This window comes from Thermobia domestica, chromosome 7 (genome assembly GCF_964235325.1).
Source record: "Thermobia domestica chromosome 7, izTheDome1.hap1.1, whole genome shotgun sequence".
Taxonomy (NCBI): Eukaryota; Metazoa; Arthropoda; class Insecta; order Zygentoma; family Lepismatidae; genus Thermobia; species Thermobia domestica.
The window spans coordinates 294,791,552-294,935,730 of NC_137460.1; the positions used below are offsets into that span (position 1 = coordinate 294,791,552).

A 144,179-nucleotide genomic window follows, 5' to 3' on the forward strand; every position below is an offset into this window, starting at 1 on the left:
CACACACGTTTCGAATTTGTCGTCGATGTGGAAGTTTTGTTCTCCCAAATGCTCTTTCAGGGGATCAAAAAGATGGAAGTCGCAAGGTGACAGATCGGGGATATACGGAGAATGGTCTAGGATCTCCCAAGTTTGGTGATAGCTGTGATCATTGTCGTGGCCGTATGAGGACACGCGTTATCGTGCAAGAAGGTGACACCATTCTTCAGCCGTGCTGTGGCCGTGTTCTTCTCAAAGCCTCTTTGACTTTGGTTCGGAGGAGATTGCTGTAGTGCGCCGCATTGATTGTGGCCCCGTGTACCAGGAAATCAGGGTATATCATCACGTCTTCGTTCCGTTTCCTTCAGCATCACTTTGCCAGCTGACACTTGTGCCTTGAATTTTTTCAGCGGCAGCAAGTCTGGATGCCCCCATACCATAGTGAAGCGCTTTGACTCTGAAGTGTAATGACGCACCCAGCTCTCATCGCAAGTGATTATCTTGGAATGGAAGCTCTCGCCTTTTCTCTGAAATCACTGAAGATGCTGAGACATTTTCCTACACTGCTTCTGGTCGAATGTTAGCATTTTTGGTACCCATATGGCTGTCATTTTCCAGAAGTGCACGTGTTCGTGCATGATATTTTCCACATTTCCCACGCTCATGTTTGTTTTCGCACTCAAATTTCTCACACTGATGCGTCAATTACTCAGAATGGGCTGCTCTACCATTGTTGGTTTCATTGACTGCAGTAACTCGACGTTGAGTACGGGCCACGTTGAGAATGGATTGTCTTCCTGTATTGAAATTTTGAACACCATCCGTTACACTTACGACTAAGAGCTTCGTCATATTGTGCACTTAATCATCGTCATCTATATGTTATATACGTCCATTTGTATGTGAGATCCTGACCGCCTATATTGCTTCATACGGAAAGTATGTATAGATGGAGCACTTATACAGAAAGTATTATAAAACATGCGTTGTCAGTTATATGTTTGCTGTACGTTAAGTCCAAAAACTACAGGATTTACAAATGTAATTACGATATTACGTATGCTGCATACATTTTTTCTGTGTTGCTTTGAATAACATTATAGTATTTTAAAAGCTGTTTTGGTATGTGCCTTCTTGCTATAGTATGCAGGTGGTTCATTTATATAAAACGAGTTTAATTTAAGATTTTAAACAAGAACTTACTATTAATATTAAAAAAATACAACTGCAATTGTAAACAAGGGAATTACTTCAAAGTTACCCGTCCCCCTAATTTTCAAAAAAAAAACAATAAAATCTACAATAATCAATTTCTACTTAAACTTTACTCATTTTATGTTCTGTTAAGTTACCTCGAGGGTGTGAGTACGGGGGAGGAACCACAATTACATATGGAAATCCATTGTTAACCTAATGGGGAGACTGGCGGGTCGCGCGGAGCACGGTTGTGGGTAGTGGGGAGTGCGGAGTTGAGAGGGAAGAACGAGCGAAGCGAGAAGCCGAAGTAATGCGGGATAATGCACTACTATGTTACTTAGGTTAGGTTATGGCTACTTCGCACTTACCTTAGTACGTACTTAGGTTTGCAGAGCTCTCCTATCTCAAGCAGAAACTCGTGAACTCTTGTTGGTGGTTTTTGTTCTTTCATTCATTAAGCCATGAATATTCAAAAGATTAATCCTTGTCCGGGCAAGATATTTTTGTAACGTAGACGGACAACTGGGGCCTTACCAACTCGATATGTTCATGACTTTAACTTCGACTAAAGATAGAAAAATTCAGAATTTTATGTCATCGAAATATTTATGGTAATTGAGAAATTCGAAAAAGTATATGAAGCTACTGGGCATGGGAGGATAGCTTGCCCGGATAACATCATGTTTTACAAATGTTAGTACTGTCAATTCACATCCAGCGCAAAGACCCTGCAAACTTGCAGGCATGTTTACTCGAAAATTATCCACAATCCAACCGTCCTAAACCTAGAGACAAGTAGCTCCCCCTATTTGCGACTTAGTCCCGTCTTTACAACCGCTCATTAAAAGGTATTACACTTACATGTTATCAAGCACACAAGCAATCAAATTATCAATTCTTCTAGGTAAATTTTCAAAACTTTGATAAAAATTGAAGGGCAACTTCGGAAGTTAACCCTAAACAAGAGCGTAAGTAAAGTTGAATTTCCTTATTTCACAGTAGATCATCTCTCGTTCTTGATATTAATGTTAGTATTACATGTGGGACTATTAAAACATTTATATTTTAATTCTAATTCGTGTTAACCATTTAATAAAATTCACGTTTTTTTATGTAGATTACAGAATGTTAACTTAATGTGTGTGTGTGTGTAGAGGGGATAATAGAATAAGTAGTTGCAAAATACTTAAACATTCAAAAGTAGATATTATGAATTGCTGATGTTACTATTTGATGAACTATAATATGGTTGGCTCGGGTCCCCCCTAACTTTTACCAGGCCCCATCTATATTTTTGGCTGGCTATGGGCCTGCTCTAACCCACCACCCACCATGAACCACTCTCATCCACTGTGACCTACTCTGACTCACCAAAATTAATCTTCATCAACTCTGAACAGCCTCTTCTGTACCGACTAAAGAGTTTACACTTGTAATAAAACAAGACTGTGAAGTTGTCACTAATCGGAGTTTAAATTTTTAGTCAATCGCTCAAGTACCACTCTGTTACAATAACGGTGGATCTGACCTTTACAATATCAAACGGTAAAGGGTTTATCAGTTAGGAAATTCAAACACTTCGAGGTGGGGGGAAATTAGAGTGTACCTAAAATATACTTGTAGTAAGAGAGTATTCTTGCAAATGTTAATTTCTCAACGCACTTCAAAAGTAACTTCTATTCACAGGAAAATAAACCTGTACAATATGGAAAAGGTTATGGTTTCTCAGTTCATAGTACTTTTTTCACAAAAGACTTGAAAAATCAGTATTTCATAGTGTATAAAGGTGCTCGGGCACTCTCTGTGACACCATCTTCATAAAGTATGCTCATATTTGTAATTTGTGTAATCACTAAAACACCACGTAAAATTTAAGTTACAAATATGCATAATTGCAATTATTATGAATATTTATTCAAAGTGGTTTACCTAAAGCAAAGAAAAGACTTATTAAAAATTAGGTACAAAGTTGAACAACACAAATAAGCCATTAGTAATACAAGTATACATTTTCCATAACTCGTAATTTGCCACCTTTAAACAAATCTGAAATCGATTTCCTGTTGGCCTCCAGAATTTTTTCATGGTAAATCATCCGCAGCGGAATGATGTCCATCCTTCAGCCAAGAAAGAACTAGCTCGTCTACTTTGAGCTTCTCTAGCGGTGGGCCATTAACATTGATGAACGACAAGTTAGACAATGTTTGAGCACTTGGTGTATTTCTAATATCAGTCATCTGTAAAATCATAAGGAGAAATCCCCGTTTGCACTCTGTCGTGGAAATTGATAATACTTCCGATGACCGATTCTGCAACTCCTCATCGACAACCTGCTTATTAGTAGAAAAGGAGCTACTTCTACACCCGAAAGGAAGAATGTTAACGGTTCATTATGTAATAATTATGTTATTACATCCTCCTTTAATGGATGTGTCGCCAGATGGTCTGTTAGGTCATTAGGGGTTGATGACATGTCCGTTATGTGGTTTGGAAAGTTCCTGTTTTCTTTTTTTGGCTGTGATTACGTGTGTGTATCGTTGGAAAGGTCGTGTCCTCTTTATCGAGTGTGTATACGTGTATGTACACGAAGTATACTGGATATTTTAAAAAATAATACTGGAAATTTAAATTTGAATTTTAATTGGTTCGATTTGAATTAAATCTGCTGATATGTTAGTTAATTAGAATATTGGTACATATGAAGAAACGTTATTCCGTAGCAGTGATTAAATTAATAATATTATTAACATTTAGATGAAGACCCCCGTTCGATTCTCGTATTATACAGGTGGTTTTTTGACTAATACAAACGTACATTGAGATGAAGACCCCCGTTCGAATCTCGTATTATACAGATGGCTTTTGAGTAATAGAAACTTACATTGAGATGAAGACCCCCGTTCGAATCTCGTATTATACAGATGGTTTTTTGACTAATAGAAACTTACATTGGGATGAAGATCCCCGTTCGAATCCCGTATTATACAGATGGTTTTGATTAACAGAAACTCACATTAAGATATATATATATAATTTGGAAAAATGAAATCTTTAAGTCCCACGGTTATGCCGGTTAGGGTAAAGGAGATGGTGATTATTTTATTCGTTCGTTTGTTTTAAAAACTCTGAACAATCTAAGATGTTCGAACAATATGTGAGTATACTAATTATTTATACTCTCCTAATAAATTAGTAGTAGCAACTTATTTTGGGAGGAAACCATTTTATAAAAGGTATTGAAAAATATATATTATAAAAGTTTATGTGGTGGATGCTGGGAATGAACCCGGGACCCTTAGCACCAGAGGTAAACGCTGTATGATGGGTGGGAAATATTTATCCATGCGGGACCTTATTTTTATTTTAATTTTTCGTATTGATTACTTGAACAGTATGATTTTTTGAAGAACTTCGTATACAGAGCGTGGTTTCCGTACTTCTTTTGCTGGTGAACTCAAGAGACAAAGTGAATGTTTGCGCGCTTTTGGAAAACCGGTTGGGTAGGAGTGATGATGATGATGTGTGCTTGCAGGGCGGTGTTAAAACTTGAATTCAAATACAAAGGAAGACCGTTGACACGTTTGGTAAACATCACATAATACCACCAGACTAATAGAAATAACTTTGGTGCCGCGGTAGGTGAACAAAAGACATTGTCGGTGAAAACAGAAAAGAAAGATTGGGGACGTGGAAGATAAACATCACAGATTGGAGCCAGACTAATAGAAAAAACTTTGGTGCCGCGGTAGGTGAACAAAAGACATTGTCGGTGAAAACAGAAAAGAAAGATTGGGGACGCAGTAGGTGAACATGTTGAAACATGTCCGTATGATATTTGAGAATAGAAAAGAACTTTGATGTTGGGAATGCTGAACACGTGATTACCTTGCGGTTATGAAAATATTTTAAATACAGGTTATAAGAGACAAAATATATAAAGATACATTATGCAGTCGTATGAGAAGAAGGATCATTGCAATAGCAATATTGAAGCATTATCTGATGCTGAAACAAAAATATACGAAACATCGTCAGATGAAGAATTTGATTTTGACGCAATAGATTCACCGGTGCTAACAGTTTCACCAACACCATCATCTCCAGTTGTATTATCAAGAACATCACGATTTTGGGCTTTAGATTGTTGTTGTTATAGTGAAAAAGTGGATCGCGAATGTATAAAGAAGGCTATTGAAAAATGAAATTTTAATGAAACACTAATATGTGAGGGATGTACGGCAGGATCTAATCATGATTTTGCTCATGATTGTATGACTATGCGTCCAGAATTATTGGAAACCCGCGCTTGGAGTATTATAGCAAGTCCTAGTGTTGAAGATGATGTGTTTTATTTGTACGCAAACACGCATATTATCGGACTATTAACAAGAGAAAAATTTTATGATGCATATGTGGAACTATTAAGTGATACAGACTATTTACCGGAATTACTACATTTTTTCATAAGAAAAGACAAACGGAAAGCGAATATTTCAGATTGAAAAAATGTATTCGAATAGTGCTAGTGTTTCATGTGTGCTATGTACTGGTGAAAACATTAATGTGAACTGTGTATTAAAAACTATAAAAGTATACTTACACAACAATAATCCAATGGATTGCGTGGAATGCAAGTTACATCTTCCTCATAAATGTAAACATTTTCATAATACTGGATCATTTGCAGTGAAGTATTTATCTCTTGATAAAATTCTTAGTGAACTCTTTGAAGTGTTTGAACAAGAACATAGTTAAATCTCATTTCTATGCTTTATGCATAAAACTTGTGATCTTTTACAAAATACAAAATTTGTTGGACAGATAATTCCGTTTTTTTATTTTTCATACAAATGAAATATCACCATGTGTAAATCAATATATTATCGATATTCAAGGTTTTAAAATGTCTGATAACGAATTTATTATTCGTGAGTTTTGTTTAACGGCATGCGATGATACAGTAAATTTACATTGCTTGGTAAAATCACCAGTAGAATATAATTTATTATCACTAGGATGTCAAAAACAAATTGACTGTTTAACATTAAATTTACATGGATTGAAATGGAATAGAAAAACTGGATATACTGTATCATGCATACGAAACCTTGTATATCAATTATGCGCAAAGAATTCAACCTTTTATTCTAAAGGTTTAGAGAAATCTCTTTGGATTAAAAGAATATTTGCATTAGATAATGTCATTGATTTAAAAACAAAACATTGTCCTTCATTAAATGAATTATGTGGAAATACATTTAATGAATATTGTTATTTTCACACAACTATTGTAAAGAAATCAGGATGTGCATATCGTAATGCGCAACAGTTGAATTATTGGTGGAAATATGAAAGATCAACAGCATTAACTAATGCATTATCAAGATTGTAATGAGGAATCGTAAATAAAATGCATGGGTGTGTTTAAAAAAATATTGTAAATATATAATAAAAATAAAAAATAAAAAAATATTTGTGTTTTCTTTTTAAAATTTTGTTTACATGTTTATAACGACATCATCATTCTTTTCCAAAATTTTTCTTTTTAAACAATTTTAAACACTTTTCAAATGATTGAGTGCGAATAATATGATGCACAAAATATGAAACAAAATAGCCACATAACAGAATTATCAGGTTGATATTGTTGAATATTTGTAAAGTACATTTTAGTATTTTTCGACAAAAAGTTTTTTTATTTCCTTGGGAATGTCCATAGCAAGACTATCAAAGTAGAATCCATGTTTTACTTTACTGATGTACACCAACCCAGTGGGAACCAGCAGAATCAGATGTATCAAGATTAATCACAAGTGCCGCAGGAGGTTTTACCGTTACAGGAAGTTTGTCAATAGGGTAAATTCCAGTAACACTTGCACCAGTTACTTTATCACTTAGTAACAATTTTAACAAATTCGTCAATATACATGATGAAGATTATTATTTTTAATTGTAGTAGGTATGTAATTATCACTGTTATTTACATGTAACACAGTCATACACTTTCACATATTCACTATACAGTAATGCTTCATGAACAGTACACCTATATTGTCCGAAACGATGCTTATTATGTGCACAGCGATTAACGTGAAAACTTAATGCAGTATACTTTGGACAGTTTATTTCTTCTAAATTTGTAACTTCTCTTTGAAGAATTTCTTGAAGAAGACACTTTCTATTTATTCCGTATGTGTATATGGTTGTAGTATTTGAACAATATGTTTGAAGTATTTCCTTAAGATGTGAATATTCTACATCCCCTTCGTGCCAGGTAATGCCATACACATTCTCACCTAGATATTTGTTTGTACTTACGATTGGCTCAGCTAACTTATTTAAAGAAAATGGTGGTTTAAAAACCCAATTTTGGAAAAAGGGAACGTCAGGATTTACAATGGCTAGCTCTTTTATAATAAAGTCATCTTCGTTATCATGATACGCCGAGAAGTGAACAACAACCCGCATTGTACTCAACTGAATAAATTTGAAGGTGTTATCAGTATAAATATTTCTGTCTTTGTCTACTTGTGCTAAAGAATCGAATTGCGCCTACACAATGCATGTAACAGGCTCAGCTAAAGTTTCTGAAAATGATACTTTTAAATTTACAGGGGAATCGCGTACTACATCCCACGTGTTATCATCTAAAGTTCCTGTTGGAGATAGAATAAAAGCATACAGAGCATATCCGTTTGGATACTCATCAAGAGTAACAGTATGTGAATAATTTTGATAATATATACCAGTACCTGAAATCAAAGTATAGTAACTTAGAAGGTATAAATTATTATTAAAATCAGGAGTGAGGGGGTTGGGAGGAAATAATTTTGAACCGACTTGTAATTGCAGTTTGTTAACGTTAAAGTTTCGAAATTCAAAGGGATTAAGATGTGATTTCCCATTGAAGGCTCTGTTGGAGATGAAACTAATAATCAGGTCTTTAGGAACATTACTCAGGAAAAGATTATTAATGTTGTAAGACTTTACTTGTGCAGGTATAATACAAGATCTTGTTTCCACTCTCGTCAGAGGTAACTTGGCTGTTTCCGAACCCATTCGTCTATTTAATTGCATAGCTAAATCTGCAGCTACATCAATACGTCGTACATAAAGAATAATTTCTTCAAGTGCAACTTTATAACTTGTATTTTAAGGAGATATTAAGCAAAATCTATCTTTACTACGATGTAGTTTTACACGTAAACTTACTTTGTTAGGGAGCATACGATCTAAACTTACAATATCAGTATGAAGACGTCCATACATTTCAAAACATTTACTATTTTTCACCTTATTAGCACGTTTTTGAAAACCAGCATTTGTATTATCTAATTTATTTAAATTTTTTGCAGTATCTTTATGCCACATGACACATGCTAAATGTGTTTGAGAAGCATCATTAGAATAATTTAATAATGTTTCAATGTATGCACGATAAGGATAAGATCCTGATGAAGAACTAATTAATTTATCATTTAACGAAATATCAATTTGACTAAATAAAGGATGTAAGAAATTATTTACGGGTGCAACAATATCATCATTAGCTAAAGTTGTACCATCAGCTTTAGTAATTTTACAACGTACATAAAGATATAGATATGCAGGATGAATAAATTCTCCTGTTTCTCCAGGAATAACAAATTCAATAGGTCCTTCTGAAATTAATGTGGAAATAGGACAATATTCAGCATTTGTAGTTGCTTCAATAGCTGTTTGTGTCATTGGTATAGAAAAGAAATCAAATTCATTGGTACAACATTCAAAACTACCTGAATTTAGGAGCGCCATTATGAAAAGATATCGTGTATATGTTTACGTTTTGTTGGTGGTCCAAACTTTACAATTGCAGGACCTTTCCACTTGCGTGACCGTCTCTTGCCGTTACCAGTTAGCAACTGCCCAACTTTATTGATTGCTTTTGTCTTTAAACTATCACCAGCTTCTTTTACACGCGCACGAACCGATTCTTTAAATGGTCGATTTTCTAATACATCACCCGCAACTTGCATACCGGTTTGTAATGCTTGACGTCCTACAGTTTTTGCACCTTGTTTAAGAATTGGTAAAGCAAAACGAAACAATCCTTTAAAGAAACTACCTATACCATGTCCCCTTTATATACAGGTCCTGAAAAATATGGTATTCCACGTCCACGGTGATAGGTAACACGTCTTGCTCTCATTTTTACTATTATTATTATTATTATTTAGAAGATGCAGGAGAGCGTTTAAAATGTAGTGTTACGGTCAGTGTCCCAGAACGAAATGGCAAATTTCGCCCTGCATGATCTTTTAATAGTATTTCAATTGTGTTAAAACAGAATTTTGCAAGTGGCATATAATGAATATCTTAAAATGTAATTCTTTGAACTCTTCCGTATTTAATATCAGAGATTGTTGCTATACGTAATAATGGTGCTTTTGTATCACGTAAAAATTGATATTGTATAATATCTGTATAAATAAAAATTTGATGAGGATATCCGATATCTATGTATGGTTGTTTGAATCCATGAGATTCTTTTATAAGATCTGATTTTTGAGAAAAACCTAATTGTAAAGCGAATGTAGGCGACAATGTAACTGTTTCTACATGATCATCACTTTCAACATGTACAACATTTGAAAAATTAAATCTTATAAAACTCGATATTGCGTTTAATTCTTCTAGTAAATGATGAATGGATGGATAATATCCAACAAGAATTTTACTTTTCATAGGTTCTGCATTTTTAAATTTGTACCATATAACGTTTTCACCCGCGGTAACATTATAACATGTTAATGGAATATGTACTTCACTTAATCCTACATGCCAATCGGATTCTGATAAACGATTATTATTTTTTAATTGATTAATAAAATGTGTTGGACTATTTGTAGGACATGCATCCGCACTAGCATTTGAAACTAATGTAATGTAAAAATTATCATCAATACTTTCAGAAATTAATTTCGTTTAAAGTGAAGTGTTAGGTTTGAAGTTCCAAAACGAAATGGTAATTTTAACCCGTGTTCATCTTTTCACACTATATACACTAAGTTTTCGAACTAATGGCCCTATATTTTGTTGATGTTTTACAATATCAATGCAAACATTAATTGTGTTGGGGATATTATATTCTAAATCAGATGGAAATTTTCCACGTGCTAATATTAAATCAACATTTTTAACTTTTGTGCATATAACATTTTTAACATCAAGCGTATTTTCATTAATAAATCCAAAAATCTGTTGTAATCTTGGTGTAACACCAATCATACATTGATCTAATTTTAAAGAATGTTTAATAACAATTTGATTTTTATTTTGTAAATAGTGTAACATACGAACATTTTCAGAAATTAATTGTAGAATCGATTCAATTGATGAATAATATCCAGGTGTTATTCGAACATGATGGCGTTCAACTTTATCATCGATAACACTAGTAATTATAATTTCTTCATTTTCACCAACATTGTAAAAACTGCACGGAATATTAATTTGTGTTAATACAACACCCCATTCCCCATCACTTAAATCAATAAATTGTGCCAATTTAACTCGAAATGATGATGTTTTATTATTATCAAAAAGTTTGCTACATGCATTTGAAGGAAGAGTAACGTAAAAGTCGTGTGTAAAGTTCGAATTCATTTTGCAGAATGAATAGAATCTGATCTGATCCACAAATTCATACTTGATGGATATCCTAACCATTTTACATACATCCACGCTTTTTTACGTTTTAATACTTTTTCAATGAGATATGTTTTCTTTGAATTTATAATTACTTTTTGTAATTCTTGTGCATAAAATATTCCTTTAATTTCTTCACCGTTCCAATCTTTTAATTTGTAAGTGACAGGATCTGACTTAATACATTTGTCAGCAATAAATATTTCTTGTGACCATTTAGGTAAATATCCTTTTTCTAATATATGTTTATACTTACTAACACGTACATAATCACCCGGACTAAATTTACATGTTATATTTTTTATTCTTTTTATTCCCGTATAATGTTTCCCACACTTGATTAACATTGGAATCATTTACTTGTGCAGGCGCCATTTTAATACTTGAATGGTATGAATGATTATAATTTTTTACAATTTGGTCTAATACATTAATATAACGATAAGTATTCTTCGCAGTAAAATAACGATACAATCTTTCTTTTAATTTACGTATAAAACGTTCTGCTAAAGCGCATTTAATTTCGGAATGAACACTATAATGATTAATTTCATATTCTTTAAACAATTGTTTTACATGACGATTATAAAATTCACCGCCTAAATCTGTTTGTGTTAAACAAAGGTAACTTGAAATTTAAAAAAAAATTGTTATTGCTTTTACCATTTCAGGACCTTACTTTGTTTTTAACGGAACACAATATGCATAACGTGAAAAAATATCAATACAACATAATATATATGTATAATTATTATTATACTTTGCAATATTTTGCATATCTGCTAAATCCATTTGTAATGTTTCATTTGGTGCACTAAATAATACTTTTTACGTTCAAAAACTTTACGAGCTGGTGCATGTAATGTATAAGCATCTTGAGAAGCTAACCAATTTTTAATTTTCTTTTTAGATAACTTTGTTTTGCGTTGAAATGTTTGTATACTTGATAAAGAATCAGGATTTGAATAATCATAATATATTTTTGATAATTTTTATCATTTTACATACTATATTCTTTCCAGTGTTTAAATAAATTAGCAACTACTACAGGACTAGGAGATATTCTTACTTTACGAATACGTTGTCTACTACTGGTGCTGGTGTGCTAATAGGTGTACCAATAAATTCTTTAGGAACATTAAGATCTAATAAATTTTTAAATTCATGAATACCTTTAGGATTTCTTGAATATTTTCTTGTACGAACAGCATCATTTATTAAACCTATAATATTTGAACCTGGTATTGTTTTTCTTTGAATACGTACAATGCCAGACTTATCTCACTGAATTTTATTAGAACTTGTCAACTGTTTTAATAATAGATCTGTTTTCCTACGAAGTGTTTTCAGTACTGATTGTAAAATGTCTGATACAAATGGTAAAATAGAAGTATTGCTATCTTGTTTGGAACTTGATGATTTTTCTTCTTCTTCTTTTTCTTGAATGATAGGTAAAGTAATAGGTTTATGTGAAGAAGATGTATACTGTAAACAACGATGCAAAGCTTGATATAATTTCCACTTTTGTTGTACACTAAGATCACGACGTTTTAAGATATTATTCATTTCTTCATCTAAAGGTGACTGATGTGAATCTATGGATTTAAGATTTGATTGAATTTCATGTACAGCATTTTCAGGAACTAAAATCATTTCACGTAATTCTGACATATTTAACGACTGAAAATACTACTTCCTACTGCTGCAAGAAGTGGTCCCAAGACTAACGGTAGAAGCGCATCACCTTTTTGTAGTAACAACTTCTTCTTTTTATTCAATACAGTACGTTGCTGAGATAGAGCACGTAAAATCTTTTTATGTCTACGTAAACGTTGCTTCTGATGAGAATTTAAAGGAATGTTTCCTTTTATTGTGTTTTTAGCTACTTGAGATATTGTTCTTATTAAATCCCCTGAATCATTTTGTAAAATTTGTTTTCGTTTTGTATTTTTGCATTTGCACAGAGCACGGAGCGTGCTGTAGTGTTGTTTCACCTTCAACATCTTGATGCAGACAAAACAAAAATTTCTGTATGCATGTCTTTTGCGTTAGCGTACGCATGCATGATTTCATTCGGAAAAATATTTGTACGTATTGGCAACGCATCGTTTGTTTTTTGTGTCAAGTCAAATAATAAATAAGTGTGAGGCTCGCGTGTTACTTCGAACACACTCACGACTTCTTTACTATACCGAGGAATAATTTTCTTGCTAAATATTGCATTTGTAATTTATCGAGTGGATTTTTAAATACTATAATAAAATGTGCATTTAAACTAATATCACGTGCATGTTTTCCTTTTGGAAATAAATTTTGAATAATAAATATTACAGTTAACTTTTTATGATGAGCATACTTTGTAAATAAATTAGCAACATCGCCATTATTTTCCGACATTAAATCATCAAGTATTAATAATGAATTTTCTTTAATTTCAAAATTATTCATGTCAGGTATTCCGTCTACAAAACGTATTTTTGCATTTGCATCTAATTTTGGTATTACTGCATTATAACACCAAACAATATCATTAAATTTTATACTAAACATTTGATCACGTTCATTAAGTAAACGATTTACAAAACAAGTTTTACCAGCCCTTGAAGGACCAGCAATTAAAATAGTAGAGGGATGTTGAAACTTTAACATCTTGTAATCAAATGAATGCCTAGTATAGAGACTCTGCTTTATATACACACTCACACTCATACATTAAATATTTTCACAATCAATTTTATGAAGGAGTTTCCAATGAAACAAAATTAATAAAAAAAATCACTGGGATATAAGATTAAAGCTTGAAATGACTAATTTATATATTGTTTGCACAGCAAACGAAATAAATAAAAAAAATCACTGGAATATAAGATTAAAGCTTGAAATGACTAATTTATATATATTGTTTGCACAGCAAACGAAAATATAAAAAATAAATTAGGAATAAATTAAAATAAATTAGAAATAAATTAAAAAATAAATATTTTTTACACTCGATGATCGTTTGAGGTTTCATTGCACAAAGAGACATTCATACAACTCACATTCACTCATTTGTGGGTCTATAACCGTAAAGTACACTTGCACGTTTTTGTATTGGTTCATCGTCAGTTATGTCAGGTTCGTCAATACGTTTTCGTTTTTTGTTGACCTCACGGTGTGTCTTTGTCTCTCTACAGCTAAAGATACGGAACCCCGGTCTACGAACGATGCTATTTGGGTTTTCTATTACTGTGGACTCTCAAAGTTAATTTTTTGAGAGGTCCTATCATTTAGTGTTATCCCCCTAATTTTGAATATATGCCGAACATCCCCTTGGGCCGGATAGCATAATTTTTACAGCCTAGACCTATAAAGGTTGCAAACTCCCAACCTTCAGGAATTTCATTTGTCAGATCACCCAAATAGTTTCCAAGCGGTAACAAGGGTTCCTCATCTTTTTTCTGTAGGTACATGATACTGTCAGTGTCACAGTAGATTACTCTGTCAGGTCCTACAGTCGTCAGTAGTTCATAAAGTCTAAGTCTAGCCCACGAAGTAATAAATGCGGCTAGTATCACATTGGAAAACTCTAACGGAACGTTTTCATTTTCAATGTCTCTGTATGTGAGAATGAGATGGTCATCATCAATTGGTACCATTTTGAATCTCATACCTTGCCGTAGTTAAATACCTAAGAAATGTGACCTCATCACTAACGATTATATTCTGTGACATGTCTGTGCGTTGCCCCCACTTTCCATACAATGAATTGAGGTATAGTTTCGTACATTGCCTTAATCCCGAGTTCATCCTAATATTATCATAATTTAATTGTATGCCTCCATGGGCATAATATTCATCGATATATTTATGTTTTCTTCTAAAGTGGTACAGTAAGCAGGAAAACCAGAGGCTTCCTGCTTCATCTGAAGGAAGGAATTCACATAGGTCCCGAACAGCCCACCTGAATTCCCCTCTTCAGGATCTAAAAGTTCATATTCCCATATTTCATGTATATCGATTATTTTGTAACCTTTTTTAAGAGCAAGGTGTAACTCTAGAGTGCAAAATGTTCCTGTGAGAGCACACTCAGAGTCACTATGGGTACATTCGTTAGTGTTTTCTTCTTCCATACATGTGCGGCAGACCGAAAAGTAATCGACCTCCCGCAACGTATGGGAGCACCGAAAAATAGAGGTCCTTTGTGGGCAGGATTGTGCATTTAACTACACCGTGAATACTTTCCACATCTGGAAAGTCCGGCCCCGTGTAAATCTTAGGTGATTTAACCGGCATAGGTTTACGCGCCATCACCCATGGGTAAAGACTAGTTACATCAGCGTAATAAATTCGCTCATTACTCGCACAATTGATGTAAGAACGAAAGACCTCCGTGCGACCACCATTGTAACAGTTCTTAGGAATAAGAAAATCAGGCAAATTAGTACAACGTTCTTGAACAAACTTTTGCACTTCCTTGTCCGTCTTTACCTTATTGTCCCAAGAACATTCCCATATTTCATATAGGTTTACACCTATACTTTTCAGGTACCTACGGCGCCGCATGGGTTGCTCATATCGTTGCAAACCCTCCGTTTTCTTTTCAATGATATCGCTAAATTTAATGACCGCTTCTGTTAGAATTCTAACGTCATTTTCACAATAAGCCAGCATATCCTTCTGCAGGTTAAACTCCTCGCCATTTTCCGCACGTTCTTGGTGCCAGGCTTCCAGTTGTTTTCTTTCTTCCGTGCTTCGCCCCTCAGGGTCATAGTACTCAAGCGGAGGGTAGGGACCGACATAATTTTGATTCTCTTCAGTATTAAACAAATATGGGAAATCTCCCTTCTTTAAATTTTGACTAAGGCCTAAAGTTTTCGGCAATTTAGATAATTTCACACCAATATAAAGGAAAGAGTCACGAAAAAAGATACGGTTACCTATGTTAATATTAAAAATCTTTTGACCCTGGATAAGAACACTAGGTACAATATGCTGGTCTTCTATTAGAGTTCTAAGACAGAAGAGGCCATCGTATCTGGATGCATTATGAGCGATCGCCACGATCTTCTGAAAGACAGGACGTTCTACTAACACGTGGTTAATACAATCCGTCATTGTCTTAAAAGAAAACGAACGATTTCCAATATTGTCACCGCACGTTTTACAAGGCTCATCGATACCTTTCCTTATACAGACATGATGACAACACACCAGTACAACTTCATGTTCCCTTTCACCGCGCTCATTCGGTGCCTTCAACATCGTCTCTATATCATAGGTGATGTACATAAACCTTTTCGTATGAACAGGTCGCTGTCTATGAACAAAACATGTATGGTTTGTATCAACATACGCATGGCACGTTGAACAAAAATGTTAACCACACATGTGATCAGATTTTCGCCCTCTCTTATCAAAGATAATACCACAATCGATGCAGAGTTTTACATTATCACATACGGATTTAGCCGCTTTATTACGTGTCACATGGTTGTCAAAACATATATACTCAGCAAACTCTCTATTGCATGCATTACATTTAATTCTGTTTGCAGTATAGTACCGTTCGTGAGTATGTTCGCAAAAAGTACAACGAGGTTTACACTTGTGTGTCCAATATCTCTCATCATAAGCTTCCAAACAATAATAACAATACTTCCGTGCCTTGAGAAAAGTTCTAATATTACGAAGGTTCGAAATGACCAATAGTGTTACCTCTTTGATACAGGATAAAAATCTTATTTTCTGCATGTTCTCCCGGGTAACGTACTATATATTCCTGATTATTCTTATCAATCTCCTTATAAACCACGATTTGATACTCTCCTTTCAAATATGTTTGAAAGGATTCCAAATCGGAAAAGTCACAACCTAGCTTACTTTGAACGTCAACACCTGCCATCTCGCAGAGAACTTCTGCTTTAAAAAGCCAGCTATCATAGTCTCTTGTTCTTAAATTACATAAAACTTGACTACTTGAGGTGTATTTTGTTATCCCATATATTATGGCCATGGGGAGACAGTACATATTTTTATTTTCAATGCGAATTAATCGCTTTTCCAAGTAATCTTGGTATTTTCCATACTTGTCGACGGCACTCGTAGTAGTATTTCTTCCCTGGCCGTGCAAATTCTCAGCTATGTGAAATCGAAACAAAACTTCTTGGCCCAAAAGAAACACTTCATTCGAATTTAATACACGTTCGATTGAAGTGAGGACTGTTCTAGCAGAGAAATTGCCCTTTCTTCTAAACGGCACATACACTGGTTTGTTATTAGTACTATTACTACTTTCTATGTATAAACCAATGTAGTCCATGGGACGTGCATTGGAGATCACATGTTCCAACGCAAAATCAACTAAACTTTCGATATAGGCCTCTGGATTATTAATATTCCTTTCATCACCCACAGGTCTGACGGCAATTTCATGGCCCGTAAGATGAAACTTACGAAACCTTTGTCTGCTTTGTCTTACAACTTCGAAATTACTATTTCTTTGATTATCCCCGCCAATATTATTATCACTACTACTACCACTTGTACTACCACTATTAGGACTACCAGTAGTGCTAATTGTACTAGTCTTGTTCATGTTGCCATGTCCAACCATTGGTGGAACACTAGCATATGACAGGCCAGGCTGAGGAGAAAAAATCATTTGGTCCCCATAGTCATGATAATCCTGTACACTGTATTGAGGTGGATTGTATACAGGATTTTCTCCCTGGACCTGTTGCGTGGGTATAACCACAGCATTGTCCTCATTTTCAACCAATCTCCTCATTTCTTCTTCAATTGGTATTTCAACGGAATCTAGATTGCCAATCCTATCTGCTTTATCATTTAGAAAAGCTAAATCTTCATTCGTTAATTGATGTAAATTATTAGGACTCAAGTTATGAGTTTCTTGAGGGGTCATGACTATGGCATTATTTTCAGATGGGATTAAGCATGGTTCCAAAACAAATCGCGAGCCAAAATCAAAAAGTCAGATAACTCTGTATCTTTTATCCTATCCACCTGAACTTCCCCACATGATAATAAATAAAAAAGTTTTGCCTGCGCCGCTTCGTAAATATCATAGGTACGGAAAAACCCATACACAAATAAATCTATTATCTCAGCACTGCTTACGCAATGCTGGAAAAGTAGTGTATCATTACCTTCAAAGGCACGAAGGGTCCGCAATATGGCGTCGCATCTCACCCATACCCTATGGTCAAGCCGGTAAAGCTCCATAATGGCTTTCCAGGCACTAAAAGCCCTCGGGTACTCGTTGAGACCGCGCACCAATTCCTGAAGATAAATTTCATCTATCATGTTTAATTCTTCAGCTGGGCAGAAGAAAACTATCTAAAAAATAAAACAAAGAAAAACTATTTTGAGTAATCAACTCCACTTTAATAAAAAGATCAAATAAATACTTCTTTTTAAGCAACTATCACATAATAATATCATATAAAAGAAAAAATTAATCATCTTTAGTTAATTATTGATATGTAAATAGAAATCAATCTGTTTAATTTATGAAAAATAAGTAAATATATTCACTTATATTGAGTTGTAATCTATTCTATTAAAACGTATATTTCGTTTTACTGTACGCATCTGTAATCTATTCTATTTAAAACGTATAAAACTAAGTATTTCTCTTATGTTTTATTTTAATTTTATTTTGTTTCAAAAAGAGGGTATGGAATATTTTGAAGTAAAAATACTACATACTATTTTGCTAGTTGTTTGTGTATTCTTTTAAAAGAAGTGTTTACTTTTAGGGTTGGTTGGTTTACACCAACTTTTTTTAATAACTGGTTTAAACCACAAAAATAAAAAGAATGAAAAATGCGAATCGTGTGAACTTCATGGTGACGTTTCCAGATATCAAACCACCTGCAATAGTTCTATTTCCCTTTCACCTTTTAATCAAGGTGTCCCATGTTCAATTCTCGGTCGAACCACAAACCTTCTTTCATGCGTAACCCAAGTAGCGATTCGGATGTCAGTTTAAGCGAAAGTCTTCTCCTTGATAACCTCGGCATTTCGTAAGGATGTTAAGCCTAAATATACGAAACAAACCAAATTGTATATTTCTGCATGCCTAAATGCCTGTTGTTTTATAAAGAAGCCAAGATTGCTTAAATATATTGATAGAAATTCGCAAAATTTATCGATTGCCTACGTAGCTTCCAACATTAGCTTGGATTGGACTTTCAATGATATCTACGTACTAAATTTGTAATTTACTACCTCAGTTTTAGCGTACTGATAATGGTACGTTGACCTTTAAATTTTACATGCAAAGCAATAACAGAATTTTCCCGTTATTGTCTTACATTTCAAGTAATGACGGGATTTTCCCAATGGCTAGGGCGGGAGATTCTCAATTTAAGAAATTTACTGACCGGACTTCTTTAAGCTTATGGGAATTCTTCTGGCATAACCCCGCTGTTGCATAATAACACCAAGGCGAAACAAACTTATTTCTGTCAATATGTAATATAAATACATAAAGCAAAAAATCTAAATCAAAAAAGCATGGTTTAAACCAAAAAAGCCTGGTTTAAACATCCCCAAAAAGCGGGTTTTGGGCATTTTCAAAAACAACCACGGTTCTTGCCAACTCTGCTTACTTTTGTATATAGGAGGTTAAAAAATTCTTATTATATACATTGATTAATCCTGTGGAAATCATAATGTAAATATGTTGAAGAAAAATTGTTTGAAATATCTTTTCGAAATGCATAGTTTATTTTCGATGTTTTATGTTATTATCAGCATCAACCACTAATTAAATTATTTTTTGTGTTATAGAGAAGCGATACAAAGTCTGTTTTATCAATTTAAAGCAGTATTTTGAAAAAAGCCCAAAATTTCCCAAGCAAAAAAGCGAAGCAGAAAAAACCGAGTTTTTTCCAAAAAAGCCGTTTTTCCGAGCCCTTGCATTTCTAAATATAATACATGTTCAATTTATTTTTAATAATGTTAGTAGTATTGGCTGCACTTTGCCGAACTTTTTGGCTGGAGGTTTTTGACCTAATTTATCCCCTTGGATGAGGTGTTATTACCCTATATAGTTATATGGGCGTATACAGGGGTCCATTCCCTTTCATAAGACATGGGTATATTAATGCACCCATTGAAAAATTTGGGAGGGGTACCTTGGCACACCCCTTAAATTTTGGAAATTGCCCAATTTAAACATTTGGTATTATAGTATAGGACCCTAATAGTATTATGATAAATTTGGATGGTCCACCTCGTTCCCTTTTAGGGGTACCAAATTGCCAAAATATAAACGTAAGCAATACGTAGTACCATGTGTTTGGTTTTGACCTAATTTATCCCCTTGGATGAGGTCCTATTACCTTATATGTTTATATGAGTGTATACAGGAGTCTATTACCTTTCATAAGACATGGATATATTGGTGCACCCCGGGAGGGGTACCTTGGCCCACCCCTTCAATTTTAGAAATTGCCCAATTTAAACATTTGGTATAATAGTATAGAGCCCTAGTATGTATCACTATAAATTTGGGTGGTCCACCTTGTTCCCTTTCATGGGTACACAATTGCCAAATTTTAGTACAACCACGTGTTTGGTCTTTTGACCTAATTTATCACCTTTGATGATGTGTTATTATCCTATATCGTTATATGGGCGTATACAGGGGTTCATTACCTTTCATAAGATATGGGTATATTAATGCACCCCCAGGAGGGGTACCTTGGACCACCCTTTAATTTTGGAAATTGCCCAATTTAAACATTTGGTATTATAGTATAGGACACTAATATAGATCACTATAAATTTGGGTGGTCCACCTCGTTCCCTTTTAGGGGTACAAAATTGCCAAAATATAAACGTAAGCAATACGTTGTACCACGTGTTTGGTTTTGACCTAAGTTATCCTCTTGGATGAGGTCCTATTACCTTATATGGTTATATGGTTATGTATAGGGGTCTATTCCCTATCATAAGACATAGGTACATTTGTACACTCCTTTAAAAATTTGGGAGGGGTACTTTGGCCCACCCCTTAAATTTTAGAAATTGCTCATTTTATATATTTGGTATTATAGTACTGGACCCTAACATGTATCATGATAAATTTGGGTGGTTCACCTCGTTCCCTTTTAGGGGTACGAAATTGCCAAATTTTAGTATAACCACGTGTTTGTTTTGGCTCAATTTATCCCCTTGGATGAGGTCCTATTACCTTATATGATTATATGGTTATGTATATTGGTCCATTCCCTATTATAAGACATGGGTATATTGATGCACCCTTTAAAAATTTGGGAGGGGTACCTTGGCCCACCTCTTTATTTTGGAAAATTGCCCAATTTAAACATTTGGTATTATAGTACTGGATCCTAACATGTATTATGATAAATTTGGGTGGTCCACCTCGTTCCCTTCCATGGGTACGAAATTGCCAAATTGTAGTACAACCACGTGTTTCGTTTTTGACCTAATTTATTCACTTGGATGAGGGGGGCGCGGTGGCTCAGTGGTAGAGCGTTCACCTCTGGTGCTTGGGGTCCCGGGTTCGATCCCAGCCCCCGCCAAGTGAACTTTGTGGTGGACAAACACCGTGCTCGTGGGTTTTCTCGGGGTTCTCCCGTTTCCTCCCACTTTCTTCATTCCACCATTTCACTCATCTCTCATTATCACCGTCTCCTTTAGCCTAATCGGCATAACCGTGGGACGTAAAACTCAAAGATTTCATTTCATTTCATTTTCACTTGGATGATGTCCTATTACCTAATATGATTATATGGTCATGTATAGGGGTCCATTTTCTATCATAAGACATAGGTACATTGGTGCACCCCGGGATGGGTACCATAGCCAATCCCTTAAATTTTGGACATTTTTTCAATTTAAGCATTCGCTATCATAGTACATGACCTCAATATGTATCATGATAAATTTGGGTGGTCCACCTTGTTCCCTTTCATGAGTAAAAAAATGCCAAATTTTACTACAACCACGTGTTTGGTTTTTGGTCCAATTTATCGCGTTTGATGCGGTCTTATACCGTATATGGTCATATGGTCATCTATATAGGTTCATTTCCTATCATAAGACATGAGTATATTGATGCACCCTTTAAAAATTTGGGAGGGGTATCTTGACTCATCCACTCAGTTTTAGAAATTGTTTAATATAAGCATTTGGTATCTTCGTACAGGTCTTCAATATGTACCACTATAAATTTGGATGGTCCACAAAATCAAATTTCGGAGGTTATTGACCCCTATTTAGGACGTTATATGGTTTATTACCTTTATATGTTTATGTTCTCTTTTAAATTTGGGAATTATAAAATAACATAATTTGGTAAACGTTTTCTAGGACCCATTGGTGTTCCTCTTATGGCCAAATATTCAAAATTTAAAGGTTATTGACCGGCTTTATTATTGAATAAGTACAGGATTTATTACTTTTCCATAAGACACAGGTGTATTTGTGTATCAATCTTAAATTTTGGGAGGGGTACATTTCTTATTGTCATATCAATAATTGGTAATTGTTCTTTGGGTATCTCATTATGATCACGTGATCAGTTATTGACCTATGATGGGATTAGGAGTCCAGGACATTGGTACATTTAAACTTTGTACGATAATTTGAGAATTACGTCATTGGTATTGATTATTACAGCCAAATATAAACGTAAGCAATACGATGTACCACGTGATTGACCTTGATGAGGTAGTGTACAGGGATACATGGCTAACCTTATTGAATCTTATGACTCATAGTCTTAAGGGAATACATGCTACAACACTGGCAAAGTTATTGTTGATGCAATTTGATTGGTTGATCACTATCTTTCGTGCAATCTGATTGGCTGATCACTATCTTTCGTGCAATCTGATTGGTTGCTGATTTTCAAATCTTTGCTGCATTCAGTTTTGTTTTAACATTTAAAAAGTTTTGAATTTTTTTTTGTTTGAAACTTTGGTTTGAATTTTTTTTTAGTTTAAAAATTTTTGTTTCGAAATTTTTGTTTGAAAATTTTGTTTGAAACTTTTCGTTTGAAATTTTTGTTTGAAAAAAATTTTGTTTGAAAATTTTGTTTGAAATTTTTTGTTTGTAAATTTTTGTTTCAATTTTTTGTTTAAAATTTTTTCGTTTGAAATTTTTCGTTTCCAAAATTTTGTTTCAAAGATTTTTGTTTGGAAAATTTTGTTTCAAATTTTTTTTGTTTGAAAATTTTTGTTTGAAATTTTTTTTGAAATTTTTGTTTGACATTTTTAAAAGTTTGTGCACTCATTAGTAAAGAACCGGAACTGTTTAGAACAAAAACCTCTGGCAACATTATGGTGCAATAGTACACGTCAGAACATGATAATGAAACGTCATCAGTTTTGCATCATGTATAAGTATCGTTCGCGTTAGTATTCATGATAACATCATCATGGCTACTTGTCTGCAGTTTCTAAACACACGTGATGTGATGAAATCATTTACAAAGATTACTGATTTACAACAGAATGTACCTTATAGAATCTTAGCTAGCCAAATGATCCCTACAGAGTTTGGATTAAGAATCGTAGTGAAGCTTGAAAATGATAAGAATATAATTTTACCAGCAAGATATTTACCAATGGAAGCATCAAAACAAGAAGAACTGCTGCGTTTCTTAAATACTGGATCTGTATCTTTATGCTATAAAAGACTCTTGGGTCGAAGTCATCAATTTGAATTTAGTACACAGCCAGATTCGTCAGCAAAATCATGAATTCAAACATCAACACATCAGACATAGTTGTATGAATGTGGTTGCTCGGCATGACGTCAGTAACTGTGATGAAATCATGAATTCAAATGTCAGCACATTCCTTTCCAATGACGTCAGTCGTAGTTCTATAAATCAACCAATACCGTGAAATCATTTGAGCAAGTGCTTTTCAGGAGGAAAGATGTGTACTTCTAACGATAAAGAGTTCATCTTCGCAAGCTATTATCCAATAAATATATTTCAAACAAAGCATGTGATGATTGGTATCAGTGCTAGAACATTTGAACCAGTGATTCGATTGGGCAAAGCAGAACAATTTGGTGTACAACTGACCTGTGAAGAATGGCAAATATTATGTTCACGAATCGACCAAATGAACGATTATTTTCATGATGAGCTAAATGTGACCATAGTCAAATCATTAGGCTCAAATCATGAAGTGGTGATGCGTACAGTCCTCGAAGAGAAGATGGTGCTGTTACGTAAAAAGAGTACATTTCATGCCCCTCGCAACATGGTGTATCTAACGGAAACTGAATGGAACAAATTTATAAGCGTATTTCAATGTGTGAAACATGCAGTGGAAGTGTGCAACAAAACTAGTATATTTCTGAAAAAGTACTATTTTGAAAAATGTGTTACGCATATTGTACAACATGTATCTAGATATTGTGATGGTTGTCAACATCGTTCGTGGGTGCATACCTGTATTGATAAACAGTTTATTTGTGATCAAATGGACATTGAGTTTCCACCAATTGATATTGCAATAGACCTTAAAAGACTTCAATTGGAATTAAAATTATATGCTAAAGACAAACTAGTGCAAGAAGTTCAAAATACATTGTATTGACAATATCCAGAATCACTATCTGGTATGGATGTATGTGGAGTGTAATAAAATGATCCATTTCAATGATTTGTGTTTTTTCATTTCAAGTACAGCCCCATGTTCTGACGTGTACTATTGCACCATAATGTTGACAAAGGTTTTTGTTCTAAACAGTTCCGGTTCTTTACTAATGAGTGCACAATCTATAAAAAAAATGTCAACCCAAACTTTGAAACAAAAATTTCAAAACAAAAATTTCGAACAAAAAATTTTAAACAAAAAAAATTTTGGAAACGAAAAATTTTCAAACAAAAACTTTTAAACAATAAATTTTCCAACTAAATTTTGCAACAAAAAAATTTCAAACAAAAAATTTTGAAAAAAATTTCAAACAAAAAAATTTCAAACAAAATTTTCAAACAAAATTTTTTTCAAACAAAAACTTTCAAACAAAAAATTTTACGTTTCACGGTTAACCGTCAAACGTTATCCGGTTTTTAACTATTCGATTACCAAATAAACGGTTTTGATCATATTTATCAGTGAGTGCAAAATGTTGAACGAAACCAAGATTTTTAAATGTTAAACAAAACATAAAACTGAATGCAGCAAAGATTTGAAAATCAGCAACCAATCAGATTGCACGAAAGATAGTGATCAGCCAATCAGATTGCACGAAAGATAGTGATCAACCAATCAAATTGCATCAACAATAACTTTGCCAGTGTTGTAGCATGTATTCCCTTAAGACTATGAGTCATAAGATTCAATAAGGTTAGCCATGTATCCCTGTACACTACCTCATCAAGGTCAATCACGTGGTACATCGTATTGCTTACGTTTATATTTGGCTGTAATAATCAATACCAATGACGTAATTCTCAAATTATCGTACAAAGTTTAAATGTACCAATGTCCTGGACTCCTAATCCCATCATAGGTCAATAACTGATCACGTGATCATAATGAGATACCCAAAGAACAATTACCAATTATTGATATGACAATAAGAAATGTACCCCTCCCAAAATTTAAGATTGATACACAAATACACCTGTGTCTTATGGAAAAGTAATAAATCCTGTACTTATTCAATAATAAAGCCGGTCAATAACCTTTAAATTTTGAATATTTGGCCATAAGAGGAACACCAATGGGTCCTAGAAAACGTTTACCAAATTATGTTATTTTATAATTCCCAAATTTAAAAGAGAACATAAACATATAAAGGTAATAAACCATATAACGTCCTAAATAGGGGTCAATAACCTCCGAAATTTGATTTTGTGGACCATCCAAATTTATAGTGGTACATATTGAAGACCTGTACGAAGATACCAAATGCTTATATTAAACAATTTCTAAAACTGAGTGGATGAGTCAAGATACCCCTCCCAAATTTTTAAAGGGTGCATCAATATACTCATGTCTTATGATAGGAAATGAACCTATATAGATGACCATATGACCATATACGGTATAAGACCGCATCAAACGCGATAAATTGGACCAAAAACCAAACACGTGGTTGTAGTAAAATTTGGCATTTTTTTACTCATGAAAGGGAACAAGGTGGACCACCCAAATTTATCATGATACATATTGAGGTCATGTACTATGATAGCGAATGCTTAAATTGAAAAAATGTCCAAAATTTAAGGGATTGGCTATGGTACCCATCCCGGGGTGCACCAATGTACCTATGTCTTATGATAGAAAATGGACCCCTATACATGACCATATAATCATATTAGGTAATAGGACATCATCCAAGTGAATAAATTAGGTCAAAAACGAAACACGTGGTTGTACTACAATTTGGCAATTTCGTACCCATGGAAGGGAACGAGGTGGACCACCCAAATTTATCATAATACATGTTAGGATCCAGTACTATAATACCAAATGTTTAAATTGGGCAATTTTCCAAAATAAAGAGGTGGGCCAAGGTACCCCTCCCAAATTTTTAAAGGGTGCATCAATATACCCATGTCTTATAATAGGGAATGGACCAATATACATAACCATATAATCATATAAGGTAATAGGACCTCATCCAAGGGGATAAATTGAGCCAAAACAAACACGTGGTTATACTAAAATTTGGCAATTTCGTACCCCTAAAAGGGAACGAGGTGAACCACCCAAATTTATCATGATACATGTTAGGGTCCAGTACTATAATACCAAATATATAAAATGAGCAATTTCTAAAATTTAAGGGATGGGCCAAAGTACCCCTCCCAAATTTTTAAAGGAGTGCACAAATGTACCTATGTCTTATGATAGGGAATAGACCCCTATACATAACCATATAACCATATAAGGTAATAGGACCTCATCCAAGAGGATAACTTAGGTCAAAACCAAACACGTGGTACAACGTATTGCTTACGTTTATATTTTGGCAATTTTGTACCCCTAAAAGGGAACGAGGTGGACCACCCAAATTTATAGTGATCTATATTAGTGTCCTATACTATAATACCAAATGTTTAAATTGGGCACTTTCCAAATTAAAGGGGTGGGCCAAGGTACCCCTCCCGGGGGTGCACAAATGTACCTATGTCTTATGAAAGGTAATGGACCCCTATACATAACCATATAACCATATAAGGTAATAAAACCTCATCAAAGAGGATAAATTGGGCCAAAAGACCAAACACGTGGTACAACGTATTGCTTACGTTTATATTTTGACAATTTTGTACCCCTAAAAGGGAACGAGGTGGACCACCCAAATTTATCATAATACATATTAGTGTCCTGTACTATACTACCAAATATATAAAATGAGCAATTTCCAAAAATTTAAGGGATGGGCCCAGGTACCCCTCCCAAATTTTTAAAGGAGTGCACAAATATACCCATATGTTATGAAAGGTAATGGACCCTGTATACGCCCATATAACTATATAGGATAAATCGACCAAATACCAAACACGTGGTTGTACTAAAATTTTGGCAATTTTGTACCCCTAAAGGGCAACGAGGTGGACCACACAAATTTATAGTGATCTATATTAGTGTCCTATACTATAATACCAAATGTTTAAATTGGGCAATTTCCAAAAATTAAAGGGGTGGGCCAAGGTACCCCTCCCGGGGTGCACCAATGTACCTATGTCTTATGATAGGTAATGGACCCCTATACATGACCATATAACTATATAGGATAATAACACCTCATCAAAGGGGATAAATTAGGTCAAAACCAAACACGTGGTACTACGTATTGCTTACGTTTATATTTTGGCAATTTGGTACCCCTAAAAGGGAACGAGGTGGACCATCCAAATTTATCATAATACATATTAGGGTCCTATACTATAATACCAAATGTTTAAATTGGACAATTTCCAAAATTTAAGGGGTGGGCCAAGGTACCCCTCCCAAATTTTTAAAGGGGTGCATTAATGTACCCATGTCTTATGAAAGGGAATGGACCCCTGTATACGCCCATATAACTATATAGGGTAATAACACCTCATCCAAGGGGATAAATTAGGTCAAAAACCCCCGAAATTTGAATTTTTGGCAATTTTTTACCCATGAAAGGGAACGACATAGACACCCAATACTAATAGAGGTACATACTATGGTCCTAGGCTACCATACCAAATTTTTAGATTTGGCAATTTCCAAAATTTAAGGGGGGTGGTCCTATGTACCCCTGCCAAAATTTAGGGGGTGGGCCATGGTACCCCTGCCAAAATTTAGAGGTGGTGGTCCTAGGTACCCCTAGGTCATTGACCCCGGCCAGGGACCATGGGTCCTGAGGCAGGGACCCAGGGGCCAAAAAGTTCGGCAAAGTGCAGCCAATACTACTATGTTAAAATCTAAGGGGGACCCTAACTAAGGGGCAAGAGCCTCTCAGTTGAGGTATATGTTACGGATAGCCGTACATAATTTCCTTTTGCTATAATATAATACATGTTCAATCTATTTTTAATACTGTTAAATCTAGGGGGGACCGTAGCTAATGGGCAGCACGCCATCAGTTGAGGGACATGCTACGGATATCCCTACATAATTCTCTTTTACTTCAAGAATACACAACAAGTTTTCAAGATCAAAAGACAATCTTCAATGACCAATTATGAGCCGTATTTTATTTAGGGGAGGGCTCCACTCGTAAAATTTTCATCTTCTCTCTCTTTCTTAACATTAAAGCTATTGTGTGCGTTATGGGGCTACCACCCCGCAATAACTAACATCCAGTAATATTTACTATTAAAACACGAAAATAAAAAAAGTACTAGGCATCCACATGTAAGATACAAAGCTCTATGACAGTGGGCTCCCTCCCTCCCCCAAAACTAGAACTTTTTTTCTCTCTTTCTTCGAATAAGTCATTACTAGTCCATATATAAATGTCTTCAAACATTTGCTTTCCTAAAAGATTATCATTATGTTACCAAGCGTACTTGAATAACATCTATCGGCAAAATTCTAAATTACATCTTCGTTCAGTTCAAGCCCGTCTGTAGTGGAAAAATATATCGAATATAAGTAATTTTAAAGTGTAAAGTGATCATATTTCAGTACACAATCAGTCTAACAATATGTATTACAGTTAAAATTCGTAACAAATCAATCAAACATATTGTAATTAAGCACACTATAATTAACCAAATACAACTCTACAAGTAAATGGTTCGTCTTTAACCATTGGTAAATCAAAGTGGCGGTTCTTAAGGGAGAAAAGACCAGTATATTCATTTTACAAATGTTCATTCATATATTCTTAAGTAAAATATCTCAACTCCCCCAAAATATGTACTCCTACAATAATAATAATAATAATAATAATAATAATAATAATAATAATAATAATAATAATAATAATAATAATAATAATAATAATAATAATAACTTTAGTAATAAAAGATCGAAATTACATTTCCACTGGCCCCCGCCTAACACACACTTTCTAACCCTCTTGCCTTTATTGCAAAATGGTCCTAGGTTTATTTCCTTATAGACTTACAATACAAATAGTCCCAAGTTTATTTCCTAGTACACCTATAATGCGATTCAAAAAATAATTAGTCAGAAAACTTCCATTATAATTAAGTGGGTAATACAAGCAACTTTAGCATTAACAAAATATCAGATTACATTTCCACTGGTCCCGGTTTGTCACAAATCCTATCCCTCTAGCTTTTATTACAAAATGATCCTAGGTTTATTTCCTGATAAATCTACAATACAAATAGTCCCGAGTTCAATTTCTCAAAAGCAACTCGTGTGGTTCGCCAATAATTAGTCAGAAAACTTCCCATTAGAATTAAGTGGGTAATACAAGCAACTTTAGCATTTTAAAAAAAGTTAAATGATTCTCACCTTAAAAATCAATCTTTTTTCTGTCAGAATCAAAGACCGAAAAAAAACAAAAAACTTCAATACAGACACAAGAACAAATAAACTTTTTCAATATGCACTCGTGTACTAAGTAAATATTAATGATATTCATCTTTATTTGGGTAATATTTATAAAGCATTTCAATGTGTTCCCCCTCTATCATCTTTTCGTCATGTTTTCAAAAAACCGTTTTTCATTAATTATAAATAAAATCAATATGTCCGATAACGTCGTTCATCATGTTTATAAATTCGATACAATCAATTTATTCAGTGTTCAGTCCTCCAACAGGAAATCTAAAAATTTTTGTTTACAAGTTCATCAAACGGGGTAGGCATCTTAACACTAAATGACCTTTCAAGGAAAATCTACCATTTTTCCTCAATGACAACATGTCGCTATCCCGCATGTACAAAATAGCGTACGGTTCTGAAATATACACACTTTCTCAACGAATTAAGGAAATAGTTACAAGTAAAACTTTCACGTTGCCAACATCAGATATCGCCAAAAATACATTTATCTGTTTGTCCATAACAGCTTGTAAAGGGAGGAAAGACATGGTTTTACATGCCACAAACATTAAATCTCTATCTATCTATCTTCATCACTGCACATAAATAACTCGGAGTCAATCATAGTTAATGGACGTTATTTCAGTACACAGGGAAAAGCGGAAATAAAAGTAGAAAGTGCAATGACACTGTATAGCTATGTGTGTCGCCACTCAAATTTCAGCCAATTTCTAACGGGGGCAAGGGAGAGCATGTATAGGTCAACTACCCGGAAGCAAGTCCTTTTGCAAAAATAAAACTAAGTGCTCATTTCTAAGATAGCCTCTGTGAGAGACGGAAGTACAATTCAATCTCTCCGCATTTCAAACTTAAATACATGCTATAAGAAGAAATCAATAAAAAGGAATATTAACAAATAAATAAATAAAGTATTCAATCCACACACACACATTTCCTATCTCCCAATGTTATTTTTTTCTCTCCAAGTTACATATGAGGATTGCAATAATTCTCTCATACAGTGTTCACCTCTGATGCTAAGGGTCCCGGGTTCATTCCCAGCATCCACCACATAAACTTTTATAATATATATTTTTCAATACCTTTTATAAAATGGTTTCCTCCCAAAATAAGTTGCTACGACTAATTTATTAGGAGAGTATAAATAATTAGTATACTCACATATTGTTCGAACATCTTAGATTGTTCAGAGTTTTTAAAACAAACGAACGAATAAAATAATCACCATCTCCTTTAGCCTAACCGGCATAACCGTGGGACTTAAAGATTTCATTTTTTCCAAATTATATATATATCTTAATGTGAGTTTCTGTTAATCAAAACCATCTGTATAATACGAGATTCGAACGGGGGTCTTCATCTCAATGTAAGTTTCTATTACTCAAAAGCCATCTGTATAATACGAGATTCGAACGGGGGTCTTCATCTCAATGTACGTTTGTATTAGTCAAAAAACCACCTGTATAATACGAGATTCGAACGGGGGTCTTCATCTAAATGTTAATAATATTAATTTAATCACTGTTACGGAATAACGTTTCATCATATGTACCAATATTCTAATTAACTAACATATCAGCAGATTTAATTCAAATCGAACCAATTAAAATTCAAATTTAAATTTCCAGTATTATTTTTTAAAATATCCAGTATACTTCGTTGAGTTGAGTTGATTTTAGTTTAGCGTCCCTTTCAGCAGCGAGTCCATATGAGACGTGGACCTACTGATTAACGTGGAATCCGAACCACATGAGCTCCCGCCGGGAATCGAACCCGGGTTTCCCACGCCAAAGGCGCGTACGCTAACCGCTTAGCCACGGATGAGCTCAGCCAGAATACTTCGTGTACATACACGTATACACACTCGATAAAGAGGACACGACCTTTCCAACGATACACACACGTAATCGCAGCCAAAAAAAGAAAACAGGAACTTTCCAAACCACATAACGGACATGTCATCAACCCCTAATGACCTAACAGACCATCTGGCGACACGTCCATTAAAGGAGGATGTAATAACATAATTATTACATAATGTACCGTTAACATTCTTCCTTTCGGGTGTAGAAGTAGCTCCTTTTCTACTCTTGTTAGACTTAAGTCTGATAACGATTTTTCTCGGTCAGTTTTGAAATACTCAGCAAGAAGTATCATCTTTCTATCACCATACATCTTTTCCATATCGACAATGTCAGTTGGCAATGTCGATTCATGAAGAACAGAAACTTCATCTACCACACCTTCGATAGGGAATCTTGTGCGTAAATTATCAATTAAAGTCTGATAAACTGATGATTTCTTATTTGTTTAAATATTTAAGTTTTGTAATTACACGTGAAGGTTTGATGCCTTTACCAAGTTTCCTCTCCCCTCTAGAAAGCGAAAGAGAACGAGGTTCCTCGAAAGTGTTCAGAGGTAAATGGAAATTTCCCTCCTTCTTCCCCTTTAATTACCACACTGCTCTTTGCCATGGGCCAAATTACGATGAATTTCAATTAAATTATCATAGTATAATTATTTCCTATCGATACGTTTCAGTGGAAAAGAAGGATGAAATTTGATAGTTCCAAATCCAGGTAAGTAGACCAACGTAAAGGAAAAAATGAGTAAAATTTTCCATATAATTATGCGTACAACCCAAACTTAAAATTTCCGTGTAATTAAGCTTAACAGTACAAATTTTGTCTATTTTTCTCACAACTTTATGGGTTGATTGCCCTGTGCTGTAAGCGTTCCATATAATAAACATAAGCTTCAGCAATTTTTACAGTAGAAAGCAATGGATATATGAAGCAAAACACTGTATTTTTGTGTCCGATTTTTTTCTTAACTACTATCGATCGTTTTCGATCATTTTTACAAACCAACTCACTATCAATTTTCCATACATACAAAGTGCCCCCCTCCATAAAGGGGAATTTTAAAAAAATGCTAGGACACATTCTGTTTGACCGCTTTTAATCTTTTAATGTTCTTTAAATTTGTGTAATTCATATTCAGCAACACTATATTTTTTGCACAGTTTAATTAGGTTTTCTTGATTTGTATCGTAGGGTGATTTCTTTTTTTATTCGTTAATATTTGTGCTCAAATTAATCATTTACACATATTTCTATTCTTCTCAACTTATGTTTTATTGACCTATGTGCCCAGCTTCGGTTCTTTCAATAAGATATAAGTGCGGATGTAATTGTGATTTTGCCGTAGTAAAGCTGGGATAAATGGAAATGAAAACTTAGGTTTATAGAATTTTAACAACGGCAGAAAAACACGATTATAATGTATTATAATGAAAGCAATATAACATCCCAGTTTGGATTAAGAACTTACTATATACCAAAAGTTATTTCATTTGACTTTGCAATTTGACCGTGATGATCAGGCTCACATAGTTACATTCAATTTTTTATATAATAATTTATATATTACAGTGATTCAAAAATGTATTTTTTCCAGTATATAGCTCCTCTAAAAACGCACAGGTCTCGAAAGCCAAATAATTGTATAAGTCCTATTGCATTATTACAATTACAAATATCAATATCCAAAAGTGCCGGAAATTCAGTTTAAACTTGGTTAGATATACTCACCTCAGGTAAGTAGACAGAACAAATGGAAAAGGAATGGAAATGAAGGTCTTGAAAGTAAAACGAAGACAAATTTACCAGTCTTCAGAAGATACTGTCTACAATGCAGTGAGCAGAGTGAGTCGGTAGATCAGACTGAGTCGGTGGGTCGCAGTGGGTCATGATGGGTGGTGGGTCACAGATTGTTGACCCACGACCCACTGACCCCTCAGAAAACTTCACCCACTTGACCCACTTCATCTCTGGGTAGACCACGTCGTCTGACAAGGTGCATGGGAACAAAAGTGCGCTAGTGTGACAATATTACTACTGACATGAAATTGGGCCTCTTGACATTACTATATAAAAATGTAAAAAAAAATATATATATATATATATATATATATATATATATATATATTATGTTATGGAGGCTGTCGTATATTGAAATGTGAGTCATATTCTCGAAAACCTAAACCGTTACATCGAACTCGTGTGATTCGAATCAAGCTAGGCTTGGTTGAGAAATTTGACCTGCTATAGAAGCGTGTTAAAGATCCTGTTGTACGAACTTTTGGTTCCCAAGATACGGACAGTTCAATTTCTAAATTAAATCATTGTATTTTAAAAACGTAATAAAACATTTAATTAAAACGTAACAATTAATGTATAAATAGCAATGAAATGTTAATTAAAAAAGAAAAAAGCTAAAACTCGAATGAGGGACGGTTATTTTTACGACTATAAATAAGCCTCTGGTATAGGAACGTGGCACACGGATCAGAGTCGTGGACATACAGAATAGCTGAAATATCGAAGCTGGAAGCATTTGATATGTGGTATTGGTGCCGAATGCTGCGCATATCATGGACCGAAACTAAAAGGAATGAAGTACTAAAGAAACCTATTGATTGACAACAGATCACAAAGATAATAAAAAAAAAAAAGAAAGAGCATGCTTGGCCACTTTATTCGACACTCCGATTGGATCACCGTGTTGATAGACGGGAAGAAAGAAGGAAAACCAGGAAGAGGAATACCAAAGATAGAATATCTAGATGCAGTTACGAAGAAGAGACCTTATCAAAGTATAGGACAAATCTCCCAAAGGAGAAAAAAAGTTTTAAAATTTCTATGTTGCCCACCTGCCTATGCTTGAGGACAGAAAGGAGATAACTAATCTTGAGTTGCCGAATTGTTGTTGGCCTAGCTGTTGATTATCATTTTTATGTTTTAATAATAATAATTCTTATAATAGTAAGACGTCTTAGACTAATAGTCACGCTAATATGTGAACCTCAAAACACTTAAGAGTTGTGGGTTGCATAAATTCGCTTTAAACTGCTCGCTGAGCAAAACAATCCTTCATTTCTTTTAATAATTATTGTGTAACAGTTTCGCCAACTATCCACTTTGGCTTCATCAGAAACTGTGAATGAAGCCAAAATGGATGGTTGGCGAAACTGTTACTTTTTAATAATTGTTACAATAAATGTAGCATTGTTTTGCTCAGCGAGGAGTTTTAAATCAAGTTTACGTATACTGAAAGCAAAGCTTGAACAATGGAATACATTAGGGTTGCATAAACAACTGGACGAAATATTCTCACATTCTAAATTCCTTGTAAAAGACATCTGACAGTATCTCTAATTCACAATAATTTACACTCAGGCGAATAGATGTCGCCAGCTTCTTTGCCTCATACATGGCGCCAAGTCAAGTTGTTAACAATATTGAATTTGCAGATGAGTAAACTCGCGTAGTGTGGTCGCTAACGCTGTTGCTTTTGTATGACTAGACCCGGGATCCATTCCTGATGAGGGTACTCGGTTGAGTTTTTTTCAGGTCAGCCATCCTGAACCATTCGAGTTAGGTTATTCCTAGGTTTTCCTCATTCACAAGAGGAAAATCCCAGGGTGGTACTAACGTATAGATCCCAGACCGTTTCAATCCTTCCCCACTTCACCAGATAGTGTGCTCGTCGAGAATGTTTTCTCTCTTATGGGGCGTTTACACTTGGTCGATCTAGTCGCACGACTAAATCGATTTGGTCGCACGACTAAATCGACTCGCTGCATTTGCCACTAAATCGAAGCAACTAGGCCGAATCAGATCGATGGATGTGTTCAATTATTTCAACCACAGAAAATAGAACGTCTTTCAATTCAGTTGCCAGTCGATTAGTCGCTTTCGATCAACAAGCGATTAAGTTGGTTTCCCGTTTACACGGTCGATTAAGTTGAAAGTGACGTCAATTCAACTGAATCGAACGCAAATCGACTAAGTGTAAACGCCCCATTACTTGACGGACTTAAGGCCATAGATGCCGATAATATCCAGAAATATTTATACATAAATAAATAAATGCATTTGCAGACAAGTCGAAGCCTTGGGAAAAACATGCAATAATAATAATATACTTACAATAACATTCATTTCTGATGAGTTATGATTGCTTTCAGTAATATTTTGATGCAGTGTTGGCAACAGTGATCACATATAATATGTCTTGGAGGGAAAACGAAAGTAGCACTTGACAACCTTTGTTTGTTGGTTATTTGGTTGGCTTGTTGGTTGGTCTGTTATACGCACCGACGTTGTCCGACGGATTGTGAACTACAGCTTAGAAAGGAAGTTTTGGAACACTCATGAATTTCCACTAGGTTATTGCGTTTATGTGAGGGTAATTTATAATAAATTGAATAGCAAAGATCACATGGAAAATTCAACCTTGCCTAAGAGTTAAAGTTCAGATTTTTATATTTTTCTTTTGTGACTCCTGTAAAACATGCATATTGATGAACTGTTGATATAAATAATCCTGTCAAGCATAGATCTAATGTTTTAGGAATACTGTCAAATATACTTTCATGACGAAATTTCCTGAATAACGTTCATGTTAACTGCTATTATTTGTGCATTTTTAGAAGATACATTTGCGTGCTATTGCATTTTATGGGGGCATACTTATATTCAAAAAATATGTTCTCTTTGCATGTAATATGCTCATACTTCCTAAGAAAGTGTTCTTTAAGGGAGGAGTTGCATTAATCGGTGAAGGTTTAGTATAAATACATCGTATGTACGTATAGCATAAAAACTACAGTGCATAAGACAATAATTAACTTTAAAAAAAATACGGGTCATGTTTGGCAAGGTTCTAGAACACAGGGCCCCCTTCCCTTTTAATTATAACAAACACAGAAAACAGCGTGCCCAGCTCCTTCTGGAACTGCTCCTGTCTTACGTATACTATATCCGTATTGCCAAATGAGCGTCAGCGAGTGAAGGCGGGTTAGAGCCCTGCAGGGCGCGTTGTTTTCTGTTTTTCCTTCTTGGAAACTGTAACTATAATTGCGTGAACCGGCTTAGCTAGGTTGGCTCCTTTCTGTACTAAAGTTTAATATTTAATTCACATAGTATTGCCAAGCGAGCGAAAGGGAGTGAAGGCGGGGCAAGTCTTCGGAGCAGGAGGGTCCGAAAAACAAAATTTACAGGTGAAATGGTTAATGCAAGTTTTTAGACCTAACAACGTAACCAAATCTATCCTAACCTAACCCAAATTAACCTAATATTAGTAGGAAATAAACGAAATTGTATCATTTCTTGGAAAATTATGCTGGACCCTTACACTAACAATGTAACAAACCAATCTAACCTAACCTAATGTGAACAGCAATTACCGAAATTGCAACAGTTTTTTAGAAACAATTTGTTCGACCTCTTCTGCTAAACATTAGCCAAAATTGCAAACAAACTTGTGCTAGGTTGCCTGTAAAAATCACACATGCTAACAGAGCAGGATGTGCCGAGTCCTAGAGAGAGGGTTCACTCGTGGGGAGCAGGCTCGTCAGCGAAGGTGGGTATACGCAGAAATGACTATAATAGAAATACATATATATGGCTTAAAACATGCATTGCGTGTGACTCATCTATGATCGCTTTATACTTGAACTGCATTCACATAACAACTTACTTCTTCATAGCCAGCTTACGGAGCACATTTTGCATTCCTTATTTCTATTTTATACATGTGAGATGTTGCTTCAAATTCTAACGTTTTATCCTTTCCCATGCCAAATTTGTATTTAATTTTCTTTAATATTTGAACACGACATCCATCAGTTCCAACATACCGTAACACTGTTCTCGGACACTAGCAGCATTGCCAGTACGTTACTTAGACTGCAAACTGCAAAGTTGGACACCTTTTTCTAACCTTCCAGATAATTCGATCTTTCAGGATCACGACTTAAAACACTGTTTATTGTCACTTACATGTTTAACAATACGTTCTTATATAGTTACAACTCCAGACTTTGTATTAGATATTCTCGCGTTTTAGGTAAGGTCCACATATACAGTGTGTCTGAAAAAGAATATAAACTTTTTAAAAAAAAATATTCTCGGGCCTCCAAATATGATATTCAACTCCTTTGACATGTTCTATACTGCAAGTAAAAATGTACAAAACTGTGGTCTCTTGGACGCAAAATAAATAAATAAATAAATACCAAAAGCAATATAATCGATTTTTTTTTTTTTTTTTTTTTTTTATACCTACATTACAAAGCAGGGTTGGCTGGTTTAAACCAAAAAAAGAAAAATGTTCGTAAAAGTGTAAGTGTTCGTAAAATCTTGATGAACACACATTTGTGGGTTACCACGTTTCACTCCCGTATATTATTCGTATTATATTCAGATTTAAGTTCCCCATTCATTACTAAAAGATTATACTTCAAAAGGAGCTTCTGTTTTATTTTATTTTATGAATGTTTCTTTTGTAATTTTTTATAGTTTATTATTGATATGCAATTGCAATCAAAGAAAAATTCTAAATATTGTTTCGTTTTAACACTTTACTATTGATAAAATACATCGAAATACCGTATTTTTTTTTTGGGGGGGGGGGTCATACAAAACCCACGAGAGGCATTTATTGAAGTCAGAAGTATCTTTCGTATCTATTTATGTATAAATGGGTCAGAGCCAAAGTGAACTCAAATAATTCGTATCCTTATTCGCTTTTCTTACTAATATGCAAGTTAAGTCGCTGTATTTCTTTAACTTGGACTAATAAAAATCTTAGTGAACTAACTTGGACTAAATTAGTTCTTCTGTAATCTGCAGTATTTTGAAATTGTTCATATGTAATGTCCTTCTGAAATGCCTCTTGACAATTATATAAACAAGTACGTAAAGATCAGTATAACGTATTTTTTTATCAGAAGTCCTTCGTGAGAGTCGGCAGACGTATTGGTTTTGTGGCCACTTAGTCCTGGTTTCGAGGTCATATGGAGGGCATTTTCTCTCGGATGTAAGCCGAGAAGCGGTTTGGATTCCGCTTTAAGATTATGTGATCCTTCCAGCATAACCCGATTTTTGCATAGTAAGACCAAGGCAAAACAAACTTATTTCTGGCCATGTGTAATATAAATACATAGAGCAAATTATTTAAACCATAAAAAGCTGGTTTAAAGCAAAAAAAACCTGGTTTAAACCAAAAAAAAACGGTTTCATTGGTTTTTTCAATAAAAACCATGGTTTTTACCAACCCTGTTACAAAGATTCAATATAGGCTCCCTTCGTGATACGGCAAGTATCCAGTCAATAGTCATTTCCTCTCATACTCGACTAAACATGTCTCTTGTAACAACAGCATGGCTCTCGCTGTTTCGTCAGTTCTCGAGGCAATGGTGGGACAAATACCCAGTTTTTGGCAAAGCCCCATAGAAGGAAGTTGTATGATGTGATGTCTGGAGACCTCGGAGTTTGGGAATAGGACATCTCAACACTCCATTCCCGGCGGGAACTCATGTGGTTGGGATTCCACGTTAATCAGTAGGTCCACGTCTTATATAGCCTCGCTGCTGAAAGGAACGCTAAACTAAAATGAATCAATCAATTTCAACACTCCATCATCAGGACCATTGGGAGATGTTCATTCAGATACCTTCTGACATCATTATGGAAGTCGGGTGGAGCTCCATCCTGTTGGAAAATGGTAACTTGAGAGACCTCTTCAAGTTCTAGTATCAACCACATCTGGAGCATATCAGGGTATAAGTACCCGTTACACTTCTTTTTGCAAAGAAAATGCTTCGTTCTGCACATGGCGGCAAAGACGTTCAACTTTAGAGAATCTGACATGCTTAATGATTTGCGGAGGGTGTTCTGAACGCCAGATTCGAACATTATGCCTGTTGAGTTTGTCGTTGCTATGGAAGGTTAAGACTACTGTCCCGAAAATCATTTTCCAAAAACCCCAACATGTCTACACTCAAGACAGTGCGAAGTTTTTGTCATCTTGAGTGAGTGCGTGCACAAGTGGCAGCTTGTAAGCCTTGAATTTCAAACGGTTACATAGAGCATCCCAGACTGTTGAGCGGGGTAATAGTAACTCATGTCCCGCATTCCGAATTGACTTTGTGTGGCTTCGCTGGAAAGATTGTCAAGTGATTCCTCAGAATGCGGAGAACTACCGTTCGCCTTTGCATAGTCAACCTGTTTTTATGAGTTGTGTATGCCAAAGCTTAATGGAGTTTTTGTCAGGTGCATCGATCCCAAATTGTCGTCGAAAGTTGCATAGAACTGTGATCACAGACATTTTTGCGTATTCCACAATACAGAATGCCTTCTGTTCTGAGTGGGTTCCATCTTGAAAAAAATGTGGTCTTGGGAACGATGGGAATTTCAATCAAAACTTGGAATATCTAATAGCAATCCTTGTTAATTACACCACATACTGGGCACTTAGAAAAATGAAGAAAAGATACAATCATTTTCGGACATCCTCTATTTGTTTTATATATATATATATATATATATATATATATATATATATGTTCCTCTTTCAAAATCATAATTAATGCTTCTTCCGTAAGTTACAGTGCCACCATAAATTGAGTTAGCACCATATATTTGCTCGAAGGATTTGTTTCTTTCCTCGTCGCGAAGAATTGAGTTTGGGAGTGAGGGATATTTGCATTTTCATTGATTTTTCAAATCGTTGATTAGATACGTTTAGGGTAACTTTGAAGTAAACTTTACAACATACGCTTTAGCTACGCATTAGAATTATTTGCATCTTGCGTCCAATTCTATTCATTTTTTTTTTTTTTTTTTTTTTTTTTATAACACACCGTACTTTGTAATTTTTACGCACAAGTAAAAGAATTTACAGTGCCAACCTATGTTAAGTGACCATAGATTTGTAAAATTTGCAGAAGACAAATCTTATGTCACTTTAAATGAGGAACTTATTAACAACCAAAATATATCCATGGGGATCTTACCTCTGACCTAAGTTAACAAACGTAATCCAGAGTGTATACTATTAACCACCTAATAATAGCCCGTAAAAAATCTTGATGACCTTGTGTCAATGCAGTGTGTGAAGTCATGATCCCTACTGATAAAGCTATTCGACACGCATGACATCCAGAACACATTGTGTTTTCAATAACCTGGGTTACATTCATCCCACGGTTGCTGCCACGCCTGCTCCCAATGGACACGCTGCTACCAGGGTCTACCAGCTTTTTCCTACTCTTACGCGGGTTAGATACAACTCGTGCTTTTTAGTGGCCACCTAGCACAGGTTTGTTAGTGACTTGACTTATAGCTTAGCTATGTTTTCCTAAAGTGAATATGCATCTGTACCTAGAAATGGAACACCTGTCACAAGAAATGATTCATAAAATAGTAGAAGTGCATTTCTTGATGAAAAAATGAATTCATGTATGGTCACCTCAAATAGGACAGCACTTAATGTTATACAGAGATTGTGCAAAAATATCTCTACAAGCAAAGGGAAGAAAAGTTTCCTAATTATTGTAGGTAAATACAGGGTGGGTATGTAGAATCTAGAACCACTTTCCCTTTCATTTAAAATACAGGTATTTTTTTTTTTTATTTCGTTCACCTTGATGTGTGCTGGTAGTTGTTAAAATACAATAAAAACTAGCACAGAAAATATTAAATTTAAATCTACAGCTAGTCAATCTAAACTTTAAAAAGTAAACGTGCACCACCTAGTACGTCTTTGCTATCTTCAGCATGTTGAAATTTCCGAGTAAATACAGTATTTTGCGGGGAACAGCACACTTTAGGCATTAGAACCATGTTATGGCAAGAAAAAATCTTTTCCAGAGGGTTCTCTGCGAGCTTGTACTTCAGTCACGTGTAGATATTGAATCTGAATGCCACGATACGTATTTATTTAATATACAAGTTGAGCCAAAGTCTCAAAGTGGCTATAACATGTTTTATTATTATTATTTATTTATCATTAATTTCCATTGACATTTTGCCGACTTAAAACCAAGAATGGGAGATTGTTTACACTTATGTGTAGTGAAATATAATTTCAATTATATGTCCGCCATTATGGTTCTCAACACTTCTGGTAGAAGTACCCTTATTTTTTCATGAATACTGTCCTTGCTGTATTTTTAGTGTTTGTTGACATGCACACTGTTCTTCGATAGCCCTAAAGAAAAAAAAAAAATCAAGCGGAATGATGTCAGAGAACGGGAAGGCCAATTTATATCAATGTTTCTCGAGATAATTAGATAGCCGAAAATGATTACAAGCCCGAATGAGGCCCTTGCTGTGTGTGTTGTGTCCCCATCTTGTTGAAACCACATCTCAGGTATATTCTCCACTGCAGGATGCACAATAGTCTAAAATGATGTTTCGATATCAATCATCATTCACCGTTATTGCATTGACTTCATCATCATGGCGAATTATTGTTTCTGATGTCATGCCACTTCATACAGTGCACTTCACAGGGTGCAGTTCGCGCACATGCATGGCGTGTGGGTTTTTTCACTACCCTAAAACCGACGATTTTGTCTGTTAAGGGGGTAGATTACTAAATATTTTTTAAAAGCTAACAATTTTTCTTTTGCCAGTTTTCGTAAGTGAAAAGAGATAATGAAATATAACTTACCTCAATAATAGATAATGTTATTCTACACCCGAAAATGCGAATCGGAAGAATTTTAAGTGTTGCCACCCATAGAAATTACAGTGTGACCAGAATTTGAATTACCCAAAAATCTAGGTTATGGCAGCGACTAGAAAAATAAACTCAACGGCAATTGATGACTTATCATGCTGTCTATGTTCCTTGTTAACTACTTTTTAAATAATATTTATATTTTAATTCTACTGTTTATTAAAAAGTATTTATTTTGTACTCTTTATTACAAAATAAATACAAATATTATTTAAAAGTAGTTAACAAGGAACACAGACGAATGATAAGTCATCAGTTGCCGTTGAGTTCATTTTTCTAGCCGCTGCCATAACCTAGATTTTTCGGTAACTCAAATTTTGCTCACACTGTAATTTATCTGGATGGCAACACTGAAGATTCTTCCGATTCCTATTTTCGGGTGTAGAATAACATTATCTTTTATTGAGGTAAGTTACATTTCATTATTACTGTTCATTTACGAAAAACTGGCAAAAGAAAAATTGTCAGCTTTCGAAAAATATTTAGTAGTCTGTCCCCTTAACAAAGCCATGAATCATATGGTACATTAAGTCCGTATCTGTGAAGCCAATAATGGGGGTATTTACCTGAGATTATATTTTCCACACATAAGTGTAAACAATCTCCCATCCTTGGTCCTTAAGTCTGTGAAATATCAATGGAAATTATTTTTAAATAAAAAAGTTACTTACAGTTATAACCCTTCCGTGACTTTTGACCTACCCTGTATATACTCTTTCGAGGGGAAGATCTAGTTCCTTTAGAGGTTGTTTTCAGTCATTTTATGTGTATTGACACCTCCGACGTGCAAACGAGCCATAACAGCACATATATGTAATAATACACATATCTTATGGAGACCGCAATGGCTATGCGGTAGAGCTCTGGCCTTTGGTGCTAGTTCCATCCAACCTCGCATCAAGTGTGCTTTGGGATAGACCAGCGTTTCCCAACCTTTTTCAACTTGCGGCACACTACGGGTGTTACTTGGATTCTCGCGGCACACTTATAGATATTATTATTTGTAAATATAAAACACAAATATAGTATTTTTCTGTAATTATTGATCTTCTTCTTACAGAGAAGAAAGCTCGATCACTGTTTTTTTCCCTGTGGTAAATCATTATGCTTATTTTTCGTTCTAATTTAAAAAAGAAAACAATTGCAATGAAATATTGGACTCAGGTTTTTAAAAATACGCTTTCTTTTTAAAAACTATATCCAACCTTTTACTAAGAAGGAAGATCACTAAATAACGAACGAACAAACGAATCTCTTTTAGATTTAAAACACAAATGTAGGTAATTTGTCGAAAGGATTGAATGATATTTTAAATTTTCAAGTTAGAAATAGTCTGCAATAATAAAGAAGCAATAATGGTCATAACAATGATAACCATTTTTTTTCGACATTAGAAATGTACAGAACAGTAACCTGGTATGAAACTTAAAAGTAGAGGCTCATAGTAATGTGAAATACAAATATACATTTTCCCCTACGTTTTGCATTTTGATTGCTATAGAATTAATAATTTTGTTTCGATTCCTCGCGGTACACCAACAGCCCATTCACGGCACACTAGTGTGCCGCGGCACACCGGTTGAGATACGCTGGGATAGACAAATAGCGTGTGGGCTTCTTCTACTTTCTTCACATCAATTATTCTTCGATTATCATCATCGTTTCCTTCCTAGCCTTGGAGCGTAAGTACAAAACATTAACCTTAAAATAGAATGGAAATCAAAACCGAAAGTTATGAGAATATCGCACCCTTGCGGGTCAGAGTAGAACAAACAGAACATGAAGAGGTCGATAATTTTTTAAAAAAAAGAAAGAAAGAAAAGAAATGAAATCTGTAAAGTTTACGTCCTACAATTATATCAGCTAAACTAGAGGAGACGGTGATGATGAGAAATGAAGGAAAGGGTGTAATGAATAAGGTGGGAGGAAACGGGAGAACCCCCACAAAACCCACGTACATAGTGTTTGTCTACTACAAAGTTCACTTGGCGCGAGCTGGGATCGAACCCCATGCGCCAGAGGTGAACGCTCTGCCACTGAGCCACCACAGCCCTCCCGATAATTTCAAGTATCTGAGAAGTATTTTGACGAGAGGCGCTTACTGCATCAAAGAGATCAGGTCAAGAACTGCCATAGCCAAAGAAACACTCAAAAAGAAAATATCACTCTTAACTAGCAGCCTTAATATTGGACTAAGGATGAAGTTATATCTGGAGTATTGGACTGTTTGATTTAGAGACTTAAACATTACGAAAGTTTGAGAAGGAATATTTAGAGAGCTTCGAAACATGGTGTTAGAGGAAGATGGAGAAGATAGAGTGGACAGAGAGAGTAACAAACGAAGATGTTTTAAAAGGGATAGAAGAGAAGAGGACGCGTTTAGCCAGCTGCCTTCGTAGGAATGCCAATTGGATTCGACACATCTTGCAAAGTAATTGTCTTCTTCACACCGCCATAGAAGGAAAGATGGAAGGAAAGTGAGGAGTAGTAAGAAGAAAAACAAATCTGATCGATGATTTGAAAAATAGAAGAAAATATTGAGGGTTAAAAGACGAAGGTGAAGATCGAGAAACGTGGAAGAAACATTTGCAGGTTGAAACCTTAAATACATAAAAAAAAAAAAAAAAAAAAAAAAAAAACATATTAGCCTTAGAAAATGCAAAAAAGGCACAATATTTAATAATAGTGATAAAAGCTAGGCATAAAATTGACTTCTGATGACTTGTATTGACGATTGTAATTTGTCCTACGGGATTTGCTTTGCAACATAGCGCCACGTGTGAGAGTGTCATCGATCAGTAGCGAATGAATACATGTGTGCAGTATAGAGGCAAGTGCTTCCTTAGTCAATGTGTTGCTGCCGGTGTTTTTTGAACTTTTGTGTCTCTTTTTAACATCGAGGACCTACAATTTAAAGTGGAATTGAGATTACAGTAATGCGTTCAAACTTGAATGCTGTCATATCGGGAATCCAAACCAGGAATCCTTGCACCAAAGGCGCGCGCAGCGTACTAGCAAAAATAGCGGGAATGAATATTAGGCGTTAGGTTATTCTAGTATGTTTAATTATATTAGAAAGGATTGCATAATAAAAAGAAGAGATTAACTATTTTACTTGTATTGTATTACTGTAGTTAGAGGTATGCATCTGTGCATAAGTAAATATATTAGACGTTATTGTTTCTCTGTGAATCAGTATATCTAACTCCTAATTTTCAATATTGGCCCTGAGATTTTCAATTTGCACACTTGGCGCATGCGCAGAGATTAAGAAGGTTAAAGTTAAATAAGGCTCCCTCCTGTTGGTCTACTGCCTAGCCGGTGTACCTTTGGAGTGTGTGGTCCCAGGTTTGATTCCGGTGAGAGAGAACAAAAATTTAATTTCATAACTGTTCACTTTCATTAGTTGTCTGTCTCGTTTAGCCTAACCCTTCATTCTTTCATTTATTTTATTTATTCCTTATACAATCTTCGATTTTTCAGGTAAAATTTAGACTTTCAGACAAGCAGATACTGCTTCATTGTTGTTTGTTGTGTGCGTGGGTTTTCTCGGGGTTCTCCCGTTTCCTCCCACTTTCTTCATTCCGCCATTTCATTCATCTCTCATCATCACCGTCTCCTTTAGCCTTACCGGCTTAACCGTGGGACGTAAAACTCAAAAATTTCATTTCATTTTCATTGTTGTTTATTGTAGGATCATGATTTATACTTCGTTTATTTATATGAGCTCCTTCGTGGCTAAGCGGTTAGCGTACGCGCCTTTGGCGTGGGAGTCCCGGGTTCGATTCCCGGCGGGAGCTCATGTGGTTCGGATTCCACGTTAATCAGTAGGTCCACGTCTCATATAGCCTCGCTGCTGAACGGGACGTTAAACTCAATCAATCAATCAATTCGTTTATTTATTTATTTATTTTCACAATAGAGCAACCTTTCCAACGATACGACTCGCGTGTCCGTATCATACACCTGAAGCGGGAAAATCCTCGAAAACCAGGAGGTTTTTTTTGGGGGGGGGAATAACTTTTTTCAAATATTTTGCGCCCCTCTGGCTCGGTCCTGGGTTGACGTAGGGATCTCAAAATCACTGGAAAAATATGTAGTTAAGTACACAGTACGTTTGCAGAATTTCAATATGACATCTTGAAAACTAACGGCGGGATTTTTTTTTTTTTGAAAATCTCAAGGTGACCAACCTTATATATATATATATATATATATATATATATATATATATATATATATATATATATATATATATATATATATATATATATATATATACGAGGTGATGTTAAAGTTTCCTAAAACTAGACTATTTGTCCCTAAATCATGATTCATACCTCATTCTCTTCCGAATAAAGTATCAAACGGTATTATTCGCATGCCCGTGTCATACACCAGAAACGGGAAATTAGGGAAATCTGGAAAAATTTTCCGATAAAATGTCCTTTTGAAACTGGAGCTCCCGGTCCGGAGTTGACGTAGAGATCTAAAATAATAATAGTAGTAGTAGTAGTAGCAATAATAATAATAAATAGAGGTGTACACAATACGTATGCAAAATTTCAGTATATCTTAAAACCTAACGGCGGGAAAAAATTTTGAAAATTACATCAAGAAAAAATGTGATGTCACGTCCCCCACCCTCGTTTTGCTCGGTCATGAGGTGATCGGCTAGTTCTAAAACACGTCTGTGGTATTCTTTGGTTCATGTTTGACTTGACCAATAAAAGAAAGAAAAAAAAAACACCGGTGTTATAACACTTTAATAAGCGGTTATAAACAACACTGCTCTATGGTACGGAAACGTACAATGGATCGTTTTAACGGCTAAAGACATAATAGTGGGACGTTAAATTGAAAAAAAAATCATTTCATTTTTAAAAGCTAGGCTAAGCTAATATAATCAACTGTGAACTTGGCAGAGTTAAATTTAACTAATAATACATTAAAGTTTTAATGTTTTACCCACTTAATGTTATTGCATAGTAGTTTCACTTACGTTTGCTGTTATGAGCTTCCTCAGAGCAAAATTCCTTAAATCAAATCTTGAATCATCATCTTTGGTACATTTTGTTTTAATCTTCTGTATTGGCACGGTAGGTCAATGGTAGAGAGCTTGCCTCTGGTACGTGGGATACCTGGTTCGATCCCCGCTAAAGTAAGTTGGTGGACAACATCATGTCCGTGGGTTTTCTCGGAGCACTCAGTTTCCTTCCACTTTTTCATTCCACCAATTATTCCATCATCATTCCGTTACTTTAATCATCGTCTCCCCTAGCCTAAAGGACATACTTCTGGAACGTTAAACTCAAAGATTTCATTTCATTTTACACTCTTCTATATTCAGGCAAGTAGAGCTAGAAATTACCGTACTCCCTTTTAGTGCTGAATTGGAGTAGAATAAGTGTATTTACTTTGATTCCTTCGTTTCATTGTGGTATAAGAGAGTTATTCCTTACAGTGCTTTTCTCAACAAAATTTCATTCTGTAAAAATCCAAGACTGAAAAGGAATGGAACTGACTCTTCTAGTTTTACGTCCCACGTTTTTGCCGGCTAAGGTAAAGGAGACGGTGATAATGAGAAATGTATGAAATGGTGGAATGAACAAAATGGGAGAACCCGAAAAAATCCATGCACACGGTGTTTGTTCCACTACAATGCTCACTTGGCGCGAACTGGGATCGAACCAGGGACGCCATGCACCAGAGCTGAACGCTCTACCACTGAGCCAGTGCGTCCCCTAAGACTCAAAAGGAGTATTCATACTTACCTATATATGTATATAGAGTAAAACAAGAGTGTAACGAAGCAAAAAGTTTAAAATTTGATCTGAGGAAAGATAGCAGCAAACGCAAATCAAATAGGGCTATTATATATTTTTAAATGCTAGATTTATATGTTTGTCCCCAATCTTTTCGACAATGACATCTCGAAAACTACAAGTGCTAGAAACGTGCCGTTTTTATTGGTCGATTCCAAATTTTGTGTAGATTGTCCAGTTCTAGTTGAATATTAAAAAAAAAAAAAAAAACATGGCCATTATTTCTTTGTTACGTGTTTTAGGAATACACTGAAAGAGTGGATTTTTAAAAATGCATATCCTATGAGTTATACATTCCAACACAACATACTTGTATAGAGGGGTTGTATATCCCTCAGGCGTATTCCATAGCCAAATGATAATGAAAAACGAAGAATAACCATTTCACCAGGCTAAGATATATCTTTATTGTTTGGAGTGTTTTACCTAATGAACACCATATATCACTGACATAATTAATTGTGTATGTAATTTATATGCTTGTTGCATACTGCATGCAAGAAGAAAGAAAACATTGATCATATAATACATGATTTAGAAACTCCAACCGGAAGTAGGCTGCATCTGGTGAGAGATGTTGAGAAGTTAATCGGAAAATCTCCGCTTTATGATACCCCTTGTAGATTTTTATCAAGATGTCTTTCACTTGTGTCTGTAAAGAAACATGTACAGATGTTGTGAGAAAACACAAGGAGATTCATGCTCATATGTAAATGATGCGCTGTGTAGAGAGCGTAGGTTCAGCTAGTATGGTTTGATCATCGACAGAAGTGAAAATTTGTAGTTGATTTGATGAAGGATTGGGAAATACAACTGTGAGCGCTGGAAGTCCGGAGGCGTAATTCCACTATTGGAATTTTACATTACTTGGCTAATCCATTTATAAAACTTTTGGGGAAGAGAATGGGCAAGTAGTAAACTTGTGGTAACGAAACTAATAAATCTTATTATGACTCGTACACACTATGTAAAATATTGCATGATTTCTATTATTTTTAATTATGATTCGAAGATCGGGAAAATAAATGTTGATGCTGTGTATTGTCTTCAAAGAGAATATCATTAAAACCAAGGAATTGCGGAAGACTTAAGCTAAACCTTTTTTTCGAGTTGTTATCACTTCCGTTCTGATTAACAAGAGCAGTGCATGAATTCCTTTCTCTCAAGTGTTTTTAACATTCTGCAGCCTCTCTAATAACGCTGGACGAAAGTTCTACTCAATGGCTTTTAGCTAGAAACCTTTGTGTTTTTGTTTGATAAATTTGGATCGAAAGGAAAGCATAGTGGGAATTTCCATTAAATAAAATTATTTATTGATTAACAGGTAGTGTTTTCAATTTCAAACTTCATGTAAATTAGAAACCATTTGCTTTTCTATCTCACTAATGCTTTCCTCTCATTTTAACATTTTTATTACTAACAGATGTTTTGGTGTTTGCCTTCAGGTGATCCAAATTTTGAGTCAAGGACAACGTAATAGTGCTTCATAATGAATCAAGAAGAGGCAATCAGTGAAATGGAGGTTATTACAGTGTCAAATTTACCGGGGACAGATTCCGAAACTGGCAGTGATGGTCATGATGATGAACAAGATGATGATGATGATGCCAAAATTAATGCCATTTGTGATTATTTCTCAACTCCATATGTTGTGGAAAATATTGCAGTAGTTTCCGTCAAAAACATTATCTCCAGTTCTGAAGTTGAGCAGTCTCCTGTAATCGACAACAGATTTGAAGAAGCCGCGGTTGAAGATATTGAGGTTGTAAACAATACCTCCGATTCTGAAGTCGAATCATCTGCTTTAGCCGACAGTAGAGCTGAGGAAGGCAACGTGGTAGAAGATATTGAAGTGGTAAATAATACCTCCGAGTCTGAGGATGAACAATCTGCTTTAACTGAGGAAAGGACGGGAGTAACAGAAAAACATATGGGTAATGACCGTAAGGTATCTTCTCCTGTAACTACTATTAAAGTCCAAGTTGACGTAATAACTGATAATTCCGATTTGGAAATGGAGTGTGATGATAGCTCCGATGCAGAGGCGAAAGGTTCCGGCTTCAGAGGGTTTAGCGAAGAGCATAGAGATGATGAAACGCTTGGATCAGAACGTGGAAGTTTCCTTTCGTGGTTCGGTGAAATGATATCTGAACAAGAAGATGAGATTGTTCCGGACCGTCAAGAAAAAAGTGTTCAAACCAAGAAACCTATGATTACACGAGAAAGGTTTGTATTTCTTCTATTAAATTATTTTTTCTGTTTTTCATGTGAAAAAAATCTTGCTATTGGCTATCGAAACAATTAAAATAATTTTGCTTTATATAAAAAGAAAAAAACGAAACAATAACTTAAAAACATTTGATGTTACCAGGAAAAGTATATACGTTGAACCATCACTTCTATAGTTCAATGGTTATTCAGAAAAGGGATTAGCAAATACAGCAAAACTCGTCTTTAACGGAATTGAACGGGACTTGCAAAAGTTTCTGTTAAAAATAGGTTTCCGTTTAACGAAGGTAGACCTATGCAAAAAAAAAAAAAAAAAAAAATGAATAAAATAAGTGCTGTACGTACGTTACTCAATTTACAGTATTTATTTTTACTATGCATTAATACACGCAGATCTTACAATGAACAGGAAAAAGTACTGTGTACACGTTAACTTAATTTTACCAATAATCAAGGAGAGTTTTCTGTACACATCGCTGCTTGTCTGTCCAAATGTTCACAGACACTTTACCCTGAAAAACCTACACAGCATATCAGTGTCATTTCGACGTAAGGCAAATGCTGCACTTCATTTAAACTTTTGACAGAATTTTAACAAGTCTTTAGCCTACACTCTCCTTCCAACTCAATGACTTATTTCTCTTCTTCCTCTACCTCCTCTTCTTCTTTTAGACTTTCCGTATAATTTTCAATTAAGAGCATGTATATCTGTCGTGTCTGCTTTGGTTTGCACATCACTGTTTGTTTTGGTAAAACATATCTAACCTCATAGGATATCTAAGAACTTTCTAAATGCTGCACTCCGAAATTTTAAATTTTCCGTTGAGAGACTTATTTCGGTTTCCGTTGTCCGCGTAATACTTTCCATTTAATGAAGGGAATTTAACACGATTTTCGTCAGTAAATTCATGGGACCATGAAATATTTTCGTTTACCATGACTAAAAGCTTTCTAACTGCTGCACCCGAAACTTGAAATTTTCTGTTAAGAGGCTTATTTTGATTTCCGTTGTCCGCGTAATACAGTTTCCATTTAATGAAGGGAATTTAACACGATTTTCACCAGTAAATTCATGGGACCGTGAAATATTTCCGTTTAACACGACTAAAAGCTTTCTAAATGCTGCATCCGAAACTTGAAATTTTCTGTTAAGAGGCTTATTTTGATTTCCGTTGTCCGCGTAATACAGTTTCTATTTAATGAAGAGAATTTAACACGATTTTCGCCAGTAAGATAAGATAAGATAAGATAAGCTTTATTGTCATTAAACAACATTTGTTGCAATAGACATTGTCAAATATAACATATATATATATATATATATATATATATATATATATATATATATATATATATATATATATATATTTACAAGTTTTATCACACTACCAGGCAAGTTTTATCTATGTATCATTGTTCTTGCTTTCAACTCTTGATAACAGATTTTTTCAAATTCAGAGATACTATATACAGAATTGCTTATTGAAATTCATGGGACCATGAAATATTTTGATTTAACAGAAGCTTCCGTTTAATAAAAGATCCGTTGAAGACAGGTTTTACTGTATATGAAATATAACTAGCTCTTTTTATTGAACTTGGTACTGATTAGATAGAAGCCATTCCGAGATGTATACTCATGTCCAAAATGATTGTCGCATATCTATAACTGTCTTGTAAATATATAATTTAATAATGATTTTGCAGGGTACTTTTAATACCGATACTATGTGTATAATCGGGAGATGTATATTTGTGGTAAATTTCATAGAAAAATATTATAAATACGAAAATTAGAATGAATAAAAAAAAAATGTTGCTAAATGGACAAGAAAGTTTTATTTATTTTATTGTTCTTATTTACTTCTCTTTTGACATGAAATTTTCCACATACATGTCTTTACCGATTATATCCTTACTAATATTATAAGAAATACCGGGCGAATGCGTTATCAAATTATATTCCTACAACAACATATTCCTACACATGCGGCAATAATATTGTACATGAGTGTACGTACTAATTGACGAGTGATGCGAGTATTAGCTCAATGTGTTGCATTTTAGGTGGTTGAAAGGAATGAAAAGGTTAAGGAAAAGTACTTCCTACAACTAAATTTCGAAGTGTTAAATATGTTCGCTGGGCTAACTTCGAAATACCATTCTGTCAATGGTATTGTTCTGTCAACCCATGTTGGATAAATCGACTTTAAATGTGACTTTTCGTATGAGGTTTGTTCCTATTATTTATAAAATTGGGAAAGTTTCTAGAACACAGGTCTTCCTTTATGAAACTAATAAAATATATTTTATTTACCTTATTTTGGTTCCTTTTCGTTCCTTATTCTTTTTGTTTTGTTTTCTTCCAGTTTCTGGACCTTTTTTATCGTTGAAATATTACCGAAACTAAGAAAACTGAACTTTAATCTTTGAATAATCCATTACACATATGTAGGTCTATTGTTTTATGCATAAAGTAATAATAATGGTTTAATTAACTATAATTTTAAATAAATGAAACTTTTTTGTTATTTCTTTGACTTTACGTGCATAAATTTTATTTTAATTCGCTTTTTATTTTATTCGAAATTCCATTCAGTTTCATTTTCGTCTTCCGAGTCGATGTTGAATTGTTCATTGGCGGTAGACGCGGTACCTGTTGTATTGTGTGAATCTTTCGAAGTATTTATATATTGCAATATACGAGGCGTATCCGAAAAGTAAATACCGTTTTGGAAAGAAATATAGCAAACATATTTTAAAAAGAAAATGTATTGCCACAAGAAAGAGCATATCTTACACTACTTTTCCACATAGTTTCGACCGTTGTTGAGGCACTTGTAGCGGTGGATCAACTTATCTAGTCCTTCCTCATAGAACGATGCCGCCAGTGATGAGAACCATTGCTGCACAGCGAGTTTCTTTTCGTCGGGAATCCGTCTGAAAGCGTTGTCATAGTGCAACGTCTGTTCTAACGGATTTTTCTTTATCGATTTTCCTCACCAAGTCATCGTTGACAACAGAAGGCCGACCACTCCGGGGCTCATCGTGGACATTAGTTCGACCCTCATTAAACATCCTTACCAACTTTCTCGCCATTCCTTCAGTCATTGCGTTTTCACCATAGACATCTTTAATTTGACCATGAATTTCTGCCGGTTTCACATTCTTTGCGTTTAAAAATCGAATTACCGAACGAGTCTCACAGTCGGCGGGATCGTCAATTGTCCTAGACATTTTAAACTTGCACTGTAAACAGACAACACTACGCAGAGCAACCAAAATGGCGTCAGTTGAGAGCAGACGAACAAGGACGACTAGCCGCATCGCGGAACGCCGATCGTAGCGCAGCAGCGGCGGGAATGCGAAACGGTACTTACTTTCCGGATACACTTCGTATTGCTTTATACCTCATGTGTTCGTGTACAGTTTATAGTTTCTTTTAGTGTTCTATTTATTGATCCATGTGTGTTTGGGTTTTATGGGTTTACAAAATGTTTTCTTGTGGTATAGAGTGTGGTGTTCTTTGAATTTTCGTTATTTGCAATGGGTACATTGTTTTGCATTGTCTGATGTTATTGATCCTGATTTCTTTTGTTTTGTAGGGAAAGTTGGGTGAATTACGACAAAATAAATTATTCGAAATTATTAATGAACCAAATTCCACTTGCATTGAAGGATATCTTCTAATAACATATATTCTAAAATAATATACGTTTGGAGGATGTGGTGGCTCTGCCCCCACTGTTATTTTATAATGTAGGAAGAAATCATTTTATACAAGTGGTATTTTGGTTAGTTAATCGTTTGAAATAGTTTACTTTGTCGTAACTCACCTAACTTGGCCCCTGGGTATGGACCTGGAGGGGACCTGTGTTATGGAATCTTTCCATAAAATTGAGTCATCTAAGTTGATGGTAATATTATTGTGCAGTGGAAAGTTTATCCCATTAAAAATTTATTTGCAAATATATTTAGAACTGTCTTCTTTAAATATTTATTTATTTTATTGAATACTGACTGAATAATGACAACTAATTTCACGTTAACCTTGACGTGTTAGCAAAGTCAGTGACGTTTTTAGTAATGAGTACTTAAGTCTTTACTTTTATTTAACACTGGTAAGTAAGGTTCTGTGTTTAATGACGAAATATATTTACTGAGTTAGTGAGAAACTTTACGAAATTATTCAAGTCTTATATATATATAAAGATGAAAGTGACTATTTGTGTGATTTAATAAGTCTTGAACCACTCGACCAAATTTGCCACATAGATGATGTTCGGGTCTAGGATGGTTTTTATTTTACTTTGACGGTGCAACTTAGGGGAAGGAGAAGGGGATATATATAAATGATCGATATTACTGTCGAATCCTTAGTTTTCAGGGTCGCTGAGACGAATAGTGACAATTCCAATGTCGTTTCAATTGAGATTCAGCTCTTTATATTTAAAATGAAACAAAACTTATTCTCCTTGTGCGAAGAATAGTCATTCTGCTAGTTATTTCTAAATTTAACAATGTACAATGCCTTCGAAAAGTGAAAAAAAAAAAAGAAAAAGAAAGAAACTCCGAACTGACGTAACTACTTTCTAATACTCGATACGTTTTCCTTTATACAAATTCATCTAACTATCGTATTATTATCATCGACAACTCTCAGCTTCACTGGTGTACCGATTCCCGCAAAATCACCACATTTTAGAAGAAACCCGATCTGGTTAGTACTTGTTGCGTAGCTGTTGGGGTAAACCAAGCGACATTGACTGTTGAGCGTTCACCGATCTCCGTGAGGTCCATTGCAAGCTGCGTGCAAGAAATCGGTAGCAGACTTGGATCAAGTAACATCACGAATAGCGACAACACACGGCAATGTTACCTAGTAGGCCTAAACTCTAAACTCACCGGAGCTCCTGACCAGGAAATCATTATTACTTATTTTACCTTAATTTAAGCTTCAGGAGTCCTCTCCGCGACCATAAGTTAACTTCATTATAAGTTAAGATACGAAAAAATGGAAAGAGAAGTAATTTGTTGGAAAATACGTAGTTTTATATCGAAATGGTGAAATTTTTCCAACTGAAGCAGTTGTTCGCGTTCTACACTTATAAGGCGCCTTATGTTATTTATTTATTTATTTATTTATGACTTCTTCTACGTGGCGAAGTTAAGGCTCTGCAGCCTTCTCCGAGCACTTAACCACGTGCATACATTCTTTTTTTTTTTTTTTTTTTTTTTAAACACCATTATATAGAAAATATTAACAACTACGAAAGAAAAGTAAAAGAATATACTACTTAAGTTAAAAAATAGTTAAACACTTCAAAAACAAAAATTGAAAATAATATACAATATAGGAAACAAAATAACATGGAGAAACCTAAATTGCATACTGCATATAGCAGTACCAGAACTATGAATATATAAGCTGTACAAATTAACTGTTCCAGAGGCGTGTAGTACTTACTGTGAAGGATTTTGAGTATGAATCAGAATTGTGACTGGGTATGGAGAGCAAGAAATTATCTTGTGATCTTGTGCTTCTAGTATGAAAGTCTGATAAATATAAAAATCTACGGCCTAGATACGATGGTTCTGACGTAGTAAGTATTCTGTACAATAGGGTAAGATTATGTAAATTTCTTCTTGCAACTAACATCAGCCATGACAGTTTTTTATAAAAGGATGTGAGATGTTCCCTGTAAGTTATATTGAAAATAAATCTAATGCAGGCATTTTGCACTCTTTGCAAGCGCTTTGATTGATTTTCTGTTAGAATAGATTGAGTCGCAATAGTCAAGATGTGGAAACACCAGTACCTTGACAAGTTTGATCTTCAGAGATATTGGTAAGAAATTTCTTAGTCGATTTAACTTATGCAACTCACCAAATGCTCATTTACAAACTCCATTTATTTGATCTGACCAGGAGAGATTTTGATTTAGTATGACTCCCAAATTTTTGACAATTGTGGAGAATGGAATAACAGTATTGGACAATTTTATATTTGGGAGCTGATAGATATTAATAGAAGAGAGAATTCTTGGGTAGCCAATTAAGATGCACTGCGATTTTGTTGCATTTAATTTTAACCCGTGAGCCGTAGACCAGTCGTTGATATTGTTTAACTCAGTATTTATGTTAACACTCGCCGAACGGAGATCGGGTTATTTTTGACCCACAAATGTTTTATTTTTAACTTTTTTCCTATTTCTTCTTGCTTTTTCCGGTCATCGGCCTAGGTGTGCTTCTCTTAATATACATACCATGCAGTAGCATTTCTATTACCCTACCATTCATTTGTCAACCACAAATAAATAGTTCTTTGTCTGAGTCTTGAATGATCCGGTCTTCGCTGCATACGTGAAGGATATTTTGTCTTGTTCGCCTCACACTGTCCGATTTGTTGCTATTTTTCTCACTCTGCTTGTCATTTCTACTCTTTACTCATTCCCTTAGCATGCTCCAACATAACAGTAATGTTGCCAGATGGCAAAAAATTCCCACAAAAAGGGAAATTCATATCAGTGGCGGGAATGCGGGATATTTTCTTCCAAATATGTAGGATACGAGATAATTTTCTTGAAAGTATGTACCTACGGAAACGAAACGCATGGTACAACTTTTGCACCTATAAAATGTATCTGGGCGGTTTGTGTGCATTATTTATTTGCCGGAAACATTGAATCATACTGGAAAATTTCATGCCTATGGACGGGAAATTTCTCTTCATGAACTGGTAACACTGCGTGTCAGAGTAAATATTAATCATTTTAATCCAGTTTTCCCTTGTGCAGGCAAAGAATGTAAATAAACTGTGCGCGTCTGTTCTCTGTGCGGTACTAATGTTCGAGCAAAGGTTTCAGAAAACTTCAGATGAGATATTTCGTGAACTGATCAGACAGCAAGAAGAAAGTCCTATCGTAGTCTGGGTTCTGGCTGCCCCCCCCCCCCCCCCCCACACACACACACACAATTTTTACCTTGTAGATCCGCCACTAAAGACCAATATGCTCATCATTAATATCAAGCTTTAAATTAGTTAGAAATCTAGTAATAATACAATTGTTTTCCTTTAAAAACAATTAAAATATTAATGGGCCAAAAATGACCCTATCTTCCTCGGAAGCATTGTTTCTAGTATCTTCACTGCGCGAGTGTTAAATGAAAAAGCATTGTTTCCAGTTCAGCAAGCTTCTCGAACAGAACACAAAAGCATGCAAAAATGACACGAGAAACGTATACGTTATGATGTAAGTGAATTTACAACATCTCGAATCCATTTCCCAATAATGCTGTATTGTTGGCATGGTGAGGGGCCAAAAGAACACTGCTGAACTGGCAACGTTGCGTTTTTCTTTTTTTTTTTATTTCCAACAACTTTCCATTTTTCTCCGTATCTTTACTCGTAAGAAAGTTGGCCTATGACCTCCACACCATGTATATACTTACCTTGGTTTAAATGCAATATATATACAGGGTACTTCGAAACAACATCGACAACGTTTGGGAGGTGATTCCTGACACCAAGATAAGTCAAAAAGTGTAGATCAACCCGGGCCCGTATTTATATATTGTGCGTCCTTGTGCTCTAAATAATTTGCCGCCCCCCTCCCTACATAAACTTATGTCTCAAACAAGGAAACGAGCTTTGCTGAATTTTGCAAACGTACCAGTTCTTGTTGAGTAGCAGTTTAGGTATTAAAAGTTAAAAAAAAGAAAAATAACGTAATTTTAAATGGCCGAATTCTCTCAATGATGATTATGATGTGCTGTTTTGCCCGAAAGTAGGAGTTTGACGCGAAGACCCCTGGGCAAGGTGAACCCATGGTAGTTTGCTATTGCCTTCAATGGGATGATGATGATGATGTACTAAGGATGGGACCTACAGCTTAACTTGGGATCCGAACCACTTGTGTCCCCACCGGGAGTCGAACCCGGGACCCCTTGATTACAAGGCAACGAGTTTAACCACTCATCCGTTGGGGACACATTCTCTCAATACTGGCATGAAATTTATTTAAGTAGATTTTAATATACTGTCCGGAGAAAATGTATTCTATTAATCAACTGTTATGTCATTTTTTATATTTCATAATTTCACTTGAATTATGATTGAATTTTTTAAATATTTATTCTTATCATTGTAATAGTAAAATATGGAATTAAAAAAACTAGACAATGGTTTTGACATCGTTTATTTTGAACTTATCACATAATTACAGATTATAGTGACTTAATAGCATCTATATTAATAATACAGTAAGCTGTCTGTCTGTAGCCCTTTTCAACTTATGAATCATATTAGATAGAAACATGAAATTTTAATAGGTTTTAAAGCTCTCAGAGAATTGATCCAAATGACATGATTCAAGTCCCTAAGTCACACCTGAGATGAGATATGGGGGGTGCAAAGTCCCCATAAGAATAACACGGGGGCGCTATAAAAATAATCGAAAACGACCAATATTCGAGTTGAATTTATAGTTTTTGGGGTAGCTGAGATGAATAGTGACAGTTTGAATCAATTCAATTTCAAAGGTCATAATACACTCCCCAGGAAGGGGGCGAGATTTTAAAAGTAATCGAAAACTACAGATATTAGTGTTGAATTCATAGTTTCCAAGGTAACTAAGTTTAACGGTATCAGTTTTCATGATGTTCAAGTTCATCCTCATCCCTTGGGGTGGGGGTGGGAGAGGATGACTTCTTAAAAATAATCAGACAAGGTAGCTAATTAGTAACTACTATAATAAAACACATTAACATATTTTCTCGCGCTTGCACAGGACTTCGGGTTGCTAGCTTTAAAGGTTACTTTATTGTGAATCTTTTTTTTTTAAAAAAAAATCCAAAATTCTGTCGCCCTGTGCTCGAGCACAGAATAGCACTTACCTAAATACGGGCCTGGATCAACCTGGGTGCACAACTACTTTCGCTCGGAGTTACGGACTGCCGGAAACATGAAAAAATGAGGGCCCGAAAACTTTAAGGGCCCATAGCTCCAATACTATAGGACCTACCGTAGTCCGATCAAGACTTCACATAGGAACGAGTATGTAACCTATCCAAATATCCAAGTTTCATAATCTTGTGGTACTTCCGCAACAATTTTTATAGAGGTACTTGGTGCGTACTTCAAATTATATGCCTATAGCTAAACTGCCTGTATAAAAATTGTTGCGTGAGTACCTTAGGATTCTGAGACATGTATTTTTGGATAACGCGCACATATTAATTTCTAAATGAAGTCTTGACCCGACTACGGTAGGTCCCATAGTTTTGGAGCTATGGACCTTTAATTTTTTTTTTTTTTTTTTTTTTTTCATGTGTTCGGTAGTCTATGTCCCAAGGAAGCATTTGTGCACCCACGTTGGTCTATACTTTTTGTCTTATCTTGGTGTCAGGAATCACCTCCCAAACGTTGTCGGTGTGGTTTTGAAACACCTTGTTGTATATTTGCATTTTCCTTTCAAAGTTATGATATCGCCCTTATTTAATAGTAAATACATTAAATACTACATTCTAGTATATTATACTACATTATAGTATATTAAATACTACATTATACTACAATATATTAAATAGTAAATACATTATAAATAATGCTTACTGTATTTATGTCTTTCAGTTGAAATAAATATATTTGTGACAATATGGGGTGGAGGGGAAATGGCGTCTTCTTAAAAAACAGACAGGTTTATTTTCTGGGTGCTAATTGTAAAGTTTTCAGAGGACACACTTTTGTTTCCTTCAGTGTAGTATGTCTATCAAATTTCAGAACCATCTCTGCTTATACGGACGGCGGAAGGAGGGGAATCAGAAAGCGTGACAGAGAGCCTAAATTTCTGGTGCTTCCGTCGATAATATTTTGTATAAATCCTTTATCTATTCTGCGTGCTTTGATTCTTGTTTCGTATCTCTAGACCAATTATGGAATGATCAACTGGCATTTGAAAATTACTTTATGAATATTGCATTTCGTTCAAAAAATTGCTTGGGCTCCAAGGAGGTTACATGCTGGGACTGGCTTGGACTGCTGAAGGTTAAGAGAATAAAGCTATATCGTGAAATTACAAGTACCGTAATTGGTCAGTTATTTTATTACATTCTAATTCAAGACATTCTAATTCAAGACATTCTAAAAGCTGAAAAAGAAGTTTTAGAGCTGTTAAAATGAAGTGAAGCATTTTGTGCATTATATTAAAGCAAATTTGTAAAAATTAAACACAATGCGCTTTGCAATTTGTTTTCGCCTTCTTGGTGTACCGAAAGGCTTTTCAAATAAACCTTTGTATAATCTGCGCGTTTTTTCTTTATTTTTTTAAAATTATTCTTGAGTATTGTCTATTTTTAAAGCTTTGCTAACTTAACTCCATGGCCTATAAAACCCAGAGGTTGAATGCCGCGTCCACAAAAGTTCTCCATTGACTTCTGTCCTTAACCAATAAGATCCAGTTTCTACTTTGTATTCCTGTTTCTGCGAGATCCATCTTAATATTGTCCTCCCATCTGCGTCAAGGTCTTCCTAATGGTCATTTTCCGATTGGATTTCCAGTCAAAACTTGAAAAGCGTTCCTACTTCTATTCTTACTCTATGACATGCCCACTTGAATCTCCTAACTTGATGACTCTAACAATGTTTGATAAACGCTATAAATTATGCAGTTCATCGTTGTGAAGTGTTGACAGAAGACAGATTCCTCGATAATTATTACAATCAGTTTTGTCGCCTTTTGAATTGGAACAATGATTGATTCTTTCCACTCTTGTGTCAATTCCTCCGTGTTTCAGATAAGGAGAATGAGTTTGTGTATCTTGTTCCACAATTTTTCCTCTCTAGCTAAAATCAATCCAACCGGAAATTTGTCTACACTCGGAGATTTGCGTTTCTTTCATTTCTTCATAGCGATTTCTATTTCTGTTCTGTTAGGCGCTGGAGTTTATAGTTCTACTGTGTGCATTTGCTTTACTCCACGAACATTAATTTTTGGCTTCATGTTAAGCAAATAGTCAAAGAAACTTTTCCATCTGTTTAGGATGCTATCTTTATCTTTTAAAGCCTTGTTACTGTTGAAAATTAGTAATGCAAACATGATTAAATGAGAAAAAAGAAATTGAGGTCCTGATTTTTTTTTTTTTTTTTTTAAGCATATATAACGTAAAACTAAAAATTCACTCTCTTGCCATATGGATATAACATGCAGACATCTTGAACAATTTCAAACAATATTCGTATAAATGAAAAAGCGAACATGTGAATCTTACTTTTATATTGGACAAAAGCTATAAAATATTATATGCGTATAGCATGTAAATTTAAACCTTTAAAACTAGAATGACTGTAACCTTGTGTTATTTATTTGTATTTCAGGAACAAAGTAGCTGATAAAAATTCTATCAAAAAAACTATCCGTAGATCCAGTTCGGATGCCCGTGTATCAAATAATGTGACCCGCTCTCCGGAAGAAGATAGTTTAATCCTAGGCTGTGAGTCGCCGCGCATCACTAAATCTACCCCAAAGCAAGCGACCATAAAATCCGAAAACTACAATGTGCCCAAAAAGTGTCCTTTTTGTGGTAAACAATTCGTCAGTGAAATATATTTCTATCATCACGTACGAAGACACGGCCGCAAGTGCCACTGTGTGTGTCGGTGCGAAGATACCTCTCCTGAACCAAGGAAGTCGCCGAGCCGTTTGTCAGAAAGTGGTATAAGCAACTCAGTTGTCGAGGAATTTAGAAAAGGTACGTAAAAGCAATAGGGAATTTAGTCCATAACAGTAACGTTGTCGTAATTCCAATTATATAAATATATAATTATTTATTACTCATTTGTAAAGGAAGCATGTGATGTTCCTAAATGAACATACCTCTGAATGCAATGCGCAGATTCGTTTTTTCGATGTTAACTGACCTGTACGAAATGAAAAGCGTCATAATTCAAGAACGGAATGTGGGATGAAGTTGACGTAATGTGTATATATATATATATATATATATATATATATCTTCTTTCTCACCTCAACCATAGGTTGGTGAGCAACATGGAAATTTTAAATTTTTCTCTATTGGGAGAGCTGTTTTATTCTTTGATAAGGTCTCTTCTTCGTGACTGCATGTAGATATTCTGTCTTTGGTCTTCTTTTCATGGTTTTCCTTCTATCAACACGGTGATCCAATCGGAGTGCCGAATAAGATGGCCAAGCATGCTGTTTCTTCTTTTTCCTATTATCTTCATTAGCTTCCTTTAGTACGTTTTCATTCTCGTAAATTTCATTTTCGTGTTGCATAGAATTGGTAAACCTTACGAAAGTGAAACTTGTTTGGATCATAGAAGAAAGTCCAAAGTTTTGTGTGATACAAAAACTAGGTCGAGGATGTGGCGATCAATGAGTTACAGGATCAAAGATTTTTTTTTTTTTTTTTAAGCCATTTCAGTGTTAAATTCTGGTTATGATATGCAACTTTTAAAAATAGCGATTTTCCACCGCACAAATTGTCGTGATTTGCATAACTTTAGATGTAAAACAATGCAGTAATAAGGAATATGTAGAAATGTGAGTTTTGATTTCTAGCAGGTCGCTCGTGACTCTTGTAACATTACTTATTTCGGTAGGTTTCTACAACAAACCACCTCAGCCGAACAAAGTCTAATTCAATGTATAGATAAATTACTTACCCATTGTTATTCTAAGCCGAATAAGTACGTCACTAATCTCAAGACAGGTCAAAGGTCACTGAGCTTGTGTGTTTTATATCAGCTACTGAAAAATACCAACATACGCAATTGATTCAGCAGTAAATTGATTACATATGAGTATTGAATTAAAAATAATTATTCCAGGGGGGAAGAGTACGAAAAATTTAATTTCACATTTATTCACTTTCATTAACCATCCGCCGCCTTTAGCGTAGGATCGCGGTGGCTCAGTGGTAGAGCGTTCACCTCTGGTACATGTGATCCTTGGTTCGATCCCAGCTCGCGCCAAGTGAGCTTTGTGGAGGACAAACACCGTGTTCGTAGGTTTTCTCGGGGTTTTCCCGTTTCCTCCAACTTTGTTCATTCCACCATTTCATTCATTGATCATCATCACCGTCTTCTTTATCCTAGGCGGCATAACCGTGGGACGCAAAACTTAAAATATTTCATTTGTTTTGTCTTCTTTAGCTTAAAGGGCATAAGGATGGGACGTTAACACTGAAATAAAATCACTTCATCTTAAGAAATAATTCATCTATTAGATGAACTGAAGATTGTGACTCCTAACCTTTACAAAGTCACCAGTAATTTCGGTTGGAATTACTCTAAATTCAACAGCTTATCCTATAAAAATAATTCAATCAAGAATCATGTATTTCAACATAGACATAAAGGAACAAATCAATATATATTAATGAAAGGAGGAAACAACCTAATTTTTTTTACACAGCAAGTTCTCTGTAGGTGCGAATTCAATAATATACATAGAGTGAAAACTGAATGGCTGGACAGTGAGTCGAACTTGGGATCTTCGACATGCCATGAAGATACGTTAACTACTACGTTACCCAGTCCACTTCTCAGAACACCCACACAATCTCTCACTCTTGACTAAAGAGCACTGACTTCAATAGTGAGAGAGTGTGTGACTGTTCTTCGAAATGGATTGGTAGCGCAACTGTTAACCCTTCGGCACGGCATATCGAATATCCTGGGTTCGAGTCCCGGTCCAGTCATTCACTCATTGTATATCAATAAATCTATAGTTTAGTTTAAACCTGAGAATAAAGTTACCAGTGACAGAAGATATCAAATTTCACGAAGCTTGTATGTCCTATTTCAGGTGAAAGATACCAATACAGTCGATTGATGAAACGAGCCTCTTCGTGACTATATGATTAGCGTAAAACATCCCTAGCGCGAGAGACTTAGATTCTATTCCCGGCGAGAGCTCATGGCGTTCGGATTCCACGTTAAGCTAGGTTCACATCTGATATAACGTCGCTGCTGAACGGAAATCCAATCTAATCGACTGACAGAACAATAAATTGATTATAGGAGTTTCTGCTATTAAAAAAAAAAAAAAAAAAAAAAAATCGTAGCCTAACCCAGAAGAAGTGCAGTAGACTAACCCAGAAGTGACGAAATTTTCCAGTTTTAAAGAACATATCTCGGCATGTGAAAATACAAATTTTCATATTGCTAATGAGATTCTTAATGTGTTTTTCATCCCCCTGAAGTGATCATGTTGCCCAACAAGCAAATTCATGAGAAAATTAATGAAACACTACAGAACTCTCTTCCGTCATTTGCAGTAGTGAAAGAAGTGAGTAGCACAGTTTAACAGATTATGCTTCACGTGCATGGAGACCAGAAACAGTGACTGTCCCCTAAATAGTGGGTAAAGTTCGTAATATTATATTGAAAATTGCAGAATCTCAGGAAAATGTGTGGCGAGGGATTGTGGGAATTTCTCTAGAATGAGCCGATAGTGTAATTCATAATGACATGAGCATGCGCAAGCTCTCGGCAAAATAGAATCCCAAAAATGTGTGAGCAGATCAAAAGCATGGAGGAGTGAACTCCCATTTGAACGCAATGCCGACGAATTTCTCTTAGGAATAGTAACCACGGACGAAACTACTATGATCCTCAAACGAAACAACAGTCAACGGAGTAACGGTACTCAGTTCCTTTCGCTCCAAGAAGTTCAAGAGACAGAAGTCGGCTGAGAAAGTGTTTGCAATATTCTTCTGGGGTAAGGATGCAGTCGTACTCATAGGTTGCCTATCCAAGGGTCAGATTCTACATTACTCACAAAACTGAAAAACAAATTAAAAGCAACGCCGCGGAAAATTGAGAGAAAGGAATTTGTTCCTTCAGAACAACGCCCCTCTCCATCGAGCACTGCATGATGTAAAGTTTCAGTGTAGATGATCATCCTTATTCCCGAGATCTAGCTCCGTCAAATTATTATTCCCCAAACTCAAATAACACTTGAAAAGACACATTTTTGGATCTGATAAGGAGGTGACGACTAGTGCTACGGAACAGTCTTAAGATTTTTTTTTTTTTTTTTTTTTTTTTTTTAACTGGTCTGCTAATTGGAGCACCGTGCAAGGAAGTGTGTTGTCCTTCGTGGGGAGTGTATAGAGTTAACTAAAATTTCATCATTCAACGTACAATTCTTTTGAATTGGGCTAGGAACTTTTAAGTAGTTGTTCGTATATGAATCTTGATTTTAAAAATTAAATTTAATTATAGGATGTTAATGTTTTTCGTTCTGGTTACGTATTGATATATATAGAAAACTCCAGGTGATACTTCTAGTGCAAAGAAAACGGAATATGGTCAAAAATCGAATGAAATAACGCAAGATGTGGTAAGAGTTTTATTCTAATAATTTGCGATACCTGAATTGAGAACTGTGACTCCTCACTCCTACGTTGCTTAAAATTAAAAAAAAAAAAAAAAAAAAAAAAAAAAAAACAGCGTACCATATAAAGATAGTTTAATCGTGTAATTTGCAATTCAACATACAGATAAAGGGCTTACCCAAGATCAGTTTAAGCCTAAGAATAAGAACAGCAATGTCAAAGAGGTCAAAGGTCACGAAACTTATGCCTCCTCTTTCAGCCGGTGAAAAATACCAATATACTCGACTGAAAGAGCAATCATTTGATGTGTATGAAGATTGAATTAACAAATAACATTTCCAGGACTTGAATTGAAAACTGTGGCCCCTGATCTCTACCAGGACACCTGTAACCATGGTTGGAATACTAAATTCCGTATAAAGATAATTTGATCGTGTTACGTGTAGCTCAACACACTTAAAGGACCCATCCAAAGTTTAATATAAGGTTATCAGTGTAAAAAGAGAAGCTTAGGTGCCGTGTTTCAAAAATAAAATGAAACAAATTCTTATTATCAGTTTAACATCCGACGATTATGTCCCTTAGGCTAAGGGAGACTGTGATTAAGGCAACACATTTTCTTATGAAAGTATTTTTAATGTATCATTGTCTTATTCAATCTAAACATACAGTTTATACGATTCGGAAAATGGCAAGAGATCACTTCTAACAACCAATAAGATTATTTGTTTCATTTTTCACTTCTAAATTTTTAATTAGGTTCACACTTCAAAATGGATATTAATGAATTGAACCTAAGAAGTATGTATGCTTGATCTGTTGAACCGGGTATTATACTTGGAGTAAAATATAAAATGAATTAATATTTGGAGGAGTATGTACTGCCACGTCATGTGTATTCAGCTGAGCTGGTCTTTCCGCCTCGGTTGACTCCTCCGCCATATGTTACAAGGCGAAACATCGTTGTTATCCTCTCTATAGAAAACGCTTCACTTGTAACCACCGTCACGATGTTTATGATTGACCCCTCTCGATGACCTTAATAGCCCTGTAACATAATTTCCTTCTCAACACAACCATCAACATGGCTTTGAACTGTCAATTCTTTTCTGAAAGAAAAATGAAATGAAATCTTTGAGTTTTACGTTCCACTTTTATGCCGGCTAGGCTAAAGAAGGTGGTGATGATGAGAGATGAATGCAATGATGCAATGAATAAAGTAGAAGGAAACGGGAGAACCTTGAGAAAACCCATGTACACGGTGTTTATTCACCGCAAAGTTCACTTGGCGGAGCTGGGATAAAACCAGGGACCATATGCACCAGCGGTGAAAACTCTACCACTGAGCCACCGCGGCCCCCTTCAATTCGTTTCTGGTTTTGCGTCATGTGTAGATAGGATAAACACGAAAGAAGAGAAAAAGCCACAACATGCAATATACTATAGGATATGAGTGGCTAATTACTCAATAACCTAAATGTGTGGCTAATTACTATTTTTTTCTCTCTAAGTGAAAGTCCAAACGCAATTAAAAATCAGTAGTGCCGCAGCATTACAGCTTACTATTTTTGTATATAGGGTGTTTCAAAATAACACCGACAACGTTTGGGAGGTGATTAGTGGTACCAAGATAAGACAAAAACTATAGACCAACCTGGGTGCACAAATGCTTCCATTCAGAGCTATAGGGTGCCGAAAACAATGAAGAAATGAACTTGAAAGGTCCATAACTCCAAAACAATGGGATTTATCGTAGTCGGGTCAAGACTTCACTTAGGAACTAGAATGTCCCCTATACAAATATCAAAATTTCAGAATCCTGTGGTACTTTCGGTACAATTTTTATAGTGGTAGTAGGTGACTACTTCAAATTATATGCCCGTAGCCAAGCTCTCTCTATAGAAGTTACTGCGTGAGTACCTTAGGATTCTCAAACATGGATTTTTGGATAGCGCACATATTAGTTTCTAAGTGAAATCTTTACCCGACTACGGTAGGTCCAGTTTTGGAGCTATGGAGCTTCAAAGTTCAGTTTTCCATGTTTTTGGCAGTGTATAACTCCGAAATGACGGATTTCAGCACCCAGGTTGGCCTATACTTTTTGTCTTATCTTGGTGTCAGGAATCACCTCCCAAACGTTGTCGGTGTTGTTTTGAAACACCCTGTATATTTGTTAGATTTATTTTGTTAATATTTTACTATGATTTTCGTTACTTATTGTTATTAAATTTGTTGATTTTGAACACACTACTTACTGTGTTCAAATTCGTTGGATTTGAGTAATTCGTGAATATTACTTGTTCCTCGACTCTACCATGAGTCTCGGTCACGAAAGATAAAAACAAGAACAAGAAAAATAAAAACATCAGGGAATAAAATGGAACGGGCTCATCAAGGGAAGAGCGATGCAGGAACAACTTTGTCAGATTGAATGATCACATTTCACATGATGGTGGTGCAAATTGCAATATGGCGGAGTCGATGTGTCCGCTCGTTTGCGTCTTAGTGGAAGGTTGTCACCTTGTGCTGGTATTTTTTATTGTTATGCAAATATTGTGGAATGACAAGAAATGAGTAAGATTGCCTATAATTCCCAGATTGACAGCTGCATTGAATAAGATCTATATACAATATGGTTTCTGTACACTTTTGAAATCCCACAAAACCTTAGAAAAGAACATTGCCCAATTTAAGTGTTATTACATGGATCCCAATGTAAATCTTGTATTTATGAAACAAAATGAAGTTATCATGAGAGTTACATAGGCAAAACCAAAAGAAATGTAAAGGTCCGTGTCAAAGAGCATATTAAGGATTCAAAACCAGAAAGCTTGGTATTAAGTGTGTGAAAATGTCTGAAACAAACACCGCAAGGTAAAAAAATTAAAAACTAAAAAAAAAAAGCGAAAAATGAAGTAGAGAGACTTGTATTTAAAAAATTATTTATTCATTTATGGAAATCAAATTTAAATTTAGAGAAGGAATGATTAAAATGATAAATGGGAAGCTGTAATTACAAAATGTGCACAACATTGGAATAACAACAAAAATGCCAGCACGAGTGACAAGCTTCCACTAAATAACAAAAGAGCGCACTAAAATCCACTCCGTCATATTGCAGCTCGTATCATCACCTGTGACTTGTGATCATCGAATTTGATAAAGTGTGTTGCAGCACTGCTCTTCCTTTGATAAATCCTTTGCATTTTATTCCTTTAAAGTTTTATTTTTTTTTTTTTCCCTATTTTTATGCTCCATGATCAACACTCCAGGGTAGAATCGAAAGCTCCGGAAGTACAAGTGATATTCAGGAGTTACAGAAATCTGTAAGTAGAATAACAGAATTCCTGAGCGTGGCTTTAAATTGTCTTTGGTTTGATTTGCGTGAAGTTTCATCTTCAATATTTACTTAATTATTCGATAAGGCACGGGCGAAATGAACAATTTCAGCACTTTAAAAAACAAGAATTTCAATGTCAAATGTTTCTATAGGTAAAATTGATTATAGGGCGGCGATTTTCAAGCAAAATTACGATACATTTTGTCGTCGTTAATAATTACTTATTTTACGAACAGATGCTTAATATGTTAAATTTTAGCAGAAGCACAGAGTTTGAGATTGGTTTGCAACAACCTCAAGCATAGAGTAGCAGCCCAATAAGATAACACTAAATTTAATTAGCTTATTTTATGGTTCTGTTTGTGGCAATGATAGAAGGAGCAAAGATAGTAATAGTAATATGAGTTGATTTTAAACTACTTTGTTCTATTGAATTTGTACGCTTAACGTCAATGTTACGGATAGCGCAGGCTAAACAAGCATTCAGTAGGAAAAGAGGAAACGTCAAGAAATGTGTCGTTAGGGGTTTGAAAACGATTTGTTAAGATTCTGTTACGGAGCGTGACGCTTTACAGATCAGAGACGTGGACATTGAGAAAAGCTGAAATATCCAACATGGAAGCATTTTTAAGTGTGGTGGTAATGGACCGAAAGGAAAAGGAATGAAGACGTACTAAGGGAAGCTAATGAAAGACGACAGATTATGAAGATAATTGGAAAAATAAGAAACAGCATGCTTGACCATCTTATTCGGTACTTCGCTTGGATCACCGTGCTGATAGAGTGAAAGACAGAAAGAAAACAAGAAGAGGAACACCAAGGATAGAATATCTATATGCAGTTATGAAGAAGAGATCTTATCAGCTCTCCCAAGGGAGAGAAAAGTTTTAAAATTTCCACATTGGTCACTAACCTATGGTTGAGGAGACAAAGATGAAGGAGCATCAATGTCAAATGTTATAAACATACGCCCTATTCTAAAGCAGTGACTTACGCTAAATAATACAACACTTTCAAGAGAACCAATTCACATGCGTGCATAAACGGATTCTAAAGGAACCTAACCTAATTATTATACTTCGAAGAAGGAACTAATTTGAACTTAACCGATACTACTTGAGTTAGTCTCTAAATTACTTCTACAGATAAAACACATTATCTTAAGCTAGCTAAATTATTTCGTTTTATTTACTTGAATATTCTACAATATAGGAAATCTCTAAATCAGTTCCTACTTCTATAATTCTATTCTTTCCATAACGGTCTACAATTTTTACCATTAAATTAAATCCAACTATTACAGTTTCTAGGGCTGGCTCTACCATATGTGCAACTCATGCATTTGCATGGGGCGGCAAAATCTGTCATAACTTTGTTGTTGTTGTTGTTGTTGTTGTTGTTGTTGTAGGAAACATATTTCCCGATGATGGTAATTTAATTTACTAAGTTGACCCTTCTATTTGAATACTACATTCAGAAATCATGTTTAGGTCGCATTAGTTTAAGTTCACATGAACAGTGCTATAATCAAACAAATCCCAGCATGAATTGCTTGATTGTTATCAAACACAAGAACTTAATTCTCGAAAAGTAGCAAACATCTGTCACATTTAGTTAGTTATCATAGTTTTAATATGAAAAGTAGTCTTGTCTTTGCCACAAACAAATATTTTTTTTCAACTTTTTAACAGATGTAGAAGGAAAATCAAGAAATGAAGATAAAAGAGCTAGTTGCACTGGAATTACAGATTCGTATATTGAGATTGAAGCTCGATATTGAATTCTATAAAAAAAAAAGTATTACCATCTTATCTCCGCAGGTGTGTTTGCTTTAGCTTTCAGTAACATAATAAATTATTTAAAGAAAAAAGACACAACGAGATTATATTTGTAGTGTTTTAGTCCTTTCTTCCGTCATCATTCAATTGCCTTAATCATCGTCTCCCTTAGCCTAAAGGGCATAATCGTTGATGGTAAATGATGTCATTGCACGGGGCGACAAATTGCCTGTGGCCAACCCTGACAGTTTCTTCCACCCGAAACCGCTTCCTTATTCTCTCTCTCGACTCCATTAAATGTTTCTTTAGGGTTGTAATAAGATTTCTTTGAAATCGTCCAATCATTCACAAAAAACTAAATATAGTGTGCAGGACATAAAGGTTTCACATCATGCAACGGCAACAATAGACAGGAACGTTTCTGATACCTTGTTTATTAGAATGAGAAAACCAAAAATTTAACACTGAAAAACGGAATCTGGACAGAGATTGGGATACCATCATTACAAATTTCAGCAAAAATTAAGTAGCGTATACATGTACATAATTTCTTTATTTCTCCCAAATTTTCTTTCTTTACAAAATCTAATTGTATATATACAGATTTATAAGGTTAATATTAAGACAATTGTATTACATCGTATTCTCAGTATACCATGAACAATATTTTAGTGCGAAAATTCCATCTAAATGTTTTGTATAATTAAGTATAAGTCTATAATCAAGGATTACTACGAGTTTGGAAGCAATGTATTACAAGCGGAGCTCATATTTGTGGTGTTTTGAAGACGTGGAGTTAAATTAAAATTAATGTTACAAAATTCTCCCATATAGACCTGAAAAATATAAACAACAGCTGCAATAGTGTGCAGTCGCCCCTTGTCGGTCTGAGAGCTCAGGTAGTGCATTTGTAAATAACGTATTTGGGGATTTCAGATCCGACAAGTTGCGCCCAGGATTTCGTAAATATACAACTTAACAAAACATGAGGTACGGGATCCAACCTGGGTTGCATTTAAATGAAATCCAACACGTACAAAAGAAACAGACTGTGATGTTAAAGGGGGTGAAAAGGGGCAAGAAGGGAGTAACTTTCGGGATAGGTTAATCTACTCGCACTTACTTGCAGGTCTGATCGTTGTCCTCTCGACGATTCCTCCAACAGGCCGACGTCCGTCCATCCTTCTGTTTGGCTGGCTGGTCATTCAAGTAACCAAGGTTAAGAGTCGGCGAAACCCGGACTGAGTAACCAACTTCACGAAGACCGCAACTTTAGTTAAACTTAAAAACTTCTCAAAAAGCAATACATCGTCGTAGATGGCTATCTGGCGTTAGCCGAAACAAAGGTGCTCTATGGGAGAGAGCAAGGCTATCAAACGTAAATTTCAAAATGGAGCCCGCGGTCTACATTCTAACTCGTCTCTCCCTCCATGTCGACTGTCCCTTCCAAAAGTCTCTCAATTGATTTTGTATGGCCTTCTTTCCGGGTTCATGTCCTGGGTTATTCACTCTGATTTGCGTCTCGATGAAGAAAGTGCATGCTTGTAGATTAACCAAGGTAAGGTGATGATAGGAATGCAGACGGGTAAGCAATCTGTTATTTTATTAATTGAGAAATTACAAACGTAAGAAGTAAATGACAGACAGCAAAGGCAAATGAACTTAGAAAAAAAAAAGTCGAAAGGTGATTTAACTTAAAATGAATAGTTATTCTTTTCACTGTAATGTTCTTTTAAAATAAAATGTCCCATTGTTCAAAATAAGATACTTTGCCATGTGTCCAAATACACATATCTTCACAATAGGTCAAGTATGTAGGAGTGCAGACTACACAAATAATCGTAAGGGGAGGGGAAGAAAATATTTGGATTATACTTTTATACTTTACGTGATATTGCGTTTCTTGATTTACAAATTTGAATACAAGCAATAACCATGTAAAGATGTCAAGATACAAGATGTACTAAACTTTATCCTCATCAAAGTATACTCGAGTATGTATTCGAAATATTAGATGTTTATTATGGTTTAAGGAATACATATAGATCAGTAGTTTTAAGTTGAAATCGAGGCTATTTACCTGATGTTACTTACTTTTGAGGAATAATCCTCAAAAGACTGCATCCGCTTTCAATCGAATCCTGTATGTTTCTGTAGAATTTTCACTGTTTTCCTTTAAAATATTTTCGTATCTGAATTGACATATATGTAATTGTATTTTCTTTGAATATACTTATAATTATTCTTTATGCGAATAATTTATTTCTCATATTTATTTGTTTCTGGATGAGGGATGAACAATAAGTAATGTTTAACAAAATTTGAGTCTATCATTCACATACTGTGTTAGATATGGATTTTATCTGTCGTCCCCGCAGGGCCAGTCCTAGGTAATTGGCCACCCCGTGCAATGGCATCATGTCCACTTTCTCCAGAAACAACAAACCCTAAGAGCCACTATTTTAAGTATGCTACCAATCATGAGCAACAAAGGGGAAGGAAAGTGCACTCGCACTCACAAAGCGCTGAACACTACAAATACAATCCGGATGTGTCTGTTTTTTCTTTCTTTAAATAATAACCTATTATGTTAGTGAAAGATAAAGTAAACACACCTACAGAGGAAAGATGTTAATCCTTTTTATATTACTTTGCATTTCTAGCAACTAGCTTTTTATCTTTATTTTTGATTTTCCTTATACATCTTTAAAAATTAAAAAAATAAAACTTGTTCCCACCTTCAATGATAAGAAAGTTGTTTGTGAAAAAGACAAGACTAGTTCTTATATCAAAACTGTGATAAATAACGAAATGGAACAGGTGTTCGCTACTGTTAGAGAATTGAGTTCTTGTATTTGACAGCAATCAAGCAATTCATGATGGGATTTGTTTGACCATTTGCTTTAGCACTTTCCATGTGACCTTAAACTAACGCGACTTAAACATGATTTCTGAATGTAGTATTCAAATAGGTCAGCTTAGTAAATTTAACGACCACAATCATGAAATCTGTTTCCAACAAAAATATTTATTTCAAATAATATAGTTATGACAGATTTTCCCGCCCCTCGAAACTTGCCGCCCCGTGTTGCACATATGGTAGAGCCGGCCCTGCGTCCCCACGGAGGATGATTATTTGACCTATTTTTTCGCGTATTCTGCGTGGTGGCGTCTTTGTTATGTGTTCATGGGCCGATCAGCTCAGTTATCTGACAATCCCCTTCGGTTGATGAGAAGACTGCAGCGCCAATACAAGAAAATAAATGTGTTACACAAAATCACCCTCTTAGATTAAAGTCTTCGCTGGATGCGTTCGTGAAAATGATCTCTGGTGGTTCGCCGCAAATGAAGGGAGCGCTAGGAAGTGAGGACTATATTAAATTAAAAATCTAGAACAGTAAAAATGAGAATAAAATATTTTATTGGCCCTTAGAATTGACTTCCTGAATTAAATATTCAAACTGACACGAAAGACACAAAATCTTCGAGATTGCCTTTTCTTCCCAGATTGACAGCAGCATTGAATAAGATCTATACACAGTACGGTTTCCGTTAAGCTTTGAGATCCCCAAAGCCTCAGAAAAGAACATCACCCAGTTTAATGTTATTACGCGGATCTCAATGAAAACTCAGATATTTAAGAAATAAGATGCGGTTGCCGTGAGAGTTACATAGGCAAAACCAAAAGAAATCTAAATGTCAGTGTCAAGGAGCATATTAGGGATTTAAAAACGGAAAGCCCGGTGTCAACGGTATGTCTGTCGAAACATCAAAAAGAAATACAACACAAGGTAGAAGACTTTATATATATATATATGGGGGTTCAGAAATGAAGCAGAGAAAGTAGTATTTGAAAATCTATTTATTTCATTTAGAAAGTGCGGAATGGGAAGCTGTAATCACAAAAGAGCACAGAAATCAACTGCGCCTTGTTGCAGCACGCATCACCACCATATGACGTCCAATCATTGACCTTAATAAGACCGTTCCATTTTATTCGCTGATGTTTTTATTTTTCTTGTTGTTTTATCCTCCGACTGAGTTTCCAGGGTAGAGTGAAAGATCGGAAGTACAAGTAATATTCAGGAATTACAGAAATCGGTAAGTAGAACGATTGTAGAAGATCAGTAACAGTGCCATGCCATAAAGGTAGGAAGGGGGACGAGCGGGCATTGGCCACGGGCACCAAAGTAAGAGAGCGCAAAATTCGGGAGGAAAAAAGAAAAGAAAAGAAGGAAAGAAGAAAAAGAGAGGAGAAATTACTTGGGATATTGCTAGTATGTAGTTAATTCCTCTTCCTGCTTTAGGAAGTGGTCGTATAAATGTTACTCATGTTAGGAAAATGCATATGCACATTTATAAAATGGAAGGAAAAAAGTAATAAAAAGTGCTCAAAATCAAGAAGAGGCAGGGTTTATTTTTGAAAATTTTCTTATGCTTTGCGGGTGGTCTGTCGACCTCACTCATATATACGGGAACACCGTCATATACTCTCGTCCGCCCGGGCACGGCACTGATTAATAATAATATTTATTTATTTATTTATTTATTTAGATTCTATGTTTATTTACTGTTACACGTAATTTTTAAAATACAATGAGCAGTATTCAAATGTATTTAGCATCATGTAACATACATCTTTTCAGAAGCAACAATAAATGCAACTAATTCATGAATTAGTTAAGTACAAATTGTGAATGTGAACGCAGCACCAAATAAATGTCTTTTCTGAGCTTGTGCCCATTTTCGTAACGTACCAAGGAAAAGAGAGGTAGAATGGCCAAATGAACACATCATATGGATTATAATGGTATCCGGAAACTACAATTAACTGAAATAGGGTGAAATGGTAAACTGAGAATTACAGTTAGGGATATCATGTATGTATTATCTGGGCAGTTGTGTATGTTCATTACATAGATATTCATTTGCATATATCAACTAATATGGTGTTCTAGCTTTGTATACTCTCAACAATGTATATAGGGTGAATGTGCCAATAGTCGTCACTTTTTGATTGCAACTTTGTCTTTTATTTCATAACTTTTAACAGATACAGGTGAATGCTTAAATTGTACATTGGTTCTAATATTTGTAGCTTATTGTGTGATACAGGATCATTACCGTTGATATAAAACACATAGAACAAAGTTTACAATTAAAACAATCCAAACATGCGAAAAATGCCTATAGTCGTCACAAAAATTCTCAAAGTCGTCACCTTAAACTTCCAGTGTTCGTCACTCTTACAAATTCTTATAGTTCAAGCTTATGCAAGTATTAACGCTTAAGATGAGTGGCTAGCATGTAAAAGACGGTCAATATCATCATCACCATCACGCACATCGAAACAATTTTCGCACATGAATTCCACATCTGAATCAGAACCATCCACACCTGGGAAAAATTCTTTGTGTGATTTGCTAATACAATTAGCGTGAAAGATTTTGTTGCATTTGATACATGTAGGGTTATCAGTAAGTATTACTAACTCATTACACTTGGCACATAACTGAGATTCATTGCGTGGCTTTGTAATTGTTGTTTTCTTTCTTGTTTCAACTTCAAGTCTTTTTCGTTTTCTTGCTTCTTGAGAGAGAGATTTTTCTCTTTTCTCAGCTTCCTTTTTCTCATAGAATTGCTTCCATTCACCAGACGAAACAGCTGATGGGAACTTCTGAGTTGATCTTCTGGTTTTCTTGCGTTCCACCTCTCTTGGCCACCAGAGATGTTTCTTAAACGGAGAAGGAACAGCGACTTGTGATTTGACAAGAGAATCTCCATTAGAACTGCCTTCCTTCACGGGAGTTTGCGACGGTTTAGTTAATATTGGCTCACTTCCCACACTCGCAGACACAGAATCTTTGAGCAGATGATCGCTTATTTCTGCTTTCTTCTTAATTGATTCCCAGATATTGTAGAGCTTCTGGTCTTCAGGGTCGATAGTAGATTTTCCTCCCAAGACGTCGTTAAATTTAACAACTGTATCATGACAGATTTCATTCTGTAAAACATTAAGAGCAGTGTGATATTCTTCGATACTATACTTCTTTGAGATGGTGCTTTGATGTTCGATAGTTTCCAAACCGTGTGTGGTGATCCAAACATTTCGAATAATCAACTGCATCTACATTTAAAGGGGCAAGTTCACACACCCGAAAGCTATTCTTTATCGTCTCCGGTGTGGCTTTGGTTTTTACAACGTCCACTAGAATTGGTGCAAAATCTGCTTTGGTCACTTTTCGATTTGGATTAAGCTTCTGCCACTCATAAACTGCTTTCCTCCAATGTTGTTCTATTGGTTTATAAACCCCTATACCTGCAGGCTGGATTATATGTGTGGCATTTGGATGAAGAGCATAAAGAACAATTCCATTCTTGCTGCAGAAATCAGAACATTCTTTGGTAATGTGAGATTTAATGTCCATCAATGAAATATAGAAAGGGAAGTCTGCTAGTTTCTTTTAAGTAGGGATACAAAATATTTGCAATGTATTCAAAAAACACATCTGACTTCTTCCATCCAGATTCAGAGAGTCCTATTCCCCACGATGCCGGAACGGATTCACAAACTTCTTTAGGTGGCTTAATATAAGGGTAGACAATCATTCCCGGTAAAACTTCTCCATCCGCAGAAAATGAGCACATAACTGTAATGGTTTCCTTTTCGTTTCCGTGTTTTATTTCATAAAAGTTTTTCCACCCTTTTACTCCAATAACAGTTCCACTTTTGGGGCATAGTTGGAAATTTGTTTCATCCCCATTTCCAACTTTCCTTGTGTCACTAAACTCTTCCACTAATTTCTCACCCTCTAAGAATTCCTTTAGTTTTTCAAACCAGTTCCGGAGACTTTGTTCAGAAACTTGAGCTCTTCCGGTAGTTACGGACTCTGCAGTTCGCAGGCTGAGAATCGGATGTCGTTGTAGGAAAAGCTGAAAAAGAAACTGGGTTTATTAGTTAACAACTTAAATGACAAACGATATGAATCAGAACTTATCTTTGCACGTGTAACAAAACTTATTATTACACGATAATTTGTCCCACTTCCTGCTTGTAACTGTACAACTAAAGTCCTAGCTAGTGGGACGAAATACCTATAGTAATATTTTTACGTGTGGAAGGATGCGTTTTAATTCATACTGTTTTTAATAATATGAGAATAGTTAATTTTCGAAATTTTATCAGATATTAACTCAATCATACGCAGAGAGGGCTTGTAAAGTATTTTATAATGTCACGGTCAAGCTAACAATGAATTGAAACAAACTTTCGTCCCTCAAAAATTGAAAAAAAAAAATGGCGAGGTAATAGGAACATTTTTGAAATGGAAATTAAGACATTTGTCCAGACGCAAATTTTGCACCTAAGAAACTTACATCAACTGGGACGAAATATACTGCAATATTTTGTTTACACATGAAACTGTTAGTTTTAATCCATGCTGTTTACTAATAAAGTGAGCAGCATTAAGTTTGGAAATTTCATCAGATTTGCAATTAGTTAATCAAGAATAGAAATAAAACCTGGCATTACTTACTTTGTACCATTTTTCACCAGGTCTCCCCTCTGCAAAAGGTGACTTCCGGCCATCTGATTTAATTATTTTCTGCACGGTATCCAGGAGATCGTGCTTTTTCCTTGGAAATCCTTTCTTTGCAAGATCTACCAACCATTTAACAACAATGTCCTCTTCTTGTGGTGAGAGTACAGTTTTTGGTCCCATATTTCTTTGTTCAGGCACTTTCCCACTAACTTTATCTGATAACGTCATTCGAGGAACACCAAAAATTGCAGCAGCCTTCTTGATACTCATAGACTTTGACCGTACTTCAGAAATTGCTTTGTGCATCGCATCTTCAGAATATTGTAAAATCTTCCGTCTTTTGGTATTTTCGTTCATAGTTACAGTACCTGAAAATATAGAAAAAAGAACATTAATATCGTAGGTAAGAAAAAGAGGTTCTAAGACGTTTCACCACCTGCCAATAGCTCATAAATAAGCGAGGTAAGATCTTTAAATAAAACGGGAGTTAAATTCAAAATTCTGGTACTAATGAAAACATGGCAAAATGAAACAGTTAATTTGCTGTTCTTAAAATATTATCTCGTTATAAAACAATTTTAAATTTATACATTTGAAAATCAGTTACAGATATGAAACTTCTATAGTTTAGTCATCCCGGAGAGGAAAGAAGGCAAAATTATCCAACAGAAATCTAAATTATTCCTAATTACCCTGTAGTCGTCACCCACTCAACCAGTGTTCGTCACCCCTATGACGCCCTTTGGAAGGATACAAGATATTGGCGCCAAAATTTTGTAGCTGATACCTTTCACCCCAACAAAAAAATTAAAATGATTTTGAAGCTTCTATTAATATGTTCGTTAAAAAACCCAGTCTTCGGCATATCTGACGAAGTAAGGAAGATAACAAATTTTCTTAAACCTATAGTCGTCACCCCACTGTTTTTTGTTCAAATATGAATTTCAAAGACAAATGAATTGTAAACATTTAAAAGAGACTTAGGTTGATAAAAATAAATAATTATCTTACCTTTTAGAGCTTCAACTGCGCCGTCCTCTGCTGTTTTACAACCAGCAGCAACAAGTTTTTTAATTTTCCAAAAACTGCAATTAGCACGCAAAACAACAGCCTTTGCACTTCAACTGACAACAGAAAACAAAAGACGCCCGACTCGGTGTTAACGCAAGGCGGGCTAAAAACTAAAGCCATAGACGTTAGAGATTAGCCAGCTTGTATTCGTATAACCCTGACTTACGCCATCTTATGAACGAATTAATTTGGCCATGACGACCATTGGGGGTATGGCGAGAATAGGCGCATTCACCCTATATATATGTATATTTTATTTATATAGAGTAATAGAAAAATGAATAACAATTCCATGTAATTTTATGCATTTACAAGGTTTAATAAGACGTTTCTACATAAGGAAGCATACATACAATAAAATATACATCAGTTTAAAGGAGATTTTATGCACAATGTAAATTAAGTTATAGAAGTTACCAATATCTGCAACAATGGGTGATACTTTACAAAATTTAACGTAAATGAAACACAAATCAGCTTTTCCGAATGTTCATTTCATGGTCGACCGGTGTAGCTTAGTGTAAGGTCCGCGCTCGACTCAATCGTGCAGTACCATTCTACGATACAATTTCGTTGTGCAGGTGTTCAGGATTACGCAAATGAAATATTGTCTGAAATTCAGTTTTGTACCTTTTTTTTTTTTTTTTCGTAAATGTTTGTACTGACTGCATTTTAGAAGAAAAGTTCTGCAATTTATATACATCTGCCATAGAATCGGGAAAATGTGTTACGTAACACCGACAAAAATCAGTAAAATTCGAACATTAAGTGAGCGTGGCAAAAGCAATGGTGAAATTGCGCAGATTATGAAAGTGCATAAAAGACAATAGGTAGGTAGCTAAGATTCGGGAAGTGGAGGTGCATAAGAAGGAAGCACTTCGTCGTGCGTTTACCGTTAAAACCTCGAAGAACCCTACAAGGGTCATGATTTAGGGATATTTTTCTTCCAGTGGGGTCGGTAGAATCCATATTTGTGATGGTATTGTTAATGTAAAAGCATAAAAAATGGTTCTTCTAAAATGATACGTTCGGGAAAAGATTTACTCAACGATGATCCCTTTATTTTTCAAGACGATTCTCTTTTCCATTATGAAAGAGCTATAAAACATTATATTGTATTCTTACGGCATGTTAAATCATTTCCTTGGCCCGGTAATTCACCGGACTTAAGCTCTGTTGAAAATTTATGGCGTGATCTGAAGATTATGTTTCGTGCAAGGACATCTACATCAAGAAATCAGTTAATTGAAGCAATAAACAACGTCTGGAAACATTGTATTCAAGTAGAGACACTGCAAAACTTAGTGAACTCCACGCCAAAACGGTGCAATCTAGTTGTCAAATTGCGTGGATGTCCAATTAAATATTAGGTCAAGTCAAAGTTATTTTTACACAAACCTAAATTTAACCTCCGTTAACAATGACTGTCACATTTTGTAAAGTATCAGCCATTGTTGCAAATATATGCAACTTCTGTAACTTAACTTGCACTCTGCATAAAATTTCCCTTAAACTGATGCATATTTCATTGTATGTTTAGGCTTACTTATATAGAAATTTCTTATTAAACGTTGTAAACGCATAAAATTACATGGAGTTGGCTAGCAATTTTTGCAATGCTGTATCTATCTATCTATCTATCTATCTATATCTATATATCTATATATATATATATATCGGGTGATGTAAAAATGGCGACCACGAACAACACAGCAGTATTCTTTAAGTCAAAATAAAGCGAATATATATATATATATATATATATATATATATATATATATATATATATATATATATATATATATATATATATATATATATATATATAATTTTATACCTTTCGGGTCCTCGTCTGGGAATCCGATCCGAATTGCACTATGTGACAACGTGGCAGATAGAGAAGCATAGAGTAGATCTACCAATCCATCAAATAGTTATATCGATTGTTTCCAGATGAAAGTTACAGTTGGTAGACATTGACTCTAGCGCCACTTATTAGCATAACAATCGATGTAACTACTTGATGGATTCGTAGAGCAATGCTAATAGTTCCGAGCTAATCTACGACGTTGCCATATAGTGAAATTTTTTATTCTCCATAGCGGCTGAGAGAGCCTCCGGAGGAAATATCATTATATAATATTTTCGCTTTATTTAGACCTGAAAAATAGTGCTCTTTTGTTCGTGGACTCCATTTTAGAACACCCGATATATATATATATATATATATACTGCTATTTTTTTTTTCTTATTAAATTGCCAATCTAATGGTTAAAATCTCCAATGTCGTCTAATTTTGCTTGCTACGGATATGCTCTGTAGACCATTGATACTGTATTTGATTTTTTTTTCTGAAAAACTTGGAAATGAAAACAGCTATTTGAGTAAATATCTGTGCCTATAAATTATACAGATCGTGTTTTTTGTTTAATATTAACAGTATATTGTATTGTCTGATAGAGCCGAAGTTTTTTAAGGAAAGAGGTTATGTAGATGAATACCCACTTTTGCTGGCGATCTTACAATGAGTTTGAATTCTGACTGTGTTTCTTCACAAATACACTGTCAATGAAGGGTCATTTACTCTTTCAGCTCTCTGCTCCGATCGTAAGACTTGTCAGTCCGTGATGCACGACATCGTGATCGTGAGTTTTATTCTTCTATCTGTTCTCACTCTGCATCCATCAATCAATCAGTGATTGTTAAAAGGATGTGTGATCTATGTTTAAATAACAGAGTCCCTCTCATTGAGGACTGACCAATTTAATTCTTTCATAGCGGCCACACACACACACACATAAAATAATAATAATAATAATAATTCTGTGCACGAGAACCCCAAGGTATGGGTTCAATTTATTTTGTTACACAGAATCCAAATTTCGAAATTTCAGGAAGATTGATTGTGTCAGTTTTTTGTTATGGGCGAAAAACTTCAGCGATTTTGGATAGGGAAGATACACGTAACACAGCTATACAAAACAAAAAAAAGTTTTGTATATTTTGTTACATAAAATCCAAATTTCAAACCCCTAGGACGCTTGATGGTGTCAGTTTTGTCTTATGGGCGAAAGGTGTGTGTCCTCCTCTGCTAAATCGCTCAAAATTTTCGCCCATACAAAATTGACATGGTCATTCGACCTGGGGTTTCGAAATGTGGATTCTGTGCACCAAAATACATGGAATCCATACCCTGGGGTTTCTAAATTTGGATTCTGTGCACCAAAATACATGGAATCCATACCCTGGGGTTTCAAATGTGGATTCTGTGTAACAAAATACAGGGAATCCATAACCTGGAGTTTCAAATGTGGATTCTGTGTAACAAAATACAGGGAATCCATGCCCTGGGGTTTCAAATGTGGATTCTGTGTAACAAAATACAGGGAATCCATGCCCTGGGGTTTCAAATGTGGATTCTGTGTAACAAAATACAGGGAATCCATGCCCTGGGGTTTCAAATGTGGATTCTGTGTAACAAAATACATGGAATACATACCCTGGGGTTTCAAATGTGGATTCTGTGTAACAAAATACATGGAATCCATAACCTGGGGTTTCAAATGTGGATTCTGTGTAACAAAATACATGGAATCTATACCCTGGGGTTTCAAATGTGGATTCTGTGTAACAAAATACAGGGAATCCATGCCCTGGGGTTTCTAAATTTGGATTCTGTGCACCAAAATACAGGGAATCCATGCCCTGGGGTTTCTAAATTTGGATTCTGTGCACCAAAATACATGGAATCCATACCCTGGGGTTTCAAATGTGGATTCTGTGCAACAAAATACATGGAATCCATACCCTGGGGTTTCAAATGTGGATTCTGTGCAACAAAATACATGGAATCCATACCCTGGGGTTTCAAATGTGGATTCTGTGTAACAAAATACATGGAATCCATACCCTGGGGTTTCAAATGTGGATTCTGTGTAACAAAATACATGGAATCCATACCCTGGGGTTTCAAATGTGGATTCTGTGTACCAAAATACATGGAATCCATACCCTGGGGTTTCAAATGTGGATTCTGTGCACCAAAATACATGGAATCCGTAACCTGGGGTTTCAAATGTGGATTCTGTGTAACAAAATACATGGAATCCATACCCTGGGGTTTCAAATGTGGATTCTGTGTAACAAAATACATGGAATCCATGCCCTGGGGTTTCTAAATTTGGATTCTGTGCACCAAAATACATGGAATCCATACCCTGGGGTTTCAAATGTGGATTATGTGCACCAAAATACATGGAATCCATACCCTGGGGTTTCAAATGTGGATTCTGTGTAACAAAATACATGGAATCCATACCCTGGGGTTTCAAATGTGGATTCTGTGCAACCAAATACATGGAATCCATACCCTGGGGTTTCAAATGTGGATTCTGTGTAACAAAATACATGGAATCCATACCCTGGGGTTTCAAATGTGGATTCTGTGTAACAAAATACATGGAATCCATACCCTGGGGTTTCAAATGTGGATTCTGTGTAACAAATTACATGGAATCCATACCCTGGGGTTTCAAATGTGGATTCTGTGCACCAAAATACATGGAATCCATACCCTGGGTTTTCAAATGTGGATTCTGTGTAACAAAATACATGGAATCCATACCCTGGGGTTTCAAATTTGGATTCTGTGTAACAAAATACATGGAATCCATACCCTGGGGTTTCAAATGTGGATTCTGTGTAACAAAATACATGGAATCCATACCCTGGGGTTTCAAATGTGGATTCTGTGTAACAAATTACCTGGAATCCATACCCTGGGGTTTCAAATGTGGATTCTGTGCACCAAAATACATGGAATCCATAACCTGGGGTTTCAAATGTGGATTCTGTGTAACAAAATACAGGGAATCCATGCCCTGGGGTTTCAAATGTGGATTCTGTGTAACAAAATACATGGAATCCATACCTTGGGTTCCGGTGCACAGAACTTTTATTGTGTGTGTGGCGCTGTGTAATCATTCAGTTTAGTAAATCATGCGCCTTCTTTAGGCCACAGAGCATATGCGTAGGACGTTAAACTAAATATTTAATTTCATTGAGGTAGATTTTGGTTGTTTTTCTCTTTAACAGATATGAAAGCGTTCAGAATATACTTAAACAGACTAGAAAGGAGGTTGGGTAACATAGAAGAGAACCAAGACCACATCATGCGGGTTCTTTCCTCATTGGAGAAGCGAGGTCGTACCGTGCAAGCTACATCCTCACAAGCCAACGAAAAACCGATCTTAGAAGTTCTGCCTCCAGAGCTAGGTGTAGTATCGGATTCGTTGCCACCGGAAATGCAGTTTCCGTGCAGGACGGAAGATGATATAAAAAGATTAGAAAAACTGCTGTCTAATCCTAAACACAGGAAGCAGTTGGTAAGTATATTTATTTTATTTATTTATTTATTTATTTATTTAACAATCACTAGATACAGCTCAGAGGCCATTTAAAACTGGATATCTAACAGCAACAACAACAGTGGAAAGAATTTGGAAAGGTATCGGCCAAGGCCTGTTTTAGTAGGTACCATCCCGGTATTAGCCTGCTACAATTGAGCGAAACCCTGGAAAACCCCATTCAGAATGGTCGGCAGCGAGAATCGAACCCACGACCTCCCGAATGCGAAGCCAACGCTCTACCACTTGAGCTACTTCGCTCGGGCAGTATTTTACATAGTCAGTGTTATATATTTTTAAAGTTCTTTACAAGACGAACACAATAATGTAATTATAGAGGAAAAGTATCTTCGCTGACGGGAACCTAAACACCGATACTCTACTTGCTGGGTAGCAACCGGGAGAACTAGGTTTGAGTCCTCGTCTGTCAGTTTTTCTATGTAATTTAAATATTTAGCACAAAATTTCCACCAAACATGTGACGCATACTATTCTCAAGTGTGTTACGAATTTTGCAATCTTGTACGTAGATTGTAATATACTGACAAGTAAACCTTACGTTTGGGTGAATCGAGTTGCTGACGGAGACACATATGAGAAAGTAGTACTAAATGTGGTCAGTATTTCAGTGAAGTGATAGGTGCGAAGCTCCAGGGGTTTAGGAGATATAGCTACCAGAACATTACATGGAAGTACAGAATAGTCTTCATACAGTTGGAGGTAAAAGCTCTATAAGACCTCTTGTAACGACAAAAGATGAATAACAAATATACGGGTACATATTAGGACTAGGGAGAAGTCATATAGTAAGGGTATACCTGACGGTGGCCATCTTGAAATCCTCCATTTTGAATTAAGGTTAAGTTTTTAAAATAGGAATAGGGTCATGTGATACATGATTTAAGACTCGAATTTAATCAGAAGAACAATGGTGACGTTAATTTTGATTTACGCGCAATTAGTAAAAAGTTACAGGGAAATTAAATATTGTTGCAGCACATGTATTAGTCCTTTACCCCACCTTGTAAATTTTTTGTTAATGATAATAATTAAATAAAAAGCAGGTGGATAAATATTAGGTCTATGGTAAGAGTTGCCTTGATGGCGGCCATGTTCAAATCCGCCATTTTGAATCAGACAAAAGTTTTAAACAAAGCGCATAACAGTGACACCTTATTAATAGCAAATTTGCCATAAATCCAACGGTATAACCATTTTTGCTTTGTCATTATCCGGCACAAAATTAAATGGGAATAAAGTAATGCAATAGATGACTTCGGGCTAGAAGTTAACCAAAAATAGAATGGTGGCGTTACAATGTTAGTTGTTTGATGCTGTACTTGCACGCCATTTCGTTCTTTTTCTTGTATCCTGTTCACATCTATTTCTCGTTCGCTATTTAAAACTTTCTCTAATTCAAAATGGCGGATTTTAACATGGCCGCCATCAAGGCAACTCTTACCATAGACCTAATATTTATCCACCTGCTTTTTATTTAATTATTATCATTAACAAAAAATTTACAAGGTGGGGTAAAGGACTAATACATATGCTGCAACAATATTTAATTTCCCTGTAACTTTTTACCAATTGCCCGTAAATCAAAATTAACGTCACCATTGTTCTTCTGATTAAATTTGCGCCTTAAATCATGTATCACATGACCCTATTCCTACTTTAAAAACTTAACCTTAATTCAAAATGGCGGATTTCAAGATGGCCGCCGTCAGATATACCCTTACTATATTACTTCCCCTTAGTCCTAATATGTATCCATATATTTGCTATTCACCTTTTGTCGCTACAAGAGGTCTTATAGAGCTTTTACCTCCAACTGTATGAAGACTATTCTGTACTTCCATGTGATGTTCTGGTAGCTGTATCTCCTAAACCCCTGGAGCTTCGCACCTATAACTTCACTGAAATACTGACCACATTTAGTACTACTTTCTCATATGTGTCTCCGTCAGCAACTCGATTCACCCAAACGTAAGGTTTACTTGTGAGATATGTCTCAAGACTGGGAGTGAATAGTGCTGGGAGAACACCGTTCGCCTAGTTCAGTTTAGCTACACGAAAGTATTTCTCGTTCATTTAGAACTTAGTATATAATTTATAAGTTTAGTATATAATTTATAAGTTTTTATCGAGGTTAACTTTACCTCGATTCTAAATACCCTTCTATGACAAAAATAAAATTCACTGTCGCAGATTAAAGAATAATTCTATTTACGGTTTACATTTAGTAATAAACATTTTTCCATCAGCAATACGAGGGCTGTTCAGATAGTAACAGATGTTTTGAAATGAAAAAGTAACAGAATGGACAAACCAAATTGTATTATATACATTTGAAGGGTACACTTTTAAGCTATTTTTCAGATAAAGGCCATGCAAGTTAAGGACTTATCATATCATGGTACAAGATTTTCAGTACCGTCGTGGTAAAAGTCTGCCGCATGCGATTTCAACCACTATCTTACACCGGCATACAGTTCGGCGTCAGTATCAAAACGTTGTGTAGGGAACCATGTCTTCATCGCCGGGAAGAGATGGTAGTCGCTCGACGCCATATCCGGGCTATATGGTGGGTGATCGAACACCTTCCACCCAAGAGATCTCAGATACTCTTATTCATGTGTGGACGTGCGATGTCTGCCTTCACTCATTATTGCATGTCCGTACACTGCGTACAGTTGGCGATGGATTTCAATTGCCTAATCACAGAACGTACCTTACAATAGGCAGGATTTTCTATTGCAGCGCACATTGCAACAGGTCACAGAAAGCATAGTAAGAGCATTATCGTCCTCACGCTACCACAACTAGATGCGTACTGAGTGTGGGAACGTTCTGACACCAAGATGGCGACTCTAGCCCCGCCCACTCCGTGATAGACCAAATGTCTTGTACTTTCTGTATAGTCCTTGTATAATTAGGCTAAGCAGTACAGTCGTCAACCTATCTAAACGCGTTTCTCCCAAAATTTGGCTCTCCCCCAAGACATTCTTATCAGAAAATTGGGAAAGAATGGTGCAACGCGTTCCTGACCAAAACATCTGTTCTAAGCGTGAAGATAGTGTCATTAAGGACATGTAAAAATGAACAAAAAATTTAAATACAAATAGCTCATTATATTTTCACTGTATGGTTATTCTATTCGTCTAATTATTGTTTTAAGGTAAAAGGAATCTGTACATTGTATTGGATGTTCATACATTGTATTCATCAAACGTGAATCAAAGTGAATGAGAAAAGTTGTTTTTAAAGTTTTGTAAAACAGAAAGGGCAAACATTTCATTTTCCGAGAATGTTTCTTACGTTTGGGAGATTCATATCTCAGACGTTACTGTTTCGCGTACGTCGAACTTTCCTCATTAACCTATCGGATATTGTAAAATGAATGCAGAGAATCCATGGTACAGCATTTTTAGATTTTCCTTGTAGGGGAAGATCCTCCAATATAAATAGTTCTACAATTTTCATTGGTATATGATTATCCTGTTAATTGCATATAAATCTCAAACTCGAGGAAGGAAGGTGGGTGCTCAAATAACCACCCTGCATAGTAGTAGATCTGATGATACTAAACATTTACTATTAGAGCTATCGTCAGCATTTCCAATTTGCGGGGCCGTGGTACTTAGTGGTGCAGCGCTTACTTCTTCTGATTTGAGTTTCTGGTTCGATATCAGCTCGCGCCAAGTGGTTTTTGTGGTAGACAAACACCTATGCGTGGGTTTTCTCGAGATCCTCCCCTGTCTTCATTCCACCATTTCGTTTCTCATCGTTGTCACTGTCTCCTTAGCCTCGGAGCAAAATCTATGGGGGCTTTAAAAAAAATCCAGTTTGCATCGTGTATGTAGCTTAAATTATTATGCCTTTGATTTAGATGTGATTATGCTATGAAGGATAGAGGTTCAAACACTTGGTGAATGGAACTTCATGACTACCTCGTCTCTAAAATATAGGGTGATTTTTTAAAACTCATGGATTACATTTGGGTCTAGAATTTCTAACTGAAGTCTGATTTTCATGTCGTTTCTGGCAAATATCAAGGAGGGATGGGAGATGTTTACTGGTTTAAATTCATCCCGAGTAGTATCTACCACACCTGAGGAAAAACAGCTAATATTCACCAGCGTACTTTACAATTGGAATGAAGAGTTTTGAAGCTAAATTGCAGAATACAAATTAAGTGTTAGTGGTAACACCCATAAATCACATGTTCAATAGCTATAGCCGGTTTCCTGCGACAAATGATGCAGAGATTTCTTGGGCTACCTAAGGAGTCGATAACTCACATCTTCCACAACACCCTCCTTCGGGATCTGATGCGTCCCTTCTCACTTAGAAGCAATCCTTTTTCTTCCAATTTATTCACTTGCGATAATATTGTGTTCCTTCTGGGACAGATCGTGAGGCAAATTAGTCTTTGCGTAACAACAAACAGATTCTGTTCTCCAAAAACTTGTGTTTATCTCTCCAACGATAAACACACGTTGCTCCAAAGAGTATACCATCCTCACTGTGTCCCGATCACAGTCACACAATAGCACACAAATCTACAGCACAATAATTCCCAATACAACGTCCCAGTTTCCTGTTTCTTGATGACTTTGGCAAAGTTGCCGTCTAACGGAGAAAACTCAAACATCCACACCGTACCTCATTCCAATTGAAAGGTACACTGACGAATATTTGTTGTTTCTCTTAAGGCGTGACCGATATTAATCCGGATGAAAATCGGACTTCAGTTAGAAATTCTAGACCCAAATGAAATCCACGAGTTTTGAAAAGATCACCTGTATAAGTTGTGTAATGTCACTAAAATATAAGTTGTACGTATTATATAAACAGTCAAATAGGAAAGATAAATGTAAGCTTTTATTGTTATATTATTACTGGAAATGCAATTTAATCCTATTTCTCTCTCTGTAGGAGGTTGTACTAGGATATGTAGGTGGAAAGTCGGTTGAACAGGTCGTTCGGAACATACTGAGGAAAATTTTCAGTAATAAATTATCCAGTCAATACAATTGGACTGGGAAAGGAGATAAAGTACCTTTGAAAGATCTGACTCTCATCAAAGTGATACAAAGTAAGTTTATTTTAAAATAGCTTATTGTGTAATTGAGAATTATTGTGTATAGATGTTCCTTACTCCTACAAGTTTCGTATTCTCCATGTAAGTGAGTAAATTGTACACTATTTTAAGTCTGTAGCTAAAATAACTGGAGCTTGAAATAAGAGCATATACGAGGGTAAGTCAAATTATCCGCAATGTTGCTGTAACTTATCGTACACTATTCATACTGATCTCTGTCCTCGTTTATTTTATTGTTATGCTGTTGTGGTCATGCTATGAAAGTTTGATCTTAATGCCTCCATTTGTCTTCCTTTTGTCGCAGATAGATCATGACCGTTCCATTAGAACAGGGTTCCCACAGACTTGGAAAGTCAGGGAAATTTAAAATAGAGAAAGTCAGGGAACGGACATTGGTATGTGCAAAAACTCAGGGAAATGAACGAGAAATCAGTGAAATTATTTCAGTTCATAAAGGAGACATACGATGCTCTACAAACCTTTAACCTGTGAATATTTAGGACAAATATTTCGCTTAATGTTTCCAGACAGTGCAGTTGCTTCCAAATTCCAGATGGTCTCTGTGATTTTTTTTTTTTTTTTTTTTTTATGTCAATACTAATAGAGTGTGTACGCAATTTTTTTTAAGAAGAGCTTCTGAAATTCTTCTGGATTGCTTTACTGAAGGAATACGTCCATTGCCATTAAGCAATATCCTACAAGTTTCAATGGATGGACCAAATGTGAACCTAAGTTTCTTAAATAAATTTGAAGAAAAAAATGAAAGGTGATAATCCTGAAGGGAAATAACTAGTGAACATTAGCATTTGTCGACTTCATCTTATGAAGAGGGAAATAAAAAGTGGACTGAAAATGATTCAGTGGGATCTTCATAGTTTTTTACGTGATACCTTCTGCATTTTTAATTACACCTGCTCGTCGTGCAAAATTCATTGTATTAACAAGGAAAAGTGTATTTCTTATGAAGCATTGTACTACTGGATGGCTGGAGAATGTAACTTCTGTTGACAGGGCCTTACTGCTTTTTGATGGTGTGAAAAATTTGTGATAGTGAAAAATACACATTCCAGACCATTTCATAATGTTTTGGAACAAATGAAAGATGTGTTTCTAATACTCAAACTTTCGTTTTTCAGAAGGTTATCAGCTGATTGTGAACCATTTTTGAAGAAATATCAGACGCCAGAGCCGCTGTCACCCTACTTATTTTCTGACTTAACAGCTTTAGTAAGAAATCTAATGGAGCGAGTTGTTAAGGCAACAAAAATGCTTGTCACAGTAAACAAGTTGTTTACTATTGACCTGGATAATGTTGACAATTTACGTCCCTTAAAGGATATTTATATTGAGTTTCAGACAAAGAAACTTCTTCGAGAAGTAAAATCATCTGAAGTGTTTGTCGAAAAATTCCAACAAGAATGCCAAAAAATTGTAATAGAAATGATCAAGAAGATTCTAGAGAGGAGCCCTCTAAAATATAAAGCTGTTCACGCATTGTCATCGTTGGACCCTTGTGTTATCGCCAAGCAGGTTGAACAGGGGAACTAAGAATCGGAATGTTGCTGCAAGTTCTATATGAAAAATAATAATAATAATAATAGTTACGGTGTTGCAGAGGAGGCAAAAGTTCAGTATGCTTTACTTTGTGATGAAGCTGCTTCAGATGCAAGGAAACTTTAGTGAATTTTTGGATAATGTTACTTCTAAGAGGCTAGACGATTTCTATTCATCCCTTTTGTTTGACATATGAAGAAGAAAGGCATATGAAGATTTATGAGAAGTGGTAAAGCTGTGCCTAATATTTTCCCACTCTAATGCAAGTGTAGAAAGTGGTTTCTCTGTTAACAAAGCACTACTGGTTAAAAATCTTCATGAGAAAAGCCTCATTGCGCAGAAGAGAGTGTATGACTCTATCAGGTATTTTGGGAGAATACAGAAGGTGCCAATAACACAGCAGATGTTGTTATATGTGAGGGGAGCTAGGAGGCGCTACGAAGAATATCTTGAAGATTCCAGGAAAACTCGTACAGAAGAGGACAAAAAAAAAAAAAAAAAAAAGTTAAACATAAGAAAATGACAGAAGAAATTTAAAAAAATTAGAGGACAGAAGAAAAATATTGAAGCTTGAAGGAATGCAGGAAGAAGAAGCAATAAAAGCAAAAATTGAAATTTTGGATCACAAGAAGAAAACTTGATGTGACTCAAAACGAACATTAAAGTGTTTTGCTCATATGAGTCGTAGAAATATGATACACATTTCATTGTTACACTTGTACATTCTATAAGTATTCAAGGAACAGTATAAACAGAAGGTTATTATTAGAAGGTCATTACACTAAAATGTTTAGTGATATTACACCATGAAGACTACAGAATTGTGACTAGCTATTTGGTATTGTAGTGATAAATGAAGATTTGTATTTGTTTTTATATCCACCTTTTCGGTTTTGTGTACTGTAAATTTTAGAAAATACTGTACAAGTTGTCTTAAGGAGAGAGTTGGACGGCTATGGGGATGGTGGAGGCCGTTAGTAAACAGCGATAGCTGTTGGTCAGGGAATGTCAGGGAAATAGATTTGAAAATTTGTGTGAACCCTGTAGAAGTTTGCACCAAAGAGGAACAACGAGCAGTGGTAGGAAGGTGTATCAGGGGCCGCAATCCATCAAAGACTTTCGGCACAATACGGGAACAGTGTCTACGAATGGATTGAAAAATTCAAAAATGGTCGCACAAGAAAGGAGCCGAACGAGCATCTAGAACCACAAATGATGACAGCATTGAATGTGTACGTGACATGGTTCTGTTAGACGAGTGACTATTGATGAAGTGGCACAGCGTCTGGTTCTGCATACGAAATCATTCACAAGATACTTGGATTTCATAAAGTCATGTTCCTCTTTGGTGCAATCTTGTAATGCAGTGGCCAAGATCCATCTGCAACGAAAGAAAGACAAATGGAGGAATTAGGATCTAACTTTCATAACATTACCACAACAGCTTAACAATAAAATACACGAGGACAGAAGTCAATATGAACAATGTAAGAAAAGTTACAGTTAGATTGCGGATAACTTTTGATTTACCCTTGTAAAACATTTCCTATATAGAGATATGTCATCTTGTTTAATTACTTGTATAATTGATTATTAGGGCTTAAGAAACGTATTTCAGTATATGATTATTCAGCTAACTAAGACGATTTAACCTTAAACATCCTGAAGAAGAGCAATCATTAAATTTGCTTGAAATATCTGTGATCTTTTGAAGATTTTTTTCCCCTTATTTTCAGAGAAATACTCCGAGGTGAGTATTGTAATAATAGTTAATAAGTGTTCTTTACATTCCATTAGTAATTAAGTTACTCAAAGTTACCGTATGAATTAATCAAACTCACCTAGGTATATATATATATATATATATATATATATATCGACCACTAGGATTGCCCGTTTCAAACAACTCAGGTATATAATAAGGATATGGATCACTTAGTACAAAACGTACATTGATATATCTTTCCTACCTTGGTTGTGATAAATTGGCAGGGTATTGTTCAAAATGCCACAAACATGAGGTCCGACAAGTACATAAAACTTTTCCAGCTATTTTAAAAAGTATTTGCAGTATGATGAAACTTAAAAAAAAAAAAAAAAAAAAAAAAAAAATGCAAGTAATGTACAGCATAAATAACAAAGAGTGACAGATTTTTTTTTTTTTTTTTTTTTTTTTTTTTTTTTTTTTAAGTTGATAACTTAATGCATAAGCGAGATATTAAGCAATAAAGTTAGAGGTCGATATATCGTCCACTGGGACTAACAAAACATACATTATGTGAAATTGCTATCACATGGTAACCGAAAAAGTTCTTGCAATTTTTGACGTCTCATTAATCATATACTCATAGAGACAAAACGACAAGGCGTAAATGCCTTCCAAGTGATCGAGAGTTGTCTGAGCATCGGCGTTAAGTAATACAGGCACGTTGCGCACGAACAGCAGTCATAGCTCGTCCAGTGTCGAAGAGAAATGGAGGTATCGAACCAGCTTGTCTTGTTTCTTTTATGACTTTAAACTGGGCCTCTCACCTGCCGGATAAAGTCGCTGCATATGCCAGGCATTTGGGGGAGAATGCCGTGAACGAACGCACCGCCAGGCATTGGTTCTAGAAATTCCGTTCGGGACATCTGAGCCTTTCGGATGAACCTCGAATGGACGACATCATATGTAGATGACGAGGCCCTGAAAGCAGCCATCGAGAAAGAGAGTGGTCTAGCGTATGATGAACTTCCAGAAAGGTTACATGTTTCTGCTGAAACAGTTAGACTGCACTTAAATGAGATAGGGAAGTTATACAAGTTAAGCAAGTGGGTACACCACACATTGTCGCCAGCCAATAATGAACAACGAATGGCAGCCAGTTTGTCCTTGATCACGTGACGAAAAGTGGGTCCTCTATGACACTCTCAAATGAACCAGACATTGGTTGTCGCCGCGTGACCCTGTTCTGCACAACTCAAGGCCAGCTCTGCACCCACGAAAGGTTATGCTGTCTGTGTAGTGAAATTTATGAGTTCCTACCTGGTCAGACCATCACTGCTGATTCTGTTCTCAGCAAGAGCTCCTTCGTGGCTAAGCGGTTAGCGTACGCACCTTTGGTGTGGGAGAGACAGGTTTGGTGCCCGGCGGGAGCTTGTGTGGTTCGAGTTCCATGTTAATCAGTAGATCCACGTTTTATATAACTTCGCTCCTGAAAGAGACGTTAAACTCAAACCAACTCAACTCTGTTCTCAGCAGTTGCAAAGGTTGTACCGTGCATTGCGGCAGAAGGAGCCGGTATTGCTGAATTACAAGGGTGTGCTGTTCCTGCACGACAATGCCAAGTTACATGTGGTAAAGAGGACCCGGGAGACACTGTCATGCACTATATTCACCAGACTTTACGCCAACAGATTACGACATGTTTCATTACGTCCGTGGCAGATCCTTCGCAATTGAGGGAGACCTGTAGAACACACTTACGGACTTCTTTGTATTCACAACGGATGAGTTTTATCATCAGGGTATTGTGCAGCTGCACGAAACCACAATATCGTAGTAGAAAAGGTTTTGGATGCTGATTGAGATTACTTCGGAACTTTCACTGTTTTAGAACGGCAAGAACTTTTTTGGTTACCTTGTGATACCATTTTTTCCTCTTGAATATATTACAATTACCTATCTAAACAGTGTGCTGCAATAATTGCATCTGCTGACACGTGCGTTTTTTTCTGAAGTGAAATTCTTGAAATCTCAATACATTTTTACGCAGAAGTATTTTTTCTTGAAATTGAATTAATCTTTATGGCGTCTGAAGCTTCAATGACTAAGGTCTATTGGATAGGGAGTCGGGAATCTGGAAAGAGAGTCAGCCAAGGTCTATGTTAAAAGTATCACCCCATTATCCATACAGTTACACTGAAAACGTGTCTAAGAGTACCAGGCAGTGAAATCAATTGATTTCTTCGCACATAATTTGCTTTGTACATTCCTGTTTTCGTGTACTTTCATGAGTTTGTCACTTGTCAACTCTATCTCCAGTTGTGATTCGTAGTTCTCGAAGGCGAAAGGAACTCCTTACCAACGACGAACTATTTGCTTTCGTACATGGATCAGACATAGATGTCAACAATGGAGATGGAAAATAGTTGTCTATGTTAAAGAAGTGACGGCAGGTTTTTTTTTTTTTTTTTTTTTTTTTTTTTTTTTTTTTTTTTTTTTTTTTTTTTATAGAACATACTCTAGCAATTCATATAAATAAGAGACGAAAAATGAAGTTTACTTCAGCTCCCACAGCGTAAGACATGAGTAAAATATCTTCATCGACTTGAAATATTTTGACCAATATCTGGATTTTTTTTAAAAGAGTCATATTTGGAAACTAACTGGAACTGTAGAAGAATCAGGAAAATCTTTTAGCGAAATGAGAGCGTTATTCTTGTAACAATGGCTACATAGAAGTAAATCGCCAGATTATGTACACCAATTTAACACAAACGTACACCCAATTTAACCAAATGTACACCAAATTTAACAAATGTACACCAATTTAACACAAACGTGGTTGATGTGGATTAAAATTATAGCCTTACGTCATTTATCTGATGAATCGAACAAACAATTGGACAGTAAGAGTGATCTTCGATTTCATTGGATTAGTGCTCATGAATTCCTAATTTCAGTACAAAACGAATCCTAAGTTCACATCTTAGAGAAATGAGAGAAATCCGAATCGCTATCCCACATAGAAATGCGAAAATCTGGTATACCTCTCTGCTGGTGTAAGTTGCAATGACAAGTTCCAACAAAAGATAAATGCGTCAGAATTGTAAACGTTTTGCTCTGTGTAAACAGGAACAACTGTTTTACAAAACTCCGAACAAATTCAGTCCTAAATTGGACATGCTGATTATGTTAAAACTATCAAATTTCAATTTTTGTTATGTGTAAACAAAAGTTATTGGTCTGTAACACAACAGTTAAAACACAAGTTCCGGTCATGAATTCAATACTATTACAGGTTACCTATTGGTCAGGGAAGTCGGGGAAAATGGTGCAGGTCAGGGAAGTTCAGGAAAAAAGACTGGAAATCAGGGAAATTTTATAAAATATATTTTTCTAACATTAATTGTACACCAATTTCAGCTTTAGCCAACCTTTATAATATCTATTTTTATGGAAGGTAACTGGAATGTACGTATGACCAATTGCTTACTACTTGTCTCTATGGAATAAATGTTCTCATATACACAAATTCACCGTTATTATTCCTAATTTATATATCAACGTCATCTGACATCTGTCATAAAAGTCAGGGAAATAGTTTTCTCCAGATCAGTAGGAATCCTGTATTATGATTTAAAAATAATAACTTAAGCAAAAATTACAAGTACAGTCATATTTCTACATTAAAATGTACTAATCAAATATAAACATAGACCCAGTGGTCGATATACTGATATCTCCATAACAACCACTTATGGATCGTCAACTAACATAATATTAAAATTATGAACTTAGGTGAGCTCTTGAATCTAAGGAATCAGAAATAATTATAATTTTTAAGGAAAATAAACTTCGAATCTTAAGATGGTGGACTATTTATCTTAATTCGCTCTTGTAACTTTTAAAAAAAATAGACAAAAAACGCTGAAATTTTGTACCATGCAAATATGGCAGGGCAACATTCTTTGACATACTCTGTGATACCCCACGATAACAGTGTTGACATTCCAACAAAGTTATACATTTTCAAATGGCACTACGTCAGATCATTACATATTTTAAATCTATATTTTAAACAAAAATTTAAAATCTTACATTTATTATTCACTAAGGACGCTGCAGTATGACAAACATTCAAATTTTGGTGACCTCTACAGCAGTAATAGCGCAAACAAAAGAAACATGCAAGAGTACACATCCAAAGTACTTTACTCTGTTATTTAACAAAAACCGTTACTCTTTTAAACTTTAACAAATACTAACAAAAATGTTCAGAGTTTAGGTAATGATTCTGTTTTAAAGCTAAATTGATACAAAATATATATATATATAAAATTTGGTCACGCACCGTGCTATCTTAAAAATATCTTGAGGTTTTATACTGTTATTTTTGTTGAAGTTGTTGCCCAAAGTGCCCGTGGTTATAACGTAAAACCACGCAATTAAAAAACTAACCTAAAAATCAGTTCATATGGGCGGTGTTATGCAACAACCATTCAACCCACAACGAGCCAGTTTCAGGAAATCGTAGTTATAGGTTTCTCGACCCCATAAGATATTATCGTATGTGGGTTGACTTCTCTCTTCATAGATGGCAGACTGATCGCAAACGCCTTACCAGGATTTTTAGTATGTTCCTTACATATTTCGAACCCTCCAACAAGGTTAGCTTTTTTTTTTTTTTTTTTTTTTTTTTTTTTTTTTTTTTTTTAATTTTGTGGGTTGACTGGTTGTTGCATAACACCACCCATATACAAAGCAAAATTTGGTTTAAAGAATTAAATCTGTCAATGCAAGTTTATCATAATGGAAAAGTTCATTATGTAAGTTAAGCTGTCTTCAACAGACAAAATTATATAATTTTTAACATTTTATAATAGATTTTCTTGCTTAAAATTCTGTATAGCAATCACTTCTTTTGCTTTTTTATATTAATAACAATTAATATTAAATTTAAAATCAAAGTACAACAAAAATAAAATGTTTATAAGTTACCGGTTATTATAATCACAGCACATATGTTAATTGAATCTGGGTTTCAAAAGGTACTTTTGTAAGAAATTTGCCTTTTTATTTTACCGTACTTCTCTACAAAGCAAAACTATCAGATACGACTGGCAGTTTGTTTATATGGATGTCTGATTAAAGAGCGTATTACAAGTTATGATTTTGCCAAAGTATATTTTAGATATAAATACGGTCTTTAACCAAATTACGGTAAATTAAAGTGATTAGGGTAACATGTGCGAAAATAAGGCTACATTATCAGAAGTAGTGCATTTCTATTGGCTCTGACAAACTGCAGAGACTTTCAAGAAGTTAGGTTTTGCATCGTATTTGACTGTCCTCGCTAGTTGGCCTCTAATCGCAAACTCGTTGTTAGAGATTTTATGAGTTTCTTTAATGGAAGCATTTTACGTATGTTTCTTTCTTCTTCCATTATCAAATGTGAAATCTTGCACGAGCACTTCCAATTCAATTGATTGGAGAAATCCTGACACCAGGCTGTTCATTAGGCATTCACGTTCAATACATATTAGCACAGTTGTCAAACATTCAATCGGGTAACGTGAACACCATCTGTGATAGGAAGTAATTACAGCACCTTACCTTCTGTTTTCTGTCTGCTTCCATTATATTTAGGTGTACATCGTCGTGGTTAAGTGCACTCGTGGTTCTGGGTTTGATTTATGTATTTATTTATTTATCTGCATATACACATGAGAGTGTCCTTTTGTACGCATACAGTTGTCAAAACTACAAATTAATTTTATATATATATGCCATTAAAAAAAACTTTCAAACACAGTAATACATAAATAACATGGCTTTAAAAAAACACACTTTCATTATTAACAAAAGGCATACATTGTCTTTAAAAAAAAAAAAAAAAAAAAAAAAAAAAAACTTGTTTACCGAGTAGTAACACTCAATTACTAAGAACTTATGAAGATCAAACTTAAAGATGGAAAATGATTTTATTTTCCTTTAGAAAGTCAGCTAACTTATTGAACATTTTTGTCAATATATACCCTTTTTTGAAAAAAAAAAAAAAGAGAGAGAGAGAGAGAAACGGGGGATAACATGCACATTATTAACGAATCAAGTATTACATTTATGGACGTTACTGTTTTCAATAAATAACTGTTTGTTACTTACAGTAAACAAGATAATTTTATATAGATACAGACAAAGGAATGGTAATATTTTTTGTCCTCTAAAGATGGGCTTGCAAGAAGACTGGTGACAATCCAAACACAACCCTTAGTGCTTTCTTTTGTAAGCGAAACGTCCTAATACACTGACTACAATAACCCCAAAAAATAATACCGTAACTTATTAAAGAATGAAATTTTGCATAGTACACTGAAACTAAAGCCTGTGTTGTGACATTACCTCGTAGTCTACGGAGGCCGAAACAAATACTATTTAATTTTTTGTTCAGTTGAGAAATATGCTCATTCCAAGTTAGTTTCGAACTAATGGTGACACCAAGAAATTTAGTTAAAATAGAAAAGTAAACTTTTTTCGTTATTTATCATTACATAAGGAATAAATTTATTTTGAAGAGGATAATAAAAAATTAACAAGAAAGTTTTGTCATTGTTTAAAACTAATTTATTGCTACTTAACCAGTTACTTAATCGTGAAAATACAGTGTTTAGATTATATTCAATATCATGTCGTGAGTTACTTGTAATAACATTTGTGTCATCAGCAAATAAAACACATTTATTAGACAACATTTCTTGTGTCAAATCATTAATATATACAGGGTGACTGATAATTCGATGCGTTCTTTACAAGGGAATATTCTACAAGTAGTATGAAACATTTTTACGTATGAACTGGGGTCGCAAACAGATACTTTCTGAGTAATTTGTACATGTGTGATTTCTTTGAAATTTGCCTGCTAACGAGAAGTGCGCAAGAAAGTTTTATCCTGACACGCTTCCACATATCTTAGGCGCTGAAATTTTACATGTGTAATCCCACTTACCTATGTAGGTCATGTGGTAATGTATAACTCTAACTCTGTACCGTTGCTGCGTTATAGGTCCGAATGTGAAGTAAGGTGTAGTGGTCCAAAATCCTTACTGCACCTCAGAAAGCAGCGTGGCAACATCGCAGAAGAACTTGCCTCTAGGAAATGACTTCATGGTTGGGAAGAGGTGGAATGCAGATGGTGTACGGTCAAGAGAAAATGCGAACTATGACGGATTTCATACCCACGGTCGTGCATCTGTCTGGCCAACATTAGAGCATTGAACGGGTGCGTTGTTTTGCAGGAGGCGGACACCTTTTTTCAGCATGCCACACTCTGGGATTTCACAGAATCCTGCAACACACGTAGCAGTGAGGCATAGTAAATCCTTTGCCTGAAAAGCAAGTAGTAATACCCCATGCTGATCCCAAATAAACTTGATCATCACTTTGGTCGCTCAGAGTTGAACACGGACTTCCTTTAGTGGTGGTATGTCGGCACGCTGTTATTGGTTTGACGAGGTTTTCCCTGGTTTTCTTCGCTCCCATCAGGCGAAGGTCATGGCCGGGATGGTACCTTCTAGAAGGTCAGGGCAGTTTTTTCCCAAGTTCTAGATCCACCTAAAAGAGATGTTTTCCGGAGTAAGAGGTCCAAACCCCTCCTTGAGTCATTCCTTTGCATACATACATAAATAAATAAATAAATAAAGAAAGAAATAGCAGTCGAATACATCGCTTTAATAACTCAAAACAAAATTACGATTATTGCCGTACCAATTGCTACAATAACAGCTTCCTACAAAGGTAAAAATGTAAACCTTCGAAAGTCATAACAAAATAACACATTTGAGTTATTAAAACGATGTATTCGATTGCTGTTTCTCTCTTTCTTTTTATTTATGTATTTATGCAAGATAATAACTCAAGGAAGGGTTCAAACATTCAACTCTGGGGTCACATCGGTCTTTTAGGTGGATCTAGGATTTCGAAAGAAACTGGCCCTGACCTTCGTCTGGTGGGAGTGAAGAAAACCAGAAAAACCTAGTCAAACTAATGACAGCGTGCCGACGTTACCACCACTAAAGGAAGTCTATATTCAACTCTTGAGCGACCAAAGTGATCATCACGTTTATTTGGAATCAGCATGGGGCATTACTACTTACTTTCCAGGCTAAGGGTATCACAATTACCTGAATATACTATGCCTCACTGCTGCGTGCGTTGCGGGATTCTCTGAAATCCTAGAGCGTCGCATGCTTAAAAAAGTTGGCCGCCTCCCGCAAAAAACGCACCCGTTCACTGCTCGAATGTTGGCCAGACAGATGCACGACCGTGGGTATGAAATCCGTCAAAGTTCGCGTTTTCTCTTGACCGTACACCATCTGCATTCCACCTCTTCCCAACCATGTAGTCATTTCCTAGAAGCAAGTTCTTCTGCGATGTTGCCACACTGCTTTCTGAGATGCAGTAAGGATTTTGGACCACTATACTTCACGTTCGGACCAATAACACAGCAACGGTGTAGAGTTACGAGTTGTACATTACCACATGACGCGGGATTACACATGTAAAATTTCAGCGCCTAAGATGTGTGGAAGTGGGTCAGGGTAAAACTTTCTTGCGCACCTCTCGTTAGCCGGAAAATTTCAAATAAATCATATATGTGCAAATTACTCAAAAAGTATTGATTTGCGACCCCCCAGTTCATATAGGTGAAAATGTTCCAAAGTACTTGTAGAATATCCCCTTGCAAGGAATGCATCGAATTACCAGTCACCCTGTATAAGAAAGAGTATTGGACCAAGCACTGATCCTTGAGGTATTAATTAGTATTTTACCTCTATAAGAACTAAACTTATGAATTTTGCCATTATTCTCGTTCGTAAATTGAACTATTTGATACTTTGTGGTAGCCCAAATAGTGTTCGGTTCGCAGATTGAACCTCGATGGTGAAAAGAAATGTTAAACTAAGATAAATTTAATCCAATCTTTGTATTAACTAACCCAGCCTACTTTTTCATGTACAAAGAAAATGACCAGTGTATTCCTGTGTTAATTTGAGATTAAGTGTCAAATAAAGTATTTTTATTTTTCAGACGCTGTGCGGCGAAACACACCGACATGTTTCGCTACTGATAGTCATATCAAGACCGCTATCCAGAACTGGTTTCGTTATGCCAAGGATCGAGATGGAGGCAGAGCATTACGGAGGCTGAATCAAATACTAAGAGAGAAAAGACAGCTCATTTTGCAACAAGTGTAGAGATGATAATCGTACAATTCTGTATTAATATGTGACGAGTACCCTGAAATATGAACTCAACAAGTTTTGAATGGAAAGAATGTTTTCTTTATATGGATATATGTTACTAGTGAATATTGTTTTCTTTATATGAATATGTTATTAGTGAATAATATGAAAAATGAAGCTGATTTACAAGTACAGTAGCTTGTCGATTTACGATCGACTTCGGTTACAACTGTCCAGTTGAAAGTCGACCAGGTGGTAGCCTCTGTACAATACAGTATGAAACACCATTGTGATCGATTGTCAGCAATTAGGCTGTGGTTTCTATTCTGTAATCACAGCAACATTAGCTTTTGTATGTTAGTGATATATATGTTGTTATTTCTGTGTTCATATTTCGCATAACATTATCATACTTCTTTGCTGGTGGACGCTATGAAATTCATATTATTAAGTTAACAACTAACCTGTTATCCCAAAAGAACGTTGTATTAAATTAATTGAACCGTCTCTGGGGTCCTCATCAGCAACTCCGCTTCCGCTACCATCTTATTTCTGATTGTTATTCACATCGGGAACGTTATTGAACCACGAAAGTTAGGAATATCAAGGAAAACCCATAATGGAAGCTTTTAATTTTGCATTAATTAACAAAGAATAATATATCTACGTATATTAAAATTTTCACCAAAAGAAGTTCTTTAATTATTTCTGTAAAAAGTCGTGGGTTATTTGTGGCGTACCTTACAAGTAATATAGGGTTTCAAAAGGCCTGTACCACACTTTTTATAATCCGTACGGATGTATTGAACTTGATGTAGAATATATACAATAGGGCTAGGGGCATATCCTTTGGATGATGGTTCGTGGTCGGCCGCCATCTTGAATTTCAGTCTTTTAATTCAAACGATAGGTGGGTAATGTGATACATGACTTTAGGCTATAATTTGCTCAGGATGTCAAATCTAAAACCAGATTTAATGTATCTTTATTTGGTAAGAAGTTATGGACAACGATAATTGATATTTATCTGTTACACAATGTGCTCCACAGAGGGTAACATTGTGGATGACACTGATTGAAATCGGCTTCTACTGTAGGGGCATTTCTCCCAGCCCACAGTTTGACGATGTGGGTGCGTTCCTCAATTGTTAACGGCATGGTTCACCACCTGTAAAAAGAGTAAATAATCACCAAATAAAGAGGAATAACTTCTCACCAAATGAAGATACATGAAATCTGATTTCAGATTTGACATCCTGAGCAGATTCTCGCCTAAGCGGTGACCGTCTGCGAACCATCATCCAAAAGGTTTGCTCCTAGCCCTATTGTATATTTCCTGCATCAAGTTCAATATGAATACATTCGTACGGATTTTAAAAGGGGTGGTAAGGGACTTTTGAAAAGTTCCTCTTTCAAGAATAAAAGCCCAAAAGTAAGGTTGTGTGAGGTTGTATAAACTACATAAAAATTTGTTGGTTTTTCCTCATATTCTTGAGTTTGGTGATTCAAGAAAGTCATCCACGTGGATAATAATTAAAACTTAGATAGCAGCAGAAACTGACGCAGCAATTATGAACTGACAAGCGTAAAATATTATTTTATGTGAGCCATTATGAATTGAACGGAGCAGTATCAACTTATTTCCATACAATGATGTTAAAAGCTATTTTCCGTTAGTTACTTTGAATGTCTCTAGAATGTGTTTCTAGTATTAAATAGTATGGCGTTGTCCATATCAGTAGTAAAGCGCTAGGAAGTCAGAGCAATAACTAACTGAAAACCGTAGACGATACATCCAGAGGGTTCAGCTGCAAGCCGTGCATATATCTGATTGTAACTTAAAGACAGTTGAGTTCGATTCCCGATAGGGGCACTCGATCGAAAAGACGCAAGATCTCTCACGCTAGCCTTGTCCTAACTGAAGTTTTTCCTCATTCACATGAAGAAAATGCCGCAGTGATACCTAACAGATCCCAGGCCACTTCCTTGCTTCCTTTGCTACTTCCACGGATAGTGTGTGCGCCGAGGGAGGTCATCCTTCATATGTGACGGGCTTAGGGCCATAGATATCAATAACGCCTAGAAATGTGTATAAATAAATGAGTTAGGAATAGTTGAGTATAGGGAAGAACTATAATGCAAAGCATGTATAGTAAAATTAGCACAAATAGACAAAATAAATAAAGAATTAAAGTCTGTAGCATTGCGAAATCATACAAAAGCACAACTTTGCCAGGAATATTCTACCGACATTAATATAATCCCAGGTACTGAATTTATCATTTACTTTTTAGTGCTTATGTTAGTTTTATCTACATGCTTCCTTGGCTTTAGTAGATGGCTTATGTTATGATTCGAAATATAATTATAAAGCTTGTGGAAAACACTTTGAATGAATCAAAGGGAAGATTCATAAGAAAAGAAGAAACAAATTGTTTTCGAAAGGGAAAGACACGTAAATATTGTAGTTATTGGAAAATTCTACTCGACGTTCTCCCTACTTCAGACTCAAAGAAAAACACTTTTGAGCTGGGTTATAACTGGATGACAGTAAATCGAAAAGATCAATGTGTTATAGAATTCCAGTGTGTTAGTATTGTAGTTACAGTCTTCTTTGAATATACATAGGGATCCATATAATCCTTTATTATATTATTAACATATAACTGTTAAACAAGTGAGCAATAATCTCTGAATTATACAGTAAGTACAAGAGAACCATTTCCTCGAGGCAAACGTTCCAAATTTTCCTGTAAAAACAAAATAGCCCGTTGCAGCACAGCCACATTAAAGTGTACGTACAGTGATATTGCTAACTTAGTTTAGTTCATCCAATTTCCTTGGAAGATTCCGTGATAGTTTATCTTTAAGGTAATTCCATAGTAAAAAGGATAGGTCAGGTCAGGTGGTCTGAGAAGCGATAGCGTCTTTGAAATTCCGCGATCATCATATACCGTAATTGATTGTAAGTTGTATGGAGGTGTTGGATGTGACATCAATCACCATTTTATTGGAAGAGTGCCTTCGTCGGTATGATGGCGTCGAGTCCTTGAGAAAGTTTTTAAATATTAAACTTCATTCTTCATCATCAGACAATAATAATAAAAAATATTGAGGCCAACAGTTATCAAAGCAGACACTGGCACATAACACACTACAGTAATTTTTCCAGAATGCATTCGTATTCAGGCAGGAATATTGACATTGTCGGAAATTTAGTACAGTCTCTATTATTCTTTTGGTCTTATTCCAAGCAGCATTTGGTCGGGTGTTATTTTTAGAATTGGAAGGTTCGCATGCAAGATGATCAGTAGGAAAAGTACTATCAACTATACTGTCTGCGACTCAACTAGCTAAACGAAAATTACAAAAAAGGAATACTGAAAAACAAAACTTAGTTAAAATACCAGAAATTAAATAGGTCAATACGCGCTTCAATACACGAAGTCAGAGTAACCAAATGACTCTTTTTGTGTGTGTGTGTGTGTGTGTGTGTGTGTGTGTAAACAGCAGTTTTACAAGACTGAACACCCTTGAGGTGGCGGCATTATTTTGAAATGTTCCTTTCATGTTCCAAAGGAAATCGCTGTATGTCCTCTGAGGAGCTTTTTGCTAAAGTGGTTGCTAAAACGCGTGGTGTATCAAGTATTATACTACGAACACCAGAAGTATTTGCATTTTAAGCAACTGTAAAAGCGCACTGTAATTCCTATGTGCAATGGTTAATTTTACTACAATAGGAAACAAATGCACTTTAGGAGAATAACATTTGTTAATAAAATGAGAAAGCATCCGTGACTTTTTTTTTTTTTTTTTTTTTAAGATTATATTGATATTTTGGCTCGCTCTCGAGTCACTTTTCACGTTGAAGCCCCTATAATGAGCCCTGAATTCCCTGAGCCCCGATTTCTTTAACCTTATTCACTTTACAATTCGTTTGCAATTATCATCGGTCCACTAACAAAAGAATAAGAATTGTTCTTTCTAGTAACGGTTTTACTGTCAAACGTTATTTCTTGATGCTCGTTTTTACTTGCCACTATGCACACTGATCTCCATGTTTGAAAATGAAGTATAAAGTGAATAAAAATTTAGGATTTAGATTTCTGGTCTTTCGGCATCTATGGCCCGTCACGTATGAGGGATGACGTCCTTCGGTGATGACACTATTCGAGGAAAGGGAAGGAAGGAAACGGCCTGGGACCTATATGGTAGGTACCATCCCGACATTTGCCTGGTGTGAATGAGGAAAACCTCTTTCAGGATGGCTGGCATGAAAAAGCTTTTTACACTTTTTCGACCGAGTGACCCCACCGGGAATCGAACCCGGTAAAAGTGAATAAGGTTAAAGAAAGCAAATGAAGACCGGGAATTCGGGATTCATTATCTCCAGGATACTTACATAAGCAGACAGCGATAATATAGGAGTTCCAGCCTACGAGGTGCAGGGAAATGCGAACATGACTCCAGAGCGACTCGAAATATCGACATAAACTAATAGAAGAGAATCTCGGATACAAAGATAAGCTTTGTCATTCTATAGATTCAAGATGAACGTCTATTAGTAAATAACATTTATTGTTGATAGCTACAGCAATTATTGTATTCTTAGAAAGATTAGAAATAATATTAGATCAGAATTTGTATCATCTTACTCTGTTATCAATTTATATAAATGTGTCAATAAAAGATTGAAGTATTCATAATTCATATCATCTCTTTTATCCAAAAAAATCCATTTATACTTGAAACTGCTTGTGAAGTTACCTAAATGTAAGATCATTTGGCCTACCGTTGATTTGTTACGTTAAATAGTGTCCGGCGGGATAGTAGTGATGAAGGCGAAGAAAAACAGATCTTATAAACATTGGCGGATCCAGGCCTAGCCCCCCCCTCCCCACTTTTCTGAGTGACAAAAATAATTTAAGCTATTATTTATATATTTTTAAAAGTTTACAGTAAACTCATGATTTACCTATCATGGTGTTGGTTCTGGCTGTCCTCAAACCTTTTACCTTCTAAATCCTGTATTGCTTTTAAGAGCCATCGATATTTTCTAGACCTATGAGGATGGAAGAGTATCCTTACATAAAAATGCAAAGAAAATGTTAGATTATGGTACATTAGTCCAGGAATAATATCTTGAACGCATAATAATAATAATAAAGCCAGCGGTAGCCTAGTGTAAATATGGCTCACAGTAAAATTGTTCGATCTGCAACGTCAAAGTATCTACTGGCAAGAGTTCATATAAAATAATTTACCGTTCCAAAAGATCTAAAATCAAGAACTATTGATAACTTTCTGGTACACTCTGGATCTCGACAGTAGTGGCGCCACTAAGGATGTACACACTCAAGTTTTAGAAATTACGTCATATTGAACTTTTCAAAGAAAGCAGGTAAGGAATCCGATTGATTTAATTTGAAAGTAATGTCATACATTTTGTTGTGAAGCGACTCGACGTTGCAGCGTTCTCAATACACTGGGATCAATGGTGGTGTAAGTCAACTATCGAACGAGTGCTTGTTTACTTATCTTCGAGCCCTCGGAGCTGAAGGACGGGCTATTTCGTAAACGTCTGTTTCGTCTCTTATACAAGTCGCGATGCAGCTAACTGGCCAAATCTAACATGGCAACGCTGTCTCAGTCACCCTACTGTCCGAACTTGGCTCCCGCAGACTTCTTTCCCGTTTTGAAATCCCGCCTGAAAGTATATCGTTACAAAGCAATTGACGAGAAAACAGTTTGTTAAATGCATTTAAACCCACTTTTTCAACAGGCCTTCAGGATGTCTTTGCAGATTGGAAATCCCGCCGGTAAAGATGTATCGACGCAGGAGAACTATATTTTGAAGAATTTTACTGTACAGGCATTATTATTCTTAATCTTATGTACGTAAATTTGTTTTCATACTTGTAGAGTTCGTGACTTTACCTTTCGGACAGACCTTACATATATAAGCTGGACTGGGCTGCTTATTACCTCATGATCTCTTTCTCGCTCCGCCAATGCTGTAGACACTGAATTAATGTTTTTGATATTCTTATTACATACTATTTAATATTTCTTAAGTTCATGGACAATTTAAGATTGCAGCCATCCACATGCTTTAGTGTTTCATCCCATCTACTTGTAAAATAGTTTTAAGTATTCAGTGCACGACGACTTAAAGTTTGTACACGACTGATTCCATAACATTTAATTTGGTTCAGGATATCCGTTCGATTTTCATGAAAATCTCCTTATGAAAGAAATCTCAAGTAAAAATAGTAAAGGTGCCAAATGTAGAATACCATTTTGGTTTTTGAGCACTGCACTGAAAATACGAGAAGCAAAAATGTAATTAAATGCCAACAGAAACTATGACTGCTGTTCTCTTAAACTATATACTCATTTCGGAATTACAGCAAAGGTGCCAAATGTAGAATACCATTTTGGTTTTTGAGCACTGCACTGAAAATACGAGAAGCAAAAATGTAATTAAATGCCAACAGAAACTATGACTGCTGTTCTCTTAAACTATATACTCATTTCGGAATTACAGCAAAGGTGCCAAATGTAGAATACCATTTTGGTTTTTGAGCACTGCACTGAAAATACGAGAAGCAAAAATGTAATTAAATGCCAACAGAAACTATGACTGCTGTTCTCTTAAACTATATACTCATTTCGGAATTACAGCAAACGTGGAAAGAAATATCTGTAAAAATCTACAACTTAAAATTGGGTGAATAAAAAAAAAGTTCACAAAATGGAATACTATGTTCATACCAGAGCCGTAGCTAGAGATTTCGGCGTCCCCCTACACTCATCACCAAGTTATATATATATATATATATAAGAAAAGCATCTTTTGTTGTTACGGTACACTGAATTTTTATTAAGTTGCTTGGACAGACCATTGCAACAGCCAAAAGGGATTGTTACCTATTCTTTTACAAATAAGAGCTATTTTCAAGAGGCTTATTTTGGATTTTTATTTTATTTATTTATTTATTTATTTATTTTAATCTTGACAATAACAAGAAGAAGGCACACTTTGGTAAGTGAACTTCAGGGCCAGTTTTTTGCGAGGTGGTAGTGCACATTTAGAGAGATAATATTACAAACTGGGAGAGAGCAATGGGCAAAAATGACGGAGGAAAACAGTCTTAAAGTTTTCTACTCGCCACATATATCGTACGATGCGCAAACTTATCAAGTGACGGCGTGGCACAGTGAGAAGAATCAGCGACTCAAGTGCAAAGGGTCCCGGGTTCGATTCTCGTTCGTCAAACCTTTTTTCTTCTTGTTTTTTGCTTATATCAATAAAGTAGGCATTTGAAAATATAAGTAAAATATTAATTCACCATATGTTTATAATGAATAAAACAATATAAATTTTAAAATCACTTGTAAAATCTTTCAATGTTCCATGTTAACTAGCAAGAAAATTTAATTTATTCCGTAAATATACTGATATCACGAGTTGTATTATGGTTACGACAGTCACAGGCGCCGATTTCTCTGTAAATTTGAGCGGGCCATCTATAAAAAATACATACAACAATACATGCAACAATAAAAAATACATATGAAAATACATATTCATAAAAATACATGGGGCCCATATGAGCTTGGGGAAACGGGGCTTCCATGATCGGCGCCCTTGACGACAGTCGTTGTGTAATGTTCTTGACGCTTCGTGTCTACATCTGTTGACAGTGTGCGATTTACAAAGGAGTTGAGGGGGGAAATCCCCTTTGCTAATACTGGATGTTGCTATAACCAAAGCAGATTTCCCCCTCATTCCCCTTGTAATTCTCACACTGTCAACAGATGTAGACACGAAGCTTCAAGAACATTTTTTACACAACGACTGCAGTAACAATAATATTTACGGAAGAGATTAAATTTTGTTCCTAGTTAACATGGAACATCAAAAGAATTTATAAGTGATTGAAAATTTCTATTGTTTCATTCATTATCAACATATGATGAATTAATATTTTACTTATAGTTACAAATGTTTACTTTATTGATTGAAGAAAAAAAGTTTGACTCGAACGAGAATCGAACCCGGGATCCTTTGCATTTGAGTCGTTGACTCTTCTCATTCTGCCATGCCGTCACTTGATAAGTTTGCGCGTCGTACGATATATGCGTCGAGTAGAAAACTCTAAGACGGTTTTTCTCCGTCATTTCCCAGTTTGTAATATTAACTCTTTAAAGTTGCACTACCACTTCGCAAAAAATGGCCCCGAAGTTCACTTACCAAAGTGTGCCTTCTCCTTGTAAGTAATAATTGTAATTTGTAATTATTCTGTAACTATTTTGTATGTTTAATAGCGTTTTAATTTCGATTTCTTTTAAGGTAAAAACAATATTTTGTGAAATGTAACGGAAATTCAAAATTGTGCCTTATTTGTGAATTTCTCAATATTGATCGATGGAGGTGAAGAATATGTTTAATGTTTGTATTTAAAATCCAAAATATAGTTTTGCTACCACATATGTTTAATATTAGGGTACAGTGGGGTAATTCTAATAGGCGGGGAATTTGAATAATGTTAAGCATTTTGCCAGCTGGAGTGGAAATGCAGCTCGCCATGTTAGTGAACCTGCGGTGGATTTGTAGATGGTGGTTTGCAGAAGTCGCTCTCAGAAATACAAACTATTCCTGCGATTCTGAAGGCTTGGACGATTTTTTGCTTGCTGCAAGGTAAATACGAATATGTGTATTTTTAGGTCGTTATAATTTTCAACCTTGTTTCCTTAAGCTTTTCCTTATTATTAACTGGATAAAATGAAACCGCTCTGGATTATAATCGTATCAGTAGCATGTGGGGCATTGATATACTGTACGCTGGCGTCAACTAATGAGCTGTTTTCATACCACGTTCTGAATGGAATAGTCGTCGACTGCGGGGCAATTTGGATAATTCAAAACGGGGCAATTTGAATACCAGGGAAATTAGAACTATAGGCCTACTATTTTATATTTGTTTGTGAAAAGCGAGAGCTTCTAGTGTTAGCAAGGAAACTGCGAATTCTTACTTTGACTTACTGGGAAAATTAATGAACGAGTATGATCTCCACAAACCATCCTAACCGTATTTATAATATGGACGAAAGTAGACTTCCTCTAAATAACAGACCTCTAAAATTTTTACAGAAAAGGGTAGAAAAGAGGTGGTAAGTGTAACATCTGTTGAGCTCGGGGAAAATGTAATGGTGATAACATGCTGAAATGTCAGAGGGTCTTTTATACCTCCTGTGGTAATATTCAAAGACGTACGCCAAAATCCGAACTTTAAAACCCAAAATCTGACTCACAACTTTTGTCCTTAGAGTTCTGCCAAAGTCATGATATCGAAATGCTTTACCTACCTCCACACACAACACACGTATTACACTCGATCACTCTGTTTTTAAGACCCTTAAAGCCAATTACCACCAAGAAGCAACTATCTAGATTCACCAAACCCCGAGCTCATTGATTAGTAAACCTCAGTTCTGCATTTTGTTCACTGAAGCCTGGAAGCGGACAGCTTGTGTTGGACTGGCAGTTAATGGGTTTTCATGTACCGATATATTCCCCTTTAGTCCACAAGCTATTGAAGAATTTCGATTCGCCCCTTCGGAAACGTATAGCCTTGCTACACATTTTGAGGAGCAGTCTTCTCGCGAAGAAGATCTTAACAACGAGCCTTCTTCTTCCGGTCATGGCTCTCAAAACTTTGTCCCAACGAAGCCTATAGATGAACCCATACAACAAGTGCTTCCCAGCCCAGAAAAAGTTTGCGTGCAGAAGAGACGTTGTATCACAGGAAAATCATGCCACTCAACTTCTGAAATTATTTGGGCAATGAGAATAAAACAACTCCGAAGAAAGACGCAAGCATCAAGTGCAACAAAATCTAAGGGCACTACAAGAAAGAAGAGTGCTAATACAGAATCTGCCAAGAAAAATACAAATGAAAGCTCGAAAGAAGCTGATATCCTCTACCCCATCCAGTGATGAAGATGTAGGCCTAAGTCTAAAGATGGCTGCACGCAATGAAAGTCAAACATGGAATTCCTGTTTTTGCCTTCTTAATTACTATTCAGAACGTTCTGCTAGAATGGGAGACTGGATTCGTTGCCAGCGTTGTAAGACATGGTTCCACGAAGTTTGTGTCGGTGCAGAAGGTCGAAAACAGTTTATCTGTTGTTGTCGTTAAATACGAACGATGGAAGGTGAGTTAACCTATTACTGCTCTTTGCCTTAGACAGTGTTCCTAACATTTTTTAAGTATAGGCCTACATTCAAAAAGATAGCTACAGGTGACGTATATTTACAATTTATGTACTTCTTTTCATTCAAAATTAGCATATTTCAACTACCGTAGAATTTGCAATCTAACTATTGAATAGTTTATACATTATTTCTATAAAACTTGCTTATTTTATTGATTATTCATATTACCCCACTCGTTATTCAAATTGTCCCTCACATTTACGTTTTTCGAAATTTCGGCGGGGAAATTGAATACCCAAATTTCACAATGATGTATCTCAGATACTACCTTGAGAAAAATTGTTAAGTAATAGTAAGCTTCGAAGTTTTTGTTCACAATTTTGTATTTGAATACCAATTACAGTTTCTGAGATATATGAGAAAATATCTGAAATTATTCAAATTACCCTGCTGTACCCTATAGTAATTATTTAATTTCTTAATGAATGAAAGTTCTGAATTTAAGGTTACTTATTGTTAGGGTTGCCAACTGGTCGGAAATATTGCTATTATTTTGATTAAAGCCGGTGACCGGTACAAACTTCTTACCAGCCCCTGTATGGCCGTTTTTTTTTTTTTCGGATTTGTATGTAGTTCGAAGCAATTTCATCTAGTTCGATGTATAGATTTAAAAAGTAACTTCACTCTGTAAATCCAAAACTGTCGCCTTTCAACGATTAATATATCAACGATTAATATATTCTGTTCATCTGTTTAGATAATTTTAAAGAGATGACGGACACTGTATCTAGGAAATTTGAAATTTACTTGTAAGGAATTTTATACATTTATTGAGAGTGAAAAAGGACTTCTTAAAGCAATTTCTTGTAGTTGAAGTATAAGTTTAAAGAATAAATTTCATTTTCCAAATACAAAATTGCCACGTAAGGACTAATATACTTGTGTTCATCTGTTTTGATAATTTTAAAGAAGTGGCAGTTACTGATAAATACAATAAAATGATCAATGCCGATTTCATTTTCTTATTTACAAAGGGTGTTCAAAAAGTTTAGCACAGTGGTCTCTTTTTTCTTATTTGTTGCAGAAGAAGAATTGAGTTGAGTTGAGTTGATTTTGAGTTTAACGTCCCGTTCAGCAGCGAGGCTATATGAGACGTGGACCTACTGATTAACGTGGAATCCGAACCACATGAGCTCCCACCGGGAATCGAACCCGGGTCTCCCAAGAAGAAGAATTGATTTTTTTGTGAAGATACTTGGAACATTTAGCTATAAACTGAGCCTACTCAATGTAGCCTCCATCAGCTGTCCAACATTCTTTCCATAATGTAAATGCACTTTGGTAAAATTCTAGGGATTGACTTTTACACCATCGCTTCAAACAGGAAATAAAGTCTTTCTCACTATCAAATGTTTTACCGCGCAGATGGGGCTTCAGACGACCAAAGAGGAAAATATCAGACGGAGCCAAGTTCAGACTGTAGGGAGGATGAGGAACAATTTTCTAACCCATTTTCGTGATTTTCTTCTGCGTCACAAAGGCTGTATGGGGTTTGGCATTGTCATGGTGTAGTCTGATTAACTTACCCTGAAGCTGTGGTTTGTGGGTCTTGATGGCACGTCGCAGCTTGTCCAATGACAAACAGTAACGGTCCATGTTAAGCCATGTTCCATGTTGTGGAGCCATGTTCCAAAAAGTCAATGAAAATTACACCAAACTGATCCCAGAAGAAGGAGGCCATCACCTTCCGGCCTGCTGTTCGTGAAGGTCTTGGTTTCTTCTTCCGAGGGGAACTCGGATGACACCACTCCATGGATTGGATTTTGCTCTCAGGTTCGGACAAAAACAACCATGTTTCATCGTGGGTAATGACGCCGTTAAAACACTGTTTCCACTCTTCAGTAAAGATCGCCATGAGACACTCGCACATATCCTTCCTCATCTTTTTCATTTCTTTTGTCAATAATCTAGGCACTCAACGTGCACAGATTTTCTGTACCCTAGTGACTGTACCACTGATACCACACTACCCAATGACAAACCAGTCATTTCAGCAAACTGTCGTGTCGTTACACATTTGACATTTTGGATGATTTAAATAATGGTCTCCTTATTCACATTACTTGCTACCGTCGATGGTCTACTGCATCGTGGATTGTCCAGTAGAGAGAAATCATCTTCTTTAAACCTATGCAACCACCGCTGGATACTGCTGCGATCCAATGTGCTCTCCACATAAACAGGGAGCAACTTCCTGTGAATCGATTTGTCAGAGTCATCGCCGGTCTTGAAGAGGAACTTCATCACCACTGTTGTCGCAACCTGACATCTACTTCACGGTCCATTATGGCTCACCTGTAAATAAAAGAAAATACTCTTATATACCAACTTATAGCTAAATGTTATAAGTATGTTCACAAAAAATTTCATTCTCCTCCTGCAACAAATAAAAAAATAGAGACCACTGTGCAAAACTTTTTCAACGCTCTTTGTATAACACAATGCATATATTAAGTTTATTAGTGCATGTTCTAAGGATATGCAAAATACAGGTGCTAATGCACTTTTGTACACGATAGTACATTTCCTTCCCATGGATGGGTCCGAACAGAGATACTTTACATTTATCATAGGGAATTTTGAGGGTGTACCAGTTTTTTTTTTATTTTCCAGAGTTGGCAACCGTCCTTATTATTAATTAACATATTAAAAATACACTAACACAGACACACATATACAAATTCATGGGCGTCTCTGGCGGGGGGACGCATCCCCCCAATATTTTGAAATACAAAATATTCAATATTTTATTCCAATTTAATTTATTTACTAACGACAGAATATCATATAAATAATAATTATTATTTGGAATATAATATTCAGGCTGTGAAACGATTATAACAGAGTTATACCTTAGGGGGTCCGTGAAGGTGAGCAGAAAGATCACAAAGGAAATCCAAGATAATAAACAGGTTGGGCAGGTAGTACGATTTAAATAACTTTCTTTGATGTCTTCCCTCCAAATTTTACATGCCAGAGACGCCAGTGTACAAATTTATATATATATGCATATATATATATAATGTGTGTATATGTTTTGTATGTATGAAGATACATAAAAATATCACACAACTAGATACGTATGCACAAAAAAAATCCTGAATCAGTTAATCAGTCTCTGAAAAACACGAAATTCGTTGGGAAAATTTCGAAAATATTATTCTCCTTGCTTACTTTAATTTTTAATATTCCCTCACAAGTAGCAGCTTGCGTGTGTGTCTTTATCTCTCTCATTCCCATAACTGCATTCTCACCGTCGTGATTAATCCGATTGAGTAGAAAAGTGTGGCAAACTCATCATCATCAAAAGAAGAATATGCATTTCATACTTTGACTGTTTCTGATTTTGAAAATGCTACTGCGTAAACTGTATTTTATGGGCAACATGCCTACAACACCTATAAACTAATTATTTAAAATAATAGGTTTACAGTTTATTATCTTCTTTTCATGGTACTAGTTTCTCTATATTTTCGCAAAAGTAAATACGTACTAAGGCAGCCGTTAACTCTTAGAACGCAATCCCTCTCGCTTTCGTACACACTGATGATTTGGCAACCCCTGGGTTATCACTGTCAGCAGAGAGAAACATATCTGCCCTCGCGTTCACGTATGTTCCTCCGTAACAGTGTGCTAGCGAGCTACACGAGCTGGCAACCAAGCAGGTTTCCTCGCTGTGGATCGGTTTCTGTAGGCGGAGTGAGTAAATCGTGTTGAGAACAATGACATAGCAGCCATTTTGGGGCTAACAGAATTTCCGGACATCATTTCGTTGTGCTTTAAGTCAATGCAATGCAAAACTTGTGTTTTACTTTGCGATTCTTGTTATTGTAGATATAATTACTTATTGCGTTATTTGCATTGAGTTGAAACTGGTGGATTTGCCCCAACCGTTACGAAATGAGGCCCGCAGACAGTATTGTAGATTGGAGAATATATTAACTTCTATTACTCTGGTGAGCATTGAGAGTTATATCTAGTGGGAAAATTAAATGCTACGAAGAAACTTATCAATTTTTATTTTTGTTACAAAGTAAATTGATTATAGAACGATTTTTATAAGACTAAAATCAAAACAATAATGGATTTAAGACCAAACATTTTTCCTTATGCAAATTGATGAGTGAAAAATATTGTATGGGATAACCGGGCACATTCGGTAACAGTTTGCGTTAACAGAAAAAAGCAAAATTTGAAATTTAGGAAGCGACAATCGAAATAACAATTATAATGACTGCATGTTTGCGTTACGTTGCTATACTCAGAATTTTTGCGAAGACTGGTACGGAATGACAAGCAACATCAGTAACAGAGGCGAGTCTTGAGGGAAGTGACATTTGTAAAAATTAATATTTTAGGAATGCATTCCACTTGAAGTTAAGTGCGCAAATGTATAACGCAATTTCATCTACGGTGGAAAACATTAAGGGTCTCAAAACAAAAATTCAAGCATAATACACCAAGCACTTTTTGTTCATTGTTATGCATTTTTATATTATTATTATTATTATTAAGAATAATATACAAGGTCAGTGGTAGCCTATGCCTTCAAACCAGTATACTCCACTGCTGTAAGTCATTACTCAGCTCATTTCCTAACAGCACAATTACATAGCTGGCATATGCCTATCATGTTCCCTCTGTTACATCAGAATGTGTCCAGTATATGCCTTATGTACCTCTGAGAAATCACGTGGATGGCAAGCGATAGTCACAGTCAATGTCCGGCCCTAGGCACATGCTTGACATGTACCTGAGGAATGTGCCTAGTATGTTCTATGTATGTTGCACATGCAGTAAGCGTAAATGAACCACAAAATTACTCTCCCAAAAAATGTTAAATCGCCTATATGCGTAATGTGTTTACATTAAGGTGAGTCGAAAAACACTTTAAACAAGAAGAAAAAGCACCTCAGGGTGGGCGCAAACCACCAACCTTTGGATTACTAACTGCGTACTCTTTCCACTTGGCTACAGAGGCGATGAAGAGAAAGTCGCTTGTAGAGGGATAAATTATTGAGGTCTTTTGAATTTATCTAATCAGAGTGCTCCTTTAACCGCGTGTATTCGACGATAACCATTTGGGATCAGATTAAATCCGCTCGCCATGTAATTTTATAACAAAATGACGACTGTCAATTTACTTTATTTCATGGTTCTTTTATATTCACTTTCAAATGATCGACGGCAGTTGCTATCTAATAAATTTGATGCGTTTGTTGCTTCTAGTACACAATCGCTTAAAAAAAGAATCAACAAATGCATCAAATATCGGAGATGAATTTAGAACACCTAAATGTAGCATGCCTAGTAGATCTTGTGTTGTTAGAGTATCTGAAACAGTATGTTCCTAAAGGACGTACCTAGAACATGACAGATATACGTCCCAAGTGACTACATAAAAAGAAATCAGTGTTATGCAGGCTATACACTATAGGATAGATCCTAGGAAATCTCTTATGGTTTGTCCTAGAGTCAAAATCTCAACGTGTATGGCATCAGATCACATGTCATTTCCTGTGTTCTGCACGATCCTATGAGATTTCTCTTGTTTAGAGCAGATTCTATTTCGGAAAGAAAATTCGTAAGATTTCGATTTAAGCGACATCAGGTGAGAGAAAGTGAAAACAAAACAAGTGAAAACACAACTGATGAGGTATCTTCTGATCGTGCAGGTGTACTTTAGGTGTAGCACTCGAAATAATTATTGAAAAAATTATATTTATCACTGTTTCCTAAATGATTTGCGTTGACCGACATGAAAATTATTCACATAGAATGGATAAAATCCCTCAAAGAAACCATCAAAAGGAATTGTTGGTAAACTTAAATTCTTTTACAATTTGCGTACAAATACGGGCTCCGGATATATAGTTTAAAAACTAAAGTGCAAAAAACGCAAAACCAAGTTGTGCTAGGTAGTCTCTGGAAAGTACAAATGCTATCTAACCGAGTCAGGGCAGGGCGAAGCCGGGTCCCGAGCCCCCATTAACCCCCCTATTCATTCATTCATTCCCCCGCACATGGTTCTTCTCTAATTTCTTTAAATTAAACCTTTCCGTTTTTAGACATTGAATATTTCCTTTATTCAACGATAATCTCTCTCTTATTATCGCTACTACAAGTTACTGGTCAATGTCACAGTCAGCTCCTCTGAATGACCGAACATCAATATTATGCTAGACTGTTTTGTATTTACTAAAACGTGACCAGTTCAATTGTATTTTTCCATCTGGTGAGGACCAAGTACACATATGAACATCACGAAGTGTGAATCTTGTACTTTTCACGACAATGTTTTTCAATGTTGCAACGCTCACGAGTTTAGAGCCGTTGCCATTACTCCTTCTTATACATCCCCTCTAATCGGTTTGAAAATATCCTCTAGTGTTATCGTTGGATTGAAGTACGATAATAGAATTTTCTTTTGACATCGTGGGAGTGCATATATTTTTTTTTCCACGCGCTACCCTAGCGAACTGTTTTAAGAGAACTAGCTCTGGAGAGTAATGCTCCCGGAAGTAAGAACGAAGAACAGAGTTCTGATTGGTTGGCGTTATCCATTTCTTGCTACATTGCATTCAAATAGCAGAAATCAAACGGTTGCTGCTGTCGGTCTCCGTGGCCGTGTGGGCTAGCGCTATATGCTAGTATCGAAATTCTCTTTTGGCGTGAGTTCAAACCCGGCCCGAGAAAAGTTTTTTTTTTATTTTTAAACATTTTTATAACGCTTTTTAAATTAAAATAATATGAAAATAATACTCAAAAAAGTGATTTACTTACTTTTATGCAGATAATTAGTAGTAGTAGGAACGGGTTAGAAGCTCCGCAGGGCTCGTTTTGTTTCCCTTGTACTGCATGATATAGGGCTCGTTTTGTTCCCCTTGCACTGCATGATGTAAATTTTGTGACCAACTTAAAACAACTGACTAGGATAGCGCGTAAAACACCTGCTTGAGTAGCGCGCAAAAAAATGTACTTCCGGGAGCAATACCCTCCCGAGCGGGTCGTATTACTAGCATATAGCGCTAGCCCACTCGGCCACGAAGACCGACAACAACAATCATTTGATTTCTGCTATTTAAATGCAACGTGGCAAGAAATGGATAACGCCAACCAATCAGAACTGTGTTTTTCGTTCCTACTTCCGGGAGCATTACTCTCCTGAGCGGGTCGTGTTTTAAGTTGGTCACAAGGAAGTGGGTGAGGTTAGATTTACATCGAAGTTGCACCACCCGAGTATGACGTAATGTCATCTGGTATTATCATGGGGGTTAAGGTGGAACAGACTGAGCCCTGCAAGGCTTCTAACCCCCTTCGTTCTCTAACTCTCGATCAGCTGTTTCTTAACGTATGTAAATAACTTTTTGTGCTTTATATATTACGTGAAAGAGCAAACGAGTATTATTTATCTCTTATTTTAATGATAAAAGTGTTATGAAAATTTTAAAAAATACTTCCTTGGTCGGGTTTGAACCCACGCCAAAAGCTCTTTTTATTACTAGCCCGTTCTCTAGCATTCTCGGCCTCAAAGACCGACAGCAGCTGGTGTTTGATTTGTGCTATATGTTTGGTACGTGGCGAGAAACGAATAACTTCAAGCAATCAGAACCGTGTATTTAGCTCCTATGGCTCATGTCAAGCGTGATTGCAATATATGAGGCGGGTGTTGGTCAAATATCCATTCTACTTCTTCTTCTTTTGTATAATTATCTTCTATTGAAGCATGCACAATTGGAACAATAATTTCACAACACTTACTCTTAAGAGTAATAAAAGGAAGTCCATTATTAGCAAATTCAATCTGATATTATTTGTTTGTAAATGGAAAACCTTGTTCCTAGTTGATTATTTGTATTTCCTTCTCCGTAAAATTACGTAACATTCCGGACTTTACTGCTTCGTTTCCCTCCCATCTAACTTTCTGAACTCCTACTAAGTGCATCCACATTTTTTAACAGACTCGTTACGGATTTTAACGCTCCTGCCCTACAAAGACTTCTTACGTTTCCATGTTCCAAAGCACTTGTCCATTTTACAGTATTTAGCTGATGTCATGCCAAGTTATCAACCAGTTTCCCCCCCCCTTTTTTTTTTTTGCAGGATGAAGTTGAAGCCTCATGCCGAAATCCCCCCAAACTGGAGGACCATTCCTATGCTGTGGGGACGGGGGCCCACAATACACGTATATGACATTTACGATGAGAAATGAACCAGCTGATGACTTAACATGATATTGTTATAAAGTGACACATGAAATGAAAGAAAAAATGGTAGTCAAAAGGTGGAGAAGAAAGAAGAAAGAATTTATGAAAATTCCATGGGAATGTAAATTAGTTTTGTTGTCATATGTAGTTTAGACGTTACTAACTATCGATGACGTGCCTGCTCCACTTGGAGCCCCCTGCTCCGCTCCTGCTCTGACTCGGTTAGATAGCATTCGTGTTTTGTAGAGAACAACTAGCAAAAGTTGGTTCATGTTTTGTACTCAATCTTCATTAAGTGAATCTGCACCCATTTATGTAATTAACTCCTCCCTTAAAAAACATTATCAAGGCAGTAACAATCAATTTTCTGCTAAGAGAAGTTCATATTTCATGAATGCAAGTATGTCTCATACAATAGGAGAGAACAACTCTTTCTTGATGTGAATATTTTCTATCCTAAGCCTAGTTCTTAAGGCGGAAAAATAAAAAAGAAATAATGAATTGCCGGAGATCCTGTTTCATTTGTTTAACAAAATACTGAATACACTCATTGTTTAACTAAAGAAGAAGAAAATATCAATATGATGTGCTGTGACTACCTCATTACTTTAGTTTATACGTCATACATTAATTTAATCTATGTTCTTACATTGTAAAATAATTAGTATATTTTAGATCATGGTTAACAGTACTCCAAGGGTACAGATATTTTGGCAGATGATGAATATCCAGCTCACCACGTTGTGGATAAAAGTAACGTGGAAGTTAATGTTATATGTTAAACGGAGGTAATACTAATAGTTATATATTGTTGTATAGCATGTAAGTTAGTTGAAAGAGATAATTAGTAATAATTTCAACAATCGTATTTTATGGCAAAGCTGTATTCCTCATTGCAGATCATCTTTTAAAGATCGTAAGCATTATGGCTACCAATGTCATACAGGCCAAGTTTAGGCACAGCATTCGTAATAATTGTTTTAAAAAAAATCTTTCCCTAATATTCTCCTTATTAATCTGTAAATGATTTAGCTGGGCGACATTGCAATACTTCACTTAGCATAGATGAAGCTCAACGGGGACACCAAAGTAATTGTTGAAAACTTCAGGTTAAGTTAAAGAGTTGCCCCTTCGTTTTTTATAAAAGTTAGGAAAATTTACAGGAGAAATGGGGTTAAGAAATGATGATTTGGAGTTCTTATGTGATGTTTAAGTGTCGAAGTTTGGTAGTAAACTTATGTGTATATACGAGAAAAGATATGTAGAAGTGGGTACTCTTTGCAAGGCGCGGCAAGACTGAACAGCAGGGTAGTCGTATAGGATGGGGAATCGGTGTGTTAAATATGATATTTCTGCATTGAGTTTTACATAATTATATAAAAATAATGAAGAAAATCTATTAAATTTTCATGAGAACCATGGATTCCTGGATTTAAGCGATACTTGAATCTGTTCCAGTCTAACTAAAGTCTTACCTGGTAAACTAACCAAACCTAACTTACATTAACCTAACATCACCTAGAGTAACCTAACAATTTTTAATGTTTTTACTGGACTCGTAGGTTGGAAACTGGAGGGGCAACTCTAAACTTAAGTCAAAACGTATAACTTTCTTAATATTTAGTTGAGTGGGACATCGGGAAAATATTACTATTTCGATCATTATTGTTAATATTAGGTTAGGTCAAACATTTTCAATGGCTAAGCTACCGCAGATGGCGACCAATCTGGAACATCCTTAAATCCATAAATCTTGAAAGGCAGAAATTCCGATTTTGGTTTTACATTTTCCGCGCGCTACATTAATAACAAAAATTACAAAACAAAAATTAAAACAACTGCTGAGTTGATTTTAAGTTTAACGTCCCGTTCAGCAGAGAGGCTTTATGGAACGTGGACGTACTGATTAACGTGGAATCCGAATCACATGAGCCCCAAAATCGAACCCGGGTCTCCCAAAATTAAAACAACTGCATCTCACTTACTTTTTTTATTATTTAATACAATTGTTCGTAAATTTCGATTTTCCTAATAAATACTTCCCTTAATTAAATGAGATTATTGAAATTATCGATGAAAATAAGTACATTTTGTTATCAAGATTTAGTCTTTCCATCATTCGTTTGTGCCATGACTGCATTGAAACTTGACAAACTTGATTCTTCAGTTATTTCACGTAGGAAGTTTTAAAAAATTGGCTGTTTTCGTTTAGTAATTTACTTTTCTCTGTTCATGATTTTTTTCTTTACTTCTAGGTTACATTTAACTTACATTATTTGCTTCTTTTTAGATTCATAAATTTCTGCATAAATCATTTTCACACTACCATGTACTTTTCAACAAAATTCGACAGTTAACAGTGATTTCACGTTTATCCATATGTCATTAGCCTACTTCCAGCCAAGGACGCCGATCCTGGGGGGCCCGGGCCCCTCCGAAAGCTCATGTGGGCCCCTTATTGTATTTATGAATATACAATATTTGGCACAATTTGGATGCAATTTGTCTTAACACCCTCATATATTTATCTTCTGCGTCTGAGTGGCTTCCGCCCCAAATTTACAGAGAAATCGGCGCCCTTGCTTCCAGCTCATAGAGAATTTTGTTGGCGTCGATAAAATAAATAATATATTAAAAATTTCATAGCTGACTAAATTCTCTTTATCCCTGTTCAAAAAAATTAATATAAAAAATCAAACAAGATGGGACTTTTCTCATGGGTAGGCATCACTGGGCCCCAAATATGACACAGATGAACCTGTTCTTAGCGTTCTATTACTACTTACCTCTTATTTTAGTTACAGTTAGCCTAGAATTACTCCTGTTTCATATCCGGCTTTCAGCTTTCACTGTTAATCACAAATATGTCTTATTTTCATGCTTCCTTTGCTCTTTCCTACGTCCGTATGCATCTATATAGCATTACACAGCAAAGTTAATTGTCAGCCGTTAAGTGTTGTAAACTATGCTTTACCCCTTCCATGTAGTGAACCATTATCATCGGGGAAGGGGTGGGGTTGTCAGGGCGGCTTCACTTGTCAGTCATGTATTATCCTTTATCCACATGTTCTTGCATGCCCTCTCACCCGCGAATACCGCTATCGAACTGAAGGGTGGTTTGTAGGCCCGTATCCACTGGGGACACCTCCCATAAAATTTTCACGGAAGGCTTCCAAACAAACTATAATATAGTTGGTCCGTCCCCCTTTTACATTTTTGGGGTGGTTACAGGCCTGGTGGCGGGTGAGAGTCTTGGGAACTGCAGTGGCCGTCTTCCTCAATCTGGGTTGGACGTGCATCCATCCCGGCCTCTGTTATGTGCGTCCAATGTTTGTGTTGTGCGGTTTTGAAGTTTTTGAAAATATGCAAATACAAAAAAATTATTAAAACACAAAAAGTAAAAAAAGTAAAGCACAAAAAGGTAAAAAAAAGAAAGCGTACACTCTATTGTCTTGTGGGTTGGTGGGGTCTATCATTCTGTGTCGAAAGGTTGTTTCTTTTAGTTACAATAGTTCTTTTTCCGGAGTATACGTTTCAATCGACGGAAATGATTTTCTTGCAACCCCATTTCCCTTGATCGCGTCGGCCTCACGCTGATCCTACGGGGAGGGCGTGCTTATGGGACAGCCAAGGGAGTAACGTAAGTTCTCCTCACCAGTGTTTCTTTCAGGAACAATGTTCCGGGGGGGCACACTTAGTATTCTGGGGGGCACCGCCGGTACTATTCTACTTATTACTATATTATATGCGTATTATTTTGGTCTACTCCGGGGGGCTGTGCCACCAAAAAACATCTGGAAGAAACACTGCTCTTCACATGCGCCCCGGTGTCAAGTTCCGGCATTCGCACGCATTTTCTATTTATAAATGTGTATTTAATGCCAACTATAAACTGGTACTAAAACTATAAACTGGCGTCCACACTCACCGTCTCGCAAAAACCCCAAAAAGTTGTAGACAGTATGGAAAAGGCAAAATATCGTAATACCTATCTATAGTCCGATATCTTGTAATTAAAGATAAAGATGCTGATAGTGCCAATGCTGAAGCAAATTGTCCGAGTGCTATTAAGGGCTTGTCCCCTTTCCTCTTTAATAAAGTTGTTACTTATAACGCCGGACAGATTAAAGATACACCGATAAGAAATTATAGAATGATACTTTATTGGTAGAAACGGTCGACAAGAAGCAAACAGCGAAGCTACTTAAATTGACAACCATTAGACCAGTGAGCGTGTCGGTAGAACCACATCGTCTACTAAACCTCTCTCGCGGGGCGAGTTCATCGTGGGACCTCCTAAATGCCACCTAGGAGATTAGATCAGAGTAGGCTGACAATCATGTTGTAGATAGCTGGGATCAAAACTAAGGAGTGAAGCGAACTTATTGCTACTCAGTCATTAATTCTTACTTTCAGTTTACCTATATTTCCGAACTACGTGGAGACTAGTTATTATCGACTTAAGGTCGATATTCCTAGTTTCCTGCGTTGACATATCAACACTTCGGACACACCAGCACGTCAAGTAATGCGAGTGCTGATCTTTGTGCGAATTGGCCAGGGTAATAATGGTGCGGAGCCCTGTACAGCGACCAGGCCCTTTAGTGTCAACTGCAAGGGTGAGCATTCTGCTTAGCCCCGGGTTGTCTGGCCTTTCAACGTGAGTAACGTATCCGATAGGTAATGATCATTTAGAAAATCTCTGCTGGCGATGCGAAGCGTCGCTTAAAAGAAAACATCCCTTCCTCGCTTTCTTTTGCTACTGTTGCAGTTACTTCTCGTACATATGTGGTTGACGTTTCTATCCAACTGATCTTGTCCCCGACAAAACTTCAGAAATGCCTACCTCAGTCGCATCTGCTACCGAACCACATGTGTTTCTATTAGTGGTGGTTTTTGGTGAACACAAACTCATCGCCGCCCTAAAACTTAGCCAACAAATACGCCAGCTCAATGATACGTTCTTTCCCCGAAAATACGAAAATATACACCTGTTCGTAAGCCAAAAAGCCACCTTCAGTTCCTTTGAAATCTGACAAGGTGAAAGATGAACTACTGGCCACTGACTGGATAAACTACAGTGCAAAGGTTCGTTTATTTCTGACGTTTTATTTATTTATTTTTTTTTTACTGTTGTTATTTTTAAATATTTTCTCTGTTGCCACTACGAGGAATGTTCCATATTGATTTACACTTTATTTTTTTTTATATGTATAAGGACCTATATGCCTCGGCAGATACATTCACTTTCTCAATATAGTCTCCATTAAGAACTATACACTTGCGCCAAACATGAACTTCCCTATGCCCTCTGTGAACCACCTTTTCGGAGTCTGTCGCACCCAAGTCCGGACAGCATCTTGCAGTTTTTGGAATCGGCGAAATAGTGTCCACGCGGCGGTTTCTTCAATGTCCCGAATAGGTAGTAAACAGAAGGGGCCAAATCAGGAGAATAAGGTGGGTAACACTTGGAACCCCAACTCATTATTGGCAGTCGTAATTGCCCGACTTATGTGGGGATAAGCATTGTCGTGTTGCAGGACCACACCTTACGCCCGTTTTCCTGGTCGTTTCCTCTAAATTGCATGGCCCAAATTCAGATGGGTTGTCACGTATGACTCGCTGTTAATGGTGGTCCCGGGTTCCAGCCAGTCAATGAGGATAATTCCGTCCTTGTCCCATGTAGGGCTGCCTTTATGCTTCCACTGCATTGATTGGGCTTTGATCTCTGGCTCATGATAGTGCAGCAAAGTCTCGTCCCAGTAACGAGTTTGGATATGAAGCCCTCTGAATCCTGGCTGTAGCGTTGCAGAAGATCACTGCTCACGTTCTTGCACTGTTGTTTTTGTGCTGCATTCTGGGATTTGGGAACCCACCTGGCAGACACATTACTCCATCTTAAGGTGTTCATGCACTATGCGGTGCAGAGTAATTCTGCCAAGTCCTGTGGCCGTTTCCAGTTCCGTGAACATGATGCACCTGTTGTCCTGAATAAGCCGCTCCACTCTTGAAATATTCAGTGGTGTTGTCAGTCACTTTCCTTCCAGAACTGGTTCCCTTTTCCGTTGATGCGCGGCCAGTTTTCCAGCCGTCCACCCAGTTGTATACGGTTTTGCGTGACAATGCGCCCTCTACACACACTGCCACCAATCGCCTGTGAATTTCCGCAGTCTGTCCACCCTCTTTCCGCAGAAAATACGTTGTCTAGCGCTGTCCTTGCTCACCACTTCCATGTTGTCCGCTCACGTACTTACAGCTGTTCGTGAAATGTGCTATAATTCCAGGGATTATACTTCCCTGTATTGTTCTTCCTCCTAAAGGCAGACCTAAGTACTACTTCCTTCCAACTGTAATGACGAGCACAATGGTGGACCCTGAAAGAAGAAACAAAAGTAAATCAATATGGAACGAATCTCGTACTATTATAAAGGTAACCAAGAAAATTCTGTCGCTTTTTGTGGAGGTCTGTATTCAATAGGCCCTCATAACGTGAGTTGAATGCAAATGAAGATAAGGCGAAGGTCAGTTGTTGGCAGGGGCATCATTTCAGCATTCACTTGAGGGGACAAGAGCACCACCGACTTAATACTTCATGTTTTGTATTAGTATATTAGTAGACAATATATTAAAGTATATGTATTCCCCAAACTCTTGGGGCAATTGCCCCTCCTCCCCCCTAAATGACGCCCGTGGTTGTTGGTGTGGGTATATCCAACATACTACCTGGTTGTGGCAGTTCATTTATACCGTGAAATTGCATAAAGACAGAGTGAACATGGTACCTTCACAGAGAGTCATAAGGGCGTGTATGCTGTACGAGTTCAAACTGGGATCAAAGCCGATGCAGCGGGGCGGAAGATATACCAGGCCTTTGGTGAGAATGCCGTGACTACGCGGACAGTGCAGCGGTGATTTAACAAGTTTAAGGACAGTGACGACACACTCGAAGACGCACCACGTGCCGGAAGACCGACATTTAAAAAATGAAGATCTTCAGCCAGCAATTGAGGTGAACAGTGGTCAGACATGTGAGGAAGTGGGATTACAATTCAGTGTGAGTAAGAAACCATTGGGCAGCACCTCCATCAACTTGGGTCGATAGGTTCCACATGATTTGACCCCAGGCCAGAAGGCAGCACGAGTAGACACCTGTGTTTCTTTGCTGTCTCGTCTGAGCAAGGAGCTATTTCTGGACAGGGTGTTGACATGTGATTAGAAGCGGGTCCTCTACGAAGCTCCACGGCGCCGTCATCATTAGTTAGTATCCCACGAGCCGGTTCTAAAACAGCCGATACAAGCACTGCACCAGAAGAAGGTTTTTCTGTAGGTTTTGTAGACTTCTCGCGGTATCGTGCATCAAGAACTGTTATCAGCTGATCAGTGCAACTGTGTACTGTTAGCAGTTGAACCGTGTTTAACCATGTCGGTCCCCTCGTCCCCCACAAGGGATATAAAATATTACAGCATTAAAATTTCTTTACAACTTTAAAATCAGACTGGCAACATTGAAAACTGTTTACAAGGGATGATCCGTCATATTTTATGTCCCCTGTGGGGGGCACCCGGACCGACATGGTTAAGAAATACTCAAAACTCTGGAGCCAGAATTTCTGAATCGCCAAGGGGTTCTCCTGTTACAGGACAACGCTAAGCCCCACGTGGCTAGGATGTCCCGGGACACCATTCTACGTCTTGGATAGGAAACACTATTGCATTCACCATACTTCCCGGACACTACACCGTCCTATTACCACCTGTTTCATTCCTTAGAGGACGCTAGTTCAAATCCCTAGTAGAGGTGCAAAATGCTCTTGATACCTTCTTCGCTTCACGGCCCACCTAGTTCTACCTGGATGGAATGCATGGCCTTCTAGAACGTTGACAGAAGGTCGACGATGCTGATGGTGACTGTTTTTGATCTTCCAGGTACGTCTTAGGCAGTGGCGTCATTTAGGGGGGCAGGACGAGGCAATTGCACCCCCAAGAGAGGAATACGTATACCTTAATCGATTCTATACTAATATACTAGTACAAAAAGTGAAACTCTTATGTCGGTGGTGATCTTGCTCCCCTCAAGCGAAGTCTGAAATGACGCCCCTGGTCTTAGGTGATATATCGATGCTCGAAGGTTAGGGATGCGCACGAGTCGAGTCGAGTCGAGATTTAAGCCTGTCTCGACTCGTCTCCAGAAAATGTTGTCTCGACTCGTCTCGAGAAAATGTTGTCTCGACTCGACTCGAATTCGAGTCGAGACGTCTCGAAATTCGAGTCGAGACAAAATATACGAGTTAAAATATACACACACATCAGCCAGATCGTTATGACTACCTACCTAATTGTTAGTATGTCCACCTTTTGGCACGAAAAACAACGGCAACGCGTCTTGGTATGGTCGCAATGTTCCTCGGTGGGTCGCTGGAGAGAGTTGGCATCACATATGCACACACAGGTCATCTAATTCCCGTAAATTCCGGGGAGGGGGTGATGCGCCCTCACGTCACGTTCAATCCCAGATGTGATCGATTGGGTTCAGATCCGGAGAGTTTGGGGGCCAACACATCACTTGGAACTCGCTAATGCGTTCCTCGAACCACAGCATCACACCCCTGGCCTTATGACCTGGTGCATTATCTTGTTGAAAAATGCCACTACCGATGGGAAACATGACCGTCATGAAGGGGTGTACGTAGTCTGCAAGCAGCGTGCGACGCCTCGGCCGTCATGGTGCCTTGCTCGAGCTCCACTAGACACATGGATGCTCATCTGAATGCTCCCCAGATAATAATTAAGCCGCAGACAGTTTGTCTCCGTTCCGCAGTACAGATGTCAAGGAGCTGTTCCCTTTGAACACGACGGATTCGCACACTCACATCGTCATGATGAAGAAGATATCGGGATTCATCAGACAATGCAACGCTCTGCCATTGTGCCAAGGTCTAGTGGCGATGGTCACGTGTTCATTTCAGTTATAGTTGCCAATGTCGTGGTGTTAACATACGCTATCGTTAGGAGTGTTCAGTGCAATGTGTGTTCAAACTAGTGTTGTGAAGGCCTGTGACAAAAACGGAAATTTTGGGTAAAAAAGTTTTTTTACTGTTTTCTCGAGCTGGGGAAAAAACGGAAAATTTGGGTATTATCAAAATCATCATTTTTGTTAATCACAGAATCATTTTAGTTAATATGTTAAATCAAACATATATTTCATAGAGATATCTTCATTGTTCTATGTAAAATTCCGGAAATTTTGAAACCATTAGGAAAACATCATTTGTTCGGAAATATTGGCAAAAACAGAAAAATGTAGTTTAAAAACTATTTGTTGGCGTGATGCTAGTAATCTTACTTGCTGTAACATGTCTGCAACATATACAGTGGGAAGTCGAAAATCCGAACTAATTTGGACCACAGGTATTCAGATTTTCAAATTGTTCGGATTTTCGAAAATGACCAAGAAAATGCCATTTAGGCTTACATATACTGTACGGTATGTTCTTCTATCGATACAGTGGTTATTCAGTACATACAGTAATTACAATACCGCACGTAAGGCTACTTACATTTAATGTTTCTGAAGAACTGGCTTGTACTCTAAATAACACTGTTCTTGTAAGTCACACTTAAAACTTATAGGCCTAAGAATAAAATAAAAATACATGACAAACAATTACATATAAATGAACTTCTGTAAAAACACTGACTTAACATAACGTCGATGGACATGCTATTGTTTGTTTATCGCTAGCATTAAGACAAAATGTAAAAAGCTTCTAGGGACCGCGTTCGGATTTTTGACGTTAGGATTATCGACGTCCTACTGCATATATAATGTACAGTATTTCGCTAACGGAAAAATACTTAAAGCAACAGGTTTTAATTCTACTTTACACACATATACCGCACAAGTGAGTAAATTTGAACAGCGAGAAATATATTAAGTGAAACTTTCGTTAGTTATTATTACAGACTAGCAGAATATCCGTTCTTCGCACTGGGAGAATACGTTTCATTATGGACACGAAAGGCACCAAAACTGTCACCAATGAACTTGTGGAGCCCCAAAACTATGAATTTGACATTAATATCGATAATTTTCAATTATCTTTACATGTCACCATCCTCCTTAGAGTACTAATGGGGCTGAATTTGTGGATTTAAACGGCATCTTCTGTTCATCTCAGCGAGTATAGATTCGAGGCCATTTTCGAAAATGTATATATTTATATCTATCTTTCTATCTACCTATATATATATATATACAGAGGCGGATCCAAGGGGGCTACAGGCCCCCCTTTCACACTCAATTATACACTACATAAAATGGGCTTCAATCCTGCTTTACACTGGATAAAACTGCAAACTATGGTTTAGCTCCTCCCTTGATCATATCCTGGATCCGCCACTATATATATATATATATATATATATATATATACTGTATATAATGCTCAAAAAAATTTGGGGTTCAGCTGAAATATCACTCAAGACCTTAAGATAGTGTATGAATAAGCTTGTGTTTGACTCATATATATCATACAAGAAGAAATGCTTTAAGATACAATAGAAAAATGGGGCACATACTGGTGTTGGGGCACGGAAAACCTTGTTCACATGGCTCATGACACAAGATGGTTATGTGTGCACCTCTCGAACTGCTCACAAACAGGCAAGGCAACAACACTGATTGTTCCTTAATATGTCATATGATCACTTCGAATAGTCAACAAAGCCTCGCACCTGCGTGGCATGGATTCAATCAGATTATCGATGAGTTCTTGGGGGATGTTGTGCCACTCATCCAGAAGAGCGACTTCCAGCTCTGGAATGGTTGTTGGATTTACTGGCTTAGCGGCAATTCGTCTGCCAAGAATATCCCAGACATGCTCAACTGGAACGAGATCCGGAGAGCATGCTGACCACTTCATCCGAGCGATACCCTCAGCATCCAGTATCTCATCCACTAACTGAGCTCTGTGAGGACGAGTATTGTCATCCATAAAAAGTAACGAATCACCAATGGCACCAGCATAAGGAGAACAAGAGTTTTCATGATCTCATCCCTATATCTGAGAGCCGTCAAAGAGCCATTTCGGATGATGTGGAGCTCAGTACGCCCACCAATGCTGATTCCTGCCTACACCATCAGTCCACCACCATGATACTGGGATCTTTCTCGCACAAACATGGGATTGTGTCGTGTTCCACACTCTCTCCAGATGAAAACACGTCGATTATCAGGCTCTACACTGAATCGAGACTCGTCAGAGAACTAAACATTGCCCCATTCATTGCGTCCCCACCCACGATGTTCCTCCGCCTACGCTCTTCGATCAACACGGTGTCGTGCAGTTAATGGGACACACGCCATAGGCCTACGTGCGTAGAGACCACCTTCTCGAACGCGATTGCGGACCGTTTGAGTAGATATTGTGCGTCCTGTTGTTGTTCGGAAGGCTCGCAGGAGCAGAGTTGTATTCTGACGCCGGTTTCGACGGGCTGTTAATAAGAGATAACGATCGTCTCTGGCTTTGGTTGCTAGTGGACGGCCCTGTCCTTGTCTTCTTCGAACACTTCCAGTTGTTTGAAAACGGTTCCACAATCGGGAGATCACACTTTGTGCCACACCTATGGCATGTACCACCTTCCGCCATGACTGACCAGCTTCGAACCTGCCGACAGCTCGCCGTGCCAACGATTCTGGCAAATCACGTTGTTGCGCAATTTCACTACGTAGATTTGTGACGCACTAAACACAATGAGAACAAAGGTATTCTGGAGCTGGAATGTGTTGGCAGCGCCACACTACAAAATGATATCTGGTAGCGCCACGTCACTGATCACGTGCACAGATGTTCCAAACGGTTCGTTTCCACGTTGGGCCTTCATGATTTTAATCTGAACTGGACAAGATACAGTGTTCTTACATTATTCGGAAGAAGTTTTACATGTGTTTTCATTTGATTCCCTAATTTTTTGATCAGTATATATATATATATATATATATATATCGGGTGTTGCAAAATAAGTGTTACAACTCTTGGGAGGTGACTCCTGCCACTAACGAGGGAACCTATCCAAGTGAGACTCTGACTTCGAGTCGAGACTATGGTCGTTGGATACCTTGTCCCAAAAGAACATAACACGAAAAGTGATACATCCTCGATCGCAACCGTTGCAGAGATATAAGCGTGAAAAGTTCGAAATTGAGCTCCATACTATACATTACAAAGTCAGCTTCCGGGTCAGATTTGGCGGAAACGGTCACGTAAGGAAACTCAGCGAATACATATCAAAGTAGTGTTGGGAGCCCACCACCTTTTGAATGAAAAAAATGTTGCCCCCGGGGCACTCGCAGGGTCCCAGGCGGGGTCCAACTCAAAATTGGCAAATGGAACCGGGGGTCAAGTAGCATATTGTATGAAAGCTAGTGTTAAATAAAAGAAGATAGAACAAATCTCAACTCTATGATGACCCTGTGCAAACGGGCAACTGGTCAAAATGTCAATACAACCTACATCAGAAAATATATGGCCACTCTTCTAAATCCGTTAAGTTGTGACAATAACAAGACAGAAAAACACGTTTAAAAGTGCAAGGTATTGAAGTTAAACAAATTGTTGCAGAGTCTCTCACAGTGGCCATATATTTTCTGATGTAGGTTGTATTGACATTTTGACCAGTTGCCCGTTTGCACAGGGTCATCATAGAGAGTTGAGATTTGTTCTATCTTCTTTTATTTAACACTAGCTTTCATACAATATGCTACTTGACCCCCGGTTCCATTTGCCAATTTTGAGTTGGACCCGCTTGACCCTGCGAGTGCCCCGGGGGCAACATTTTTTTCATTCAAAAGGTGGTGGGCTCCCAACACTACTTTGATATGTATTCGCTGAGTTTCCTTACGTGACCGTTTCCGCCAAATCTGACCCGGAAGCTGACTTTGTAATGTATAGTATGGAGCTCAATTTCGAACTTTTCACGCTTATATCTCTGCAACGGTTGCGATCGAGGATGTATCACTTTTCGTGTTATGTTCTTTTGGGACAAGGTATCCAACGACCATAGTCTCGACTCGAAGTCAGAGTCGCACTTGGATAGGGTCCCTCGTAAGACAAGAAGAAAAGTTCTCTTCAACTTTCTGCTATCGGACATAGTTTCAGATCTACAAGGTGCCGAAAGCGTGGGAAAATGACTTTCGGACGCCAATAGTTTGGAAACTATCCAACATAAAGAGGGCGGGTAAAAAATTCACTGAAGAAGTCATACCTGCTCTATTGAATTTTGCATGTTTCACAATCCTACCGTGCACGCGCAAGGGATTCCCCAGAGGAACGTAGGGAGTCCCGGATAATCTGCCAAATGAAACTTGGTCTAAATGGATATGAATTGATAGGCTTTCTACCAGGTAACAATATTTCGTTTGTCTTAAGTCGATATCTGGAACAAATACAAAATGGCGGACACCTTTAAGCCCGTTGTGTGTGGTTGCATAATCGCCAGGTACGGATAATGGCCAACAATGATTTTCTGAGTATTAATTGTAGCGAATTTGTACTCAAATGCTCTAGAAAGATATCTGGAGTGTCGGTAGAGCATAACAGACGAACCAGGGTGATTCACATGTGTGGAAACACTTAACGAAAAATGCCAAGAAATGCACTCATACTCAACAAACGTGAGTTCAAAGCGTCGGAAATGTAAGGATTAGTGTCAAGAACATGAAAGCCATTGCCAATTCACCAATAATATTCCCTCAAACCGATGGAATATGATGTGCATGGTTGCATACCAATAAGGATGCAACAACTGAGGCCAAGTTCAAATTGTGCAATGGATTCAGTAAGAAACTGGGTAAACTAAATGAATGTCACTAGTGGGATCGCATGATCGATATTGAAATGTGGCCAATGTGTGTTGATATCAACATGTAGCTAATGGACAAATGTTAACATGTCCCACTACTGCCGGGACATCGTCCCACGTGGGAAAAATAGGAAAATAACTACTCGGGTCTTGAATCTGATGCCGTGGGCTCCCAGTAGGATTGGAAACTGCGACCACGCGAGCAAAACCGAGCGCTCTAGCCCTGAGATTCGAAGGAGCCTCACTTTCTCTGTATTCGTTTCTTTGAGGAGTACCCATTTTGTTTGGCAAGCCCTCTTGTACAGCCTCCAGACATACTTGTGTGTTTCATTTTGTTACTCTTACTGCACAGTTGTAAACAATCAGAGCTTTAAGACGTTTCTTCCTATTTCTCATGCCGTTTTATTTTCCATATGTATGGTGTTCCTGCTGTAGTGTTAAATGTGCCAAATCGGCTCATTTTCGTCTTTGTCTTGGCATGTGCACTGTGTGTAAGATACGAATTTCTGGAGATATTTTCCTATATTTCGAGTACGTCATATGTCTCAGAAGACGTGGGACATAATATAAATATGTTATTTTCACGCTCTATCAGAATTTGAACCATGCATTAAGAGATTTCTTTTCATATGTGTCGACTGTGAGACAATGTCCTACACAAAGAGGAACATTGATACAATCGTGTTCTAGTTACGTTCTACCAAAAGGTGCAGCAATATGTAATAGCAGAATGTACAACGTTATTTTCCTAGTTTCCGCACGTGAGATGGTGTCCCAGCAGTAGTGGGACATGTTGACATTTGTCCATTAGCTACATGTTGATATCAACACACACATTGGCCACATTTCAATATCGATCACGCGATCCCTCTAGTGACATTCATTTAGTTTACCCAGTTTCTTACTGAATCCATTGCACAATTTGAACTTGGCCTCAGTTGTTGCATCCTTATTGGTATGCAACCATGCACATCATATTCCATCGGTTTGAGGGAATAATATTGGTGATTTGGCAATGGCTTTCATGTTCTTGACACTAATCCTTACATTTCCGACGCTTTGAATTCACGTGTACTGAGTATGAGTGCATTTCTTGGCATTTTTCGTTAAGTGTTTCCACACATGTGAATCACCCTGCTTCGTCTGTTATGCTCTACCGACACTCCAGATGTTTTTCTAGAGCATTTGAGTACAAATTCGCTACAATTAATACTCAGAACGTCACTGTTGGTCAACATCCGTACCTGGCGATTATGCAACCACACACAACGGGCTTAAAGGTGTCCGCCATTTTGTATTTGTTCCAGATATCGACTTAAGACAAACGAATTATTGTTACCTGGTGGAAAGCCTATCAATTCATATCCATTTAGACCAAGTTTCATTTGGCAGATTATCCGGGACTCCTTACGTTCCATTGCGCGTGCACGGTAGGATTGTGAAACATGCAAAATTCAATAGAGCAGGTATGACTTCTTCAGTGAATTTTTTACCCGCCCTCTTTATGTTGGATAGTTTACGAACTATTGGCGTCCGAAAGTCATTTTCCCACGCTTTCGGCATCTTGTAGATCTGAAACTATGTCCGATAGCAGAAAGTTGAAGAGAACTTTTTTTCTTGTCTCAGTGGCAGGAGTCACCTCCTAAGGGTTGTAACACTTATTTTGCAACACCCGATATATATATATATATATATATATATATATATATATATATATATATATATATATATATATATATATATATATTAGCTAAATATACCCATTCTTCGCATGGAAGTCAAGGCCTGTGGAAGTATTACCCTCATTTTCGCGACCACGAAAACTATGGATCTGAGACTAAATCGATCATTTTGGATTACTTTCAGATGTCTCGGTATCCTCCCCCCCCCTGACTCCCGGCCCGCATACAATGGTAGCTGAATTTGCAAGTGATCGTTAATGAAAGTGTCACCATTCATCTCAGCGACCTCAAAATTATGGATTTGACAGTAATATCGGTCATTTTGGATTACTTTTACTTGTCTCGGTACCCCCCACCCCGCTGACTTCCGGCCCACATACATTGTAGCTGAATTTGCAAATCATCGCTAATGGAAGTGCCACTATTGATCTCAACGACCGCGAAAATATCTCAACTCCCGCCCCCCCCCTCTCCCGGTGACCCCGGGCCGGGTGCTGCATAGTATGAATTTGGAAGTTAATGCGATCGAAGTTTCACCATTGATTTCAGTGACCACGAAAACTATTAATTCAACACTAATATCGATTATTTTCTACTACTTTTACATGTCCCAGTAAACGACCCCTGAGACCCCCCTGGTTCGAATTTTGACAAAATCGTTTAACTCTGGTCTCGAGCCTGGACCAAGGTATTCGTGACTAAAATTAGGTAACTCTTGGTCAATTTGTCTGGTTCCCAAGCCGGTGCCGTTAAACGCCCCCCTGAGACTCCACTGGTTCGAAATTTGAAAACAACTTTTCGTCTTGATTGGGGCCTAGGCCAAGGTACCCCTGACCAAAATTTGGTAACTCTCGGTCCACTGGTCTGGTCCCCAGGCCGCACACAGACAAACACACAAACAAACTCTTTTATTTTATTTATATTAGACAGCTAAATATACCCATTCTTCGCATGGGGGCAGTGTTTGGAAGACAACGCCTGTTGAAGTATTACCATTCATTTCTGCGACTGCAAAAACTATGAATCTGACACTAATATCGATCATTTTGGATTATTTTTACATGTCTCGGAATCCAACCAGGGGGTCTCAGGGGGAGTTTACAGGGACATGTAAAAGTGGTAGGAAATGGCCAAAATTACCGTCGAAATCATAGTTTTCACGGTCGCTGAAATCAATGGTAAAACTCTCATCGTATTAACTTCCAAATTCACCCTATTCGGGCTGGGGGTCACCGGGGGCGGATACCGTCCCCGGAGACCCCGTTAACTCCCGGCCCGCATACAATTGTAGCTGAATTTGCAAGTCCTCGCTAATGAAAGTGTCACCATTGATCTCAACGACCGTGAAAACTATGAATTCGACAGTAATATCGGCCATTTCCTACCACTTTTACATGTCCCTGAAAGCGCCCCCTGAGACCCCCTGGTTCGAATTTTGAAAAAAAAAAAAAGATTCGTCTTGATCTGCGGCCTGGGCCAAGGTACTCCTGACCAAAATTTGGTAACTCTCGGTCCACTCGTCTGGTCCCCAGGCCGCATACAGACAAACAAACACAAACAAACTTTATTTTATTTATATTAGACTAGATGGATTCTTGCAAATTATGCCAGATTTTCATATTATCTTTCCGAACTAATTTTAAAGACCCGCTCCTACTTATCTTTATATATATATATATATATATATATATATATATATATATATATATATATATATATATATATATATATATATATATATATACAGAGTATATCTATATTTATATCTATCTATATCTATATATGTATATAACAAATGCAGGAAGTACCCCCTAAAAAACGCTCCTGGAGGACCCCTTTCTCAAAAGAAAAGAACACTTGCAGAAACTTCAGTTTTCGTGCCGGACGATTACCGAGACCTGGTGAACAAACAAACAAACAAACAAAAACTTTAGCGATCGAATTAAAAAAATGGTTCTCCTCAGGTTAGTATTCACTGATAATATTGTTATAAAATTTAAATTTTATGGGTAAACCAGTAGACTGAATACGTCCACATCGTATCCACTGAGTTGCGAAATTGTGTGTCTCCAGACATGGGCGGCCGAAGAAAATTTTCTGGGGGGCATCTTCAATGTTTGCTATATTAGTCTGGCATTTAATGTGCATGGTTTGTTATATTACGTATTCATTTTCGTGAGCCAGGGAGGTTCATTCTTATCAAACACAGAATTATGAAGGAGCAAATCTACTGTACAAAATATAATAAAAACATCTCTTTCGGATTTCTATCATCCCGCAGTCCAACCCCGAGACGGAAACATAAGAGATAGGCTTTTTGTTTTTAAACAAGATAACGTGTCTAGCGAATGCTTAACATTGTGAAGATTATATTAGTGAAAATTAAACGACTATAATTTTACAACTTAATATACATATCACTAAATGTTGAGCTCCCCGTTGCTATGTGGTTAGCGTATGCGCCTTTCTCGAACGAGGTTTGATTCATGGTAGGAGCTCATGTGTTTCAAATCCGACGTTAAACTGTACGTTCACGTCTTGTAGAGCTTTGCTCCTGAAAACGACGCTAAACTATAATCTAATTTAATATTACTAAATATTAGAAAATAATGACTTACCAAGGTGACGTCAATTTGGCAGTCATCAAATCCATTTTATACTTTCACTTAATCCAGTGGATATTAATATAACAATTACAAGACACACGCGCATATAAAAACTCAGAAACAAGCACATATACACGTATACATACACAAATATGAACACTTCAAATCTATTTACATGTGGTGGGCTTCGCTGCATCAAGCACTGTTATCTTCGTCATCATCTTCTCATGTATCTGCATTCTTTGATTCATCCACAGACTTGTTATTTTTGTACGCATCATTCATTTTTGCATTTTCGGGAGGGTTCAGGGTTCTTTCTTCATTTAAAGAGTCGGTTCTCTGTATTGGAAAGAGAATCAGGGGAGGAAGGGGGATTTATACTTTATGAATGGATAATATTTTAAGAAATATATCCAAAACATGCCGCGCTTCCGACGTAGTACTGAAGCATTTCTTTTAGCGGTCATACCCCCTCCCCTCTCAAGTTGTAAAGTGAGAAGGGACAGAAACATTCCAGACACTCAGGGTTCAGTTGACAATAATAAAACTATGGGTAAGTAAACATCTTGTACAGAGTCACGTTTTGCTTATTTTTGAACATTTCTGTGAATTCAACAATACAACAGCCGAAATACTAACTGGTTTTATTACTCCAACCATCGCTTCAACTAAGGGATAATTCCCAACGGTCAGTGAGCCATCTAAATTTTCGTTCTTTCTCTGTTCTCCAGAGGAAAGAATGAGATTTTGCCAAGATGCTAAAGTCAAGATGCTAGATGCTAAATGGGAGTGAATTATGCTAGATCTAGCACCAAGATGCAAGATATGGCTTCACTGGCGGGCTTCGATATCTACAGAACTTTCAGCCAAAGCATAAAAGAAACAATAGTTTCGATAACAACTGTGTGGTCCTTCGGTAGGCTACACATCCGGTAAGAAGCTCATCCCAAAGAGTAGTTTGAACTGCACCCATGCCCCCCCCCCAAAGAAAAAGACGCGTAGCCGGCTTGTATAGATAATTGAATTCAAATATTCAAGTATCCATTTACTGAATGCCCATATCCTGTATACATGCATTTGCATGCATTATTTAATAAGTAAATAAAGTACACACACAATTAATTATGTCAGTGATAAATGGTGTTTATTGAAAAAAAAACTCTCCAAACAACGAAGATTAATCTTAGACTGGAGAAATGGTTATCCTTCGTTTTCATTATCATTTGGCCATGAAACAAACGCCTGACAGATATACAACCCCTATATACAACTATGTGATGTTGGAATATATAACTCGTAGGGTATGATGCTTTACTTCTTCAAAAATTTCATTACTTCTAGTGAAATGAAATCTTTAGTTTTACGTTCCACGGTTATTCCGGTTAGGCTAAAGGAGACGGTGATGATGAGAAATGAATGAAATGGTGGAGTCAAGAAAGTGGGAGGAAACGGGAGAACCCCGAGAAAACCCACGAGCATGGTGTTTGTCCACCACAAAGTCCACACGGCGCGATCTGGGATCAAACCAGGGACCCCAAGCACTGGAGGTGAACGTCCTACCACTGAGCCACCGCGCCCCCACAGTACTTCTTGTGTACCCCTATAAATGTAATAAATAACTAATGGCCATATTTTTTTTAATAAAAATATTCAATTAGAACTGGACAATTTACATAAAATTTGGAATCGACAAATGAAAACGGCACGTTTCTAGCACTTGTGGGTTCGTGATCTCATTGTTGAAAGGATTGGAGACTAACATATAAACTTTTCTGTAAGGAGAAACATGTACGCGTAAATCTAGTATTTTAATATATAGATAATAATTGGAATAGTTTTATTTTCGAATGCTATTTTTTAATATTCGCAATATTGAAATTTTTGAACTTACATTTTTCGCGTGTTTGAAAAATAAAAGAGATATCATTACTAGTAAAATTAACCTAATACAAACATATATTTTTTTTTCAATTTTTCCGGAAAATCGAAAAAAACGTTTAAAAAACAGGTTCAAAATTTCCGGAAATTTGACAACACTAGTTCAGACACACTTGTACTTGGCCCAGCATTAAACTCTGATCTTAGTTACGACGCAGTTCGCCGCCTGTTCTGTTTTAGCAGTCTGCCCAGCCTACGACGTTCGACATCTGTAATGAGGTGGGGTCACCCAACCCCTCGACATTTGGACGTCTTTTCCCCTTGGTTTCGCCACTTGCTGAAGACAATCACCACAGCACTCCTCGAACACCTGACAAGTCCTGCAGTTTCCGAAATTCTCGTGCCGAGTGTTTCTGAGCGAACACTTTCTTAAAAATAATATTAAAAATTATAGAAAAATTTTCGAAACATGCGAGTCGAGTCGAGATTTTTAGCAGCTGTCTCTTCTCGACTCGAAAATTCGAGTCGAGAAATACGTTTGTCTCGACTCGTCTCGAATTTTATAAAGTGTGTCTCGACTCGAATTCGAGTCGAGTCGAGTCGAGATTCGAGACATGTCTCGACTCGTGCGCAACCCTATCGAAGGTTGTGTTTGAAAAAGCGACAGAACTTACTTGAATACTTTTATAGTATTTTTTGTTATATATTTACTGTATTTACTGTTACTATTTACTGTTATTGGTATATATTTATTGTTATTGTTGCATATTTGTTATTCTCATATATTTATTATTTTCTCTTCATTTAGTCTTTTTATTTCTCTTTTGCAGTAGCTTTTTTTGATGTTGTCTTTTGATATGTTTATTTTTATGTGATCGTGATGTTGATCGTGAACAGCCTAGTCTGCAAAATATTTGTATTGACTTTTGGTACATATAATAGTTTAGACATCAAACACAATCATTTTCTTTGCACTAATCAACATCCAGGGGCGGATCCAGGGGGGGCGATCGGGGCGATCGCCCCCCCCCCCCCAGAAGAGGAAACTTTCTAATTTTATAAGTATAAATAAAACCCATCCCACAGTTTGGGGCCCTTAAAAGTAGCAGTATGACAACCCACCGCCCCCCCCAGAAGTCGGTCCTGGATCCGCCCCTGTCAACATCAAACACTTCCATTAGGCCTACATCGAACATGATTCTTTCATTTAAGGAAATGCTTATTCGCTTTCGGTAACAATTGTTTCTCGAACATTTTCTCACTCATGCTCATTCTATGAGGTCTCATAATGAGGATCAAAAATGTGAAAAGTCATTCAACAGCTACTGAACTTGGCACACGTGCATTGAACTTTTGAAATAATTTAAGTACAAGAAGGTACTCCTCCAGTACACACAGTGAAGTATCCGAATTTTCAAGGTACTAGAGACATTCCAACTGAGAAACATTGAAGGACGTACATATATTCTCCTCGTGATCACTGGTGTTTAATTCAAACAAATAATATTGTTCATCGTTAAGATCAGATGCTTTCTCATTTGATGGTATAGTTCATGGCGAATCTCTTCCATAAATGCATCTAAGTTTAAAAAAGGAATGAGTGACAGAAGCAAGGATAGCATCATTTACTGATAGCTTCAAGGTTAAATATTCATGGAATCTTTAACAATGCCATCACTAGCGGATTTACACTATTTTAATGACCGTAGTTCCAGTTGCAGCAGAACTTTCTTCATGCGAGTAAGTTCTGGGATGAGCTCGCCATAAAAGAAAGAGTGAGATGATTGAAGTCGATCAAGTCATTGTGTGATGGGCTCCACACAATTCAAGTATTCGTCAGAGGCGTAGCTAGAGATTTTAGCGCCCGGAGCGAAGTGGAATTCGCCACCCCTGTACACTCACCTTACCAAGCTTTTCCTTTTCCTTTTCTGCTTTTATTACATATAAGAGAAGCAGCTTTTGTTGTTGCACTACGCTGAATTTTTATCAACCTGCTTGGACTGGCCATTGCAACAGCCAAAAATGATCATTTTGTATTCTTTTACAAATAAGACTTGTTTTCAAGAGGCTTATTTTGGACTTTTTTTTTTTTTTTGTTAACTTGACAAAAGTATTTTTGGTTGTATACAAATACACTTGGGAAACAGTATGGATATCTACAACTCTTACAACGTTTCAAACTATCGATAAGAAATGAAATTTCAATACTTTAGAAACTGCTTTTAAAATGTTTGAAATGAGTGAGAGCATTAATTTCCAGTAATAATTGTAAACTTTTGCAATTTTATTCTGTATGTGACCTCACAAGTAACATTTTAATTTCGATTCACTTACGGTAAGAAATACTTATTTTGTTAAATGTAACAGAAAATCAAAAAAAGCCTTCTTTGCGAATTTCTTAATGTTGACCCAGAGAAGTGAAGAATTTGGCTACTTACATATGTTTGAAATTATAGAAATTAATTTTTTAATGAATTAAAAGTTCTGAATTTAAGGTTACTTATTATTAATTTAATTAACACATTAAAAACACACTAACACTCCCATATATATATATATAGTGTTCGAAGTGAAAAAGAGCAGAGGCGGTATGTTTTATTACGATGTTGACTCGACACACCGCTATCTAAAACGTTGAAATACAATGATGGCATGTTTCCTAAAAGATTGCATTTATACTTATATAATGGCTCAAAACCATACGAGAATTTTTCGTAGTTACGGATGAGGTATAGGGAGACTTTATTCCCGCCCGCAACTTTCTGCGAATGATAAACCAAATATCCCCTTATGTTGTATTATAGAGAATTAACACACGAAAATACTCTAAAACAGTTATATATATATATATATATATATATATATATATATATATATATATATATATATATATATATATATATATAGATATAGATATAGATATAGATATATAGATATATATAACAATTTTTTAAACAATCTTCCGCGGGTAAACTCACGGACTCCCCACTCGACTGAGGTATTCCAGATCCCCGGAAGGTTCTTATGCAGTTATTTGAAAGACGCAAAAATACGTTTTAATGAAAGTATGTTAACTTCA

At 36.4% G+C, this 144,179-nt stretch overlaps 2 protein-coding genes across 5 annotated transcripts in view; both read left to right on the plus strand.

Moving 5' to 3' along the window:
• Positions 1–35,906: 35,906 nt before the first annotated feature.
• On the plus strand, positions 35,907–107,291 carry LOC145691065 (uncharacterized). 4 transcript variants are annotated; one of them, XM_081766722.1, is made up of 7 exons: positions 35,907–36,086; positions 36,824–36,900; positions 49,699–50,479; positions 61,857–62,230; positions 84,670–84,959; positions 89,922–90,081; positions 102,431–107,291. In XM_081766722.1, the coding sequence occupies exons 3-7, from the start codon at positions 49,743–49,745 to the stop codon at positions 102,595–102,597; spliced, it is 1,728 nt and encodes a 575-aa protein (XP_081622848.1). In that variant the 5' UTR covers positions 35,907–36,086; positions 36,824–36,900; positions 49,699–49,742; the 3' UTR covers positions 102,598–107,291. The 4 variants fall into 4 exon arrangements, with proteins under 4 accessions (XP_081622848.1, XP_081622844.1, XP_081622845.1 ...); XM_081766718.1 differs by lacking the exon at positions 36,824–36,900; XM_081766719.1 differs by lacking the exon at positions 36,824–36,900 and having other exon boundaries at positions 35,907–36,080.
• Positions 107,292–121,668: 14,377 nt separating this feature from the next.
• LOC145691066 (uncharacterized) overlaps positions 121,669–144,179 on the plus strand; it is a 48,095-nt gene continuing 25,584 nt past the window's right edge. Inside the window, exon 1 of the mRNA XM_081766723.1 lies at positions 121,669–121,862. The gene's annotated coding sequence lies outside the window, so the exon portion shown is untranslated. The remainder of the gene's footprint in view (positions 121,863–144,179) is intronic.

Bases quoted from the DNA above. Each gene is read 5' to 3' on its own strand.
- LOC145691065 (XM_081766722.1), top strand. From the start codon at position 49,743: ATGAATCAAGAAGAGGCAATCAGTGAAATGGAGGTTATTACAGTGTCA. The intron at 62,231-84,669 runs GTACGTAAAAGC...TCTCTTTAACAG, and splicing joins TGTCGAGGAATTTAGAAAAG to ATATGAAAGCGTTCAGAATA. The intron at 90,082-102,430 runs GTAAGTTTATTT...TTTATTTTTCAG, and splicing joins TCTCATCAAAGTGATACAAA to ACGCTGTGCGGCGAAACACA.